Below are 142979 nucleotides of genomic sequence, written 5' to 3' on the forward strand. Positions count from 1 at the left end.
TTTGGTTATTTTTGCAAACCGCTTGGAGATTTGTTGTTGTTGTTGTTTGAAAAAAGGGGAATAGAAAGACATTTAAAAAAGTAAAGAAATATGTGCTGGTCTGGCTTCAAATTATTTGTTACCTGTTTTTCAACCCTGCTTTTCAGACAATTATTTCCCCCCAAGGTGGCTGACATAGGGGACCCATGCCATTCTGTTGCCTGAGCCAAAATGGGAAGGTGCCACCATGTAAATGTGCTACCCGCTATTCGCCACCCATTGCCATCCCCACCGAAGCCTCAGTAACCTGGGTTGTGCAGCTGGGCATCTGAGTGCCAGCAATATCTTGAAAGATCTGCTTTAGGCCTGGTCGATGTATCGATACATTCTCCAAGACTGGTTTGAGAGCCAGGTGAAGATGGCACTTGGACCTGGCGGTATATCGCAGGTGGGGCTTGCCTACTGGCCGGCGCCTTAACTTCCTTCTCCGACCAAGCAGGTGGGCTACTTCCTTCACCGCCGTGCCAGGCACTGGTGGCGGCGGGAGTGACGGCAGCATCACTCCAGATGATAGATGATTGATAGATGATAGATATAGATAGATAGATAGATAGATAGATAGATAGATAGATAGATAGATAGATAGATGATGATAGATAGATAGATGATAGATAGATAGATAGATAGATAGATAGATAGATAGATAGATAGATGATAGATAAACTTTATTCGCATTAGCCAACGACCATAGCAACATAAAACAAGCAATATATGCAATTAAAAAGACTTCACTCCAGAGCCTCAAGAGACTGGGGCCAATGCTCCTTCCTTTCCAACATCGTGATGTATCACTACATCGTGATGTTTCACTGACGATACATCACGATGTTGAAAACCTGATTATCGCCCAGCGCTAATCTGCTTCTCCTCTCTGGCAGCAGGGGGCGTGCTTGCAGAGGTGCACCTCGGATTCCGCGGCCTGTGGCAGCTGCCTCAGTCTGCTCCACAGATGGACCGGCCCTCATTTCCATAAAATAATGAAGGGAGGGGTGCCGCTACAAGGCTTACAAAGGTGAAATGTACAAGGGTAGGGGACTGGTGAAATATGACAGAAGGGAGGTCCCAGTTCAAGGCCAGAACACACTGGAGAAGTATACGGGCCATTTATATCCAGCTCAGAAACACCTGCTCGTTTAAAGCCATCTTATACTGCTTAAACAGCCATTGCTTCCCCTTCTCACACAAAGAATTCTGGGAACTGTAGTTTGTTAAGGATGTGGAGAGCTGTTAGGTAAAGGTAAAGGGACCCCTGACCATTAGATCCAGTCATGACCGACTCTGGGGTTGCGGCACTCGTCTCGCTTTATTGGCCAAGGGAGCCGGCATACAGGTTCCGGGTCATGTGGCCAGCATGACTAAGCCAGTGGCGTAGCATGGGTTGTCAGCACCCGGGGCAAGGCAAGTAATTTGCGCCCCTTAACCCGTGGATTTGCGCCCCCTAACCTGTGGATTTGCCCTAACCCCAGATGTTGCGCCCGGTGCGGCCGGCCCCCCCTGCACCCCCCATGCTACGCCACTGGACTAAGCCGCTTCTGGCGAACCAGAGCAGCGCATGGAAACGCTGTTTACCTTCCTGCCAGAGCGGTACCTATTTATCTATTTGCACTTTGACGTGCTTTTGAACTGCTAGGTTGGCAGGAGCTGGGACCAAGCAGCGGGAGCTCACCCCGTTGCGGGGATTCGAACCACCGACCTTCTGATCGGCAAGTCCTAGGCTCTGTGGTTTAACCCACAGCGCCACCCGCGTTAGAACACTGCAATTCCCAGCTATACAAAATAAGGCAGGCAGGCAGGTGGGCTTGTAGGAATCAATACTAAGGTTGGCATGACAGTGCTCTATTTCCCCTCACGGACCAGCCACCGGTGCCCTTCTGTTCTCATACCACAGGGCAGCTCCTGCCCCAGAGCAAAGCACTAAGGGGATTTGCCCCATGTCTTGTTCAGGAACTGTACACTTCCTTTCCCCGTCTCAGCAAGGCACACCCCGCCAGCCACAGAGGGTGGCATTCCAATATGTGACAAGTCCCTGGTGTGTGTGTGTCCTCTGTTTCATTTCAGCTGCTGAGGTTTTTTAACAAATTCCTGGTGGGCTTCTTGAACTGCCCCAGACCCTGCAATCGTCATCTGAGCATCCCCTCTGTGTGCCCCCTTCCTGGCAGGTCCGGAGGGTGGCAACATGAGAATGAGTCTTTTCAGTGGTGGCTCCCCACTTGCAAAATGCTCTCCCTTTGTTAACCATACAGTGGCACCTCAGGTTAAGCACTTAATTCGTTCCGGAGGTCCGTTCTTAACCTGAAACTGTTCTTAACCTGAAGCACCACTTTAGCTAATGGGGCCTTCTGCTGCTGCCGTGCTGCCGGAGCACGATTTCTGTTCTCATCCTGAAGCAGAGTTCTTAACCTGAAGCACTATTTCTGGGTTAGTGGAGTCTGTAACCTGAAGCATATGTAACCCGAGGTACCACTGTATTCCAGACAGGCATCTATGGGGAGGGGGGTGCGGCGGGTTAGGTCAACTATACAGTGGTACCTCGGGTTACAGACGCTTCAGGTTACAGACTCCGCTAACCTGGAAGTAGTACCTCAGGTTAAGAACTTTGCTTCAGGATGAGAACATAAATCGTGCAGCAGCGGCACGGCAGCAGCGGGAGGCCCCATTAGCTAAAGTGGTACCTCAGGTTAAGAACAGTTTCAGGTTAAGAACGGACCTCCAGAACGAATTAAGTTCTTAACCCAAGGTACCACTGTAGTTGTTCTCGTTCCTTCTTTGCCCTGACCTGCCCCTACGAAAGGAGGCCGAGATCACGAAACATCATGGAATCCCAGATGATCTTTTTAGACTCACGAGCACCCAGAAGTGGGGGAAATGACAAGTTTTACCAAACTGTGCTGCTGAGGTTTATGGTTGCGGGTCTCCACAACAGCACTGAAGAATGGAGAAGCAGGCCCGTCCTTCCTGCAGCCACACTCCCCCCCCCCCCGGCAGCTCCCAATATCTAGGAATTGTTATTTAAACCACTTTAAAAGCCAGGGAAGGGACCCAGCGCTGCTGTTTACTGGAAGCTTGCCATCTCATTATCAGGAGTGTCTATTTGAAGGCATTCCTCCAGGAAAAAAGCCTAAAGCATTAACTACACAACCATTACGGATGGTTATTGGAACATACGTTGGATCGTAACATCGTTATAAGCCAATAATGGCTCATAATAATATCTCACTTTTAACCCCACTTGTCACAGTCAGAGGCTGAAGCATAGGTAGGCAAACTAAGGCCCGGGGGCCGGATCCGGCCCAATTGCCTTCTAAATCCGGCCCACGGACGGTCCAGGAATCAGCATGTTTTTACATGAGTAGAATGTGTGCTTTTATTTAAAATGCATCTCTGGGTTATTTGTGGGGCATAGGAATTTTTTTTCTTTTTCAAAATATAGTCCGGCTCCCCGCAAGGTCTGAGGGACAGTGGACCACCCCCCTGCTGAAAAAGTTTGCTGACCCCTGGGCTAAAGGCTCGCTTCCAGCTTCTTTCTTGAACAGCCCGGTTAATCTAAACAGGACCAGAACCAGTTGGGCTTTGTCCTGAGCCTGAGGCTGAAAGTTGTTGTTGTTTTACAAATTTAAATAAATGTTAAGTATTTATGTGCATTGGGTGAAAAACGTGACACAGTCTTGAAGCAGTATATACATGGCATTAGCCACAATTCATCTGTAGCCAGTAGTTTCTTGAGAAATACTCCTCTTGGATGTGTTTTCCCTCAAACCAGCTCCTAGCCAATTAGAAAATGGAAGCCTCAGCAAAGCTGAGGTGTGTACATTGGAAAGAGCCATTGCACATGTGCAGAAGACAGCTTCAGTGAACTGGCGTTTGGAATGGGGAAGCCAATGAGGTGAGGTGCCTCGGGCGAAGACATTTTTTACCCCTCTCCAGTGTGTACAGCAATGTAAGAAAGTGGATTGACAGGGGGAAATGACCTCACTGCGTTTCAAGCCACTAATACGTACATGGCCTCAGTTTTAAGCAAATAAGAGCTGTGGCTTGGTAAAAGGCAACCGATATAGATTTTGTCATATTAGAGAGTTTAGAATGCTCATAAATATTAATAAATATGTATCAGATCTGAGGGCACAAGATTAGACTGTGATGAACATGTTCCCATCAGTCCCATCAGGACTGCAGAAACCACTCAATATTTTTTGGTGCCCTATTTTGTTTTGATGTGCCATCTCCCCCCCTCCCCCCAATGACAACTAGGGGTCTCAAAAGTTGGGCCTCTGCGAATGTCTGAGAAGGCCTGTTCTTTAGTGGTGGCTGTTGCCCATCGCAAGGGACAAAGTAACACTTTTAGAAGCCCTTAGCACTGAAAAGATCATGGTGCCCCCACATGTAATTCAAACAAACAAACATCTTACACAATATAGACTATTTTTATGTGTGCGCCCACGCGCATGTGTGCATGTGTATGAATGAATCAAATACAGTGGTACCTCGGGTTAAGTACTTAATTCGTTCTGGAGGTCTGTTCTTAACCTGAAACTGTTCTTAACCTGAAGCACCACTTTAGCTAATGGGGCCTCCTGCTGCCGCTGCGCCACCGGAGCACAATTTCTGTTCTCATCCTGAAGCAAAGTTCTTAACCTGAAGCACTATTTCTGGGTTAGCGGAGTCTGTAACCTGAAGCGTATGTAACCTGAAGCGTATGTAACCAGAGGTACCACTGTACATATAACTCAGAATAATATATCAATAATAAAAGCCTAGATTTATTGCAGCACAAGACAAGTTTGGATTTATTAGCAATACTTCAGTCTATGTTAGCAGGACACCTCCTGGTTTAGTTCAGGATCAGCAGCACTATATATTCCAGAAAGCAGTTTATCTGACTGTCCATTTGCTTGTTCTCTACATGTTCAGACACCTCCTGAGATCTCATCACCAAACTCAGCATGCTGCTTTCCCAGGTGGCAGTCTTCCTCAATGTTTAAGTGCCAGGTGCAATTTTGAATCAAGATGGCACACTGAAATGGAACTTTGGCTTGTCTTTGCCTATTTTTTGGCATAGGTTCGACCATCCCTTGATATATCAATATCGCCAAACTTTGCACAAAAGATTCCTAAGATGGGGGCAGAAGTTTTCATCGGCCCTTGGATCCCACACACCATTTTGAATCAAGAAGACAGACCAAAACACGACTTCCGGTTTACTCCACCCAGTTTTTGGCATGATGGGTCCAAATGTACAAACTGCACTACAGTGGTACCTCGGGTTACATACGCTTCAGGTTACAGACGCTTCAGGTTACAGACTCCGCTAACCCAGAAATATTACCTCGTGTTAAGAACTTTGCTTTAGGATGAGAACAGAAATCGTGCAGTGGCAGCAGGAGGCCCCATTATCTAAAGTGGTGCTTCAGGTTAAGAACAGTTTCAGGTTAAGAACAGGCCTCCGGAACGAATTAAGTTCTTAACCTGAGGTACCACTGTATTTATTTAAAAATTGCAATATTATTTGGTTTCTAAAAATACCTGGGCAGCACATGGCACTCCTCACTACTAAGTAATAAAAACAGAACAGAAAAATAGAGGAAGAGTGTGTAGAAAGTTCTGATTTTTCCTATGATTACTATTTCCATGCTTAAAAGCACAGAAATAGCACCTATTTAGCCTGCCTATTGGGTATTCTAGCACTGACCGGTAGGGCAAAGGTGAAGCCAGAGCCAACGAGAGGCAAGCCAATGGATTATATTTTTGTCCCCATCACCTACTGAGTTCTACTTGCTACTTGCTAGGAAGTAAAGCTTATTTCAGGTGATGGGGATAAGCTGGAAGTGCAACAGTTGGGATCATTCCTTTTGTAATTGAAGGGTTAATTAACCAAGGGGTTGGTGATGCCTGGAGCTGTTTGCAGAAAGCTTGAAGGACTCTCCAATAAGCAGGAGGGAACAATCGTGGTCATTCGTATGCCTTATTGGCACAAGCAGCAAACACACACCCTGGGGTCAGGTTCACTGCATGTACGGCGTTAAAGGAAAATATTATGAAAATGATGTATAGATGGTACTTAACTCCTGTAAAATTAGCAAAGATATATCATAATAGTGAAAATCTATGTTGGAAATGTAAAGGAAAAGAGGGTACCTTTTATCATATGTGGTGGACCTGCCCCAAGGTGAAAGACTTCTGGGAGAAGATTTATAATGAATTGAAAAAAATGTTGAAATATACAAGAAGAGGCCTTTCTTCTTGGAATAAAAGGTTTGGAATGGCCCAAAAAAGATGTTAGATTGTTTTTGTATGCCACAATTGCAGCTAGAATTTTGTTAGCTAAGAACTGGAAAACACAAGAAGTCCCAACAGTGGAGGAATGGCAGATGAAGATGATGGACTTTTCGGAGCTAGCCGACCTGACTGGAAGAGTCCGCGACCAGGAGGAGGAGGAGTACCAGGAGGAATGGATGAAATTCAAAGACTATTTCGTTAAATATGCTAAGATAACTTAATTGGAAAAACTTGCAAATATCAGATAGGCTTAGGATTTAATTATGTGATGTTAGAGAATAATATGTTTAAAGTCAAAATGAAAACAAAGATGTTAAGTGATTAAGTTATTTTTATGAGAAAATTGGTTTTGGAAAACTGTTACAATGATGATATACACTGAAATTCAGCCAGGGGGATTTGAGGAAGTCACTTAACGATGTTACTAAGATTGGATCAAGTACAGTTAAAATGTATGTATGTATGTATGTATGTTTAAAATTTTTGGAAAACCAATAAAAAAAATTGAAAAAAAGAAAAAGCAGCAAACATACACCCTAGAAAGAGAACACAGATAGACATAGAGAACCTCCTAATACCTCCACCAACTTCTCAGCTTAGATGAGAACACGCATGGGCAGTGGCTTCCAAACTTTCAGCATTTGGGGTAATGCTTTTCACATCAGCTTTGCAAAGGGTTCTGGGGCACATTTTCTGCAGGGAGCATTGGCCGGGCCAGCAGGGCAATGTTGCTGCCCAATTTGGAGAGCCTACCTTATAACAGACCCATCATCACGAACAGCACAAGCGACGGCAAATGCTTTCTTATAGAAGGATTCCTCGGGTTTCTGTAGCTTGAAAGTTAGCAAAGAGAGTTAAAATACCAACTTAGTGTTTTTATTATTAAGAAGCAGACAACACTGCCACCTGGTGTACAACAGGGGAAATACTTCCTGGTGGAACAAAACTTAAGCACCCCTTAATTTCAGACTAAGTGCAATTCAGACGACTACGCATCCTGATTTGCTTGCACAAAGCTTAGGCAGAGGTTAGGTTATATCCGGTCTTTATTGAGCATTTTTCCTGATTTTTTTGCAAGGAAGGTCAGTCGACACTGAGCGTTCATCCTGATTTGCTTGCAGGCTGTTTACACGCCTTCCCACACTTTCCCACGGTCACATGCAGAGGCGTAAACCGTTACGGAGTTGCGAGCTCTGTTGAGCGCACGAAGACTTCCTGCGCAATCGTGTCTGCTCAAAAATGACTGAGTCCAGCGGTGCTTATTGGGGCAACAGCGAAAATGCAAAGGTACCAAATGATAGCGGAGGAGAGCAAGGCGATTGCTTAATTACGGAAGCCAGTGATTGTTGCCAAGATGGTAAAAAATATATATCTGCACAGAAATCGCGACTGCATATAAAAGCAGCAAAAATACAATTATGCCACTAAACCAGTGGCAAACCTGCAAGCCCTCTCGACCGCGGCAGGACTCGAACCTGCAATCTTCTGATCCGAAGTCAGACGCCTTATCCATTAGGCCACGCGGCCGCGCTGAGTACACGATCTCCTCTAGACCTATAGGAACTTGAGAAGCCGGGAGCTGGTTCTGAACCATCCCGGGAGATACCATTTCCTAGTGAGTGTCAAGGGGGGAGAGGGAGGGAAGAAAGTGGGGTTGGGTGGGAAACAAAACCAGCACAGCCTCTGTCCGAGGCAAACTCATTGCTTTCATTTACTTCTGCTTGTCCTCTCAATATTTGGGCTGTGTTTAAGACGAGAAAAGGCACTTTGGTAGCTTCCATATAATAATTCCCCCCCCGTGTCGGGCGAGCTCACTCCAGTCGCGCGCCGGCGGAAGGTTCGCCTCGTGAGCTCTGGGGCGGGGCGGAGTTTGGGGTCGTGGGCAAAAATCACCTCATGGTGTTTTGGGTGCTTCGTGTACCCACGAAATGGGGCGGGCGGTGGGGGCTGCTGGTGGTGGTGGTGCTGTATAGCTTCTCCCCCCTACCACCACCCCATTTTTTGTGAGGAGGGGCAGCCTTTTGGGGGGGAGGGGGTAAAATAGTCCAATTTAGGGAAGGGGATAATTTGTGGGCGCCCCTTTTGGGTTGGGGTGCTGGTGAGGAGAATAAATATTAGCTCCTTTGGGTGGCATGGAATGGAAAAGAAGCTAAACTGAGGGGGGTAGGTAAATTTTGAGATAATCTGTAGATATATCTCTTTTTCCCTTTTTCTTTTTTGGAAGGGGGGGGGGGATTTGGGAATCAGAAATATTTTCTTATGCTCTCTGGACGTTTGGTGTCCAAAGTGTTGGTGGTGCTGTTTTTATTGTGTTTTTAATATTCAGTCAGGAGCCACCCAGAGTGGCTGGAGGGCCATCCAGTTAGATGGGTGGCATATAAATACTAAAATTATTGTTATCATCTCAAGAAGACAAGTATGATCATCATTGTTTTCATAGACTTGTAGGGTTGGAAGGGGCTGCTCTTAGCAGTCACAGATATTATGGACTGCTTTTCAATTTCACCCTCCAGAGGGCTTGGGACACCCATACAGTGGTGCCTTGCAAGACGAAATTAATCTGTTCCGTGAGTCTCTTCGTTTTGCAGTTTTTTCGTCTTGCGAAGCACGGCTATTAGCGGCTTAGCGGCTATTAGCGGCTTAGCGGCTTTAAGAAAAAGGAAACAAACTCGCAAGAACTCGCAAGACGTTTCGTCTTGCGAAGCAAGCCCATAGGGAAATTCGTCTTGCGGAACGACTCAAAAAACGGAAAACCCTTTCGTCTAGCGAGTTTTTCGTCTTGCGAGGCATTCGTCTTGCGGGGCACCACTGTATTTACGTGGCACATAGTTAAAACTAGGGAGCTCTCTCCCACAGAAGGTAGTGATAGCCACCAACTTGGTTGGCTTTACAACAGGATGAGACAAATTCATGGCGGCTCTCCAGGGCTAGTGGCCATGATGGCTATGCTCTGCCGCCACAGCTGGAGAAAACAATGCTTCTGAGCACCAGTCCCTGGGGGTGGGGGGGTGCTCTAGTGCTTGCTTCCAGCTTGTGGCCTTCCCAGAAACATCTGGCTGGCCATTTTGAGAACAGGATTCTGGGCTAGATTGGCAGTTGCCCTGATCCAGCAGGCTCATCTTCCATTCCTATACATATCTTCATTTACCCTCACAACAACCTTGGGAAGTCAGTCTGACTGAAAGATAGTGATTTGACCAAAGTCATTTTGCAAGCTTTGTGGATGAGCGAGGTTTTGAATCCTTTGTCTGAATCTGGAACACTTGTCTAGGCGCTTCACAACTTAAACACTATGTTCCCAGCATCTTGGGCAGGAAGAGGGAAAAAATTCCACACTAAACCTCAGTTTTGTTAATACTTTTTGTCTCCTGATAGATCTTCTGTATCCTCCATTCTGCTCATTTCTAGTGAAGATGAAGCGCTTGGTGTGGAATACAGGTCCATTCGGATTACGGGGAATACAGAGATGGTCCTCGGGTTCTTCTGCCAGCCGCCTGGTTCAGGAGGAGATGGCACAAGATTCTGGTTCTGTCCCCAAACAACAACGCATCAATCCACTTGGCATCCAGATGCTTTCGAAGCATCTTCATGAGCAGATTTTCCGGGGTGCCCAGATTGAATATTCAGAGGAAGACATCCAGAAGAGTGTGGCACACTTGCAGAAGCATGACTTGTGGGGCAAAGAGACAACTACTCTTCCTGATGTGGAATTGCAGCTGCCCCAGTTGTATGGGGCCAACATCGATGAGCACTTCCGTATCTTAGCACAGAAGCAGAGCCTCCCATATCTGGAGGCTGCTAAGGAACTTCTCCAATTTGGGATCCCACCAGTGCCCCTGGAGTGGGCTTGGAAATCTGGGTGGACACGATATGGACCCAGTGGGGAGAAGACAGCTGTTGATTTCCCTGATGAGCGGGCCTTGGTGTTTGATGTGGAAGTGTGCATGAATGCAGGCCAATGCCCTACGCTTGCAGTAGCCGTTTCCTCAAATGCCTGGTAAGATGCCGACAGCTCTGGTAAAAGGGTGAAAGTTTTTGTTCCTACAAACTTTGTGTAAAAATAGAACCTATCAGGCAACAACAACATGACCTAGTCAGTGTCCCACTACTTCTGTCCCCAGTGTCACAAAATACTTTTTTCATTGCTCATTGTTTTATTCCTATATACCACTTTTTGGCCAAAGGCCCCTGATCAATCAGCATCTCACATCTTTCTAACAGACTACTTCTTCCTGTTCGTATTCAGTACCATAGGACAAGGCTGGGGAGCGTCAGTTCCATGCAGCCCTCTAGGTCTCCCTGGCCCTGCTTCATATCCCCCCCCCCCTTTTTTTTTGAATGATTGAAATGTGTCCTTGCACTTTGATAATGTTTCTTGCTTTCCTGTAATTAGCTTATGGTACATAAGTACAATTTGTATTTGTTGCTCTGCCAGTGTTTGCCTTTGGTTCCACCCACCACTGGAATGTGGCCCTCAGAAGTTTGTCCAGAGAGAAATGTGGCCCTTGGGCTGAAACCCTCCTCCCGCTTATACATCATGCTGCTATCTTTTCTTCTGGGGTTCTGTTGTTGAAAGAGTGCCAGAAGAGAATAAATGTTCCCACCTAGAGTTTCCTGGGCTTCTGTAAAAGAGCAAGAACAAGAAACTGTGCTTATGAAGAGACAATTAATGTTGCTTTGGGGGAGGGGGTTGTGTAACCTTCCTTTATATATTTGGAGGAAGCCCTCTTTGTTGACTCACAAAATTCCTAACCAGATGTGTGGGTTGTGCACAGATGCTGTGGGATGGTCAGAGACGTGTTAAATTAGAACACTGGAACTCTCACCTCCTAAACTTCTTCAAAGCAAAGTGAGAATTGGAAAAGGGGCTGTATTTTCCTTGTTTTCTTGAACTTCATCTTATGAATCCTAGTTTAGCTATCCCTTCAGTACACGTATACAATATGTGACCCATGTTAAATTAAATTTTTAAAATTAAATAAATAAATGGTGGTGGTGATGATTCAAAATGTTTTCACCTTGCTCTTCAGTTGGAAAAGCCCACAAAGCAACTTAAAAATTAATAAAATAACACATTATTTGCCCCTATGCTTACAAAGACACGGCATGAAAGCAAAAAAGGGTTTTGGGAGGGAAGAGCCAAACAAGAGGCACCAAATTCTTGATGTTAGGTTCTTAATATGTCCATGTCCTTGTCTTCTCTGGCAGTGTGATAGCTGCTGGGAACCTGATCTATTTGGACACTGCATGGTTAGTCATCTGTGTGAATGTGCCCATTTGGTTTGGACAAGCTTTACACACAGCAGGGGAACCCTCCCCCAAAGCACAGGTGTTAAAATCAAAGTTGTTTTAAAAGGTGGGTGTTCCTGTAGTGTGATCTTAAGTGTGCTGGCTCCAGAGCATCTCCCACTAAGTTCAGCAAGATTCATTCTGTAGTAAATCTTCTTAGGATTGTAACTTTTTTTTTCTTCAAAAAATGAAATTGAGATGGGTGTTAAAATGAGTTCAATGCTGCACTGTTCTTTCTGAAATTACTAAATTTTCAGATCTAGAAAGAAATGAAGGTGGGTTCAGGTGTTCTATTGTGCCCTGGAAAGAGTGCTTTAGTTCACACAGCTGGGTGTGTTTGCTCCCCAGGTACTCATGGTGTAGCAAGCGACTGTTAGAGGAACGGTACACCTGGTCCAGCCAGTTGACTCTGTCAGATCTCATCCCTCTGGAAACGAGCAGCAGCCTTGCCAAGCAGGATTGGCAAGAGAGGCTGGTGGTGGGTCACAATGTCTCTTTCGACCGTGCTCACATCAAAGAGCAGTACCTGATTCAGGTAAGTCATCTTTGTCTTCCAATCTGTTCTGCTTACTTTCTTCTTGTATGCAAGCTGTTATTGGTAGCTGAAGGCTAGATGTTTGTGGTAACATGTGTCAATTCAGTTGTTATCATAGCCATGAGCCATAACTGTTAGGAAATTGCACAACAAACAAGATACAAATAAAGACTTGTAGAAATGAAGCTTAGCAGATCAAATATTAGATCTGTATTGAAGCAAAATTTTCCCCGCAGCGGTTAGCTAGGTTTTTTATTATTATTACAAAGTCCTTGTGAATCTTTGATGCTGCAGTTGCAAACAAAGCAGCTGTCCTTGTTGGTTGTTTGTCCAATGGTAGAGCTATGTGTTCTTCTATTTCCTTGTATCTTTAAAACCCAGCCATTGCTTCTCTGCAAACTGGTGTCAGGAGGGTACTATTTGCAAGGGAAAATCCATACATGAGGAGGAGGGGTGATTAATGCTTCATTCACCTGCCGCTTTTCTTTCCAGCAAGGTTTCAAGCTCCTCTTTGGATCAGATGTATGAGTCTGGAATCCTAGCTGGAGAAAAAGTAGTTATGGGAAGGAGCTGCAGGTGGAAAGAGGCAGAAGAGGGAAGGGTTAAGCACCACCCTTCCCTCCTGCTCCCCACTTTGATGCTGCTTTGCAGGGGAGAAGCTGCAGTCAGAATTTCAGATCCTCAGGGTGGAGATAGAATGTATAGTTTGGGTATGAGCCGTTTGGCTAGAATTTCACCTGATAGCAGAGTAGCTAAATTGTGAACTCTGAGTTTGAATCTTGGCATCACACCCTGCCTGTGATCCCTTCCTGAGGTATCTGTGTGGCTTCTGTTGGTAAGACATTAAGACATGATGCTGAACTTGACCCACAGTTGACCTGCTCCTGAACATACAGCATAGCAAGTTCTATGTAATACTCTTTTATCCTCCAGGCCAGGCTGCCTTGTTGTTGCTTACTGGATTTCCTACCTGCACTTCACCATGAGGTCCCAAGGCAGGCTATAACAATATAAAAATATAACTTTAAAACTAGTTAAAATAATTTACAATAGGAAAAAGAGGGTTGGCCACCCACGTCCCTGTAGATATCGTAGGTTAGGGTATAAAGAGGTGTCTTTAGCATGTAACAAGAGCTATAGCATGTTATTTTTTTGGTTTGCCATGTATGGCTCTTGCAGTGTTTGTGACATTAAAACAAATATTTCAGGGCTCCCAGATGCGTTTCCTGGACACCATGAGTATGCACATGGCCATCTCCGGGCTAACAGGATTCCAACGCAGCCTTTGGATGGCAGCAAAACATGGCAAGCGAAGAGGGCAGCAGCAGGTGCAGCAGCACATCAAGAAAACACGGAGTAAAACTGATGGCCCTGAGGTGAGTTGGAAAGGCACAGAGGAGTTGCATGCTAATCCCTCCTTTTCTTCACAAGGCCGCCCCAACGGCAGCACTAGATAAGATTGTAATGTACTCCACTGGAGATGTCCCTCCCCCCCCCCCCCAAAAAAAAAGAGCAGTAGGCAGTTTGGAAGAAGGACTACTGCTTGTGGTCTAGATGCTAGCTCCTCTTTGGTCCCCGATAAACAGATTTTAAGGATTTTATATTGTTTCACAAACTAACAAATCCCATTTGTCTGGAGGTGACAGTGAAACAAAGATAAATGTGTATGTACACATTGAGAAGTAAAACTCCTTTCAAACCCATTTTTAGTTTTTTTAAACTTTTTTGTTTTGTTTTGGGTGCCAGTCCTTTCTGGCTCTACATTCAGCAACCTTGATCAAGTCATACTTATATATAACATGGGATTGAGAATGTCTGGCCTTGTTGGATTGTTGTGAGAATGTAATGATGGTTGAAAAGCACTTTGCAGAACTAAAGTGCTATCTGTATTTCATACATACATCACACTTGAATAACTGGCTTTTAATACTCTGTCCTGTGAGAGGAGTGGAGAAAGAGGTAGGTAGAGATGTCATTTTTATACCTGAGGTTACATTAGCTGGGACTGAACACTTTATTTCTCTCTTCCAGAATAACTAATTGCCCTCCCTTCCTCATAATTGCATGTGTTAATGTATACAATTTTGTCTCTTACTAAAGTTGCAAAATGTAGTTCTACCACCATGGGGTTTTTAGTAGAAGACTGACCTCTGTCTTCTACTGTCACCATAGACAGTTGGGAGAGATTTTTTTTGGCAAAAGCATTCTGAATTGGTAGTACAGGGGAGAAGTGCAGACCCAGCATGGAGGAGATTGGCAACATCCTAGATGTGCGAAAAGTTTTGTTAAGTAATATGGACTTCTGTTACCTCTTGCATTGTCATTGTTTCATAGGCAATCCTCCAATAAAGGCCTGCCAAACTATAGCTATATTTCTGTATGGATGCCACAGTAAGTCTGATCTACAGATACACCAGAATGAGGTGGTGGAGGGCTGAGATGGTATAATAGATGGCTTTACTTTAGACAGAATGATCATATTTTTAAATAGTCACCTATATATTTTTTAAAAATACATACATAGAAAACAAACTTGGTTGACAAAGGACTAGGATAGAACCTTTCCCCCTACTGTGCTATTTTTCTCTTGGCAGGAAGGATTTTTTCTTATGTACAGTAGAGGAACATTCAAAACTGGAATTACTTGTCTGCAGTAATGCAGTTCAAGATTCCATCTCAACTTTCTGCCGCCTCATTCACATGTGTAGACAAGGTCTCCCAGGACTTGCCATTCTTGTAGAGATCCTGGACTGTTCTGTGTCATTCTGAGGGTTAGAACTTATCATAATGGAAGTCTTATTCCTATAGATTGAGGACTCAATCTGATGGTTTATTAAATGTTTTAAATGCTTTCCATCCAAAAGTGGGCATTTTGGGGTTTGTGGACTAGTTAGCCATTGCTCTGCTGCCTTACTACCTTGCAGATTGCATCCTGGGACTGGGTGAACATTAGTAGCATCAACAATCTAGTAGATGTGCATGCCTTATATGTTGGAGGCCAGCCACTGGAGAAAGAAGCCCGGGAGCTCTTTGTCAAAGGGAGCATGAATGACATCAGGAATAACTTCCAGGTAGGGAGATAATCTATAGGATGGTACTTTTTAAGGGGAGGGATCAAGGGACCACTGCTCAGTTGTAGAGCATATTCTTTGCACGTAGAATGCTCCATGTTTGAAGTCTGGCATCCCTAGTGTGAAGGAAAGGGTCTTGGTATACCTGGGAAAGATGTACGATTTCAATCTGGAGCACTTTTGCCAGTCAAAGGAGAATACTAGAATAGACTGACCGATGGTGTGACTTAGTAGAATGTGGCTTTTGATACAGGTGTACATAATTTATTCTCCCATTCCCTCTATTCTCTCTGTCTCCCTTCCAAGGACCTGATGAGATACTGTGCCCTTGATGTTCAGGCTACTTATGAAGTATTCCAGGAGCAGCTTCCTCTCTTCTTGGAAAGGTGAGTATTTGGGGGGGGGGGTTGAAATGTGGAATTCTTTATGATGGTGTGTCCATTTATGAGATAGCTTGTTCTGGGTTAGCCAATAGTGTTAGGTTGCCTGTGTGTGTCAGAAGCATCTTAGGGACAAGATGGTGTTAGATTATCAATACAATAAGAGATATCGCTCTTATGTGATTGTAATAGTGGGGCACCGGAATCGTTGCATCACATAATCTTTGACTGTGCTTTTCACTTACCGGCCAGGAGCAAGTTTCTTGCTCAATATCTTAAGGGAATTGCCGATGATACGATTGAAGCCAAACTGAGATATCTACTAATTGATGATGACCCCCTAAAATCACTCATGGTTGCCAGATTCCTGATTAGCGTCCTATCCCTAAAGAAGAGAAACGGTCTTCTGTGTGATTCGGATAACCCCTTTAAACCATTACCTATGTTTTAGGTGATATCACCATTGTTTTAAACCATGATCTATGTTTTAGGCGATATCACCATTGATATCCCTGATTAATTTATGAGCAGAGGGCGATGTATAGGTTACAAATTTATTGTAATGTATGATGGTGGTTTCTGTTTTTGTATGATGGTGGTTTTTGTTTTTGTTTTGCTTCGATTATTGTTTTTTCTTTTGTAAGTTTTGGCGATTTTAAATTTGGAGGTTTAAGTATAATATGTTGGTATGGGAAACTGTCGTGTAACGGGCCAATGGCCGTAATAAAGATCAATCCAATCCAATCAATAAACCCCTTTACACTTTATCTTGCTAGGGATTCTGGTCTCACCTTTCTTTAGATACAGATAAAACTTGCAAGGTTCAGCATGGTGGTAAAGTATCAGTACAAATCAACCAGTGTTACAATTTTGCAAGAAAGAAACAAGAAGCAGTATCTCCCCAAACATATTAATCCTTCAGAAGTGGTGCAAGTGCATATACAAAATTTTTCAGTGAAAGAAACAGATAATAGTTAACCAGAATTTACAATGCACATTGGAAAACTGAACCAAATAATTCTGGGAGTTACATCAAACAATGTACTAGATTATCATATTAAATAAAATGTCTGTTGTGACAGGCAGGGAGAATGTGAGGGGAAAGCTTGTACAATGCAAAAACCTGGGGGGTGGGAGTAGGCACAAAATGTCTTGTCTCTTGTGGAATCGCATTCCACCAGGTGGGAGGAATAGCCCTTGTGGGCAATCTGTCCTTGCGGACTGCCCAATGCAGGAGTAAAGAGTACATTTTTGACTTTGCTATAAAAAAAGAGTGCTCCAATTCCAGAACTTAATTTGCTTTTTTGGAATTAATGACATCTGTGCACATATGAGAGAGAGTGAAGGGGTCCATCTGTTACCCAGATCAGTGCTCTCAGCTATTGGGCCTTGTTCCTATCAATGTGGCCTCAGCCTTTCATCTACATGGATCCATCCTTGGTTCTGTCCGTTGGTCATGCATAGTGTGACAGGCTCTTAGGATCTGCTTCCATTGTGTTCTAAGGTCAACAAATGCCTAGTTTACATAGCTTAGTCCAGTTGCTTCCAACATTCTGGCTCCATTCTGTTATTACCCCCTTTTCTGTTTCTTGGTTAGGTGTCCCCATCCTGTCACGTTTGCAGGAATGCTGGAAATGGGAGTCTCCTACCTTCCTGTCAGTCAGAACTGGGAGAGGTACCTGGATGAAGCTCAGGTCACTTATGAGGAGCTGCAAAAGGAGATGAAGAAATCCTTGATGAACCTAGCTGACAATGCCTGCCAGCTGCTTCATGAGGAAAGGTGGGGGTATTATCATAATCACTGTTACAGTGCACTGCTGCTTAAGCCAGAGATTCATAATTGGTGAAGACCTGGCTCTCCATTAAGCAGTGGCAGGAGAGAACACTATGAAGCAGAAACGGAGCTGGAAGGAGGATGCAGCACTCAACCCTCCCTCTGGTTGGGGTCCCAATTGCATGCTTACTACATCTCAGGGAAACTCAGCTGAGGAGGTAGACCAGGACAGAAGGTGAAAAGGGGAAATATGGAAGAGTTAAGGATGCACGCACATCTGACACATCTCCCCCTCATATTTGCAGTTGGAGAACTGGGTTCTCAGACCACAGTTTCAGCTGACATTTAGTTCCGGCATTAAAATCTGTAGTATGCTTGGGGGATTCCCCCAAAAGGAAGACTGCAAGGTTGAGATAGAATTGAGACTGTGGGTTTTGTGAAATGCAATACTGTTTCATTAAGCAGACTACTACTTAGTAAAGGAATTTGTTTGGCACAGTTTCAGCAGTGGGTGCATCTAGATAAACTGAGAAGTTGTTGCTATGACATGGTGGAGAAAAGTACCCTTTCAGCTCCTCTCCCTTGCTGTAAATAAACAGGAGCTTGTAGACCAAGATGTCATTGATGGAAATTGAAAAAAGTATTCTTCAAATTAACCTGTGGTATTTGGTCTGATGTATCAAAACAGGTACAAATGTGATCCCTGGCTGTGGGATCTAGAGTGGGATCTCCAGGAATTTAAGCAAAAGAAGAAGAAAATTGGGAAGAAGAAGAATGAAGATGGTAATGATGAACTGCCCAGAGCCGTGGAAAAAGCCTCCGTGCTGGAGTGGCAGGAAGGTAAGAGCATCATCATAATTGACTACTAGCTTGCTAGCACACAGCAAATCACAGCTATCCCCACTGTCTACTGGCAGTTGTAATCTTTCTCTCCTAAATCTTAATCAGAAAGAGAGAGAAAGAATATACCTTAGATGGAATGAGATCTTTTGTCTGTCTGGTTTAGCATTGTCTGTACGGATTGGCAATAGCTCTCCTGGGTTCTTTCCAGCCGCACCTGGTGACGCCAGGGGTTGAACCTGTTACCTCTTGGATCCAAAGCATGTAATCTACCCTTGATCCAGATCCCTTCCGCTAAGCTGTCTTTGCAATTGGGTAGGAGCAAGCATCTTTTAAAATCTTATTTACGAGCCTGAAATACGTACCTCAGCATGTGTGTGTTGCAGGCAGAATGTTTTGCATCCAGCTCTCAAGTGATTTCAAAGTACGATAGTATTACCAGAGAATCTTAAAAAGTCCTGACATCCCAGAGGTGCTGTTTTAAAAAGGGTGTCTGTAATGTTGCATTTTTATTTATTTCTTAATTACAGTCTTGGAGGATAAATATGGAATACACAGGTGTTTGGAGTGCAATATAGAGGCAGTGGAGGAACATAAGAACTATGGAGTGTTACGGAGCTGACACATTTCAGCAAGAAAACATTTCTCTCCTGACCATTAAAGTTACATTTCTACTCTTCCCTAGGCTACTGTGCATTAAACACTCATGTATTTGAATTCCTCTTGGCCATTAAGAGTTTTAGAAATTTGCTAGCTGTCAAATTCTGCATTGGATTATAGGCTTTGCAGGCCACCAAATAACTGCGTCCACATAGATTCTTAAGCCCTTTGACGTAATATGTATGTAGTTAGAAAACAGCCTTGTCAACTACTGTACTCATTGAAAAATAATTCCTTTCTGATTTGTTGTATCATGGAAACAGATCCAGGACCCCCAACTGAAGAGGAAGAACAGCAGCTCCCTGAGAGCCGATTGTGCTTGGACCGTCTGAAGGAGACTGTAGCTTTGCAGCCAAAGAGAATTCAGCACCTGCCTGGCCATCCAGGGTGCGTTACTAAAGGGAAGTTGTAGACAGTGACCCTCCTAGGACCTTTTGTTCATCTCTTTGTCAGGAAGAAGGATTCCAGTTTAGTCTTCTAATATATTCATTTTCAATGTGCATGGATTTTTTTTATATAGAGCATTTGCCCACGAGATCCTCCACCTGTTATCAAAAGTGGGCAGCTTAGACATAGATTTACCCATGTTCCTGAGAAGTAGACCTACTTTACAGTTGGCATTTAAACAAGGGTAAAATAAATTGTTAACATTCCTGTCATGCTGAGTGGATGTTTTTTGCCTAAAAGTTCGAACCGTTTGATTTGCAAGATGATTGGTCAAACAACCACTTATTTGTCTAAATTATTCTGTTTGCTGTGAACATACAGAATTCCGTTGGCAAGGTCACAGGCCTATGTAGTATAGTGAAGATTACAGGTGGCTAACTTACAACCCATATCCAACCCTCACAAAAGTATTTTATGATCCCCAAGTCTCCCCAAATTCAGCCTCTTTTAAAAATGATTAAATTTAATAATGAATGATGAATAATTATTTTCAATAGTGTAGAATGGCTGGTGGGAAAGTCTCTCAGAAGGCAGCCCTTTGAATGGCAGCTCTGGCCACACCCACTTCTTACACTGGCCACACCCAGTTTCACACTTAACCCCTCCCCCCAAGGGTTGGCCATAAGCCAGTGCAGCCCTCAGCCTGAAATAGTTTACTACTACTGCTAACGAAGCATAGCATTGTAAAATGGAAGCCCCCCTATAAATAATTTCCTGCAATGAGGCGTGCTTCTTTGTATTCAAACTCCCCTAGTAGCTGAGTCAGTGCCATTCAGATTATAATGTATTGAAAAGGGAGTCAGCAACCAGAGTCTCCCATTAGCAGCTCGATTGGAAAAGTTCTCTACTTTAAAAAAGGAGCAGGCCAACTGGAAGCATCAGTGACAGAGGAGGTAGCTTTTGTTAAACTGTGTAAAATCAACTCTGACAGGAGATGTAATTATTATTTAATGGATTTCCATATAGCTCCTTGGTGAAGGCCTTTGAGCAATTTGGTATAAAATTTAATCTGAACAACCAATAAGAATTATCTGACATTATTGAGGAAAGCTTTTTGTTGACTTTGTGGTCTGCTCTCCCCTTGCATAGATGGTATCGTAAGCTGTGCCAGAGACTGGATGATCCCAGCTGGGTGCCTGGGCCCAGCCTTATCAGCCTTCAGATGAGAGTGACCCCAAAGCTCATGAGGCTCACCTGGGATGGCTTTCCATTGCACTACTCTGAGAAATACGGCTGGGGTTACCTGGTGCCAGGGAGGAGTGACAACCTGCCAGAGGGGACTCCAGATGCTGACTTGCCTACTTGCCCCTTCAGGTAAGAAATGCATTCTGGGGTGAAGAGAACAACAAAGCTGCCATGGTCTATAATTGTTGCTAGTCATCATATTATTTGATGGAGTGCAATCAGTGTATGCATTGCATCATACAGTCACACAAAAAAGATAGGTCCTTACCCTAAGGAGCTTATACAGTGGTACCTCAGGTTACATACGCTTCAGGTTACAGACTCTGCTAACCCAGAAATAGTGCTTCAGGTTAAGAACTTTGCTTCAGGATGAGAACAGAAATCGTGCTCTGGCAGCGCGGCGGCAGCAGGAGGCCTCATTAGCTAAAGTGGTGCTTCAGGTTAAGAACAGACCTCCGGAACGAATTAAGTACTTAACCTGAGGTACCAGTGTAGTTTAAAATTGCTGAGTTTGCAGTGGAAGGCATCAAAGGAAGAGGTAGGACACAAAGGTAACAAAAGAGGGGAGAATTGTTGAATATGCTTCATGAATAAAGCACTACTGGGTCTCTGCCACCAGAGCTATACTTGGAACCCAAAAGAGGGGAGAATTGTGAGAGGCAAGTTTTTAAAAAAGGATGAAGGTGAGCAAATGCAGTTGCATGCATGGTTCTCCAGGAGATTCACCTCCTTTCGTAGCCCATTTGTTGTACCCTGCAGGTGTGATGATTTTAATCTGCTTCCGACCCAAGCAGTTGCCTCCAAAGACAAGTAGAGAAAGTGCTCTCAGCAGGAGAGAGCATCATTTATTCACTTTGGTACCTTCAGGGACCGTCCAGGTGGATTTTTCAGGGTGTGTTCTGCAACGTATATTTACGCAGTAGTAGTGGATTTATAGGGGCGCGGGTGGCACTGTGGGTAAATCCTCAGCGCCTAGGGCTTGCCGATCGAAAGGTCGGCGGTTCGAATCCCCGTGGCGGGGTGCGCTCCCGTTGCTCGGTCCCAGCGCCTGCCAACCTAGCAGTTCGAAAGCACCCCCAGGTGCAAGTAGATAAATAGGGACCGCTTACTGGCGGGAAGGTAAACGGCGTTTCCGTGTGCTGCGCTGGCTCGCCAGATGCAGCTTTGTCACACTGGCCACGTGACCCGGAAGTGTCTCTGGACAGCGCTGGCCCCTGGCCTCTTAAGTGAGATGGGCGCACAACCCCAGAGTCTGTCAAGACTGGCCCGTACGGGCAGGGGTACCTTTACCTTTACCTTTAGTGGATTTATACTGGATTGTCCACACATCATTCCATTTCATTCATTGTTCTGTGATGCTTTCCGGTTCAAAGAAAGGGGGTGGGAAGAGTTCAGTTTAGAAATCTGTGGCTAAAATCAGTGCAAAAGGTTCAGTCTGCCATCTTGATTCAGAATGACGTCCAGTTGTCTCCCAAAATAGATGAAAACATGCTCTTTGATCTTAGGAGCTGTAATGCAAAATTTGTGGGGTTTTTTGAGCAGGCCCAAGGTAGATGGTACTTCCTCAGGCTGCCTACAGCTGTGTCCCATTCAGCTGCACTCTGCACACTCAGTTCCGGGTATAGCAGGTTTGTTGAGTTTCCCAGGGGGTCCAAAAGATGGGTATAGGGGCCCTCACCACTCACAGCTCTTTCTTCGTCCTCCTCTTCATCCTCCTTTTCTCCTTCTTTCAGCCCCACAGTGAATTGCAGTGAGACGTAAGAAATGTTCCCTAGAGAATGACATGTAAGAGCTAGGCTTTGTAAAGCAGGGGTGGGGAACTTCAGGCCTGGGGGACCAAACTCCAGGCCTCTGTCTGGCCCTCAGGACTCTCTCCAGGCCACTCCATCCTCCAGTTGTTTTGCCTGAGTGGAATTTGTTCATGAATGGCAATAGTGCCTCTTGCTTGTCTGGATGTAGAAATGTCGGCATAGGAACATCTCACTTCTGTATGGCTGAACTACAGCCAATTGCAAAAAGGAAAGCTATTTTTAGGTCTGATATTTGCAAATGAGTAAAGGTGTGAAATGCTCAACATCCTTCAATGAAAAACTACTTTCATTAAAGTGAGCAGGCCCAGTGCACCAATCTCCTTGTTACATAACATTCTTGTGGCAAAGTTTAGCATTGCTTTGCAAATGGGATCAAGAAACAGAATAATTTGCTGAATTCAGTGAAAGCAAAACTACTTTCCCCTTAACTGTAGGGTTATTGAGCATCTGTACCGGGAACACTGCAAGGAGAAAGGCAAAGAGCAACCTATCTCACTGGACACCACGCTGGAAGAAGAGCTCATGTTAACAGAAAATAGCACTTTCTGGCATAAGGTACAAATTGTGTGTCTCAGAGCTGTGATACATGATTATTAGAATTATGTGGCGCAGTTCTTGCTAAACTGTACAACTTCAGGTAACTGGTAAAGGCATTGCATAAGTGATTTCTCTCCGTATTAAAAAGAAAACTCACTGGATACAGAAACTAGCATGTCAAGGATGAAGCTAAGCTAGGTTTCTACACACAAAGAGTTTTTGTTTTCCTCACTTGGGAAAGACCTTCTTGGTCAGATGAGGATCAGGAAAATGAGTAGATGTGGGAGGGGAGAATGAGCTTAGCTGTTAAAGAGATCTTTTTCCCTCATGCCAGGTTGAAGAGCTCAGCCGTGCGGAGATGGAGATGGATTCAGATCCTGTAACCAAGCAATTTAGCGAGGTAATGGTATACCTCCTCAAGAGAAAAGCAGTAATTGAGGGGAAATCTGTACTCATGTATTGCCTAAACCTATGTGCTTTTAGTAGTAAATCTTGGGAGTGCTGGGCAAAAGCCTGAATGAGGGGCTCATCTGATTGGGGAGGTAGTAGGAAGAGCGTTCCCAAATGCCCCAAACCCTTTGTCTACTCCAGCAACCCTGATCTTAGGTATAATGGGAGGGGAGGAACCATAGTAAATCGGTGGCATCAAGCATTGCAGAATTTTGAGAGCAACATCAAGAGTTCCTAGAAAGATTGAGAGGGATCTATTTTCCCAACTTTTTGGTGACTGTTCCTCTTAAATATGACAGAGGTGGTTGAGGCCCTGCTGGCATGGATGGTAAAAACATCATTCAGATATCTAATCAAGAATGCTTCTCTAAAACTTTTTGCTTTGCCTCTATGAGGTGGGGCATTCCTACATCTTGAGTTGTCTATTTTGTTTTCATGTACATCCTTGTACATTCAGGTCCAACTAACCCTACATTGGTTTGCCAACAGGATGAGCTGGACCATTCAAAGAGTCATCCTGATTATCACCATGGCAATGGTCCTTACAATGAGGTCAATATCCCTGGGTGCTGGTTTTTCAGGCTACCTCACAAGGTGAGCAGGAATTTCTTGTATATAGAAATAAATTGATAATTTTCTCAAGTTCAGTTAATTGAACTTTAAAATCAGAAATGCATTAAAGTATACAGTGGTGCCTCGCAAGACGAAAAGAATCCGTTCCGCGATTCTCTTCGTCTAGCGGTTTTTTCGTCTTGCGAAGCAACCCTATTAGCAGTTTAGCGGATTAGCGCGTTTAGAGGCTTAGCGGCTATTAAAGGCTTAGCGGCTTAGCTGCTAAAAGGCTATTAGCGGCTTAGCAGCTTAGAAAAAGGGGGGGAAGCGGGGGGGGGATCGCAAGACTAGCAAGTCTTGCGAAGCAAGCCCATAGGGAAATTCGTCTTGCGAAGCAACTCAAAAACGGAAAACCCTTTCGTCTAGCGGGTTTTCCGTCTTGCGAGGCATTCGTCTTGCGGGGCACCACTGTATATGCAAGAAAGTGTCTGTGATATATGGAAGATGTTAAACACCACACAGGGAACATTCCCCCACCCCCTTGAGTATACACTAATTTTTTCCCACTTGATTATTTTTCTTTTTTCTAATATCCTTGTGGGGGGGGGGGAATAAGAGTGTAGTTATGGTTTTATAGACCTCTCAAGGCTATGCACCTTTACCACTGAAATGAAGCCTTTTATTAAATTCTGTTGGAAATGTAATATTTCTTTCCTGAATAGAACAAAGTATGTGCAAGAGGTGCCAAGTGTTCAAATCAGCCTGGAAAATGCAGTTTGTGACCTAGAAGTCTTTATCCCTATTGCCAGATGTTCTGAGTGGTGTTAAGGATTGTTCCTTGGGGAAGGAAATACATCCTACCCATGCTCCAAGGCATTGCTTCTTTAACATTTCACAAGTGTTAAGGAGGCCATAATCTAGTTGTCAGAGTCGCTGCTGGTCAGAATAGAAGCTGCTGGACTGGACCGTTAAGGGTTTCTGTAAGGCAACTTCATATGTAGTAGGGAGGAGGGTTTTATGTTGGCTAATACCATTTTATAACCAATACCTTGAGCTAAAGCAAATTTCCATCTCCTCCTGTTAAAGGATGGGAATGACAACAACGTTGGAAGCCCATTTGCTAAGGATTTCTTGCCCAAAATGGAGGATGGCTCCCTGAAAGCTGGCATAGGGGCCACAGAAGGGACACAAGCTCTTGAAATCAACAAGAAGATCTCCTTTTGGAGAAATGCTCACAAAAGAATCAGGTGAGGGGTGACTTCCTTTGAATTAAATTACCAGTCTGCAGAACCACATGACACTTTACTCCCCGCTCCCATGCTGTATGGTGGTAATTCAAGTTCTGTTTTCAGTACCAAGGTAAATGTGCTTCTTGTGCCATGAAGCATTCAGTTTGTATACTTTACTCCAACCTTTAATCTTTGCAACATGAGAGGAGCCCCTCCCCTGAGTCATCTTCAATTTGCTAAGAGCTCAGCGAAGGTAGTTTTTTTTTGGGGGGGGGGGCTGCTTGGTATAGTTCAGTCTTATTACTGGGCTTGTTGAGCCCTGGATAAAATGCTAGCTCAGCTCAATTCTTCCTTTCATGGCCTGCTAAGGGCTTGAGACTTGGTGTGCTCAGGCAAGAAGACAAGGACCAATGCAAGACATTACTTCTTTAGCTTCTGCTGTTTGCTTTCTGAAGTTTGTTTCCCTTTTGTTTTGTCAGTTCCCAGATGGTGGTGTGGTTGAAGAAAGGGGAGCTGCCTCGATCTGTGACCAGGTACACATACAGAGATGTTCTCAAGGTCATTTGTTTCCTTTTATTTCTTCTCCACTTTTCAGCCAAATTTAGTTACCAAAGTGACTTACAACTAAAATAATGATGTTGATAATAATAATACAATATAATTAGGGATGCATTCACAAGTCTCTTCTGATCTCTGGGAGGAGGTGGTGTGTCTAGGTTCCAAAATTTTCTGTTTTTCTGCTCTTTCTTCAAAGATCTTCAGTCTTACAAATCAGACTAGCAAGTTGCAAAGCTGGCTGCTCTCAGAAGCAGTGTTTTTGTTGATTTCTGTTGTACTACCTCTCGGTTTTCCCTGTTCCTCCCTTTTCCAGCTCCTTCGGAAAAATAGCAGCCCTGTTTTGCTATCTGATTTGTATCGCCTCCAGCTTTTGCTGCCTGTTGCTGGAGAATCTTTTGAGCTCTCAGCTGACAGAGTTTCTGCATGTTCAGGCTGCTCTCCCCTGGCAAGTGTAATGTGTAGCCAAGCTGTAAATTATCCGGGCTGTGAAAGTAAAAGGATTCTGTTTTGGGAGAGCAGCTGATATTCAAAGAATCATAGAATGGTAGGGTTGGAAGGGACCACAAGGGCAATCTAGTCCAGCCCCCTGCAATGCAGGAACCACAGTTAAAGAATCCCTGACAGATGGCCATCCATGTCTTTGCTATTGGGGGGGGGGGCTTTATCCCAGATACTGGAGTAATTGCAGGATACATTTCTGCTTCTGGCTCACAAAGGACTTGCCTGCTGAGTCTGGTTTATTTAACCAGATTTGCATGCCACTTATTCCATAAGTCTAGACGGGCTAGTAGTATGACTTGGAATAAGTTCTGCCTTCTCTCAAGAATCTCCACCAGGTTATTGGGTTTCAAGCAAATGTCAGAGATGTATATTACCTGAGGAGTAACAGCCAGTTAAGAGTGATGAATGTTCACGAACAGTTGCTGAGCAGCTACTCCAGCAAAATCTTTTAAAACCCTTCGCCTCTGTAGGATGTGTCGGTTTACCTGCAGTCTTAGCTGTTCCTGTCAAGTAGCTACTTGATCACTAGCAAGGCTGGCTTCCTCATGTTATATGAAATGGGCTCACCTTGATGTTTCTGTAGGCACCCAGACTATGACGAGGAGAATAGCTATGGAGCCATCCTGCCACAGGTGGTAACTGCTGGGACAATAACTCGTCGAGCTGTGGAGCCCACCTGGTTGACAGCCAGTAATGCTAGAGTATGTATGGATTTTCTAATGCTTTTTATGCTTACTGAGAGAGAAAAACTGAAATACAGTGGTGCCTCGCAAGACGAAAAGAATCCGTTCCGCGATTCTCTTTGTCTAGCGGTTTTTTCGTCTTGCGAAGCAACCCCATTAGCAGCTAAGCGGATTAGCGCTATTAGCGGCTTAGCAGCTATTAAAGGCTTAGCGGCTGAGCTGCTAAAAGGCTATTAGCGGCTTAGCGGCTTAGAAAAAGGGGGGGAGCGGGGAAAAAATGGCAAGACTCGCAATACATTTTCGTCTTGCGAAGCAAGCCCATAGGGAAATTCGTCTTGCGAAGCACCTCCAAAACGGAAAACCCTTTCGTCTAGCGGGTTTTCCGTCTTGTGAGGCATTCGTCTTGCGGGGCACCACTGTACAGTTACCCAAAGATATGTCCATCCTGCTTTTCTTATCCATAATGAGAATTCTAGTCTATAAGAAATAGACACCTTTGACTAATTTACAGGAATAGAGAAGCCATTCTGGCAAACATAATTTATCGGTTCGTTTATTCATTACTACAAAGTCCAATTAGTTCATTAGCTATTTCGATTTTTGGAGCATTGATTTCCAATTACGAGCTCAGGCTATCACTGCTGCAAGTAGAAGATTCTGTAATAATATATCCATGAGCAGGAGAGTGCTATTGCTGTGAACACAGTGATGGACTAGGGTCTTTGGTTTGATCTAGCAGGAATCTTCTTATGTTCTCTGTGTCTTGCAGACTGACCGGGTGGGCAGTGAGTTGAAAGCTATGGTCCAGGCCCCTTCTGGCTACCATCTGGTTGGAGCTGATGTGGATTCCCAGGAACTTTGGATAGCAGCTGTCTTGGGAGAAGCTCATTTTGCTGGCATGCATGGTGAGCATTTCCACTCACAACGGCCCTTCCCTGTCTGTTCTTTCAGCAGCTGATAGTCAGGGGTATACTTACTGCCTGGGAATGTGAAAGCTCTGTTCAGCTATCATAGCTAATGCTGTTTTTGAAATACAGTTTTTTATTGTAATTTTTTACAGTACAGTGAGTACGGAAACTGCATATTAGAAATTCCACTTTTCGCCTTCTTCAGACCAACATATCTCTTTAAAATAATTTATAGGGGTCTAGAGACTTCCATATATTTGTGTCCTGAGCTCACTCAGCCAAGGAGGAGAAATGGCTGGCAGTTTAATTCTTTATTGACAAAAGCAGACACTTACAGGAGCTCCTAAGGTGCATAGAATACACATGCACACACACTTCTGGCAGCTACGTAGCTGGCATTTTTTCCAAGCTTGTGCCCTGGCTGAACAGTTGGAGCAACAGTGGGGCATCCCCCAGGGCTTAAGTACCCTTGTCCTACAGTGTGCATTAAGGTATCTAGGCAACCATAAGGACTGCAAACTTGTTTTTAATTGACGTCTGAGGTTCTGAGCTCCATTTTGTATCCACTGCCATATTTTGTTCCTGTACAGAATTACGGAGATACACCTGGCCCCGTTTCACTCCAGGGTCTCTTTTGTCACACCCTCTTCAAGACCACGCTAACCCCTTCTTTCCCCACCAAAGGCAGCACAGCTTTTGGCTGGATGACCCTTCAGGGGAAGAAGAGCAATGCCACAGACTTGCACAGCAAGACGGCCTCCACAGTGGGGATCAGCCGAGAACATGCCAAAGTGTTCAACTATGGGCGCATCTATGGGGCAGGGCAGCCCTTTGCAGAGCGCCTCCTCATGCAGTTCAACCATCGCCTGACACAGCAACAGGCCAGTGAAAAGGCTCGCCAGTTGTATGTTGCTACGAAAGGAATTCGGCGGTAAGGCACGCTTGGGGAAGAGCCCACCTCTGATTAATCAGTTAGATAGTATCATGTTCGTGCTCTGTAGTAATTGCTGCAACCTTGATTTTAAAAAACCTTTGATTAATTAAAACAACTCCTTTTAATTGGGCAGTGTATTTTTTAAACAACAAAAAAATGATTAAAAATACTACTGCCTGCAGTTTTTATATCTGGAAAGAACCATTCCATCTCCCTGGGGGAAATGGCTCTTCTCTGGTGGTGCCTTAGGGTCAGTCCAGTCTCATTAGTATTTCCCTTGTCTTTGAGAATGTCAGTGAACATAGAGATGGTCAATTAGACAATGGATACTTGGACTTTCAAACAGCTTTTGGTGCAGTACCACACCAAACTTCTGAGTAAGCGTAGCAGTCATGGGATAAGAGGACAGGTCCTCTTATGGATCAGTCACTGGTTAAAGAATAAGAAGCAGAGCTTGGGAATAAATAGACAGTTCTCAGAATGGAGAGATGTAGAAAGTGGAGTCCCCCCAAGAATTGGTACTGGGACCTGTGCTTTTGTTCATAAATGATCTGGAATTAGAAGTAAGCAGTGGGGAGGCCAAGTTTGCTAATGACACCACCTTTTTCAGGACGATAAAGAGGATATTGTGTGAGGAGAGTGGGGATGTTTCTTTCCCAGATCATGTGACTTAGCTCTAAACAGTTTACCCCCAAGGCTATCACTCTCAGTTCCTGTTTGGCTCCAACTTGGAACTATTGCCTGAACTGCCATGCTGAAGGTCCTACTTAATTTGGACTTTGAGGGGGGTTTTGTGTTGGCAGTTTTGGGTCCCTCCCAACTCCTGTGGTTTCTTATTCCATTCTCCTCTTACAGCTGCTATCTGTCCGAGGAAGGGGAATGGCTGGTGAAGGAGCTTGGCATCCCTGTAGAAAGGGAAGAGGATGGTTCTGTGTCCCTGGAAGATGTACGGAAGATAAAGAGAGAAGCAGGAAAATGGTAAGGTGTCTTCTACTGGATGGTTATGCTTGAGCTAAAGCCAGGGCTGTTGGCACTAAAGTAAAATAAAACTTTTTTAAAAATCAAAATTCTGTGCCATGGTCATCTAAACTCCATACCACAAAAATCTACATGCATGCATCTGCTCCATTTTACTCAGTTCCTTCTCCTGCTGGTCACAGACAAAGGCAAAAGGTTATGTAGGCCACTGAAGCCTGGCCACTGGAAAAATTATTTAGCCTTCCTTGTGGCTTCCGAGTATCACCAAGCACTCTTAGCCAAAGGGTCACAAATGTGTTTTGGAAAATGGAAATCCTTGAGAAGCTGAAGCCAATCCCTCCTATCACCACATAATGTCCTCCCCGCCTGCCCCCCCCCCCGCCTGCCCCCGTGGCGGGGTGGCATATGTGCTGTAGCTATTCAGTCCACCTTTGGATTTCAGAAAAGTCTCTGGTGCTTTGCAGGTTTATGAGATACCAGAACATAAGTGGGTTGTGAACAGCCATGGGCTTTTCTCCAGAAGATGGTGAACTTTTAGAGATAACTTTTGACATTCTCTCTTTCTAAAGGAGAGTAGCCCAAAACAGATTATCTGTTCACATTCATGGTCAAGGCATAATTTGTGCAAATTAGGCAAGCTTGAAGCATCCATAGGGAGGAGTCCTTCCCCCGCCCCACCCCTTGCCTGCTCGAGACAAGGCATTTATCTGAGCAACTCTATCACTGGGCTTTAATGCCTTGCTTTTGATTAACTTGAATTTTTCTTTCTCCACTCTAAGCACTTAGTGGTACGGGACCCAGGGTTTATATTTTGGGTGGTGGCTTTAATTTGTGAGGCCTACAAGTAGAGGCTTCTACAAAACTTCTGCAATGTGGGTGGGAGAAAGAGATGTCTAATGGAGAAGAAATAGGTGGGCTGGAGTTCCAGCTGCATTTTCCATGCTGCAGAGAAAAATGTCAGGAGGCGGGTAGCTGGTGACGGAGTAAGCACAATCCATGCACCCTGCTACCTGCACCTTGACAGATCCCTAAACAGAAGTCTGTTGCTGAATGGCTTGTTCAGCTCTTAACGTTCTTCTTATTGCAGGTCTCGAAGGAAAAAGTGGGATGTGGTGAACCGACGAGTGTGGGCTAGTGGGACAGAATCTGAAATGTTCAATAAACTGGAAAGCATTGCCATGTCAGAATCTCCTCGCACCCCTGTGCTGGGCTGCCACATCAGCAGAGCATTGGAGCCAGCTGCTGTCAAGGGCGAGGTGAGAGGGAACCCTCTTGACTCTGACCTCTTGACTCTGAATTCCAGCCCTTGCTTCATTACAGTGTGTTTTGGTGGCAGCAGTAATTTGCCCAGCTTGCATTGCAAGGGTTTTCACTGGAAAGGTGGTATTAGGAGAATGGGAAAGGGAAGATGGAAGTATCTAGCCAATGACCAGCAACATGTAGCAACAGTATTTCATTTAAATTCTCCAGCTGCCTGTATGAAGCAGAGCATGCAGCTAAAACTCTTGCTGTTGGGCATTTTTCCATGGTGTGCTTCATGCCACACAGAGCACGCCAATATTCATGTACATGTGATTGTGCATGCTGAAGGCGGGGGGTGGGGTGCATTCCTTTCCAGGTCTATGATTGTGGAGAAAGGCTGAGAATGATTCTGGCAGCCTTCCCAAGAAGTGCAAGAGCTGTAATGCGGGATTTCACTGCCTGCAGTGAGTAAAAATCACCACTAGACAACCAGGCAGGGGAGATCTAGAAGGGTTAGTAATTTATTACATAACAACAAAAAAGCAACACGTATTTGCAGGAGGTTGGATAGTAGAAATTGTACACCTAGTACTGTAAGTCTTAAAGTTACAGTGGTACCTCTAGTTACAAACTTTATTCATTCCAGAGGTCCGTTCTTACCTGAAACTGTTTTTAACTAGAGGTGTGCTTTTGCTAACGGGGCCTCTTGCTGCCGCTGCGCTGGTGGCACACGATTTCCGTTCTCATCCTGGGGCAAAGTTCTCAACTCGAGGTAACTCTTCCAGATTAGTGGAGTTTGTAACCTGAAGCGCTTATAACCTGAGGCGTTTGTAACTTGAGGTACCACTGTATTTGCAAGGTGGTTGTGCTTTTTGGTTAACTGTGGATAGTATAGCAAGTTATGTTGTGGCTCAAGTGTTTGCAACAAGTTGTCTTTTCCATGCCAAGTGCTTTCATAGTATCTCTATGAGCAGTGTAAGCTCCAAGCCACCTTAAAAATGTGTTTGGCAAATTCATATATTGTGCAGTAAAGGTCAGGGCTCAATAGTTTTCAGTGGTTGTGTACATTGATATGCTGGTCATGCTTTTCAAGATGCAGGCAGCCAACAAGAAAAGCAAGAGGTTTACAATAGAAAACAGTATCTCTCTCTTCCAGTTTATAACCAGCAGAATAAACTGGGTGGTCCAGAGCTCGGCTGTAGATTACCTGCACCTGATGCTTGTGTCAATGAGATGGCTCCTTGAGGAGTTCAACATTGATGGGCGGTTCTGTATCAGCATCCATGACGAAGTGCGATACCTGGTGCAAAGTGAGGATCGCTACCGGGCAGCTCTCGCCCTGCAGATCACGAACCTCCTTACACGGTAAGCACCATTTTTGTCATGGCATTCCACAGGCCAATGTTCAGGATATCTGTTCAGCTGGAAAATAAGGGATTGCCTGACAGATTTCTTAAAATACTAGCCTACCTTCCATGGCTGAGAGCAAATGTATGAAGCACTTGGGAAAGCAACTACATAAAGAATACATAGTATCAAATTTGGGGTTGTGGGACTCTCCAAATCCTTGCAATAAATACTTTTTCTGGGTTGAGTGAACGAGGTGTCCATCCCATTATGTATTAAGCCCTGTTTCCACCTGGGAGATGTGAGGAACCACATGACCAGCTTTTATAGACTATCCTCCACTGGTGTGTCATTGCTCTCCTTGCCACATGTCCCTGTGAGTTCTGGCTGGGGGAAAAGCCCTGACTGTCGCTGGCATTATGCCTCTGAATATCAGCTGCTGGCAATCACAAGTAGAGAGAGCACTACTGCACTCAGATGAGTTTGGGTTTGTTTGTCTTTAAAAAAGAAAAAGAATTGTAAAAGCATGTGAGGATTTGGGCCTGTAGTTGATGTGTTAACTGAAAGCTGACACCTTTCAGAAGAATTTCCTAAATCTGTACTACTTGCATTGCTTGTATTTTCAGGTGCATGTTTTCCTATAAACTGGGTATTCAAGATCTGCCTCAGTCAGTGGCCTTCTTCAGTGCTGTGGACATTGATCGGTGCTTAAGGAAAGAGGTGACGATGGATTGTGTCACTCCATCTAACCCAACAGGGATGGAAAGAAGATACAATATTCCCCAGGGTGAGTATTGTGCCACTTTCTTAATTCTAGAGAAGCTACCACCTCCTTTTCTCAGAGAAATATTACCTGAATCCTGTTGTGCTACTACTGAATAATTATAATTTATGTCTACTCATTGGAATAGCCATATAAACCAGGAGCGCCATATATATTGATCCACTTTGCATATAACACTAAGCCAAACCATGGGTCAGCACCAATGAGTGAGTTCCTGGAATGAAGATCATAGTTGCTGTCCTACTTCCCAGCAAAGGGTAGCTTGTCTCATTATGGATGAATCAGTTTGTCTAGAGTGAGGCAAACCACAAGACTGGCTTCAGATGCAATACAGGAAGCACAGCAGCAAGACTGGCATGAGCACAACAGCCATGATCTGCACTTTGGGAACCCATGACTGTTCATTTGCACTAAGCCATGGTTTTATGTGCTAACTAGACCATCCCCAGTGTATGGTTTCGGCCAAGAACTTGTAAATATGTCCTTTTAAAGCCTTCCAGTTCAACAAGGCGCTGCTTGGATCTCCTTTCTCCAGAATTTGTCCTCGGAGTGAGTCCAGGAGCCAGGCTTGCACTTGCATGCTCCCTTCACTATGGGATGAAAAGAGTGACCAAATAGATCCCTATCTGCTTCTGTAGCACTGGGGCTGCCACTCCTGCTTGTGTTGCTCTGCTACCCCTCTTGTTTACACAAGCACCATCACTGTTGCAAGGCTCATTCCCTTAACGACAAGCAGCCTTCCTTCAGCCAAGCCACTCACTCATTTGGATCTCGGGCTTCTTTGTTGTGTGTGTGTGTGTGTGTGTGTGTGTGTGTGTGTCCACATGCAAGTAGGCAGCGGTGACACAGGGAACATGGGAAGGCCTTCCTGGGCCACCTGCCTGTTGTCATGTTGTTTGTGTTGCTGCTACAAGAACTGAGTATGATAATACCTTACATTGTTGTGCATGTAAGCAGCCCTATTACCCAGCAGAAAACCTCACTCAATTCACTGACACTTATACTTAGGTAAGTATGCACAGCAGCCTTAGTTTCCCACAGAAAGGAGAGAGTCCATCTTCACAATAACTGTGGGATGTCCCAGTTAGTCTTTGTTTCTTTGCCCAATGTAACATTTTATTATGCTTTGATACATTTGCATAGGGAAGCCGTTCTGCAACATCTGGCTTTCCCATATTGCTTGTTCTCACTCCATCAGCTCTAGGCTTGTTATCCAGCCACTGACTGGAAATAGTGCAAAGGTACAGTGTAAATAACAGAGTGCTTACAAACACTTCAAGATGAAATCTTGTCTCACAAGTAGTAATTATGCTCAGCACTTGACATAATCACTTTTTAATTGGCGTGAATTAATGAGTGTTTAAACAACTTATAACTAAAGCTTGTTAATTATTGAGCTGCAATGGCAATTTTGTTCCAACTATGACAGCTTGAGAAGACACCACTGCAGGAGAAGGGCTCATGTATTTTATTAAATTAAGCTCTGGCAGGAATGCTTTGAAGCAAATTCTTTTAGGGAAAATGCATTTTAGAAAAATGGCAGTCAGTCCTAGATTTGGGAATATTCTCCACCATTCTCTTGTAATAAACAGTGGTGTTGATTACTTGTTCTATTCCCTTCCCAGCTTGCTAGCTTTTTGAAGATCAACAAGTAGATCTCAAAGTGGTTTTCAGTATCTGTTGTGTGGCTGGGGGGTGTAAACATGACTTATTTAATTTCTTTCAGGTGATGCTCTTGATATATATCAACTTCTCAAAATAACCAAAGGGTCATTGCAGAAACAAAAATAGGGTGCAAGACTTCAACTGATGGGAAACCTACCAGCTCAGTGGATCCTCCCAGAAGCAGCTTAAGCAAGGAGACCTGCCCACTCCCTGTGATTTGCGCTTTTTTCACTGAGAAGAGGGAGAAGACTTCGGGGCTATCATTAAAACAGGCTACAGCTGCAAAGGTGAATCACTGACAGAACATCCAGAAGGACAGATTGCACTTTAACTGGGCTGTGCCAGGATGGTTATTCAGTAGCCTGTTGTGGTACAAGCATTCAGAGAATTGCATGTCATTTGTATGGCAAGCAGAAACCCAATTAAAGCCCATCTTAAAAATGAGACATTCATCTTTCTCCATCAATGCTTCGCAGGGCAAGCAGAACCAAGCTACAGTAGTCACTTGGGAACGACCAAGGCAGCTCTTATTTTTTACGTCGCCTCTTAGTTTTGGGTTCCTGGCTGGTGTTGGATTGGGTAGGTGCAGTGCTCTAAAAGAGATGAAAACAAGCTATTAGTAAATGCGCCAGAGGAGTCCTGAGTTACTGAAACACAATTTTAAAACCTGATGTTTAAATCAATTTTTACTCTGAAAAACACCTCTGAAAATTAACTTCTGCTAGAAAAGTGTCATGTTCTTCATTTTTGTCATCTCATTAGCATTCATGTATCTTCCTCACCCCCACAGAGGCTGCTGAGACTCAGTGGTGAAATTGAGTAGTCAGGATGATGCAGAGGAGTATTCCCCACACTTCAAAACAAGTTGCCATTGTACAGAAATGGGTATTTACCATTAGCATACAACTGACTAAGCTTCATATGAATTTCATAGAAGGCACTTTGGAAGTACAGATTTACATTTATATTGGCAGAAAACAGATTGCATCTTTTTAGAATGTCTACTACTGACCTGGTCGTTGGCTGGCTCGTTCTCCCTATCTTCAGCATTTTGTTCCTGTAGAGCGTTCTCCAAAGTAGACACATTGATACGGAAGTCCCGGGAGGTGCTCAGTTTCATATATTGCATCAGGTTGACCTGCAGCAAGCAGCCCAAGGGGTAGTCAGAGTGAAAGCTTGCACCACCTATAGGCATAGCTTATGAAAACTTAAATGTAGAAGCAAAAAAGTTTATCCACAACTTTTCATCACAAGTTACCTCAAAGCCATTTACATACTGAAAATTACAGAACACAAATAGTAAGATATCAGTAGTAAAACCACAGTTGTCAAGGCTCAAAAAGCTAGTGAAAACATGTACTTTTTTGTGCCAAAAGTGACTCAGACCATACCGAATCAATATAATAAATATTGGATACATAAAGGAGCAGGTGTCCCTTATTCTAAGATCTATATCCCTGATGAACAGCACTTTGAAGCACAGAAGGAATTTAATTATTTACAGAAAAGATTACTAATTATTACAAACATTACTGTAATGTAATAATAATCTTTTTGTCTATATTCCTTGCAAACTGTAGACACAGGCTTTTCTGGGTTTCATCTTGGGTTCTAACAAACATGACTCATTACACCAAAGTATTTGATAAAGATTACCAATTACATATACAAAATGTATCTGATAAATGAGTAATCTATTCAGCAGGGACAGTCCTTCATTTGAATTTCTTAGCTTTTAAAGTGTCAATATAAATAATTCAATTTCCTGTTAATTTTCATGGAATCAGAGTTGGACGGGACCACGGGGGGGGGGGCATCTAGTCCAACCACCTGCAATTCAGGAATCTTTTGGCCCAGTGTGGCCCCATGACCTTAAGATTAAGAGTCTAATGCTCTACCACCTGAGCTATCCTAAGAAGTTGCCAAGGTGTGTCCAAAAGTTGCAGCTACATTCTTAGACTAGAATGTTACCTTTGACTTTTTTGAGAGATGGATCAGAAAATTCTCATATTGTTCTATGGCAAAAATCAAGTTAGGAATTGGCTTGGATTCCCGCAACACTTTGGCCTACAGATGGAAGGAAAACATTGAAGTGTATTAAATACAGTGGCAGCACAGTTACAGGATCTCACAGTAAATAGCTATAATTGAAATATTTTTAATATCATTTCAGGGTGAGTATTATCCACATGATTAGGTAACCAAATCCTAGGGAGATATAGATGCTCTGAATTTGATTAGACCTCTGAGCGACAAAACTTACTTGAAAAACATAGCTATTCAAGGCTTTGTGCAAGTTTATCTGTCTTCCACAATTCAAATTGCACCTGTGAGTATTCAGTGGTAGTTTATGCTGCCATCCTCTGCTACTGAAGGAGCAGAGACTTACGGCTTTAAGTACATCCCATTGAAATTCAATTAAATAACTAAGGGTCCAGTGTATTTCCGGGCAGAAATAACCATCCTCACCATGACGGTGGACACCTCAGCTGTTGTCTTGTCCTTTTTCTTCTTTTTCTTTTCTCCTGCCATGCTCAAGGTTTCACTCTGGATATTCTGAAAGGAGAAGTTGCTTGACATGTAAAGATAGGGGATTGAGTCTCTGTATTATAGGGTTAACAAGGTGGTATAAAATGTTGGAACAATCCATCAAAAGAGAAAGTCCCTTTTACAGGGAATGTTCATTGCTGAATTTATATTTGGGTTTAATCCAGACCTATCCCCCTCTCCCTTCTTGCTACTCCAGTTCTGATCTTCCCATTGACCTTTCCATAGTCCTCACTCTGAAGACGTCATTCATAATCAATCTTTGCGGGAAATACTGAGCTCCTCATCCATACCACACCTTTGTTAAATAAGGGCAGGACAGTTCTGTAGTCTGCAGCTTTTTGCTGCACAGAACACAGAGTAAGAGTAGGATAGTGCCAAAATTCACCATATCAGTACCTCCCAGATTTAAAACACGGCTTGGTCTAGTCAGAAGAATACGTTCCATTCTTTTCTATTATTGTTAGGATTCTCATTTTCCTGTCTTGTCACTGATAACAACATTCTCTGCATTTATGAGCAGGGCTATTTATGCTGAGAGCATAGGAAATTGTGCCGGGTACAGAATTTAGCTTCCTCAGCATCACAGCTTTCACTAAAACTCAAAACAGAGCAGTCTCTTTAAATGAACCTCAAGGCAGCAAGCACAGGTATCGTCCCATCTAGGCACTGACCAGACCCAAACCCACTTGGCTTCAGCAAGGTTGATGCCTCCTGTGCCATCAGCATATGTAAATGCTGTTTTCCCCTAGGTTAATAGATGCACTGTTTGGGATTGGGAGTGTGAAATGGGAAATTCAACTTTTTGGCTTACCTGCACATATGTGATGAAGGCATAACACTGGGGGGTCAAGTGGGAGCCAGAGAGTCTAACCTAGAGAAGATAATGCCACTTATTCCAATAATTTTCTTCCAGAATTAAAGCAGAAAACAATTATTCAGCACCTACTAACAGGCATTGTACAGGATCACGTAACACCCACCAGCTTTTCTAGCCGTCCTGGAATCGCCCATGTTGTGGTTCGGCACACTTGGAGATACTAAAAAAAAAAAAAGCAATGCAAGAGGACATGGTATATGAGCCACAGGAACTCCCTGCTACAGAATGCAAATGGTCTGGGCATCCTTGCCTGTTAGCATTTGTGTTTTGTAATATCAGCAGCAGAGATCCTACAGAAATAATACTTTCAGTGCCCCCCTCAACTGAAATTTGGCAGGTAGCAATTTATTAAGAGTCAGGATGTTCTTAGTAGTGGTGCCCTTCCACAGGCATTTTCTGCCCAAGTAGGCTAACGTAAAGCACCATAAGAATTAGTCAGGCTAGATAGCAGGTTATACATTTTAGAAACAAACTTGCATGATCTATACACTACTGGCTACCTGAGAGTAGCCCATCATCAGTTTTTAGGCATCCAGGCTAAGTTGGGCTTAGGGAAAGATGATGATCAGGCCCTCAAACCCAAACCTCATGCTTCGGGTCAAGAGCACTCACATATTTTACAAGGCTTGTAAGAGTGGTGTACATCTTGCTGACACTCCTGAGCAGTGTGTCCACACAGCTTCCCGGAGGCAAGGCTGTTTGTACCAGCTCATGGTATGCAGTCAACAAAGTCCCAAGCTGAAGAATGATTGCCTTTTCCAGAGGCTGGGTTGGGTTTGCTGCTTGAGAGGCATCTTCTACAAAAGGAAGGGAAAAGCTTCGTAAAAACCACAAAGACAAAGGTCCTTGAGATCTAGAAATAGTCACATAGCCTGTTTGAATGGGTGTGCACTCCCCTTTAAAAATCAGGTATACAGTTTAAACATGTTCCAAGTTCAAGCCCAGTTCCTGGTTGGTCAAATAGCAGCAGCATCAATTAAGTTCACTTCTTACAGCTTTGATTTATGTGTCTTTTCCTTGAGATGCTGGCCTTGGTCATCATATCCTAGTCACTACTGGAACAAGTTCTACTTGGTGTTGTCCTTGAATTCAGTTTGGAAATTTCAGTTGGTCTAGAATGTGGCTGTCATCTGTATTGATTAACAAATTTGTTCCTGAGCTTAATTCAAACCATTTCACAGAGTTGACCATGTTTGGGGCAGATGGACTGCTTTTTGTCCTATGAAAACTTGTTTCTCTGGGGTCTTTTCCTAAAAACTGTGCCAAAGGGCATTTTGTCCATGATCCTGTGTTGTTTTTTCTTGACTTGACAATAAGGATGAGAGTGGGAATCGTCAGCTGAGCTGTTCATACTTCTTAACAAGAGACAACCCAATAGGACACCATTTGAGAACTACTGTTCTTTTTCTTACCTGCTGCCTCCAGTCCCAAATGACTCTTCATCTTATTAATCAGCCAGTCCACCTCTTCGAGGACCTTCTCTGCTCGACTCAAAATCAGTAACTAAGAAGAGAAGAAGAGTTTGGATTTGATATCCCGCTTTATCACTACCCGAAGGAGTCTCAAAGCGGCTAACATTCTCCTTTCCCTTCCTCCCCCACAACAAACACTCTGTGAGGTGAGTGGGGCTGAGAGACTTCAGAGAGGTGTGACTGGCCCAAGGTCACCCAGCAGCTGCATGTGGAGGAGCGGAGATGCGAACCCGGTTCCCCAGATTACGAGTCTATCTCTCTTAACCATTACACCACACTGGCTCTGAGAGAGAAAGAAGTTGCTTTGAATAGTACATTGTGCCTTGCAGCCACAGGAAATTGCCAAGTAGAATTTACTTGTCACATTTATGTATCACTTTTCATTAAATTTGAACCTAGGGGTTTTTGGGTTGTTTTTTTACATCAACTCACACAAGCTGTAGGAGCTGCTGTCTTGGCGTTCACAATAGCAAAGTGGGACTGGTGCTCCATTTCAATATCCTAGGTAGAGAGTGGGGGATTAAAAAGATGAAACAAGCAGTAATTTAGATACCCATCATTTTATTATTATTATTCCACCATTCCTTTTTATCTTCACAACAACCCCACGAGGTAGGATAGGATAATAGTCACTGGTTCAGTGTTACTCAAGTGAGCTTGGTCTCTAAACGGGGATTTGAACCCAAATTTATCTGGTCCAACACTCTTAACCACTACACCAGCATAATTCTACGTTCTTTCAACAGCTATATCCAGGAAGGGGATTTGGGGATACAGAACAAGAACACGAGCTCTGCATTGGCAAATGCATGCAGACTGATCAGCTCAGTCTAAAAGGCCCAACTGAACTCTTACCTGGTCTATGTCCCCAAGCTGAGCATGGATATCCTGGGCAAGCTCACGCAATACACTGCCTGGGCTCTTGATGAGAACATGCAGACTGAAGAGCAGGGCTAGCAAGCCCTTGCAGCAAGGGGCGTCATCTGCGGAGAGCAAAAACACAAGTCAGCTTTGGAGACACCATGGCTGGTCTACTGGGAGAGGCCGACAACCAACCCAGGCCAGGATTCCATCTCTTAACAGGCCTTCTGCAAATGTAACACTGCTTAATCTCCTTTTCTCATGTTCACAGCAAATTAAAGTTAGCATGACACACGCACTCTATCATAATTTTCACTAACCAGGGCTAAAAAGTGCTATTAGTGCTGCTTTTGTCAAAAACACCGAAACAGGCATAATGCTGACCACAGTTCCAAAAATGGTAAGTAAAGAAGGGAGAGAGAAAGGAGAATGTGAGCCCACAGGATGCAACCTAATCATGGCAAGGAAATCAAGCAGTGCTGCACTTGCATTGGGTCGCTTGAAGATGTTTAGTGGCCTGAACTTCTGTCAAACAACTTTGGGTACCCTTATCTCCCATTAATTTATTTAACCCTTTCTTTAAACCTGGATGCTACATTTCATTTGATGAAGTCTTAACCTGGTCAGAAATCTTACCTAGGCTAGTTTCCTTGCAAATCTTGACTGTCCAGGATAACAGCTGCATGAACTGCACAAGAAGAGAGAGGGTGACATTTCTCATTACAGAATTATTAGTGTTTATGTTGTTGTAAAGCCACCATGAGAGCTGTTTTCAATATGGGTTGAAAGGCAGATCAGAAGAGTTAAGACAGAATAAATAAATGATACGCATTAAAAGCAAGAGTTTAATCAGCTAGATTGGACTGAGGGCTGGTCCACATGTAACATAAAGGTAAAGGGACCCCTGACCATTAGGTCCAGTCGTGGCTGACTCTGGGGTTGCGGTGCTCATCTCGCTTTATTGGCCGAGGGAGCCGGCGTACAGCTTCCGGGTCATGTGGCCAGCATGACTAAGCCGCTTCTGGCAAACCAGAGCGCACGAAAACGCCGTTTACCTTCCCGCCGGAGCAGTACCTATTTATCTACTTGGACTTTGACATGCTTTCGAACTGCTAGGTTGGCAGGAGCAGGGACCGAGCAATGGGAGCTCACCCCATTGCGGGGATTCGAACCGCCGACCTTCTGATCGGCAAGTCCTAGGCTCTGTGGTTTAACCCACAGCGCCACCCACATCCCTACATGTAACATAGAGACCAGCTTAAACATGAGGAACGGCTGGTGGATCAGGACAGTGGCATCACTCTGCAGTATATACCTGGAGGGAGGAGGGCTCCAACAGTTTGGAAAGAGTTGCAAGGATGTTGATTAACAGAAGTGCTTCCTTGCTGCTGAAGTCATCGTCAGCGTTGCTGAGCTGGTTCACTAATGACCTCTGAGAAGGAGGGGGAAAGGAAAATAGATTTCGTGAGCAAACAACAAATGTAGGAAAGCAATGAAAGGAGGGGAGGAAGGTGGGGTGAACACTTTTTGAGACTCAAACTTTCTGTTCCTGTCCAAGTATTCTTAGGCAGTTCCCTAAGTAGGAGATGCTCCTTTCTCAGATCTGCTCCAATGGCTTTGCAATTGTAAGCAGCAAACTGAGAGCACAGGCCCAGTACCTCTGCCTGCATCCTCCTGAACAAGAATAAATCCATCCCTTCAAGCAGTTCAGCCCCAATATCACCTTTCTGCAGTTCACCTGAAACTGTCGAATCTGAAAGGCCGCTTTCTCAGTGACATTTATGTTCCCATCTTCTTCCGCATCTTCGTTTGCAATATCTGGCAAAAAGGAGGAGGGAGAATGGCAACAAGGTAGAAGTTGAGGTCAGGAGAGAGAATTCATCACAGCTATACACATGGAGATTATCATTACTTTGAAAAGCAGTGGCCGGCAGTATATTTCTTTATATTTATAAAAATACTTGTATGCTGCAGTTTCTTAAAAAAAATATCAGTAGTCTACAACCATTTTATATGCATATACAATAATAAACCATGCAAAAACTTAAATTCACAGATCAGCTGCTACCTACGACGGAAGATAGCTTTCTTAATTGTCTGCGTAAGCTTGGCAGCATAGAAAAGTGTTTAGTAGACACCCAGAGGTTAACAAAGAAGGGGCCTGCAGAATCTTTACAGAAAGAGCATTCCGCAGGAGTGTTCCAATGACACTTCCAGCCCCTTCACTGACAATTCAGCAGAAAATGAGCCTTGATGCTTACCCAGTGCCTGCAGAAACTGTGGGATCTTTGCTGGATACAGCTGTTGCACGGTGTTAAAGATCCGCAGCAAACCCTCCAAGCACAACAGGGAGATGCTCTTGCCCTTCTCCTTCTTGCCCGATTCTTCAGCTGCGGTTGGGATTGAGGTGTATCTCCACAGCAGGACTCTTTGGGGGAAGGGGTAAAGTAGGGGGTGATTTAAGGCAGGCTTAATGGCCAGGTGTGATGTCTAGGAACAGCCAACCCTTGTACACAAACTACTCATCTGCTATTACTGTGCTAACTCCCTATTCATGCATGCAGAGGAGGGTGGGGGCAGAAGTTCACGTCGGGTCATCTCTTACATGCACCTCTTGCTCAGTACTGTCAAAGTTAGTACAGTCGAAGTCAGGCCTGCACAGTTTGCGGCCAACAAAACCAAGCACAGGCAGCAAGACACACACACTGGGCATGCCACCCGCTTGAGAATTTCTCAGGTTCCTGCCGTCTCAGGCAGGCAGCAAAAACAGAATGAAAATCAAATCCCTGGTCGGCCACTATATATAGCTGACAAGATGCACCCTGCTGAGTGGGTGCATCTTATGACATCTTAAGACAAGTCCTTCATTATGGCTAGGACTTCCCCAGTCTTCAGTGGCACAATGTGATCCTAATAAGAACTGGCCAGGAGTCCACCTAGTCCAGCATCCCATTCTCACAGCGGCCAGCCTGTGGGAAGCCTGCAAGCAAGAGTTGAGTGCAAAAGCATTCTCCCCTCGTGTGGTTTCCAGCAACTGATATTCAGAAGCATCACTGCCTCCGACGGTGGAGACAGAACATAGCCATCGGGGTTGGCAGTTGTGTACTTAACATGCTGCAGCCTGTGCAGGGAACCTGGCATCCCTCCACTAGTGTATCTCATTTGCCATTGCAGCTGGTGAATTTGGGTAGAGGACCCAGAAAAATGTATGTCCTCCCCTGGACTTCATTCCGCCCCTACTGCCGTAGAGAAAGAGCAGAGCGGCGTGGGGGGACACAACATAGGCAAAGAATTCCTGCCCCAGAGAGATGGAAAACATCTAGGTAAAGGTAAAGGTACCCCTGCCCGTACGGGCCAGTCTTGCCAGACTCTAGGGTTGTGCGCCCATCTCACTCTATAGGCCGGGGGCCAGCGCTGTCCGCAGACACTTCCGGGTCACGTGGCCAGCGTGACATCGCTGCTCTGGCGAGCCAGAGCCGCACACGGAAACGCCGTTTACCTTCCCGCTAGTAAGCGGTCCCTATTTATCTACTTGCACCCGGGGGTGCTTTCGAACTGCTAGGTTGGCAGGCGCTGGGACCGAGCAACGGGAGCGCACCCCGCTGCGGGGATTCGAACCGCCGACCTTTCGATCGGCAAGCCCTAGGCGCTGAGGCTTTTACCCACAGCGCCACCCGCGTCCCCTGGAAAACATCTGGTTGCTATTAAACCTAGAGGCCTACCTCCCCACCCCCCGGGCTTCTGTGGGAGTTAGCAACATCAGCAAGAGGGTAGGGGAGAGGATTTTAAGAATCACTGTCTCTACATTGCCTCCAACAGTCAAGAGTGCAGAGGGCTGGGACTTATGGATACCAGTAACAGCAGAAATGCCTGATGGACTCTTAACTTCCCTTTGCCCCCACTGTCCCTGAGGAAGAGCAGAGTTAGGGGAGGCATGGCAGATGAACATCTGCTCAGGTTTGCTTGCTATCATTGGGAACCACCGACACACCTAAGACAGGCAGCTTCAAGGAACAGCTCATTTCTCTTGCCTCGGGGATTCTCTCAAGCCAGAAGGATAAAAAATATTCAGGATGCATATTCTTCTTGTCTAGATACACTTTATGATGGCAGTATCTTCTGCCTTTATTACAGAGCTGAATTTATTATTGGAAACCTCTATACGATAACTTTGTTTACAATATTGCAAAAACCGTACAAAACAGTTTGACTTAACTAACTACTGCAGAAGTCTGCTGCTCAATGGCCTCAAAGACCAAGAGGCTACTGGGGTGGAGGAAAAAACTCTTTTTTTCTTTGCATGATGTGATATTAATAACCCTTCACCCCAGATAGAAACAAGATCGTCGCATTTTTATTAATCATAAGCAGGATTTTAAGAACTGTGTGGGATGGATTACAACAGGAGAGAAAACTGGTGAACGGTAAGAAAGAGAAAAAATTTTATGACGCAGTTAAAAAATGGCGTCTCGCCAAGACAGGCTTGCCGGAGAAAGAAGGACAGGGGGAGGAGAAGCAGGATCGTTCGAATGAGAAGGAATGTTGGAACGCAAGTTTGACCTGACAGAGCCCCCTGATTCATTTGATTTATTTGGTAAGCCTGAGAAAAATAAAGGACAGACCGAAGATTAATTTTGTTTATGGAAGTGTTGAACAGAGGCTGTCCCTGAGCGATATGATTTTCGAAGAGTATAAAACCCACACAGAGACGCCAGTTTTCAATCTGCTTGTGAAAATCATCAGAGATTGCAAAGAAAGGAATATACGATAACATCAAGAAGAGAAAGAAAGTAACAAAGGACTATCCGGATCGAACTGGATAGAACTGTCTAATTAAAGCAGTAATATAAGTGATGCCTGGACTTTTCCAGAGTTTTGGACTCGTGCGGAGCTTGATGTATGGGTACCCTCAACAAAATTTAAAAATTGGCTGTATAATTTGGAACTAATGTGATTTGGATAATGTGATGTGATTGGCCTGTTAATAAAAATTATTTTTTTAAAAAAAAAAGACCAAGAGGCTACTTGCTCAGAATCCCAACACTGGCTTAGTTTCAAACTCCTCTTTGTTTTCTTTCTCCACTTTTTAATACGTAAAAGCTTGAGATATTTAAAAGGTACCCTTTACTAATACCACACCAAAGTCTTCAGGCCATGTGACTCACCGAGTGATTCTACAGAGGTTCTGGAACATCTTATCTCTGTTCTGCCCATCAGGCCCATCTGTTTGTCCCGTCTCCTCCAACTGCTGTACTTTCTGCAAGGCCACACTGACAGCATAGCGCATGAACTCACTGCTGGAGCGCAAAACGGCCAAGCTCTCCTCGTGGTTCTGGGAACAGTCCCTGGGGCATCAGAAGAAAGCAAATTCTCAATGGTTGTCAAGATGGCAAAAAGGAATCAGGGATGGAGCCAGAGGAGAAAGTGGTGTAATCTCAGGTGACTTAAGCTACCACTAAGATTGGGTAAAAGCACAATCAGGTATCAAAGAGATACAAAATTTCTAGATACCCTAGATGAATGTGCCTTGAAACACAGGTCCTTACCTGAAGAGACTTGTAAGTAATGTGCACACAAAGCCCATGGAAAGGAAGCTTCGGGCAATTTTATTTGCCGAAGTGGGTTTGTTCTTCCCAGCTTTCTCTTTCAGGATTTCGCAAAGTTTGGTATAGCACTTGAACAGGCCCAGAACATCTTCAAACTTGTTCTTGCTGCGACACACATTGCAGAAATAAAAATGCAAAAAACCATGAGACAAACGATTTCAAAACAGAACCTAGGTATTTTTATTTCATGTTTCACTCATGAAACCCACAGATATTAGTCATTCACTAGAATGGACAGGTAACTTAGTTGGACCCGTTTGCAAAGCTGTTTTAAAAGAAATTGAGGGAGGGTAGGACAAAGTAATGTCTGAACTAATTTCCATCCTACTAGGATTAAAGGACCACTACTACATGAGGAGAGCTGGGATTAACACCACTGGTAGTCACTTGAACCCAGAACCTTCAGAGACTTAGTCAAGGGCCCAAGTGTTAAGCTCAACAAGACCATCTAGGCTTTCTCACTATTTCTGCTATCAGGAATTGTGCTGAACTTGCAAGCTCTATCCCATGCAGTTTGCAGCTGGGAAGTCCTACAGGCTGTATGCGTAGACGCTGGTGGAGGGCAGAGGGAGGGAGGATAATTTCATTCCTTACCTGAAATTCCCTATGCTAAAGTTGTACTCAATCAGGACCTCACAGACGCCCATCACTAAAATAGCGTAGATATTGTTCTTCAAGCCCACTCCTGTAGACTGAGAGAAGTCTGCTGACTTATCCTGAGCATAAAAAGCAAAGAAATTAAAATCTCATCTCCAGGGCTTTGCAGAAAGAAAGAAAGAAAGAAAGAAAGAAAGAAAGAAAGAAAGAAAGAAAGAAAGAAAGAAGCAGTCTTCTCCCTTCCTGTTCCTAACTTACCAGTTCAAAATCTTCTAATTCACTCTTGATCATTCGCCGTGTGATCGACTCCAGCATCTCCTCCAAGTCTTGCTGGAGACCCTTATCATCATCATCATCTTCTTCTTGTTCTTCTTCTTCCTCCTCCTCAGCCTGTCGGCGCAGGCTTAAGGTGCTCTTATACCAGGTCAGACAATGCTGAATACAGCAGAGTAAGTGAGCCTGAAGGAAATTGCAGCATCAGTCATTAATGGTCATGCAGGTTGCTCAGATGCCTCCTCCCTCCTCAGGAAAATGTTCTTGCCACAGATACCCGCCTCATATAACCACCATGCTTAAGTCAAATTAATGCACAAAGGGGTTAATACTATAGAGCAGTGGTTTTCAACTAGTGTGATGTGGCACCCTGGGGTGCCTTGAATGATGGTCAGGGGTGCTGCGGGCAACACTGGCCTCTGTCCCTCTTTCTTTCCCTCCCTACTCTGATGTCCTCTTGCTTCTCTGCATCCCAAAGGCTTGTGCAGCTGTTTATTGCAGCAGTCCTGGCTATAAGCTCCACAGGCGAATGGTGCCTCTGGGAGGCATCCCTCTTTGGGGCGGGGGGGGGGGGGTGGCAGCTCAGAGACTGAGGGGGCAGCAGCAGCTGCCTGGAGGACTCGCAAGGAGAGGAGAGAGGAGGCTGAGGGAACACTCCACAAGGGAGGGTGTTCGAAAAAGGGTGAGCGGCTGCTAGCTCTGCAGTCAAGGGGTGACATAACTGGACTTCTGAGCCCCACAGGGGTGCTGCAGGAAGAATGTAGTTGGTCAAGGAAGCCGTGGGCCCAAAAAAGGTTGAAAACTTCTGCTATACCTTTAACCCTTCCCCAGCCTTGTGCTTCTGATTCAGGCCCAGCAGCTGCTAACCACTCTGGAAGCTTTTCTTCCAAAGCAGTGCAGAGTAATGCATTGTTTGAGACAAAAGGACCTGCAGTTTATTTATTTTATTTAATAAATGTATATATTGCTTTAAAAAACAAACAAACCTCAAAGTGGTTTACAAAAAAGATAAAACAATAAAATGGAGGGAAAATTCACAACCGTACTTTAAAAACATACAAAAGTAAAAATACTGAAACGGATTAAAATTACCCCAACTTTCTAAGCATCTGGGTAGGCTTGTCTAAAGGTAAAGGGACCCCTGACCATTAGGTCCAGTCACGGACGACTCTGGGGTTGCGGCGCTCATCTCGCTTTATTGGCTGAGGGAACCGATGTACAGCTTCCGGGTCATGTGGCCAGCATGACAAAGCCGTTCTGGTGAACCAGAGCAGCGCACGGAAACGCCGTTTACCTTCCCGCCGGAGCAGTACCTATTTATCTACTTGCACTCTGACGTGCTTTCAAACTGCTAGGTTGGCAGGAGCAGGGACAAAGCAACGGGAGCTCACCCCGTTGTGGGGATTCGAACCGCCGACCTTCTGATCGGCAAGTCCTAGGCTCTGTGGTTTAACCCACAGCGCCACCCGCGTCCCTTGTCTAGTAAGTGTCAAAGAGAGTACAGTGATGGCACCTGCTTGATCTCAATAGGCAGGGAGTTCCAAAGTTCAGGTGCTGCCACACTAAGTGTTCAAGTTCCTACAAATATGGAATGGGTAATATGTGGCGTCTGTAGTGGTGCCAGTTCTGAATTTATTCGAAATATGCTGGCAGTTTCCTTTGAAAGATGCTAGTTACAAGCTCCAGATATCAGTGGAACTGAAAACAAACTTTTAAGAGCCATTATCCAAGTGACTCAATCCCTCAACGCTCTCACCAAAGGTTCTTGCAGAAAGATTTGGTCTCTCTGAGCCAGGATGCATCCCTCTAGTTTTAACGGGGGCAGCAGGTCAGGTTCTGGCTCATAATGCCGCTTTATCTGCCACAATAAATAAGCAACAACATTTTACAAGTGAGAATCATCCCACTTTACTGCTAGGCAGGAGAGGGAACAGGGGAGAAAGGCTAAGCATCTGAATTAAACTTAGAAAGAAGAAATAAAACTTCCCTAGCTTACAATTGCTGAGCTAGGGTGAAAACAGATACATACTTCCTACCCACACTTCTCTGCCCAGGAACAGGAATAATTTTTTTCCACCACCATGTGTGAAATCCCTGACATACATACCTGGCTCAAATATACATCAGCACAATTTTCAACTTTCTCTTCCCACCTCCCCCTGCTCCCATTTAGACCAGATTTCCCCACCCCTCCTAGATGCCTGACATGTTTTTCTATTTAAAGAGTTTAAAAAATCAACCAATCACCAACTCTACGCTCCTTTGTTTTTAAACTCAAAGCAATGCTCTGGGCAGCGAGAGAGGAAGGTGGAAAGGAAGTGTCTTTATGACTGACACAAGGGGAAGCCAATTAACCTTCTGCACAGACAGCTTCACCTGGAAACAGGAAAGACAGCTTACTCCCAAGTTTGGGAGTTTGTACATCTGTCCAAAAAGGGGGTGGGGAGGAGCATAAATCCACATCTCAAGTGCATTGCTCAAGATATGTGCATTTGCCTTCTCTCTTATGAAACTGATGCACGGCTCACTGTCCTTCCATCTGTCTTATTTCCCCCTCCACCACGCAGCTTCTAATACTTATTTTGAGTTTCAGGAGCTTTGAAGCAGAGTTGGAGAACCCCAGACCCAGGGGCCAAGTGTAGCTCTCTGGCCACTTCTCTACCCGAGACTCAGGACTCTCCCCAGGCCACAACCTCCACTGACAATGCTATGCACCCACTTTGAATGATTTTGCCTAGCTGGAACGAGTCCCTGATCTGTGATAATACCTCTTGCTTGCATGGCTGAAGGATGGAGAGCAAACACACACAGTGTCCACCGTAAGAGTCACTTCAGTCGCTCTGCCCACTTCTGCCCCTGGTCCCACCCACTTTTTACTTCATATTCTGCCCGCCACAAGCTTGCAGCCCTGAGAAGGTTGCCAATGAGGGAATGAGGTCCATGGAAAGGTTCTCCATCCCTGGTTAAACCATCAATGACTGTACATTTCCCAACGGTGGCAGCCAGAAACGCAGGTATAAGCAGCAGTTTTAAAAAAATAAGAGAGAGAAGGATAAGATTCTAAGTTGATGCACGTCCTCACTTGTCATCTTATGAGTTACCTCTTGCTGTGTAAACTCTGCTACCCCACCAGATAGCAAAAGCAATGAAGTGTCCTATGGCATCTTAAAAATTAACAAAAAAATGGTAACAGAAAAACCTTCTGGGTCTAAGGCTGCCATTTTGTCCGAACCAGGATGCTCTGGTTTGTGCTTTCCCTATAAACCTGAATTTGAAACCAGAATCAGAAACTAAGATTGGTAATGGCCCTTGGCTATGCACAATAAAGGCCTGACCTGACCGAGAAGCCAAGATCACACAGAGAGGGGAAGACTGGGGAGAAGAAAGCATGTGAGCCTGGGGCTGGGACATGCAATACCAAACTACGGTTTGTCATACTGTCTGAACCGAGCCTGCAATGTTTTGATCTTGCCATATACCTGAGAGAGCAGCATCTCCAGAATGGAATTACTCAGTTGGGAGTTTCTCCGCAGGACATCATAAAAACCCTGAGAGGAGGGAAGAAAGGTTAAAAAAAAAAATAGAGCCTTAAAAAACCCTCACAGGCAATTTCCATCACTGTAGGCAATGGAAGACAACCATGCTGCCTCTGCTTCCTGCCACTATGCTCAGAAGCAAAAACTGATCCTCACAATATAACACACAAAACCAAATCAGGTCCCATCGCACTGCCATGAAGCACAGAAGGGTATTATACAACTAGAGCGCTACAACACACCAGCACACAAACACTTACCAGAAGACCAGGAACCAGCTTCCCAAAGGCCTGCAGGTGCTGACATTAATCCACAACCTTGACACTGCTTGAACCAAAGAAATTATGTGGAACCACGGCCAAAAGGATCCTCCTTACCTCATAGAGCATGAATCTGACATCAGCCTGCTGACTTAAGCATCGCCTCAAGCTGCCCAGGATTTCTAGGCAGAAGGCCTCATTGGCTGCTGCGTTATAGCGGGTATGAACATCCACCTGGACCTAGAAGGCAGTAACAGAGTCATGAGAAATCATCTCCGGTTTATTATGACTGAAGCCGCAATCCTATGCACCTGGGGCTGCACAGGATCTTTGGGAAGCTGCTGGCTGCTTACCTGACTCGCACCAATTGCCTGGCTGCACTGGGAGGAGGTCAAGCTACCCAGAACCTTAAAATTCTTTAAAAGGAGCAGAAACCCAGCAACTGCTGACTTACGGGCCTCCAGCTGCCTGTGATGGAAACAGAGGCAAGGGAGAACAATTAAGGACACCCATGGATGCTTCTGCTGAGGATTCTGGGGCACCCTGTCCTCCCTACTTTGTTAATGCTGGACAAAGCTTTATGAGCTGAATTCCCTTAAATGTTGGAGTAAAGAGATAAAACGACAAACAAACAAACCTAGAGTGGAAAACCACAAAGGTGTGCAGGGTTGCTTGTTTAGGGTATGATCAAGTGGATAAAATGTGCTGTGTGTTTTTTTAAAAAAGATAGCAACCCTGTTTTTTAAAGACAGCTATTTATTTTTACAAATATAAAAAAGACAGCTACTTATTTTTACAAGGGACGCGGGTGGCGCTGTGGGTTAAACCACAGAGCCTAGGACTTGCTGATCAGAAGGTCGGCGGTTCGAATCCCCGCAACGGGGTGAGCTCCCGTTGCTCGGTCCCTGCTCCTGCCAACCTAGCAGTTCAAAAGCACATCAAAGTGCAAGTAGATAAATACGTACCGCTCCAGCGGGAAGGTAAACGGGGTTTCCGTGCACTGCTCTGGTTTGCCAGAAGCGGCTTAGTCATGCTGGCCACATGACCCGGAAGCTGTACGCCGGTTCTCTCAGCCAATAAAGCGAGATGAGCACCGCAACCCCAGAGTCGTCCGTGACTGGACCTAATGGTCAGGGGTCCATTTACCTTTACTTATTTTTACATTTTATTATTGGGACCCATTATAAATAATTATATCTATCAACCAAGCATGATGAACTTTGGTTCATTTTTCATGTCGTGGAGAAACTCTAATTCCTCCGAGTCTTCAGGAAAGGGCTTGCCCACACTTGTCCTGTGCCTAGAAAGTCATGGGTCCAAGCAGTTTTGCATTTGCCTGCCATTTTCCACCCGGTAAACCTACTCTTTTGTGCTAAATCAGAACAACAGCAATCTGCAGAAAACCCAGTTGCTGTTTGCTCTGATTCAGCGCTAAAGACTGGGTTTTTCCAGCCGGGGGGTGGGGAGCGGCAGGGCAAATGGAATTGTGGGTAAGCCCTTGCGTAAAAAAACTAACGCATGCAGAATTTGGAGCGTATGGCACTCCAGGCGACCCCATCTGGCTCTTGGGACTCTCCTCAGGTTACATCCTCCTTTCCACCTGTGTTGTTTATGTGATAAAAGCAGTGAGGGGTGGGGGTAGGGAAACCAAGGAACTCCATAGATGTCTATTTATTTTGAAAGCATAAAAAATGGCAGCTTACCCAGAAAACATTGATTTGCGAAGAACAAGGATTAGAGAGTCCCTCATAGACATGCTAATTTTCAGCAGGGGCTGGGAGAAAAAAAGAACGCATTAGACCAAGTGCTCTGCAGTTTTGCTAAAGGAGCAGCAGCAGCAAGGCCAAGAAAAGAGGGATGGGGAGGACATTATATCAGCATAATCAATGAGCCACATCAATCATTCCCAATCTATGAGTCACAAGAGAACTGCAAGAAATAATTGGGAAGCCCACAAGCAAGACCTGAGTGTAACGTTTGGTTGACACACAGGCGAAAGAATCACCTAGACTTTAGAAGGGGAACCTGTCCCACGTTCTCCACAACAACTTTATGCCACTATGCAGAAACATCCCTTTTCCAGCAATCGTCTGAGCTGCTGAGTTCTATGATCTCCGAACCTTTAACTGAAGTGCTTTATATCCCATGCCCTTTCCATCTTTTATCGATTTTTAAATATACGGATGAGATTGCAAGGTGCCTCAAACATTTATTTTAAATGGAGAGAAGGGATAAAAAGATATTTTAATGAATGAATTTAAGAGTTGTAACATATTTCAAAGTATTTTTTTAATATGCTGCACTCTTTCGTAAGACATTTTGAGGACTTTTTGAGCTGAAAACTGACTAGTATAAAAGAACTTTACCTGCACAGCCTTAAGCAACCCTTGTACTGTGTCAAGAGGCAGGAATGACAAATGATCAAAGGCCTCTGCAACTTTTGAAGAAGACTGCTGAAGGATGAGCGGGGCAGACAGGATAATACCGGACAACAGATCTGAAAGAGAAAACGGTAACAAGGAGAGCTGCAGCCTTCAATAAGAGAAAGAGAAGGCCAAGATGTCAGGAGCCAGGGACAGAAAAAGAAGTGCATTTGATTCGTAGGTTCACAGATCAAGAAAAGACAACTGCACAAATTATGAAGTCGCCTTCCAAAAAAAGTAGTGAAAGATAAGAGGTCACACAACTGACTTCTTCAAATATGTACTCACTAAGGATTGAGGGCCAGACACTAAGTATTTCACACAAAGACCAAAAAGACTCATGTTCAAAGCCCTAATCAGCCAGGAAGCTCAGTTAGCAAACTAGAGTCAGTCTCCATCTCTCAACCTAACCTACATCGCAGGGTTGTTATGAGGATAAAATGAGTGTGGGAAAATAACTTGGTATGCAACTGGGGCTCAAATTGGAAATAAACAACATTTTGACTACAGCTGCTACAAACCACTGGTGTTTACGTTTGGCAGCAATCTGGTGTGATTTCCTTTGCATGAACTCCCTTTCTGTAAATGGAAAGACTGGTATAGTTTTTCAAAAACAACAAAACATATAATAACAATAAGGTACACGAGAGAGTGTCTAAACCACTGAGCCTCCTGGGCTTGCCGATCGGAAGGTCGGCGGTTCGAATCCCTGTGACTAGGTGAGCTCCCGTTGCTCTGACACAGCTCCTGCCAACCTAGCAGTTTGAAAGCATGCCAGTGTAAGTAGATAAATAGGTACTGCTGCAGCGGGAAGCTAAACGGCATTTCCGTGTGCTCTGGTTTCCATCATGGTGTTCTGTTGTGCCAGAAGCAGTTTAGTCATGCTGGCCACAGGACCCGGAAAGCTGTCTGGGGACAAACATCGGCTCCCTCAGCCTGAAAGCGAGATGAGCCCCACAACCCCATAGTCGCCTTTGACTGGACTTAATTGTCCAGAGGTCCTTTACCTTTACATTTTTACACAAAAGAGTATGACTGCTATGTGAGACTTCTACTTCTTAAAGACAGACAATTATGACACTGGAAAACAGATGGAACACCACTCCCTTGAGGGAGGGAGGAAACCAAGAAGCTGTTTTATCGAACTGTGCAGACATGAGATTTCCCTTGCAATAATGTGCCCCCTTTGCTCATTTCACAGTTACCTAAGAAGTGGCTGATAGGGGAGCCTGCATTTGTGATGACTCTGTTCAAGACCTGCTCCAGTATTTCACTTCTGATTGGTTCATGGACCTGAAAGCAGACAGGACACTAAAATTCAGTCATAGGTCAACTTTTGAGGCTGTAGCCAGACTTGCAGATTTATCACACCATAAAAAAAAGTTTACTCCAATATTGCTGCTATGAATAACATAGCCCTAACTATGGAGCAAGTGGAAGGAAAGACCCTCACCCAAATTAATGTCCCTCCAGCAAAGGATGATGGATCAGTCATTTTTGGTGCAGACAAAGGCAGCTAGCCAACCTCAAAATGTGTGCATGTCACTACTGTGTGCTTAGCTTAGCCTAATCATAAGTTGTGCTCAGAACTGTGACTCATGCAGAAACATACAAGGGGTGTGCAATTCCTTCTTTTATATGGTGTAAAAGTAAACATTTTTGGATTTAAGGAAGAAAAGTGTGGCTCCAATTTTAACCGAAAGAAACAATGCTTGAAATGTTATCAAAGAACTGGAGAAGATAATATAAATCACAGCTGTTTCCCTATAAGGGCATCTCCTTACCTTGAAGGCTTCCAATAGGAGGTCAGTTCCCAACTTACAAGCTTGCTGGGCTGGAGTTTTAGAAAGGCCGTGGTTCGCTTCCACGACTTTGCCTCCCAAAGTTCTTTTTGGCCCATAGGAGTCCATCAGGATGAATCCAAGATCCACCAGGCCCCGAGTCACATGATCCCAACCAAACACACTGGATGGAGTCATTAAAAGAAGGGAGGGGGAGACAGAAGCTTTAAAAGAACATTTACTTTTTATTCATTTGCTTACGGGCTTTGCATATGCATATGGTTCACCACTGTAAGAATAGGTTGCTGAACCAGATGGGCACAAGCAGATTCTTTTTATGTACAATTTTGGGCATGGGCAGAACCGGGCATTTTTGCAAAGGCAACAATACTCTACAGCATCCTTATCTCCCCACTTACTAAATGTGTGCATTACTATCAAAGAATAATGCCAGGGGTTGAGGAGAGAGAAGGGAAATGGTGAGAACTTTGTCCACCAAGTTCTCCATTGGTGGACTACAGAAACTCACCTGTTTGCCACAACTTCCAAAACCACGGCAGATATGTCATAGTTTTGAGGAGACAATTCCTGCAGGAACTTGGAGCCCTGAAGAAACTGCTTGTCCTTGAAGCTCCTCATAACTGAAGATTTCAAAAAGTCAAAGACCTAAAGCACAAAAGTTGAGTGGGCATGAGAGATTACGCTTGTCCAATTTCCACCACTGAGAGTCCCAGCCAGAACCAAACATTGCATGAACAAACCTGCCAACTAAAAGCTCCATCAGCCCACCTAAATATTCTTTATCAGGCTCGCTGATGTAGTCAAGTGCTAGCAGGGAAAGACGTACCTGGTCTTCAAATCGGTGTATTCTGGTCACTGAGAGCAGAATGGTTATGCTGAAGGGACACAAGACCTTGCTAAGATCCCCTTGTTGCTCAGTCTACAAAGCATCAAGCAAATGGAGCAAGTTAGAGGGCTTCATATTTATAATGAGATAATATATACATATATTTATAAGTGAGATGTATAAAAATGTTTCATTTTTCATTTAAAACTATAGTTAGAATGGAAGTTAGACCAGTAATGGACATGAGTGTTCCTCTTGTCTCAGCGGACTAAGCTTGGCAGCTATGTCACTGAATCTGTTTCATCATGTAATTTATTCCACATCAAGCTGTCTTATAGTGACTCAGACCATTGATTCATGTAGCTCAGTGTTTTCTGCAACAGCTAGCATTGGCTTAGTTATCTGGACACATAGTTCTCAGCTTTGGTTGAATGTTCAGCTCTTCTAAACAAAAGTCAAAAGCCAAGTTTGCACTTGGATGGCAGGAGCCATCCTCAAAGCATTCTCAAAGCCCCTCTGGATCCTTGTGCCCCAAATACTTTTCTCTCCAAAACTTCAACAAAAGATGGGGATGGTTAGGCAGCAGAGTTGGTTCAAGCCTGTGTAAAGCCTTTCGCTCTCCTTTTTACAGGATAAGAGACCATCTTGCAGATAGCCTCCCTAACACAGTCCTCTTTGAGAAACTGCTCTGCTATAAATGCAGTGCTTGCGACTGTTTTGCTCCCACAGCTGTGTAAATGCTGCAGAGCTGAATTCTGAATCTCCCTTCTACCCCTTTCTCTTTGTCTTGCAGGGAGAAAGAGCCAAAAAGAGGACACATGTCCAGCCACTAGGTCCATGTGGTTGGGTTAACATGAGCAGGGCTGCCAGATTATGTTGATTTTTGTGTCTCTCTTTCTGCAAAAGAGGGGCTCCATTTGGATGTAACATTCCTGATTTAATAAGTCATAATTTATTAACCTGGGAACAAGCATCAGACCCACAGAGCCACACACCCCATTTCAACTGCCAGTTTCAGCAATGCAATTGTTTAATGTGGTAAGATGACATTACACCACAGCTCCCTATAAATCAGACATAAAGAAGTTTGGCTTAAAACAACCAGGAACACAGTGCCAAAGCCAGCAAGCATTTCACCCAGCTGAAAAAAATGAAAGCAGGTAAGACATCACTGAATTCTAGGAGTGACTGGCATTCCAAGCCACAATTAGCTTAGGTCAGAACAATGTCCCATGGGGTGAGTTCAGTCCTAGAAGACTGCTATCAACACAGACCAAACTATATCTAACATTGGCATAAACAGATTAATGCTACCAATATCTGGCATATCAGTGACATCCTTAGCATCAACATTATGCATTTGATATACCTTTAAGTATTTTATTAGCTCTTTCCCCAAATCCTGGTCCAGAGTAATAGCCAGCACGATATGCAGAATGACAGTGCCTTCCACATGGCGAAGTTGGTCCAGGGGCACTGTGGCTTCTTCAAGGTCCATTGATCTGAAAAGAATCAGTCACAGAGAGGCCAAAAATAGAAAGACAGTTGTGGCAGGGATGGAATAAGGACAACCACAGAGAAACTAAGACAACACATTTGCCCCAGAATCGAAGGTGTCCTTACAGGGAAAAGAGAGTAACAAATATCAGGGCAGAAAAATGAGAATATAAGAGGGGACTCACTCTGAATTTCCCTGCTCTTCTTTTTGCTTTTTATCCATCTGATTGAAAAAGCTGATTATCCCTTCCAAAATGTTTTTCTTGCTGCCCTGAAAGATCACGAGACAAAGTAAACAGAAAGTGCACCACAGTATTACAGTAATAAAGCACAGTAACAATAAACATTCATACAAACATTTGGAGCGAGATTATGTCTCAGCAGTGCAGTGCATGTTTGGATGCAGAAGGTATCAGATTAAAACTTTCTGGCATCTCCAGTTAAAAGGACCAGGTACCAGGAAAGATCTCTCCCCAAGACCCTGAAAAACTTCTAACAATCAGACTAGGCAATGCTGGGCTGAATTGGAAGTTGTTAATGTTTAATGTTAGATAATGTTTTTATATATATTGGAAATCGCCTAGCCAGATGAGTAGGGTATAAATAATAATTATTAGTATTATTACTTATTGCTGTTGTTATCATCATCATCATTATCTGATCTGAGTCATCCACAGAACCTACTGCATGTCAGCTGCAGGGTCCAGGTTTTGAGATTTGCGGAGCCTGGTCAAATTTTCCAAAAAGCTTACCTTTGCAGAAAGCAACAGAAGCTGATAAACTAAAGGGGGGATTTCTTGGAGGTCCAACTGAGAGAACATCCTTAAGACCTTTTCCACCACGAACTGCAGCTCTTCTGCACTCAGTGGGATGTCCCTGCAGAGTAAAGATGAAAGCCAGTCCAGATCATCTACCCAAACATCAGCCCAAAACATCAGCAGAGAAGCCTCTGGGTCCACAAACACCACGGTACAAATACCAGCAAGTATTATTTATGATTTACATTCATAGCCCGACTTTCCTCCAAGGGGCTCAAGGCAGCCCCACCCCTCAAGTTATCTTCACAACAATCCTGTGAGGCAGGTTAGGTTGAGACTGGCCCACAATCATTCATGGTTAAGTGGGGATTTTAATCCAAGTCTCCATGCTCCATGTCTGATACTGTCTCCACTACACTGGCCTCCAAATGGTATATCCCAGAAATCAGCCTTGGATCAAGAACCTTTCCCACTTAGGAAACACTTGGCCAACTAGAACTTCTTCCAAAGTGCAAGCATGGATTATGACTTGCATGCCTAGTGACACTGCTCCCCCCTCACCTCTGAAAGTGCTCCCCAAGTCATAAATGAAAAAAGAAAATAAAAAAGTGTAGAGAGGCTACCTGAACATGGAGGAAAGATGTATCACATGTTGAGGACTCCACCTGCCCATATAAAAATCAATCAGAAGGTTTGAAAACAGAAAATAAAGCACTAACAAAAAATACTTCCAGCAGGGATAGTTGTGTTACACATGACAGTTTGTGAAATAAAGGGGTGGTGAGAGAGATGTCTCTGCCCCAGTGCACCTACAGTTGGACTAATTGCAATAGCTGGCCTTGAAGATGACTCAGAAACTTCAATAGCCAGATTACTGGCTGGGGTCCTAGTTAGAACACATATAATTTCCCCCCCTTTTTCTGAAAAAGAAAGCAACAACCCTGTACAGGTTGCCAGTTCATTTCCAGATGTGATTCACAGTCCTCATGTCGGTGTACAAAGCCCTAAAAACTTAGGCCCCAAATATCTGAAAAGACTATCTCCTTCTTTACAGACCCCTTTGGGTGTTAAGACCGGCAGAAGGAGCCTCAGAAGTTCAGTGGTGGCAGCCTAGTAGAGGCAATTATCTGTGGCAACCCCTAAGCTGTGGAATTCCCCTCCCCCCTCCAAAGAGGTGTGCCTTGCACCTTTATTGTATAGTTTTTCTAAAATGATGCAGGCACACTTCTTTACCCTGATCTTTGACACCTAAAAATATATATTTAGGACCCACCCTGTTCTTCTGATTGTAAAATGTTTTAACTGGTTTTGCTATTGCATTTTTATGTTGTTGCAACTCACCATTTTGGTGGAAAGTCAAGTAAGAACACCAATAAAAATCAGCACCAGAGTTTAACATTTGACTGGGTAAAACATAGCAAAGAGTTGCTTACATAAAACTGGTGCATTCTGAACAATTCTAAAGGCAAGCACAGAACTGTACATGACCTGCTGAAGACATGCCTACCTGCTGGAACAAAGTGTATTGATCAGCTGTTTCTTAAACTCTTCCCCACTCAGCTCACCTGGAAAGGGGTGGGAAAGCACACAGTACAAGGGCACTTAGGACAAGTTGCTAGTCAAATGAAAATAAGGAAGAAAGAAGGGATAGGGCTTACCTGCCCCATAAACCAGAGTCTCTTTAGCTGTCGCTAGTGCAGTCAGAACTGTAGGGAATAGCTCCAAAGACCTGCCACTGAGCAAGATGCCACCTTTGATAGCTTCAACAAACGAAGTTGCCAGGTCAGCCAATGCAGAACCTGGCAGCTCATGAGCCTGAAAAATGAGGGACAAGATGTGGGAAGATGCATATGAAAATATGCACCAAGGGGGGGAGGTTCTAGACTAAAATAACAAAAGTATTTTAAAAATGCAATCTCAAGTTGCCAGTGAAAGCGGCATTAGAAATAGTTGTTGCATGAACACATTGGGATGTCTTTCCTCGGGTGAAAGGAAGTTAACGGTATCACTTATTTATTACATGACACATTAGCCAAAAACAACCTGTTCTAACTATGTTCTAACTATACAAACCACCTTTGATCATAGATTCAAGTAGGTAGCCGTGTTGGTCTGCCATAGTCAAAATAAATTACAACAATTCTTTAAACAGATAGTTAAAGACTCTTCTTAAAAACCTAAAAACTCCCTTAAAAGAATCAAGTCTTCAAAAAAAAGTTATATGATCTAAGAAAGTCTTTAAAAGAATCCTTCCAAAAGAATTTAAAAATTATAATGTAGCACCTTACAGACCAACTGAGTAGTTTTAGGTGTAAGCTCTCCTGTGCATGCACACTTCTTCAGATACACTGAAACAGAAGTTATCAGGCCATTATATATAATGAGAGGGAGGGGAGAGGGAATGGGTGATTGGATACCTTTGATCATGTTAAATATGCACACGTGCAGTGGGGTCCCGATCCTGTACTTCAAGCACAGAAACTGAGCAGATGAAAAGTTTCCTGCCATAGACCTACGTGGTAGGAGAAGCCTCACTTACAAAATTACACTGTGCTGAACTGTTGTCAAAGCCACAGGTGTAACACCAGGAGGAAACCTATGACCTGGAAATTATTTCATCACCAAAGAGATGAACAGAGTAATGGCGTGTGCGTATGTGTGTAGAATCCGTGTCTGGGGAACAAGGAAGCTTTGGATCTGGAAAAATCACAGCCTCCCACAATGTGTCCCCATTCGTGGCTCCACCACACACATAGCATTGGTGGCAAGTCAGTGACCACAGCACCGCTTTCTTCCACCACACTGGGGACTCCTCCATCTGCAGAGAAGGAGGCCCACAGTATCAAATAGCCCCTTCCTTACCTGCCCTTCTTAATAATTAAGGATTGCTCTCTAAAGCTGCAATCGCACATAGTGTCTTGAAAATCAGCCCCACTAGATAACATGCATGTTCCGCAACATGCATAGGGTCAGGATTTGCAGAAGATGACCACAATGTAATTTAAGTGCGGAATCTAGAAGTGGAAGGGAACCATCATCTCCATTACACTTTGCAGAGCTGGAGAAACCAGTCTTGATAACTCCATTCCTACCTCTAACATAAGCAGCCGTATAATTTCAGATGCAACTTCCACATGCAGGTCCCCCGACTCCACCAACTGGACACAATGCTTATAAACGCTGAGCCTCCTAACAACACCCGTCTGTTGGAAGCAAGGAGAACCTGGAGTGGAATTCCCAATAAACAATAAAGAAGTTACTTGAGCAAACATTTTAAGACAGCTCTTACAAGAGACAAAAGAGCATCTGGTGGCCTAGACTTCACCAACACTCTCAATAATTTCTCTGACCATTTACTCACTTTCTTCTGTGCAATTTAAACAGCTAAAGGGTTCTGCATGACTCCCAAATTCCTTTATTAACAGAAGCTCCAAATTAAAATATCCCCTTTTGTAGTCTATATTTTTGTATCTCGTTCACAAATAAACATCAGTTGTGTCCACATGGAATTACTTAACACTGGCACATTTAAGTGATCAGGAAACCCAACTCCTGGGACCAGTTCAAAAGAACTCTCACTCTCCCCACCTGCAAGCAATACTGTCCAGAACAAGGGTTCCCAAACTGTGGTCTGGGGACCACTTCATTCAGTTGGTCCACAGCATGTCTCTTAAAAAAAAAAATCTAGAAGATTCTTTACAGCAAAGTCCCATATTTCTCTGTTCAGTAGCAAGTCCCACTGACATCAGCTGAGTTTACTTCCAAGTAAATGAACATAGGATTGCAGCCACACTCAAGTACTTGCTTAAGGCTGCAATCCTAACCCAGTTCAACAGGACTTGCTTCTGAGTAGATATGATTAGGATTGCACTGCAAGATATCAATGTCAAACATGGAACAGTTGGGTAAAAAAACGGATTCATAGATCAGTCTATCACAATTGATTGTGTGGTACCTTTGAAGATTCCTCTCAGGAGGGCACCAATCTCCTTTCCCTTCAAAGCCTGCTTTGTGATTAAGCCTTTCAACTGCAGCAAGAAGGAGGGAGGAAGCACAAGATTCATTTATCATCACTTTAAGCTTCTACATCCAAGGATAATAGATACACTGTGTGTAACCAGGTACTAATTTCCATACAATCATCACTAAGGCACATAAATTTACCGTCCTCTTAATACGGCCTTGCAGATACATCCAAAATATTTACTAGCAGACACATACTTACATTAATCATTTGTGGCTGCCTAACCCTAAACTTTTTTCAGTTCTCCATGCCTGGTCACCTGGAAGCAACCTCCACTCATCATAGATGACTAGATGAACGGCCTGTTACTAGATAGCCTGACATGCAGTTAAAATACACCATGTTCATGAAAAGGGAGAACCACAGAGGAATGAATGCACCCAAAAATATTTTTGTGAATTATATACAGTACTACAGTAACACTTGAAGGCCATGAAAAACTGGAAGTGGCAATCCACTTGCCTATGATTTCTAAGAGGAGCAAAAGTCTGGTAGGGGGAAAAAAAGAAAGGCATTGGATATACTTGTCATTAGCAGTTAGTAAAAGGCAGGAGACTTGGCAACCTTAACTTGGCAATGATAAAAAATGTAAGCAAAACAACATTATCTAGCTGTCATAAAACTGTACAGGAGGTAACATTACAGGAGGAGGGAGACGTATAAAAACATACAAATTGCATGAGATTCTGTTTTGGTTCCAGATACTGTATAGTGCAAAATGCAAAAGTTGCAGACCCTTGGCATACGGCAGATGCATAGCTGCCCACTGACAGAGTCACCACAATTTTTACCATTTTCCCGAATGCACGGGACTTCCCACAGCTATGAGTTAATAGAAGGAAACGGAAATACAACAGAAATAAATACAAATATCTAGCGACTTGCAACTCGTGCAATTAGCAAACTATGAATAAAGGTCCATTAATGTACTATATATGGATGCCTCACAATTTGGACACAAAAATACTGATCATGGAAGCCATGATGGTGAAACAAATACACTGAAGAGAATGAGCAATATCCAAATGAAGGGATAGGAGTGGTTCTCCATGTGTTTTGGGTTGATGGGAGTTGCGAATTCAGCTACATACACAGGACCACAGGTTCTCTTTACCTCTTTACAATCAGTCCCAAACAAGGGCCCTATCAGTGGATTCCCCCCCCCCCAACTGAAATACTGTGGGAATCACAACAGCTCACCTCATTTTCTTTCAGGCTTTGCAGGCATGCCTGAAGTTGCTCAGCTTTTTCATCTGCCGCTAAGGTCAGGATTTTCTGGTCCATTGTTAATAGAGCTGGCGAAACAAAAACAAAAAAAACTTGTGATCTGTAAAATTAGCAAAAAGAGCTTTAACCTACAGAAACAAACAGAGGAAACTCAGATTGTATCTAAGGCCTTGAAAGATAAATTGATGCAAACAGCAGCCTCAAACTGTAAAGCTTTTTGTGGACTGCACCACAAGCGGGGATGTGTTTGAATCCAATTAAGAAAAACGCATTATATATGTTGGGATGGGGTGGAACTTAAGTTTGGATGATTCCTTAATGACACGCTGGGGTTGACTTTGTATTTTTGTACGACTGCAGCGAGTGGGAAAGTATTCAAACGTACAGCCACTTGCCACAACTTTGCTGCAGCCGCTGGGTTTCTTTTCACATCTTCTACCAAGCTTCCCTATCTGGGGTGACACAGGTGTATCCATGATGGTGCAGCCAACTAGGAAGACTCTGGTTTCAACACACACACACACACACACACACACACCACATTCATAAAGCTCAATAGGCCAATCTCAACCCTCAGCCAAACCTACCTCACAGGCTTGTTACGCTGACAAAACTGGAAATACAGGGAGTGGGAATCATTTATGCCACTTTGAGCTCCCTGTAGGGGGAAAAAATTGGTACAGAAATCGTTATAAACAAAAGAGGCACTCTCCACATGCTCAGAGACACCGTTTCACCTTCCCCTTTTTTTTCTAACCTGGCTCAAAGGAAGCCCCCCGCCCCAAATACTTGTCATTTTTTTAATTTTATTTTTTTATTTTTATTTTTTGGCTAATGACCAACAATCACCGCTCAGCCTCGTGACCCACCTTCGGCCACGACCCCGGCCACGTGACCCTCTCACGTCCGCGCCCCCTCCCGCTGCCGACCCCCTTCCCCTGTTTTGCCTCAGGCGCGGCTTCCCGGCCTCACCTTCCTTCAAAACTTCCCCGAGCGCCGAATTTCCCGCCTGGAACTTCGTCGGCGTTGCCACGGCAACGGAGTCCCGCCCCTCTCCGAACAGCTTCCGTTTCCCTAGGCAACCCATGCGCCGCCTCCGCTTCGCCGTTGTCCCCCCCCCCCCCCCGCGCGCGCTGCAAGCTAAGTCCCCGGATGGTGCTGTGGCGCAGCGCGTAAGGTGGCCGGCGCGGTAATCGGAAGGTCGCCCGTTCGAGGCTTACCGCCTGCCGATTTAGGAAAAAGGCGGGGACAGGGACAGAAACCAGATAAAAAGGACGCTCACTAAATAGACTCTCCGATGAAGAACGGTTGCAGTGCTTGGGGCTTCTTGCTTTTAGCAAGTTCTTGGTACTTTTTATACAATTATGCATGGATAGAGAAGAGTGTTTCTCCCTCTGAACACAAGAAATCATCCCGTGAAGCTGAATGCTGGAAGAAACAGGACAGATAAAAGAAATTACAATGGTACCTTGGTTCTCAAACTTAATACGTTCTGGAAGTCTGTTCCAAAACCAAAGTGTTCCAAAACCAAGGTGTGTTTTCCCATGGAAAGTAATGCAAAATAAATTAATCCATTCCAGACTTTTAAAAATAACCCCTCAAACAGCAATATAACATGAATTTTACTATCTAATGAGACCATTGATCCATAAAATGAAAGCAATAAACAATCTACTGCAGTCACACAATCAATCAATCAATCAGTAGCTGAACTGGGTTCCACACAGTCACAAAAACAAAAAAGCCGCAAAAACAGAAACGCAAAATAAATAGCAAAAACAGACAGACCTCAGCGTAACACTCAAAACAGAAGTGTGGCACTCAAAATGTAAGTGTGGCATTCAAAACCGAGTACGTTCAGCTTATGAAAAACGTTCGCAAACCGGAATACTTGCTTCCGGGTTTGCAGTGTTTGGGTTCCAACTTGTTTGAATACCAAGGCGTTTGAGAACCAAGGTACCACTATCCTTCTTAGCACTGCACATAATTAAATTATGGAACTCACTCCCACTGGATACAGGCAGGGATGGTCACTGACGTGGATGGCTTTATAAGGGGACTGGACTAGACTGGGCTATGGGTGTCATCCAGTAGGTTCTGCTGATGGCAGTGAAGGATACAGTGTTGTATTCAGCCGCACAGAATAGGCCCACTTAAATGAATGGACCCAATGCCTGTTTATCTTAGTGGATCTGCTTTGAGTATTGTTGTTGTTTAGTCGTTTAGTCGTGTCCGACTCTTCGTGACCCCATGGACCAGAGCATGCCAGGCACTCCTGTCTTTCACTGCCTCCCGCAGTTTGGACAGACTCATGTTTGTAGCTTCGAGAACACTGTCCAACCATCTCGTCCTCTGTCGTCCCTTCTCCTTGTGCCCTCCATCTTTCCCAACATCAGGGTCTTTTCCAGGGAATCTTCTCTTCTCATGAGGTGGCCAAAGTATTGGAGCCTCAGCTTCAGGATCTGTCCTTCCAGTGAGCACTCAGGGCTGATTTCCTTAAGAATGGACAGGTTTGACCTTCTTGCAGTCCATAGGACTCTCAAGAGTCTCCTCCAGCACCATAATTCAAAAGCATCCATTCTTCGGCGATCAGCCTTCTTTATGGTCCAGCTCTCACTTCCATACATCAATACAGGGAAAACCATGGCTTTAACTATACGGACCTTTGTTGGCAAGGTGATATCTCTGCTTTTTAAGATGCTGTCTAGGTTTGCCATCGCCTTTCTCCCAAGGAGCAGGCGTCTTTTAATTTCGTGACTGCTGTCACCATCTGCTGTGATCATGGAGCCCAAGAAAGTAAAATCTCTCACTGCCTCCATTTCCCCCCCTTCTATTTGCCAGGAGGTGATGGGCCCAGTGGCCATGATCTTCGTTTTTTTGATGTTGAGCTTCAGACCATATTTTGCGCTCTCCTCTTTCACCCTCATACCCTTTGAGTATACATTAGTTGAAAGCAACCCATAGTCCTTCTGTCATATTCTCTCTTCCACCATCCCAAATGAGGGTCACATCAGCAAGACCTGGGAATCTGCTTCTGCCCTGACCTCATCCAACCTCTCTCTGCAAAACAATCTGATTTATTTTTTTTAACATTTCATTTACATAACATTTGTTCCAATTGCTGTTGTCCCGTGCAGCCTTAACCCTTGAGTGACTTTTCTTCGCTGCCAAGAGCTCGGACAGAAAGCCCATTCACGACCTGCCAGGAAGGATGATAATAATAATAATATCACCATCGTGAAACCAAATCAGAGTGAGGGTAACACTTCTTGCAGGTTGGCCTTTTCCTGGATTTCTTTCTTGCCTCACGCGTGGCTTGGATCATTTTGTACAAAACCCCTAAGTACCCAGCAACAAGGGGAAGCCTTTGTTCCATGAGGCGATTTCAACCTATGTTTAAAAGGAAGCAGAGATTAACCTAAGTGGCCTTTCTTGTTGCAAACACACCGGCTTATTTCTGAAGCTTTCCACAAAAGCCTGAACTGTTCAGAGATGGGAGCTAACACAAGAGAACAGAAGCCATCAGTGGCACAATTAGGTAATTTTAGACTAAGGGGCAATGTTTCACTTTTTGCTACTGTACCCATCTGGGTTATATTAGGGGGGTGGGTGCCCAAATGTGGATTATATACTGTACTTGCAACAGCACTGGAAGCCAGTAACCAGTTTGCTTCATTCTCCTATATCCAATCCATCGTATCTTCACGTGCTAAAAGAGTTTGCACCAATTTATTTTAGAAAAAACAAAACAAAGTACCATTCCAAGTTGGTTGCGTGAAGACTGGTTCAAACATGCAGTTGCTTAACAGTTGCTTTGCGAGCACTGTGTGCTAATATAATTCATACAAGTTTCAAATCTCTAGATGCTAAATCATGATGATTGGGGGGGGGGGCGGGATCTGAGTTGCTTTTGGCTGAACCCCATCCATGCCTTGTTCACACAGCTCCACCAATAAATAGTCCTGTACCTCTTCTCTCCCCCTTTATCCCTGCCTCACAATGGAAACTCATTTTCAGCCACAGTTCTGGCGATAATGGAATTCAAATCCTTAAATCTCAACACATGGGGGGGGGGGGGTGGAAGGTTCGCAGGCTACGAAGGACTTTCTCACAAATTTATTGACAGCGGCGCGAATATTTACAGCTAGGAAGTGGAAGGGGCAAGGTGAATATAAAATGGAAGGATGGTATAAAGAGGTGCGAGATATAGCTGTTAATGATAAATTAACATGTGCTATTAAGGTAAGACGGGACGTGGGTGGTGCTGTGGGTTAAACCACAGAGCCTAGGACTTGCCATTCAGAAGGTCGCTGGTTCGAATCCCCGCGACGGGGTGAGCTCCCGTTGCGTGGTCCCTGCTCCTGCCAACCTAGCAGTTCAAAAGCACTCAAAGTGCAAGTAGATAAATAGGTACCGCTCCGGCGGGAAGGTAAACGGCATTTCAGTGCGCTGCTCTGGTTCGCCAGAAGCGGCTTAGTCCTGCTGGCCACATGACTCAGCCAATAAAGCGAGATGAGCGCTGCAACCCCAGAGTCGTCCGCGACTGGACCTAATAGTCAGGGGTCCCTTTACCTTTACTATTAAGGTAAGACGGGGAATATGCAGGAGAAATGGTTTTGAGGAAATATGGGAGGCATTTGTAGAATTTGTACTGTTAAAACAGAAAGGGGTTAAAGCATCACAAGAGGTGTTGAAATTTTGGGAGGTTGGATAGTTACAATGGAATGGTCTCAGGGGTGGGGTGTTCATATTTATTTTTCTTTATTTATTATTATTACTTCGTTCAAATATGTAACTATATATAAAAATAAAAATAAAAACCTCAACACAGTTACAAAACATGCCCTGCATAAGCTCCCCATAGCGTTGCACCATCCGTTTTGCCACTGTGCCCCCCGGGAAGCCCCCTTTGGTGTGAAGCTCTCTGGACTGAAAGAGGAAGGCAAAAGTGACTGTTGATAATCACTGCTGTCTTTACTGCCAGTGAAGATAATACACTTTGTCCTATTCTCTTCGGTCAGAATTCAGCAGAGTCTTCCGTTCTGGTTACATAGAAAGAGACTGTGTACCAGCGGTGTTGTCAGAATAGGGCAGAAGTCCAGGGATCCATTCAACAAAATAAGCAGGAGCCCCCCACCCAAACATAGCAGAGCTGGCTTACCACATTTTGAAGAAATCGTGCACAGTACCATTTATTTATAATATTTCTGTTTATTGTGCACCCTTCTCCTTGAGTTCCCACAGCAATCTAAAATTGCAACATGAAATGCACTTTAAAACAAATGACAATCCAAAGAATAACAACAGCAAAGGGCACACAGAAAGGAAACACAGAATCAAGTTATATTTGCATTTTTTTGCGGCTGTTGTTGTTAAACTATTTTTTTTTAAAGCAAATAAAAAAATAACATCAAGCCAGGCTGCAGCCTATAGTACAACCACACAAGACCCTGTATGAGTAGGCTTGCCATATGTTAGGAAAATTCCTGACATGTCCTGGTTTTCGGATGTAAAAATGGCGTCGGGGAGGAATTTTGCAGAATCGGCAAAATGTAAGGGGAAAGCCGGACGTATGCAATGGAAAAAGCATGAGAAACAGCTCAAAAAGCTTAAAAATCACTATTTCTGGGGTTGTCAGGGATTCTGCTTTTTGGAATATGGCAACCCTGCATATGAGGGTTCGTCTTAAGCAGTTACTGCCTGCCTGCACTGGAGGAGGAAGGGGGTGCGGTGGGTGTGGTCTGCCCCGGGTGTCATCCCTGGGGGGGGTGACATCACCGCCCCCCTGGGACGCTCACCCCGCCCCCGCGGGTGGCTAGCCTCGACCCTGGGTGCAGCTAGCTCCGCCTCTGCCTGCCTGATGCCATTTTCCACCAGTTTTGACAAGAATATGTAAATATTTAATTTAATATCTTTATTGTCAATGTACAACCTGTGTACAATGAAATTAACTGAGCCTCCCCCCCGCCAAACACTCAATCTCATTGCACTCTGTGTGCTTGTCGTACAAAACCCCAACCCCGAAAGTCAGTTGCACTATATTATTTTCCGTTCAGCAGCCTAACAGCCCACGGATAGAAACTGTTTTTTAACCTGTTGTATACTTCTATATCTACTGTCCAAGAGTAGAAGATTAAATAGGTGCTGGCCGAGGTGTGAATCGTCCCTGAGAATTTTTCTCACTCTGCTAAGGCAACGATCCCTTGCAATGTCATTTAGCAGGCTCAGGGGACAGCCCATGATATCATGTGCTGTGTTCATCACCCTCTGTAAAGACTTTCTGTCTGTGGCTGTCAAGCCAACGTACCACACTATGATACAATATGAGAGGACACTTTCTATTGTGGACCGGTAGAAGGAGGTCATCAATGGTTGTTTAACATTGTTCTTTCGCAAGACCCTGAGGAAATGGAGTCTCTGTTGAGCCTTCCTAACCACCTGAGTTATATTGTTTTTCCAAGTGAGGTCTTCACTAAGGTAAACTCCCAGGAATTTCAAGGAAGAGACTAACACCTAACCAGAAACATTTTGTCCTTGACTAAGGGAAAAGCGAAAACCTCCCAACTAAGAGACAAATTGCGGTTGGGATCAAAATTCCTTTCTGGACCAGAAACCAACCAAGTCCACAGTAACGGGCAAACAAGAAGGGAGGGTGGCTGGGATGAACCTGCGGTGAAAAGGTGTATATTCCGGGCGGCCAGCCATGTCCCATCTTGCAACAACTCAGGAGCTCCTATAGGGTTTCACAAGAACTAGGGGTGAGCCAAGGCCGCCTCCACCATTGGGGTTCATCGCACAAGGTGGTGAAGAACCTGATTTGCACAACCTGAATTTGTCAGTGTGTGACTGAATCCCACCCCAAAATAGCAGCAGCCTGGAAGCACCCTTGAAAGTGAACCTAGGGGCCAAAGTATGGTGACATTAAACGCCTGGTTTGGCATTGACCCATAGAAGAGGGAATTTCAGCATGGTCTGCTGCTACACTAGGGATGAATGAATCCATCAGTTCTGGTTCCTCACAGTAGGGCTGGCACTGGATGCAACCTATTGTTTAAATGTACATCAGAGAACGGCTTTTTAACTTGCCCTAAATAAGACCGTGGCACTGTGGGTTAAACCACAGAGCCTAGGACTTGCCAATCAGAAGGTCGGCAGTTTGAATCCCCACGATGGGGTGAGCTCCTGTTGCTTGGTCCCTGCTCCTGCCAACCTAGCAGTTAGAAAGCACGTCAAAGTGCAAGTAGATAAATAGGTACCGCTCCGGCGGGAAGGTAAACGGCGTTTCCATGCACTGCTCTGGTTCGCCAGAAGTGGCTTAGTCAAGCTGGCCACATGACCCGGAAGTTGTACGCCGGCTCCCTCAGCCAATAAAGCGAGATGAGCGCCGCAACCCCAGAGTCGGCCATGACTGGACCTAATGGTCAGGGGTCCCTTTACCTTAAATAAGACCTCATCTGCACTGTACACTTAAAGCAGCGTCATACCAATTTAAAAAGGCTCGTCTACCCATGTACTATCTGAAACCAAAGGGGCACATTGGTTGCCAGATGTGATCCCCCGCCAGCTGTCCTACTCCACTATACAGCTCCCAGGCTGCTCTGGGGGAAGCCATGACTTTTTTAAGTGGCATGATGCTACTTTAAACATATTGTGTAGATGGGGCCTATATTTGTCCATCTAGACTGGTGGACATCCTGGCGGACATTGGCTCTCCAAAGCAGAAGCCTTTCCCACTTTTGCTTAACTAGCGATGCCAGGGATTGAACCTGCGACCTTCTGCATGCAAAACATGTGCTCTGCTCCTGAGCTACAGCCCCTCCCTGCTGAAGTTATGGACCCTCTTCCCTCCTTCCCTCCTTCCCTCCCTCCCTCTGCAATGTCCCCCAAAGCCCTTCCTTCCACCCTGCATGTTACACTAATGAGTGTGGCCCAGTTATACAATAAGAAGCTTTTATACTTGGCTAATCGGCCCCAGAATGCTGCCAGCCTCCCCGCCATGAACTTCTGTGAGCCAAGACCACTTGCTCTCTCTCTCTCCCCCGCCCCCTCCTCGCCGGCCTTTTGTAATTTTTTAATGGGGTCCCTCGCCTGGTTTGTGCTGACCTAATTAGAGAGCTCTTGCGAGCGATGCCTTGTGATGGTCTAATCCCAGCCCGGTGACTCTACAAAGCTTTTGCCTGGGTTTCCTCTTGTTGCACTTCAGCCTTTTCTCGATTCTTTGCTGCCTGTTGCATGTTCAATTTATTCACTACGGTGATTCTGCCTGGATTGCACACTGACCTTCTTGGAAGTGTTTCACCTCCCTGGTGAGTATTTCGAGATTCTTTTTTTTCAGCTTAGATTCTGCCGCTGCAACCCTTCTTGTTACTGTTGGTTGGGAGAGTATAGGTGCTGCAGGTTTAATACTGCTTCAAATCACAGCAAACGCAGCCCAGTCGTTAAAAACAACTGGATGTGTTTCAGCAAGGACTAGATGTCTACATGTCAGGGATGCTCTGCTTGGAACCCTATATTGCAGATTCGGCATTGCATGGGGTTGGACTAGACAACCGCTATGTACCCGTTCGAACTCTGTGAGCTGTGTCCAGGCCTGCTGAGCTAGCAGATGGACGAGTTTCAGTGTTGCACAACGGAGGAATCAATACGATACGATATCTTTATTGTCATTGTCCCATACAGAACAATGAAACTGAAAAACTACATAAAACATTCAAAACCCCCTAAAAACTCTGAAACCCCATTTTAAAATACAATATACTATAGAGATTCCTTATGCTGTGTTTAGAACCAGAATTGCATTTGTGTAGAAACTGTTTCTCAGGCGGCTAGTCCTGACCTTTATAACCCTATACCTTCTTCCAGAAGGCAGAAGCTGAAAGAGATCATTTCCGGGGTGTGTACTATCCTGTCCTGTGCTATCTCTCCAGTGCAACAGTTGCACTAGCAGAAACTCGTGGTGCAAGAGATTGCACAATCTTGTGTAACAAGTTACCGGCAGCCTGTTCATGTAGTCTCATATGTAGCAAACCTATCTATGAACACAGGAACTTAAAAGCTGCATTATGCCAGGGCATATCCTTTGTTCATCTGGCCCTTCACTGCCAAGTCTGACAGGCAGCTGCTCTCCAGGGCAGAAATTGATCTCTCCCATCCCTTGCTAACTGGAGATGTCAGGGAGTGGACCCAAGACCTTCTGCATATTGCGCTGGCACTGAAATAAGGCAAAAAAAGCCAGTTCCAATGCATGTTTACTGCCACCAAGTTTAATAGGACTTCCTGTATGTCCCATCATCCCTGACTACTGGTCCTGCTAGCTAGTCTTCAGCTGTCTCTGTACCCATCATGGCCAAGGATAAACAAAGGCAATCAGGACATTAGCTGACGTGTGCACAGGACAGGGATGTTGGCCCCACCCTTATCAGTAGATAAAGACTCAAACAAACAGGAGGAGTGGTAAAAGCCATATAACTGGGATGTTCCACAATCAACAAAGGCTAGCAGCTGGAAGCCTTTAGCAACCTAAGAGAGAAAGTAAACTTTGGGGACTGTATAAGTATAAGACATAATTAAAGGAGGCGGCCCAGCAATGTTATCTGAAAATTAAGTTCCTGGTAATGAGAAGAGGCTGGGACTTCCTGCGGGGGTGACAGTCTCACTAGGTCTCCTCTAGAACCTTCAAGGAGGACTTGGGATTCTGAAGGCTCCTCAGCTGCGGAAAGTTGTCAGATCTCTCTGAACCAGAGAGTGAACTACAACAGGTGTCAGTGTGTTGCCTCCTGGTGATGTTAGCCTGACCATCCTCATTCTCTCTTTTCAGTGGTTGCGTGGATTAGGAAAACGGCAACATGACTTCAGTGGTGAGTACAGATCCTGCTTGTTCCATTCCATTTGTTCCCTTTTCCTGATTCTCAGCAGGGCTAGCATCAGTCTTCTACACCCTCAGGCCGCTACCAATGCTGAGACCAGCGCTGATGACAATGTCACTTTGGCTTTGCCACAGGGGACAAATAGTGGCTGCATCCAGGAAGCTACCTACCATGAGAAAATGTTGTTGAATATTTATATGCTGCAGTTTTGGGGGAAAGCCCTTCCAAAGCATCTTAGCCCATCCAAAGCAATGGAAAGATATTCCATGGATAGGGCAAATCTGGACTGGCCTTTTTATGCCGATGCCATTGCGTGGGCACACTGCAAAAACCTTACATTTGTGAGCAGCGTTGAGCCCACAATAAACACCTGCTTCTGTCTTGCTTCAGCCCAGATGAAATGAAAAGGTAGATGAACAGTAACAGGCAATTGGGGAGCTCTGCCTCTAAGATGCATAATGTCAGGAGCAGGTATCAGGAATAAATCACACGGAGTAAGTGATTCAGAAGAAATAAGACCTGCCCAGGAATGCCAGGCCTAATGAGGACAGCGACTCTTCTCAGTGGGTTTTGCCCCTATGAGGCAGTTACCTAAATCTCTACCTTCCTCAGGTCTTTCCCAAGCAATCTGAGACTCCACCGATGTGCCTGTCTCTGCTCCTCCCTCTTCACACCTCTTCTAATCCTGGAAGACAAGGGGGCAGGGGAGCTTGTCACAGCAGGAGGAGAAGACACCCAGCCTGACTCATCTCTGCCTCTTGGCCTCCCTCCTCTCTGCATCCACCCCTGCTTCCAATTCTGTACTTCTATCTGCCACAGATTTCCCCTGCTCACTAAACCCTGTTACCTCTTCTACTTCTGACACCTCCTCCTCCCAGTCTGCTCCCTCTTCTTCCTCTGACCACTCATTGTCACCCTGCCACCAGTCCCCGGATTGAGCCCGAAACCTTCTAGATGCAAAGTACGCACTTTGCCACTGATCTACAGCCAGTAGTGTAGTGGCAAATTCAGTCACGCAGGGTCATGATAGTTAAAGCCATCTCCCTGACAGTCACACCCCTTCAAACATTATGCAACCTTCTAAGTTTATATAGTAATATTGTACAATAATAGTAATTAAGGATGCCTTGCAACGATCATTGCAAATCTCCACGAGTTGCCTTTCAGATAAAGTGATAATTTTCTGTGTGTGTACATGGACAAAAAAGATTTGGACTGCTCCACTATCTTCTTTCTGAGTGTCTTACGCTGTGTTTTCCATGAAGTTCGATTGTACGTAACAGAACTTGGGCACCAAACTCTGGAAAGAGAAAACACTATGTTTTCAGTTCCTAAATGCTCTGCTTTAGGTGTACAGTGGTGAAAAAAATCCCTTCATGCTGATTGGGTCCACCTTTAGAAGACATCTGAAGGCAGCCCTGTATAGGGAAGTTTTTAATGTTAAATGTTTTGATAGTTTTTGTATATGCTGGAAGCTGCCCAGAATGGCTGGGGAAACCCAATCAGATGGGCAGGGTACAAATATTTATTTATTTATTATTATTATTATTATTATTATTATTATTATTATTATTATTATTATTGAGATACCTGTAAGGACCCTGCTGCAAAAATATTCACAGTTCTTCTCCTTTTAGAGTCAATATTTTTTACATAGGGTGCCAAGTATTATGCAAGTTTTGTCAGTTCTTGCATGAGCAGTTGACATGATGGGGATGTTTTAAGTCAGGAGTTCATTTCCCCCTTGTGCTTTCACCCCTAGACTGGCACATTCAGGATCGTTTCTGAGGAGGAGCAAGCCTTGCGTTCCAAACTCGAGAGGCTGACCACCAAGGACCATGGCCGCGTCTTTGGGAAGTGTGAGAAAATCCCTGACTATACCTTGCAAAAGGTGAGCATCGCTGGGTGGGGTGGAGAGGGAAGGCCAAAGACCAGGGACTGAGAGCTGTTGATGATTCCAGAGGGTGGCCTGTTCATGGAGCTCAACGTGGCTAATTAACCTTTCAAAAACTAACTACTCACGTAGCTCTGTGTGTGAGAGAGAACAAGAGGTTTTAGTGATGTCAAGATGAGCTGTGGTCCATCGTGAGACTGTTGCCTTACCTTCCTGAGAAAACAGAAACTGAATTTTTATGCCTCGTCTCCCTGCCAACAGGGTTTGCTAAGAATCCTTCAAGGCCTGTATCAGGGACCCTTCTTTGAAGTTTGCCCTTGTTTTGCATGGCTGTTCCACTGCAATTTAACCAGTACGCCTCTGTTCATGTCATGTAACATTCAGTGGAGACCAGAGGGTCATAGCAGGGGGGAAGACAAAGGGGAACACACACAGACACACATGCGTCCTGGGTCCTGGGTCCACCAGGGCTTCTGCTAGGCTCTGAGCCACAGAGATGAACCACAGCCCAGGTCCATCACTGGCAGTCCTAACAGTTGTTACGGCGGTTACCTTGTTCTCCCTTGAAAAGCACAAAGAGCTAAAGGAGAAGGTTGGAAAAATGGCGCTCCAGGTTTGATGCTGACATTGATGTAGAGGCAGAGACAACCCTACAGGGAGGCCCAGTGTGGTGGCTGCTTTATGCAAGAATCATCAAAGGGCTGCAATGTGCCCATTGTTTAATTTCCTACATACAATTGTATCAAAGGCAGAAGTCGCTAATTAAGAGCATAAGTCCTGTTAGGTCAGACCAAAGCCATGTCTTTCTCAGGGTTTCCTACTGCTGTGCTGAAAATCCCACTCTTGCATTTTTACCATTCTCCATCAATTAATGAGAAAATAAATTGCGTTATGAAAATGATCAAATGGAGAGGAAGCGTTCAGGGCGCTCAGTGCATGGTTTTTTTGGTCACACTCACCTTACTTTTGAGGTTGCCAAGGGATTATTTGTGAATGCCAGGGACGTGGGTGGCGCTGTGGTCTAAACAACTGAACCTCTTGGGCTTGCTGATCAGAAAGTATTTTTGGAAGATATTTTTCCAAGCTCATATTGCTGATTGGAAGGTATTTTTGGAAGATATTTTTCTAAGCTCACATTGATCGTTTGACAATAAATATAATGCACAGGGCCTGAAATGATTTGAATCTGTATACCAACATAATTTATATAGCCTTCACGGGAGTCCTGTAGGCATATGTAAGGGTCAATATACTTATTTGGTGGAAGTGCTATCAATCACATTATAGTCTCCTTCATTGGGGACGCGGGTGGCACTGTGTTCTAAACCACTGAGCCTCTTGGGCTTGCCGATCGGAAGTTCAAATCCCCGTGAAGGAGTGAGCTCCCATTGCTCTGTCCCAGCTTCTGCCATCCTAGCAGTTCGAAAGCACACCAGTGCAATTAGATAAATGGGTACCACTGCGGCGGGAAGGTAAACGGCGTTTCCATGCACTCTGGCACTCGTCACAGTGTTCCATGTGCCAGAAGTGGTTTAGTCATGCTGTCCACATGCTCCAGAAAAGCTGTCTGCGGACAAATGGCGGCTCCCTCAACCTGAAAGCAGAGATGAGCACCTCACTCCATAGTTGCCTTTGACTGGACTTAACCATCCAGGGGTCTTTACCTTTACCTTGTGAATGCCCTTTCTTCCATACCAGTGGCAACTGTGGGTATATATAATGGGTCATTTTTAATTAATGGAATTTTTTGGAATGCCCATAGAAGTTTTGAGATATGTGGTATCTTGGAGGCCTTTTAGTTTAACCTGCTGCTCAATATAGGATCTGTGAACCAGCCCACTTAATATCCAGAAAATGATATGATTTTGTTCATACTAGCTATGTGAAATGACAGCACTTGGATTCTACAGTGAAAACTAATTAAAGTGAGCTGGGCTGGACATTCCTTGCTATTTTACTGCTTGGTATGCCAAAATACATTGGGACAGTTGTCTGCAAAAGTATTTCCTTTGGTGGCTCCTCAGTGAGTTGCCTAGCAATAGCAGACAAAAGCCATTTTAGTTCACTGCCACCAATTTTCTTCCTGAATAGTACAACCACAAGTGGAATGCTAGGTGTGTTGTTCTATATATACTCTAGTTTTAGGGGGCAATGGTGATAGTCAACAGACCTGGCCGACACTCCACAGAAATATTAACAACATAGGCCAGAATCCTTTGCTGTGTTCTAGGCTTGTATGGCAGATGTTCTGGTGTTGCTTAGAAGACAAGTTGATATAGAATAGGGCTCAGCGATGGAAGGAAGTTTGACGTTCCCAGCATTAGGGCAAGAAAAATTACTGGCTGAGCACTGAGGGCCATGCCAGATACAGTATCATGAGACCAATAGTCACAGCTAGCAAACATGTTTCTGTTTAGGAGAACATTTCCTTGAATATGAGCACACAAGTGCTATTTTGCCTGGGAGAGAAGGGAAAGCAGGTATTGTCCCATTCCAGTGACATCATCTACCTTTGAGACACTGTCCAGATTCTCTTCTCCTCCACAGGCCAAGGACGAACTGAACGAGACCCTGGAGAAGCGTGAGCTGGCTGTGAAAGAGCTGCGGGAACTGGTGCAGGAGAAAGCCAAAGGAGGAGAGGACATCTGCAAGGTGGTGGCTGAGAAAGTGAAAGGAAAGGATGATGCTTTCTTCCTGCGTTTCATCCGAGCCCGTAAATTTGACATCAGCAGGGCTTATGATCTGATTAAAGGTGGGGATTCTGGGCACGCAAACAGAACCAGTCAAATTTTGTTGGTATGCTGTAGTCACCCTTCCTTAGGGTAGCATAGGGAGTGGGCGGGTGATATTGGCTTACAGTGGTACCTCAGGTTACGTACACTTCAGGTTACATACGCTTCAGGTTACAGACTCCTCTAACCCAGAAATAGTGCTTCAGGTTAAGAACTTTGCTTCAGGATGAGAACAGAAATCGGGCTCCGGCGGCGCAGCAGCAGCAGCGGGAGGCCCCATTAGCTAAAGTGGTGCTTCAGGTTAAGAACAGTTTCAGGTTAAGTACGGACCTCCGGAACGAATTAAGTACTTAACCTGAGGTACCACTGTATTTATCTAGCCTATTAAAAAGAAAAGAGGAGGAGTGAGAGGGCAACACGTTTAATTGCCAGCAAAACCCAAAGTTAGGTTGTAGGAAGAGGTTTTTCTCCATTTGGGTGCTTCCACTGTGTATTGTTACCTTATATTGTGTCCCCCCCCCCCCTTCTCTCTCTGAGAGGGATTTTACTGGCATTGTCCTGGACTCTGGTAAACTGGAGAGATTATGCTGCAGAAGAAGAAAAATATTTGCTTGGCTCTATTTCAGAGCTCCCTTTGTTTATGCAACAGGGCAGTAATTAACAAAACTAGCGACGGAGATGAAGAACAAGAGAAGGATTTTTGCCCGTTTTTATTTAACCACCCCAAGCTACGCTTCCTCATTTCACGCCTGATGGCTCTTAACAGGAAACAAGCGAAACAAGTTACTACCCCTGCTATTCCTGCCCCCTGCAGAATGGAAATCTGGGTTGATGTTAGTAAACAGGCATGAGAAAAATAAGGAGGCAGAATGATTTAGTTTTTACTGAGAAGGAAAGTAGATGGGCAGGTGGGGAATGAAAAAATAAATAAACCCAGTTAGGTTCCTGAGTCCTGAAGCAACAGGTTTTAAGTACTGTGGTAAAAGGTAAAGGTAAAGGGACCCCTGACCATTAGGTCCAGTCATGGCCGACTCTGGGGTTGCGGCGCTCATCTCACTTTATTGGCCGAGAGAGCCAGCGTACAGCTTCCAGGTCATGTGGCCAGCATGACTAAGCCGCTTCTGGCGAACCAGAGCAGTGCACGGAAACGCTGTTTACCTTCCCGCCGGAGCGGTACCTATTTATCTACTTGCACTTTGACGTGCTTTCGAACTGCTAGGTTGGCAGGAGCTGGGACTGAGCAACGGGTGCTCACCCCATTGCGGGGATTTGAACATCCAACTTTCTGATCGGCAAGTCCTAGGCTCTGTGGTTTAACCCACAGCACCACCCGCGTCCCAAGTACTGTGGAAGACTTAGGCAATTCCAGAGTTTGCACTTCATGATATTATGGGGGGGGGGGCAGTGGGAGTGGGCTTATCAGAAGCTGCCTTGTACTGAGTGATATGTTTGGCCCATCTAGCTCAGTACTGTCTGCACCAGGAATGGGGAACCTGTCCTCCCCATCCCTCAATGTTGGATTACAGATCCCTTCATCACTGATCATGGGCCATGTTGGGCTGATGGGAGATGGAGTCCAACAATATCAGGAACGCAGTGGTTACTGATGGGTTTTATTAGGTAGGTGAGGGGATGCATTAACTATCTTTTATCCCTCTGCAGGCCCCGTGTGTGTGGGTTGAGACAAAGAGAAAATGGGACTGCAAACCTTTTTTCAAAATACAGGGCTTTTGCAGATACTCCCACGAGAGAAAGCCCTCTCAGCAGAGTTTATAACTCCCATCTGAGCAAGTTTAATTGGAAGCACAGGAATTAGTCGTTAGGCTGATGTCCCCCTTTTGTTTCCCTGTTTATCAAAGAAATAGGCTCCAGACTGAAAAGCAATTTTAAAATGTATAGTTTACTCACAGTCAATCAGCAACAGCAGTAAAAACTAATGCAAGTAAAATACTTGTATTTACAGCCAAAACCACTTCAGGCATGTGCCTGATACAAGAACATGTGGAGAGACGGTTGCTCCCATGGCTGGTTGAAGAGAGAGGGGGAGGGGAAAGGATCAGGAAATACTTATTTGCTCCTTCCCTCCCAGGAGAGGAGTGTTAATGACATCACACAGAGCATTCTCTACCAATTACGTTTCTATGGTCTGAGTCTGCCTATCAGCAACACAGCTCTATGGTCTTAACCCCTTCATGTGCTAACTAGCAAAAATATGCATTGTTAGTTTTGACTGCAAAACTTCCAGTTTCCCTCACCCTAGTCTACCCTGACTGGCAGCAGCTCTCCAGGGTTCTTTCTCAGACCTACCAGGAGATGTCGAGCATTGAACCTGTAACCTTCTGCAGGCAAAGCAGACACATTCCCACCAAGCGACTGACCTTCCTCTGAGATCTTTGCCTGGTTTCATTACTTACCTCAATATGTGACGAGACATCACTGCTATGTTAGCTGACCCTCCTCCTTCTGCCGAGTGGGGTCCTGAGCTTCTGCCCTGAAGTTCTGCCCTGATAGCCCCACCATTTAAGCACATAGCCTCCTTGCAAGGGTGGGGCACATGTGCAAGGACGGCGAACCAGTGGGCCTCCAGATGTTGCTAGACTGCCACTTCCATCATCCCTGACAATGCTAGCTGCGGATGATTTTTTAATTATGTTTTATTATGTTTTAATACAAGCTGGAAACCACTCAGAGTGCCTGGCGAAACCCAGCCAGATAATAAAACCTCAGGAGCTTCACCCATTCCTAATCTAGCTCCATGCTTCAGTCTCTCCTCCCATGCTCAGCATTTCCATCTTTCTTCCCCCTCACACCAGGTTATGTCAACTTCCGCCAGCAGTATCCAGAGCTCTTCGAAAACCTGACTCCCGAGGCTGTGCGCAGCACCATTGAGGCTGGCTACCCAGGCATCTTGGCCAACAGGGACAAGTATGGACGGGTGGTGCTGCTGTTCAACATTGAGAACTGGGATTACGAAGAGATCACCTTTGATGAGGTGAGCATCTCTGAGCAGAGGTCCTACACTGCAAGCACTTGTGCTCCCCCCACTATTAAACTACCAACGCTTACCACTGGGATGGGTAACTGAGAGCCAGTGTGGTGTAGTGGTTAAGAGCGGTAGTCTCGTAATCTGGGGAACCGGGTTCGCGTCTCCGCTCCTCCACATGCAGCTGCTGGGTGACCTTGGGCCAGTCACACTTCTCTGAAGTCTCTCAGCCCCAATCACCTCACAGAGTGTTTGTTGTGGGGGAGGAAGGGAAAGGAGAATGTTAGCTGCTTTGAGACTCCTTAAAGGGAGTGAAAGGCAGGATATCAAATCCAAACTTCTTCTTCTTCTAACTTGTGGCCTCCGTATGTTACTGAGCTACAATAGCGAGTGGGGGACCTTTTCCACCGCGAGGGGCACATTCCCTTCTAGCCAACCTTCCAAGGGCCAGTGGTGGGGTGGAAGTGGGGCCAGTGGTGGGTTAGTGATGGGTGTGGCCTTTGCAGAGTTCCATGGGCCAGAAAGAGAAATCCAGAGGGCCACAACTGGCCCCAGGTCTGAGGTTCTCCACCCCTGGACTGCATCTCCCACCATCCCTGACCACTAGCCATGCTCGTTGGAGCTGATGTGAGTTGGGAGTTCAATGGCACCTGGAGAGTCAAGTGTGGAAGTTTGTACAAGCATACACAGCAACTAAATAAGACACCAGAATGTCTCATTCTTTTCTTGTATATTTGACCCACCTCCTGGTATGGGATGCTTGGTAGTGAACAATGGCCTGATGTGATAGGTGCTTCATATCTGTGCAGGACTATTTTCTTTTTGTGTTAGAATCTGACTCTTGGAGCAATGGAAGGTGGTGGTGGTGGAAGCCCTCCTGCAACTATTTCAGCCCTCTAGCAAGGGCAGTCTGCCTTGCCTCTGGTGACTGACTAGACAAGGAGGGAGCACCTCTCGCTAGTGCAAGGATGCTCCTGAAAGATTATCCCCAAGGGAAAACAACCGTCGATACAAGAACATTCCCCATTCCTGCTGCAAGCTACTGCTTCTCATCAAGGTGCTTCAGGTGCTTCTTCAGGGACAGGCATGGGGAACCTTTGGTCCTCTAGATGTTGCTGAATTCTCAACAGCACCACCAAGCATGGCCAATGGCTGGGACGATGCAAGTGCTAAATTCAGCAACATCTGGAGGGCTAAAGGTTTCTCACACCTGGCTGCTGCTTGCAGGGGTTGCAAACTCCTAGTGTGATGCTTTTGCATCAGTTGTTGACTGTTTTTAAGGTTAGATATCCCAACCACTCAGTCATATGGGCTAGAAACATACTTAGCTTTTTAAATGAAAGCTGAGAATCTCAGATAGCTGAACTCTGCCCCCAACTGGAGGGTCAAAGTTTCTCCACATTGGCTCTGCATTCTGCAAGGTGGAACACCATTTTGGGCTTGGGGGGGGTATTGTTTTTGTTTGTTACTATGTTGTTGTTGGTTTTTTTGTGTGTGTTTTTCTATTGTAAACTGCCCTGTGATCCTCGGAGGCATAGAAATTTAATTAACAAAATAAATACTGACTTCAGCAGCATTGTACAGAAAGGTTGCCTGTTTCCCAAGGCATGGGAGAAAGGAAATCCATCAACTTGGCCAGAGTTCTAGACATAAGCTCCTGTCCCCATGTGTTTTGATCCAGATTCTTCGCGCCTACTGTGTGATCCTAGAGAAGCTGCTAGAGAACGAGGAGACGCAAATCAATGGCTTCTGCATCATTGAGAACTTTAATGGGTTCACCATGCAGCAGGCCTCTGGCATTAAACCATCTGAACTGAAGAAAATGGTGGACATGCTGCAGGTGAGTCTGCCTTATTGCCCTCCCTAGAAAGCAGTGAAGACAACCTGGATCCCATAGATTACCGGTTATGCAAGAGGCATTCCTAGAAACAGGGGGCAAGCAGCATATCACATGACCATTGTGTGTCATCAATGATGTCAACCAACCCTGGACAGTTCCTTTGTAGAAACATAGGAAGCTGCCTTCTACTGATTTGGACTCTTGTCCAATCTACAGCCTTGCCCCTGTACAGTATATTCCCCCATGCAAAACACATTCAGGTGGCAGCAATTTTCTTCTCGCCAGCTTGCCACTGCAGCCAAAGTCCTTTCGCCTACGAATTACCGTATTTTTCGCTCTATAGGACACACCCAACCATAGGACGCTCCTAGTTCTAGAGGGGGAGAACAAGGGGAAAAAATTCTCTCCCTCTCTGCACAGTGCCCCTTCAGCGAAGCGGCAGGAGAAACGGAGCCCCTTCCATTTCTCCTCCCGCTTCTCTGAAGGGGCGCTGTGCAGAGAGGGAAAGCTGCGCAGTGCCTCTCCAGCAAAGCAAAGCCAGGAGAGCAAGAGGGATCAGTGCGCACCGACCCCTCTCGCTCTCCAGGCTTCAGCGAAAGCAACGCGAAGACTCTGGAGCACGGCGGGAGCATTCCTCCTGTGCTTCAGAGGCTTCGCGTTGCTTTTGCTGAAGCCATGGAGCCCGCATTCGCTCCATAAGACGCACACACATTTCCCCTTAATTTTTGGAGGGGGAAAAGTGTGACTTATAGAACGAAAAATACGGTGCTTCCTCTATCTAGGCATGTAGGCACCTGAGTGATGAAAGTCTGCTGCTTATTGGTGCTCGGAACGGGAACAAAAAGATGATGTAGCCACAACCAGAAACATTCACAGGAACAGTTGAGGTGCTGGAGAGAAAGGGTTATGGTCCTTCACGGCCCCATGCAAGTCATCACTTATCAATCTGATGAGCGTGATGGTGCGATTTGGCCCTTTGGCTAAATTTCAGGTGGGAGAAGAGATCTGTAACAGGAAAGCATCCAGATCTGGCTAAAAGAATGAACTAAAAAGCCAGGAACGCGATAGTGAACAGTTCCTGTTAAGGAGAAGGTAGAGGCATCTAGAGCACGGTCAAAGGAACATATCTTCCTATGTCCTATACTGGTGGTGGTGCTTTTTGAACCCATGTGCTGCATCCTATTATGGGAAACCTCCCAGGGACTCCATGCCAGTGGTAAACAAGGCCAGAGGCACGAGAGCACTAGATGCTCAGTGCTCCCCAGGTATACCTGGTTGGAGCCTCACCTGGCCAGTGTCTCTCTGAGCGGCCTGGGGAAGGGCACGATCCTGTGGATGGGCGCCAAGCGGGGAGTTGCAGCTGTGCCGCGTGACTTGGCGTGGCTGCTTCTTGAGCAAAGGAGGGTCAGATAAGGCGAGGAAAATCATTGCGGAAAGAAGTGAACGATCATCCCAGCCCCCCAACAGTTGACACCCTTCCCGTTTCCACCCTATATCCCATCAAGCAAGAGATGTTGCCTGTGTACAGACCAGAGATTAGAAGTACACCTTCCACCAAGAATCCTGGGACTGTAGTTTTACCCCTCACAGAGCTACAGTTGCCAGCACCCATAGTAAAACTTGTCCCCAGGATTCCTTGGTGGGAAAATGTGCTTTAAATTCGTGGTGTCTACACAGCCATTATCACAGTTCAGAGACAAATTCAAGCCAGGGGGGAAAGTGCTCGAGTGAGGGGGTTGACTGTCCAAAGAGTCCAAAACGCTGGATGGAGTACAGTGGTACTTCGGGTTAAGTACTTAATTCGTTCTGGAGGTCTGTTCTTAACCTGAAACTGTTCTTAACCTGAAGCACCACTTTAGCTAATGGGGCTTCCTGCTGCCGCCGCGCCGCCGGAGCACGATTTCTGTTCTTATCCTGAAGCACTACTTCGGGGATAATGGAGTGTGTAACCTGAAGCGTATGTAACCCGAGGTACCACTGTATTTGGCCCCTGGACACAAAGTGCCCTTTATATCCATACAAGGAGCACAACCCTCAAGTGGTGGATTAGGGGAACTGCTTCTCTTCCTCCACCCATCCAAAAAGCAGAAATCAGGCTTTTGAAGCAATAAAAGTCCCCTCTGCCTAGCTGCTGTGTCTCACCTTTGCACTACAGTCATACCTCATGTTATGTTTGCTTCAGGTTGCGTGTTTTCAGGTTGCGTCCTGCGGCGACCCGGAAGTACCGGAAAGGGTTACTTCCAGGTTTCGCTGCTCGCGCATGCGCAGACGCTCAAAATGACGTCACGCGCATGCGCAGAAGCGGCAAATCGCTGCACGGGCAGACGCAGGTTGTGTTCTGCCCATGTTGCGAGCGGGCCTTCGGAATGGATCCCGTTTGCAACCAGAGGTACCACTGTATTATTCTTTTTTTGCGGCTGGCTGCCTTAACCATGTGCTCTTTTTGGAAATCCCTAGGATTCTTTCCCAGCTCGTTTCAAGGCCGTCCACTTCATCCACCAGCCGTGGTACTTCACCACAACCTACAACGTGGTGAAACCGTTCCTGAAAAACAAACTGCTGGAAAGGGTGAGTGATGCCGCAGAAGGGTAAGGAGCAATGAGAAGACGAATACAGCATTGTCAGTCAAGGAATGCAAGCATGCCAGGGCAGAAATGAGATGTTACTGGGATTGGGCATCTTCTGCCAGGAATTGCAGGCGTGGAGACCTTTTGGCCCTGCAGATGCTGCTGATCTATTATTGATTAAACAACAACTTTCGTATCTCACATGTTTCTCCACGAGTAAAAGGTGGTGTACATGGTTCTTCCCCTCATTTAATCCCCACAACCACCTTGTTATCTAAGTTAGGCCCAGGGAGCATCATGGCCCAGTGGGGATTTGAACCCTGGTCTCCCACATTCTAGCCTGATACGCTAACTGCTACGCCACACTGCCTGCAACTCCTATCAGCCCCAGCTAGCACGGTCAATGGTCAGGGATGATGGGAGCTGTAGTACAGCAACATCTGGAGGGCCAAAGGTTTCCCCACACGTAGCTGCTGCTTGCAAGGGTAGCAAACGCCTGGTGTTACGATTTTGCATCACTTGTTGATATTATATCCAGCCACTCAGTCATATGGGCTAGAAACATGTTTCACTTTTGAAATGATAGCTGAGAATCTATTTTTTACATATACATACATACATACATACATACATACATACATACATACTTCATTTGGTTTTTCAGATTAAAATTTTAGTCATATATTGAACATGGAACATAAAAACAAGATTCCAATGAATCTCTTGGACTTCCCTCCTCCCCTTTGTGGGTCCTATTATTAATCATTTCCTCCTGCATCTTTTATGATGATCCAAATCTTTTACCTCTCCATTGTGTCCAAAATTCACCATTAAGCTACAAGTGGTATTCCAATCCTGCTAACGATTTTAGCTGTTTACAATGGTCCTTAAGATAAGTTATGAATTTCCCCCATTCCTTATTAAAATTTTGGTCTTCCTGATTTTTCCGATCATTTTAGCCATTTTGGCATAGTCCATCAACTTCATCTGCCATTCTTCTCTGGTAGAAGACTTTATCTTCTTTCCATCTCTGGGCCAATAACACCTGCGCAGCTGTGGTCGCTTACATAGTCTTTTCTGCTCCCTTGGGATTTCGGCACCTATAATTCCTAAAAGGAAAGCTTCAGGTTGTTGTTTTTTTAGCCAAGGTTATTTGAAACATATATTTCAAGTCATTATATATCATAAGTAAAGTAAAGGGACCCCTGACCATTAGGTCCAATCGTGGCTCATCTCGCTTTATTGGCTGAGGGAGCCGGCATACAGCTTCCGGGTCATATGGCCAGCAGGACTAAGCCGCTTCTGGCAAACCAGAGCAGCGCACGGAAACGCCATTTACTTTCCTGCTGGAGCAGTACCTATTTATCTACTTGCACTTTGACGTGCTTTTGAACTGCTAGGTTGGCAGGAGCAGGAACCGAGCAACGGGAGCTCACCCCGTTGCGGGGATTCGAACCGCCGACCTTCTGATCAGCAAGTCCTAGGCTCTGTGGTTTAACCCACAGCGCCACCCGTGTCCCGTTATATATGATATAATAGCTCAAATAGCTGAACTCTGGCCCCAGTTACACAGCATCTCTCAGCTCAACCTTTCTGCCTTCCTTTTTGCACTCAGGTGTTTGTGCATGGCGATGAACTCGACACCTTCTACCGAGAGATCGATGCCGATATCCTGCCAGCAGATTTTGGGGGTAATCTGCCCAAATACGACGGCAAAGTCACCGCGGAGCTGCTTTTTGGGACCCGACCTGATGCTGAAGACACAGCTCTTTAAATAGCAGCATCTTGGCATAGAAGATAGGGCGCAGAGTTGTCCCCCAGCCATCCTGTTAAACGTAGCATTGGTTGAAAGATCTGTCGTGGCCATAAAATCTGGGTGTACATTGCTTTGCCACTCTCTCTCATTCTTTGTCACCAGATGGCAGTAGAGCAATGAAAAGTCCCCTGCCATTTCTCTCAAGAATAATCCTTTTTCCTTTTATTACCTCACCCCACCCAGGAAAAACAAGCAAGCGGAATGAAAGAGAGGGGGAAGGAAGGAGAAAGAGAGATGGTCTGTGGTGGGGACATTCTAGATGAGGCAGTACAAGCTTTGTTGACCAAGCACTCAGGTAGTCAAGTAGTTGAAATGTGCCTTCATAGATTTACTGGCTTGCCCTATAATGGTGGGGAGAAAGTGGGCACCCACATATAGCTATGTATTTTAGAGCCCAGGTGTCGCTGGATTTGGGGGGCAAGTGGCTAAGGAAAGAGGAAACAGACAAAGCTGTTACAAAGGCAGTGCAAATGGCACAGCCACAGTCCATTACTGCAGCAGCACACAAGCCAAGGACTGTTTTCAATACTGAATAAAAAAAACAAAAACAGCAGCAGCAAGGGTGTTTTTCTTCATTTGTGAGTCACAAAAAGCAACATTTGTTGAGTTTCTCTGTGCTTTGGAGAAACCAAAATTCTCTGAGAAACCCGGTTGTGTGGCCTGTGAGAATTACTTACGGCAGAATTTTTTGCAGAATTTTTTCAGTAAATTTGTGTTAGTTTACATGCTTTGTGTTCCTAACAACCATGCCATGACCTATACATGGCATTAAGGCCCCATACTCCAACCACTAGAAATCCTAATGTGCAATTCCTCCGGCTTCAAAGATTTCAGAAGGCACTGATCAAAATGTTCAAGTGTATGCTCCTAAAAAAGCTGTTGTTTTAAGGAATTAAAAGCTTAAATTCTTAGGAAGCTGGATTCTGTGGGTGATCCCACATTCCGACAGTTTTCTGCACTTCCTCGAATCACAGCACGCACACACACACACACACACACACACACACACACACACACAGAGATCCCTCTCTATCACTCCTGGGCAAAAGGTGAAAGAGGGGAAATGGCAGCCACTGGGAGAGGAGACATGCCTTCAACATATGTCTTCAACATTTTGAAAGCAACTTTAGCAAAAGACCCAGAAATAGCTCATTGGAAATTGTATCAATGAATGTGCTTTGAGGTTTGTGGAGACAATGAAGTGGCTTCACCATCAGAAAACGCTCCAGGCCAGTGTGGTGTAGTGGTTAAGAGCGATAGACTCGTAATCTGGTGAACTGGGTTCGCGTCTCCGCTCCTCCACATGCAGCTGCTGGGTGACCTTGGGCTAGTCACACTTCTTTGACGTCTCTCAGCCCCACTCACCTCACAGAGTGTTTGTTGTGGGGGAGGAAGGGAAAGGAGATTGTTAGCTGCTTTGAGACTCCTTAGGGTAGTGATAAAGCGGGATATCAAATCCAAACTCTTCTTCTTCCTAGAAAAGACATCCACAAAGTTATCCCCCCCCCCCCGCAATCACGAGTTTGATTTACTTTAGATATGGAGGTCCAGAGGCTTGAGGGCCAAAATACAACCTTTCAGGCCTCTGTATCTGGCTCTTAAGACTCTCACCAGCCACAGCCCTCAACAGCCCTGCTTTGCATCTTCCCTGAGGGTTTTTGCCTGGCTGGAACATATCCTTGAACTCTGAAAATGCTTCTTGCTTGCCTGGATGAGGCCAAAGGGGAATGTGTTTAGAAACTAGTCTATGGTATAAAGGAAATTCATTCATTGCTTTGCCCATTTTTACCTCTGGCCCTGACCACCAATGGCATGTGGGCCCCAGAAGGTTGCCCAGAAGAAAATGTAATCCTCAGGTTGGAAAAAAGTTTCCCCATCTTGTTTTACTTCTTCATTTCCATAGTCTTTGTTGGTCCTCCATGCTGGTTTCCAAGGCCCCAGAGGCGCTGTCTTGCACCCAAGTCGGGGTGGGTTGGTGCACATCGTACGCATGTCACAGGCGCCCAGCAACAAATCTGTGGCAAGGTTTACTGTTGCCTCAGCCAGATTTTTCATTTTTACTGCACACTGACCCGCTGTATTCTCTGAATACTAAATTTCAGATGAGGGTATGTAGTGATATGATCAGTTGACCAATTTCATTCATTCTTGCTTCATACATACTCCCCTTTTTGCTCATTAAGGCAAGAGGCACCAGCAGTGCTGGAAAGCAGACATGCTTACCCAAAGAGAAGTAGGTTCTCTTCCTTGTTCTATGAAATTAGATCTACAGCATTCCCCACCTCTCTCGTCTTCCTCTTCCTAGAGATAAATACCAGGACTGTTTGATTTGTAAAGCAAACCAGCAAGGGTCCCTCTGAAACAGAAAAAGCTCCGAAGAAGCCTACAAGAGGTGCATTCATTAGACCACTGGCTCCCACTCAAGCCAAACAGGATATCTACTCTGATGCTGCAGAGAAGACAGGGGTCTTTCAGAGTGGAGTGGAAGCTGGTTGAGCTGCCGACTTCAGCATCACAATCTCACCCTACCCAGAGGCATTAATATGACTTAGGTGGAGCAAGGGATGTGGATGGAATCAAGTGTCCCTCTGCCACTCTTCCTGATGAATTCACCCATGTTAAGTCAGGTTAAGGTTTCCCAAAGAAATAAGAGAAGCATCCATCACTCCACCACCCTTAAAACTAGTATACGGAATAAGCATCTCACCCTGGATCATAAAAATCAGCAAGTTATAGAAAGGAGTTCCAGCTGCACCACTACCTTTGACTTGATGTTTTCCCAAATGCGGGGAATTTAGAGTAAGCAATGCAGACCTGCAGTCTGCTGTGACAGAGCCCACCAAGAGCAGCACATGATTTTGTGGGTCATATACAGCTTGGTTCCTAGAATTTCTGGGGGCTTAAGTAGGTTGCAGTACAAAAAGCCAGTTTGTTGTGTGTTGTTGACTAGAAGCTATCAGCTCCAAATCTGGATGGTTATTTCAGATCAATTTGTGAACTGCATCATTGTCCATCTCTGCAATGCTGCTACTTCCTCCCCCCAGGTCTCTTTCTCTTAAATAACTAGGTTAATATTAAATCTGGATATAAGCATGTTAGCAGTACAGTTGACTCAGTTCAAAGATTAACTGTAGGGGTAGCAATGCTTCCACTAGATACATTGCGAGTTAAGAGGCTTTTCCATGTAAATGAAGAATCAATGTGATTATTTCTCAAAATATGTATACTTACCTTATCTGCTGTGCCGTGCACAGACATTTTCATTTTTGTTAGATGGAAACAAACCGTTCTAGTCTGCCCAGTGACTCCCAGATTTTTCTCTTTTGCTGTGCTTTGGCCAGTTCAATCCTCACAAAAACCAAGTGGCAAATAAAAGGAAAATGCTAATCACTGACACATAGCAGTCATTTTTTTTTGCTGCTGGTTCTGCAAGGGTTGGGGCTAGCCAAGGCACAGAAAAGCAGAAATGAGCAACTGTGGAAAGAAGACTTGTCCAGTGCACAGGTTCCTAAATTCTCACACCCAACCTCACAAATATTATGGAAGCTGCTTGTAGAAAGAGCATGTATGGGATTTTCATTGCTATCTATCTATTTAAGGAAAGCATGCCCGATGTACAGTGGTACCTTGGTTTACGAACTTAATCCGTTCTGCAAGTTCGTTCTTAAACCAAAGCGTTCTTAAACCAAGGTGATCTTTCCCATAGCAGCGGGGGACTCATTTTACAAATGGAGCACACTCAACAGGAAGTGAAACATGTTCTTACTCCAAGGCAAAGTTCACAAACCAAAACACCAACTTCCTGGTTTGCAGCGTTCTTAATCCAAGTTGTTCATAAACTAAGCTGTTCTTAAACCAAGGTACCACTGTATACTGTGTGACAAAGAGCTTCAAGGCCTGGTTATAGGAATGAAACTGTAACTAATACTCTACTTTGCTGTAAACTAAACTTGGTTTAGTAGTCAGATTTCCTTGCAGATCAGTTTCCCCGCCCCCTTGCTGGTTTAAAATTATGATTTAAAATCAATCCACCCTGAATAGATGTCATAATATCACTTCCATTTTGTACCTCCTATGCTAGTTGAAGGAGGCAGGCGTGCTTTGGTCCATGGGGTCACGAAGAGTCGGACACGACTAAACGACTAAACAACAATGCTAGTTGAAATCAATGACAGACAAAACAACGTGTTCCGAACTCAAATAAGTTCTTTATTTTTTTAAGTAAAGAAATTCCATTGAATCAAATGTAACAAAATTACTCTGTTCCGCATGACTCTGTTTATCACACACAGAACAAAAAAAAATTAAGAAAAAAAGATCAAGGACACACTTTTAATAACTTGAAACGTTAGCAGATTTAGAAAAATTGCATTGCTAGTTGCAAATTTTCATCTCAGCAGCAACTGGTTCCTAAGAGACAAGAAAGGAACCAGCAACCATGAGAGTCACTTACACACATGAAACCTGTTCAGGGCAGCATTTTTGTTTCCAAAGGAATTAGGAATGTGAAAGTGATGTTTTCCAAAATGTCTGTCTGGAAGCAAAAATTACCAAAAAAGAAAAAAAGAAAAAACTGAGGTTCAAGAGACATTTTCTTTAAAAAAAAACAAAACCCTAAAAAAAACAACACTCAACTCACTCCGATAAGGCAGCTGCAGTGACAGAAATCAAAGAGCGCACAGGTACAGGTCTAGCTTCCTGAGGTGTTCGGATATTCCTCTGTGTGTTCAGGAGAAAAATGGGGTGTTTATCTTTTAAAGTTGTGCTTTCTTAAATAAGGTGAAAGGCTGTCAGAACGAATCAAATGCAAAATCAAATTTACTTTCAAATGCAGTTGAAATAGCTGTGATGAAATAACTTGAATGGACAGACTCACAGATTCTAACACACTACACTGATGAATCTCAATGGCAGATTAAGTTCTTGAGGTTCCCAGTACAAAACAGCCACACAAATTAAGCCATGATGTCTGCATAGGCTTTTTACCAGCCATTGATCTGGAACTGAACCTACTTCAATTCTGGAAAAGGCTGCTTGGTACAAGCAGAGATTCTGCTGCATATAGCAAAATAATAACTCCTGCGAGTTGCAAAAAAAAAAAAAAAAAAAGCTGAAAAACAGTGAATCCCCATCTCAGGAATTTTGAAACAATGGCTTACTCTACAAGGATTTGAACCAGCAAAAGTGCTGGAAGGTTGGTGGTCCCAGAAACCGAGGAAATGTCTTGCACGGAGGAAATAGGGATGGTTGCTCTGGTTGCAAAATGGAAAAAAGCGGGGGGGGGGGGAATACCAATTCTCAGTTCCAGCTTTATAAATGCTGCCCTTTCATGGTTGTGCCCTTTAATGTAACCAGCAAAAAGAACAGAACACCAGATGCTTCAATGAGATACAGTACAGTTTTTGATTAAAAAAGGGGGGGAAAGATCCCACTGCCCCCGCATTCCACCCGGCTGATTTCATCTCATTTTGTCAAGCAACCAAACCAGAGGCGCTTCAAGGCAAAGGAGATTTTAAAAAGAAAACAATTCCAGATAAGGAACATGTGGAGACAGCGAAACAAGATGTTAGAATAGTACGAAGGCCACAAAACTCCAGCAGCGTTGCATGGCACCCACCACCCCTTTTCAATGGAGACCTTGCTCAGTACACTACCAGCAGGCTACTTTTCGCCCTCACTGGCAATAAGTGTGCCTGGTGTGCGACTAAGAGGTCCGCATAACATGTAGCTAAGGAGGATTGCTTAGGCAACTGATATATGGGAGGGGGCCGGTGGTGTGTTTCAGATACTTTACAACCATCTTGTTGGCTATTATTACTCTTGTCAAGACTACTCAGTGATACACACCTGGACCTCTCCTTGTAGAGATGCTTTCCTATGATAAGAGTCCCCAGACAGGGAGTTGGAAGTTTCTATTCTGGCAGAAAACTCAAAGGCCAATGACAATACAATTGGAAGAAAACTGCTAACCTCTGTATAACTGAATGTAGGGCATGCCCTTTTAGAAAAGAATAGACCAAACACTTTCAGCATGAGTCTGGGACAAAAAAAGAGAGAGTTGTAAACATGGCCTGCTACCTAGTAATGTAAGCCTTCACAAAAAGACCGGAGCCAATCTTAAAAAGGTGCCCAACCTTAAGAGTCCATGAATATCCGGAATACAAACATTTCAGCCACAACCAGGCCACTTTAGTGCAGGCATCAACAAAACAGTGAAGATATGAATGTTGAAATAGATGCACAGCTTACAGAAAGCTGCAGATGTTATCAGTGAAGAGCTGCTTTATGCTTTCATCTGATGAAATCTGATTTGAAAATAATTGAACATGGCAGCTCTTACCACGTGGCAAACCAATTGAATGCAACAGATCACCTCAAACAGAAAGGTCTGAAGTGGTGTGCTGTTTTTTTTTTTTGTTTTTTTTTAAGTAACAAGATCTGGTGAGCTCCTGTGCACAGTTACAAACAGCAAATCGTAACACAGAAAGCATCACCAAGATCAAATTTACTGGCAAAAATAATGGGATGGAAGAAATGTTAGTGTACTGGATGCTTCCTTATTTTTGTTTGTTTGTAATATCTTTCGGGGGGGGGGCTGAAGTCTAGCCTACTGACAAGCAGGGAGATGCATTTGCATTACAGCAGAATCACAGATTTACTGGAAAATACTAACTGAAAGTCAGAATCACATATATTTTTAAAATGGAATTTGTAAAGCCACTTCCTCCTGTTGGATCAAGTTAACTCGTTCTTTCCCCTACTGGGGTTTTTTTTTCTGGGGGGTGGGGAGCATTAAGTGTATCCCCAAGTGTGTCTATCAAGCAGACTGAGAACCTAAATTTTATGGTCTCACTGGCAGTGTTCTGGGGCAAAATAGGTTTCCAAATTTCTATATGGCCATGTTAGTGAGAACTAAAGACTCTAACAGCTCCACATTTTGGTGTGTGTGTGGGGGGGGGGGGAAGGGATCCCTTCTAACATTTCACAAGAGCGCTAATGATTTTCAAGGGTTTGATGGTTTTAGACAAGAGTGGTTCATGCTCTCCTCCATTTAAAAGAATTTTAACCACTGAAGTGATCTTCTTTGAAAAGGCTGTATTACATAGGTGCATTGCCATGTGATCCCTGAGTACTGAAGCTTAAGAATGCCTAAATATGAACACTGGAGTGCCATCAAAAGCAGGCATCAACTCATCTTCCTGTTCAGGTGCAAAACTAGTTCCATAGCTGAAGGGCCCTTTACAAATAATTGCATCCTCACATCCACCTTCAAGCAGGAGAAGGTAATAAAAGCCTTTCCTTTGTGAAAAATGCAGTTTCCCTTTTAAATGCATCAAAAATGTCTTACTTGGGTAGAAGTCAATGGTAGTGTTAAATTCCGCTATTTAGTACCTATTTGTTAAGAAGTGGGGCAGATGAGATTTATATGATCAAAAGAGAAACCAGAAGTGGGGCAGATGAGAAAGATGGCTCTCAGTGGCAGGTCTAGAGGAGCTTCTATGCTTATGTGCTGCTAGGCAAACTCTTTTTGGCAAAACAGCTGCACACTAAAGAGGAAAAAACTAATATTGTGGAGACTGATGTGAAACAGACACTCTCATAGCTAACTTTCTAAATTTTAAGTGGGGGTAAAGAAGCTACATTCACTTCCAATATATATTTGCAGTAACTAAAAATGATTTCAACATCTACTTCCACTCAAACAGAAAGGAGACTCTAGATAGTGACCTGCACTGCTTATGCACCTATAATTTCATCCGCACACTAGGGTTTACGTAGGATTTTGGCAGTTTATGGATACAGAAGAAAATTCCAAAGAATAACATACAAATAGGCTGAAAAAGAATGGAGAGCCAACTCTTTGAGGAAAAGGAAAGAGCCATAAGCACTGGCCAAATCATGTCTTGCTAGGCTTGGTCACTCCCTCAGATTTGAGGGGGTAGAACTTGAGTTCTACACAGCTTGCCAGACATGTCAAGGTTGCTGAACTAAGGCTGAAGGAGTTTTCATTCCTGATGTGAGAAATGCACCTCTGCTACAGTAGCTAATTATTGCTCAATAAATAAAACCAGAAGAGATAGAATAACCCCCGAAAACTCAACCTTTCTGAATTTCAAAGCTGCTCCAGGATATGTTCTATGAAGCATCCAAGTTCAGAAAGGATTCCTATCCATGTTAAAAAAAAAAATCACACTATAATTAAAGTGCCTTGAGAAACAAAATCAAAAAGGTTTAAACAATAAAGTGCAAACTGTTATGGAAAATGGGGTGCATGAGAACTCCTGCAAAAAGAGGTGAAAGGGACCACAAGGAGGCAACAGTGAGCTGACAATTCTGAAGGGAAGCAGTGTCTTACTACAATGTTCCACTGTCTTAATAGAAAAGTAATCTAAATATCAGATTTTAAAAAAATCTTATTAATACATATATGGCTGAATATTTTTCTTCCAGGGTGGAAACTCTGTAGCTCAGTGAAGAAATATGTCTCTTTATTATATGGCAGTAAAAAAAAAACATTTTTACTGTAACTCAGCCTAATGCATCATTCACCAATTTTCTGTTGATGTCTTTGCTCTGAAAGACAAGTCAGAACACTGGACTCCTCAGATTGTCCTATATAACCTAGTAACTGTAGATGCATTAGATACAGAACTTTTTTTTTCCTTTTAAGCATTTCAATATTGTAGACACCAAATCTCCATCTCCTCTAAGGCAAGGCATACTGACTGAAAATAGCCAGTTCAACGCTTTAGAAGTCTGGGGATTTAATTGATTTATCTATTATGTTCTTCCCTAGCAGACATGAAATGTGGGCAAGACAAAAAAAAAAAAAAAAAGACAAAAAAAAGCATAGATGGATATTATATTCTCTCTTTCACACACACAAAAAGTTCCTAAGAGTATACATATAGATTTGCTAAGAAGTACTCTAGAAAACAAAACACAAAAAAAGGGCCACCTACAAACTGATAGCAAGTGGCTTCCATTCGGAGACCGTATTAAAAGGCCTGGGTTAAGAGCACACAAATGTCTTGTGTCAAAATAAAAATTCCTTATACTAGAAAAGGCAAGTATCACAAGGCTACTTGTTTAGTCTCGAGTAGTAACACAACAGGGAATCCACTGGACTGATCAACCCAGAAGCCATCTTTGAGCCAAGTCTCAACAAAAAGCAAAATGTGACTGTACACACCCAGCCATCACTCCAGAATTCTGGAGCAACTGTAGTGCTGATTACACATCAAACACTTTCAAAGCAATCTAAACCCTCGAAGTGCATTAATCAGAAAGGGCAAGCCCCCTCCCACCCCCTTCTCAAAGGGATGCAATTCCGGAAACTCAAAATTCTTTCAGCTTTCCCCTTGTTTTATGGACAGCCTTTCCGATGACTTGCAGAGCGAACTACGACTGATTTCCTCTACAGATAGATATAGATGTCTCCCCCCAGGTGGGGAGGGAAAAAATGCAACCACAAACAGACTGTAACTCCTAACGCACATCACTGACTGCTAGACAAGTTTTGCAAAAACCAGAAGTGGGTTTTTTTGTTTCAGTTTCTATCAGTGAAAGTGTGGACAGATGGTCAAGAGCATCAAAACTTCTTGCTAATTTCAAAAATGTTCTTTCGTTGCACTTGTTTCAGAACCTTGAAGCAAGCTATAGATGGCAACCCACCAATACAGTGCATCAGTTCTTCCAATACACAACTGTACTGCAAATGATCAAATATACTCCAAACTTGCTCAGTGCCAGTCATTAGCCTCTCCGGCCGTAGCTCTACTTTGGCATGAAACACTATGGTCAATGCCCAAGTTCAACGTGTTCAGAAGTTAGGTCTGGAAAAGCAGAAGAGATTAAGAGTTCCAGAAGATGGGGATTAAAGGTGAAACAACCTGAAGTCTTTGGAACTGTTTATTCTTGGCCAGATGATTGTTCCGTATCGGAGCATTGTGATTTATTCTTCTCCCACTGACAGATGGCATTGGCATATTGGACCACAAGCTTATCCATCCAGGTGAGGGGTTCAGGAAAGAGTACTGCACCCTCAAAAAAACCCAGGTGACCTCCATGCAATGGCAAAACAAACATGACATTCTCCCGCTTTTCTGCAAGAGTGAAAAAACACAAGTTTAGAACTCAACAGGATCTGCATCTTACCAAAATACAGTACTTTGTCCAGTAAAACCTCAGGTTTAAGGTATAAAAGGTAAAGGGACCCCTGACCGTTAGGTCCAGTCACAGACGACTCTGGGGTTGCGGCGTTCATCTCGCTTTACTGGCCGAGGAAGCCAGCGTACAGCTTCCGGGTCATGTGGCCAGCATGACCAAACCGCTTCTGGCGAACCAGAGCAGCGCACGGAAATGCCGTTTACCTTTCTGCCGGAGCGGTACTTATTTATCTACTTCCACTTTGACGTGCTTTCGAACTGCTAGGTTGGCAGGAGCAGGGACTGAGCAATGGGAGCTCACCCCGTTGCGGGGATTCGAACCACCGACCTTCTGATTGGCAAGCCCCAGGCTCTGTGGTTTAGGCCACAGTGCCACCTGCGTCCCTTATACTCTACTGTATTATTTTGGCTAGAAAATGTATATACAGCCACCTGTGTTCCAGGTAGGCATGATACTCCAGTTATAAGGCAGTTGCATTAGTCAAGATGCAAGCTACATGAAATCAAGTCTGTGCTGGATATTTCCCACTGATCCTTCTAGAAAGGAAGATACCCCAATACCCTCTTCTGCTGCTCCTTTAGTGTCAAATTTTAGGTTGCAAACTCCTTGCGGAAGGGGCCTATCTTTTTGGACTCTGTAAAGAATATGCACATTATGGTTCTATATGAGACACATGCATAGGTTACAAGTTTGTCTGGAAAAACAAACATGCCCTCTGCCCTCCAAGGCTATCTTTAGGTTATCACAACACTACACTGCCTTGCAGAAATCTATTTACTGAAGCTTTCAGCTCACCTGAGAGGGCTTTTGGTATTGATAAGAGACTATCGTGCACCAGAGGGTCATCAGCAGCATTAACCAGCAAGAGGGGAACAAAGATCTGCAGATTAAAACAAAAGAATTCTGTGTTGGAACACAATCTTGTTTGTAGTCTAGTTATGAAGTCACAATTGAGTACATCAAGTGCTGTAGGTGCCCTGAACCTGCAGAAACACCACTGTTCAGATAATGCACATTTAAAATTGATGGAGGGGCTCCTTAGCACCAGTGTAAGTGATTTCTGTCACAGAAAGCTTTTATTACTACAAGCAGCAGTCAATAGCATATCTTCTGCAGTGCTGGGTTTGAGGCAAAACAAATTCACTGTTTTGCTATAGGTGGAAAAGATTTTGAACTAGTATAAAACTCAAGAGTGTAGAATTGGCTACGGTGACTTAAACTTAACATTTCCAGTGACAGACATCTGCTGCTTTCTAAATTTAGGGAAAACGGAAACAGAATTGGGGGGAGCACTAATGACAGCATATGTAGCCTATTCCATAGAAGTTAATCAGAAATTGCCTTACAGAAAAACAATAGATAAATAGATTCTATAAAAAATGTTGGTCTCCAAGTACCTGACCATAAGATAAGATAATAAACTGGTTGTAAAAATTTCACAGAGATGCATATTTCCATTTGCTGACCATACCACAAATAAGCATACTTTCCAAGGCAAGGAAAATTATTGCTAATTTATGATGACCCCACATAAAGCCTTTTGATTAGTACTACTATTCAGCAACATGTGCTATAAGCTGGGCTAGAAGCACATGAGGACCTTCTCCATCTCACCACAAATCTCACATACTAACATATGTGACATATGTGGTACATGTCAAAAACTAGAGTAACAATATCATATCAACTTACTTTCTGCAAGTAATGCAGGCAACTCTCCTGTTCATAGTATTCCTTTAAGGTGCTGTAGCCATGGAACTTCCTGAGACACAGTAAAAAAGAAGCTTAAGCATTTAGAGATTTTCTTGTTATTGAATCACATATATTTTCTTCTAATTCTTATACGATATACGATACAATATCTTTATTGTCATTGTCCCTTGCGGAACAATGAAATTGAAAACTACATAAAACTACATAAAGGATAACAATAGTTCTCCAAATAAGACACTTGAAATAATTACTTCTATACAAGTTAAAGCCAACATTCTGCTTCAGCTTTCAAAAGAACTATCTAGTGCCACATCCAGAGAATATGGAACTATTTATATGTTCCTCTTGTTCTTAGCTTTAATATCTAAATTCCATTCCCCAAGACTGTCTGTCCTGCAGAAAAAAAGCATCAAAAGAAGAATGTGGCTACTTAGGAAACAATTAGCTAGGGAACAAAATACCAAGCAAGGAAGCAGTAAGACAAATATGTGGAAAGGAATGTACACACACGTAGCCATATCAAATACACTGGAAACATCCTTTCCGATTTAACTGCAGAACCCATAAGTTAAGGAAGTTAAAACTAATTATATTACTAGCCCCTCTTTAGATGCAACATCAGGCTCCCACAGAAGTCAATCCCCTACTCAACTAGTAGAACGTAATGCTGATGTTCATATTACTCCCAGCCATCCTAAATATTATTTGTACTGGTCATGAGCCATAAACAGGCCATCCTATTATTTGTGTACAATACATTCCAGGACTCCTTGGATGAAGTAACAGAAGCAAGCAAAAACAAGCAAGGAAACACAAATAGGAGGTATAGCAACTCCTAGTCTGCCTATTTGGGAATGCAAGTTTTACTGAGGAACAAGTGTGCAGCCAAAAAAAGGAGGGTGTCCTCTGAGGACAGGGTTGATTTCTTGCCATATCACTATAGGGTGTAGGGGAAACTAAGGCTAACCAACGAAGGCTTTATCTAGTTTCTACGGGAAAACCTACCCTTGAAACTCCATGACAGAAGTTCAGCTATGTAACACAATTATGTAGAAAGTGGTAAGCACTGATCATAAGGAATCACAACTTTTTGCTTATGCCAATGGCTACTGGCAAATCAGTATATGAAGAATTTGATGCAACTACAAATCTAAAATAAACATTTCATGCAGACCGGCTTCATTTTCCATCTATACCAGAACTGAAAGTGATTCAACACTGGTGCTAGCTTTTGGGGGCATTGGTGCTGCTAACAAAATGACACTCCTGGCTCTATTCTGATGAACTTTTACCTGCACCCCTCAGGTGTTTCTGTAGCACCACCAAGTAACTCAAATTATTGGAATTTGCCAAAGGAATTAGATGACAAGGATCACTGTTTTCTAACCATTCAGAAAAGATTTCTAGCACTGGCTTAAGATATGTTTCACAAAAACACTGTAGAATCTCAACTGCATAGTCTGATTAGTCAACCCTGCACCCTAATTTTACTCACTCAACAGTGTTGCTATTTACAGCATGGTAAATCATTTTTTAAAGTGTAACGAACAAGAGGCAAGACAAACCTGTAAACAATAAGATCTAGAAAGAATTGGGAGTTATATGCACAATGATGATAACAGCAGCCTCCATTTCAGGAAGGTCTAAATGACAGGGGAGAGTTACCAAATGTGCTTCTTGATGTGCATACCTCATGATACTGTCATCAATCTGCATAAGGGATGTTGCTGTGTGAAGTCTGCTCAAGTCTGACTCTAATAAACTCTGAGGCTTTTTAGGGCTCTCAGCAAACAAGGTGTGTCTGAAACATAGAGAATGAAGTCAGTGACTATGAAACATAGACATACTCTAACTATTAGATAACGTACTCTATTGGGTTTACTGCTGATCTGAAAGTCACTTCATAAATTGCTTTATGTTGACACAGATCTTAAGATCCATGTTACTGTCATCTCCAATACAATTCTGAATCTGTCCCGTGTGAAAAAAATACAAAAGGCAGTTTTGTTCAGCCCTGAAGACTTGATACTGGCTCAGATTTTGACATTGGTGCAGAAACTGGTGCAGATACAAACAGTATACCTGAAGGAGCATCCCCCATCGTTCAGCCCAGACACTGAGGTCCAGCTCTGAGGGCCTTCTGGCGGTTCCTTCACTGTGAGAAGTGAGGTTACAGGGAACCAGGCAGAGGGCCTTCTCGGTAGTGGCACCTGCCTGTGGAACACTCTCCCATCAGATGTCAAGAAAATAAACAACTATCTGGCTTTTAGAAGACATCTGAAGGCAGCCCTGTTTAGGGAAGTTTTTAATGTTTGAGGTTTTATCGTGTTTTTAATACTGTTGGGAGCTGCCCAGAGTGGCTGGGGAAACCCAGCCAGATGGGCGGGGTATAAATTATTATTATTATTATTATTATTGGAGTAAAATTGAGCCAAAGTCAGAAGTGCTTAAGAATCAGTGTACTGCAGTAGTCAGGAAGTTGGCCTTAGAGCAGTAGATCCCAGTTCAAAGCCCTGCTCAGCCATGAAGTTTGCTGGTGTTGACTTAACTTGGGCCAGACATCTCAGTCTCATTTTTCTCACAGTGTTGCTGAAAAATAAAATGGCAGTGTGTGTGTGTGTGTGCGTGCGCAACCACATATGCCACCTTGGTCTCCTTGAAAGAAGGAATCTCTCTGCCCATCCCAGTGCTGGAATTTATTTCCACCTTTGTGATGCTGCAAAAACCAGTGGGGTCTTCAGGGGCTGAAAAATCTGTTTGGGGGACTGAATGAGGCCCCTGGGCCAGAGGTTAGCACTCCCTGCACTAGGCCCTGTGGGCAATTACATTACTTAGCAATAGCCCTGTCAGCGGAGGTGAGAACAATGCAAGAGGGTGTGTGCTGTAGACTATGGATCAGATGCATGATCATGTTCTCCAAAAAGCAGAGGTGGAGCAGAAAATGTGCAAAAGGAAGTTTGGTTTGAGGGTTGGCCTTGGAGCACAAAAGATCCATTATGGAGACAAAAGTGTTTTTGTAGATTAACAAGCCGTCCTTCAAACCTGCCAAAGGTTGCTCATGCTTACAACTAAGAGCTCTTTTAACAGGGAGATTAATATATTTAGTTAAGTTGTCATAATATTTAGTTATCTGGGATGAATTAAGGGGGTTCTATATCCTATACATAATTAGAGTCTCTTAAAGCTGTTTTTCCATACTGGCTTAAACAGGAAGCAATACAGCAACTACAGTTGCAAGCTTTGACTCCTGCTAACCTGGAACTGTTCAAACAACCAGTTATTGTAGTTTCACACCCTTTCCCCAAGCACAGCCAAAGTGTCACAGACTTTCTTAAGTAAGATGTTTCTGAAAGTAAGGTTACTAACGCACATGGTTCTTCAGTAGCTACTGATCCAGAGGAGAATTAATTTTGTTGGTACCCTGCTCAACTTGGCGACACATAAGAACAATTTATGGTACTGCACATTATCAGCTGACACAGAGGCCCATTTAGAATATAAAGAGCATCATTTTGTACCTGTGAGACAATATGATTTTCTTCAAATTGTCTGCCATGAGGAAGTTGTAAAATCTCCGACACTGATCCCATTGCATGAAGGTTTCCTGTGCCCTAAAGATATGACATGGGGGAAATCAATTGAAAGCTGGAAAAGCAAGCTTCCAGGGTCATAGCAACAAAAAGTACTCTGCAAATAGATGGCAGCATTTCCACATAACTAATTTGATTCACTTCAAGGGGCCACCTATATGTTATCACAGCTTAAAAAGGAATCAGCTTTCTTTTTTTTCAAACACACAGTAATGCATAAGAGAAATGTGTCATTAAAGGATTCAGCCAGCAGGGGGAACAAAAGCATTAGAAACTGGAGCACAAAACAGCCAACAGCTTGCAAAACAGAACTTTCTAGGAAGAGATGGGTTCAGTTCTATGTTGTCTCAACAGGTAATTTCAAACATGCGTTACAAAAATTGACAGAGCATGGACAGATGAACTCAAAACTGTATTTGAAACTGCTATTTTTTAAAAAACAAGGTTAACTAGGTAAGGAAAACACAGAGCAACTAGTACTTATAAAGAATGAGAGGTTTTTGCACAATACCCACCTCCCTTTTAATACTGCAGTCTCTGAATGTGTACACATGCCAAAGGTGGCACAGTCTTGTGAAGCAATTTGTAAAAGTCTAAAATCTATCTTGCAGTTACATGCAGTATCCTCACATTTTTCTCAGGTTCAAACAAAGTTTGACAAATATTTTAGAGATGGGGAGGAGAGAAGACACGGTGTATTAAGCTTATGTTGTTCCAATTTCTAATCCTCTTGCTTAAAAAAATTAATCCTGCCACACGATTTCTGCAGCTGCACAGTCGTAAATATAAAGGGAGCCTTTGTTGTCCAGTTTGGAACCAGAGCTGAATTGCTAAGTGTTCTATTAATATGGAGGTTGCCATTTCCTTAGCCTGCTTGACACTTTCTCCAACCAGAAGGGCCTCCTGTGTAGTATTTACATTCAGATACAACATTCTTTAGTTAAAGTGCAGTTACAGCTACAGTACTGCAACTAATGGATTTCAATTGCATTTATTTCCTAATAAGCAGAACTTTGCATACTAAATGTCATTCTAGGGAAGGCTTCCAACTCTATATCCATTTGTGCAAGTGGGTGATGAAATCAATTATTGGTTGTTGTTTTTTAGAACAGTACCCTCCCTTGGGTTTTGACCTTAAAATACACCAGAGCTCATCGAGGTTAGGTTAAACGATTTTTAACCTTTCTTTCAGAGCACACTGCCCTCAGCGCACAGGACTATAAAAAGCATGGCTGCTACATACTCTGCCTGAATTAACATTACTGTAAATGTACAAATATCTAACCAGATCTGAAAGAACACCAAGAAATTCCCTTCCTAAACCTCTACTCATCATTTGGAGACTGGCAAGAATATAAGACTCTATCTTTCAATATTCCAGTGTAATCTGGCTTTATAATACTTTCGATACCATTGACCATGGTGTCCTTCTGAAGCAACTGTCCAAACTAGGGGTTGGGTGGCACCACTTTGCGGTGGTTCCAGTCCTACTTGGATGGCCATTCCCAGAGGGTGTTGCTTGAGGAATGCTTTTCAGCCCTGTGGAACCTTCACATCTACATAAAACCGCTGGGTGGGGTTATCCAGAGGTTTGGAGTACATTGTCAGCAGTATGCCGATGACACTCTGCTTTATTTCTGCTTTACATCTGCAGGTGAGGCAGTGGAAGTGCTGGACCAGTGTCTTGCCTTGGTAATGGACTGGATGAGAGCCAAAAAACTGAAACCCAATCCAGATAAGACTGAGGCACTGTTAGTGGGTGGTTCCCTAGACCAGATGGGTGGAGATTGCCTGTTCTTGATGGGGTTACACTTCCTCTGAAGGAGCAGGTTCATTGCTTGGGGGTACTCCTGGATCCTTTGCTGTTGCTCAAGGTGGCCTCAGTGGCCCAGAGTGCCGTCCATCAGCTTCAGCTGGTGGCCCAGCTACACTCCTATCTGGACAGGGATAGCCTAACTACTGTTGTCTATGCTGTGGTAGCCTCAAGGTTGAATTACTGCAATGCGTTATACGTAGGGCTGCTTCTGAAGACGGTTCAGAAACTTCAGCTAGTGCAGAATTCAGCTGCCAGGTTGCTCACCGGAGCAAGATGGCTTGAGCATACTACACCAATCCTGGTCTGACTGCACTTCCTACCAATTCTTTCCGGGCCCAATTCAAAGTACTGGTTTTGACCTATAAAGCCTTGAACAGCTCAGGACCACAATACCTCAAGGACTACCTCTTCCCGTATGAACCTACCCAGACCTTGAGATCATCTCCTGAGGCCCTTCTTTCTGTGCCTCCTCCTTGAGAGGTCCAGAGGGTGGCATTTGAGAACGGGCCTTCTCTGCAGTGGCTCCCCATCTGTGGAATGCTCTCCCCAGAGAAGTTCACCTGGTGCCTTCATTATATAACTTTAGGTGACAGGCAAAAACCTTACTTTTTAACCAGGCCTTTGGTTGATTTGACTGACATCCTATGCCCTTTTAAAATGTGGGGGTTTGGGGGGGAGGGGGTTATTGGGTTGCTGTTTTTATTTTGAGGTTTTATATTTTGATTTTGTTCTGTGAACTGCCCTGAGACCTCCGGGTATAGGGCTGAATTATATTATAATATAATATAATATAATATAATATAATATAATATAATATAATATAGGTGTCGTGCTTCTAAGTAGCACAGACAAAGCAAGCATCTTTAAGGTCCTTTTTTAAATGTCACTTTTGATCTCTTGGGATATATGTAGCTCCTGTGTGCACACATGGACACTACTATACATCCTGTTTGGAGCCTCAGTTCAACACTGGAAATACACAGAGCCAAAGTAGTTTTGGGAGACTGTGACTCTGAACAAAAGAACAGCAGGAGGGAAGGGTGTGTCTAATATTCTTCCCACTGGCACTTTTCCTAATTATAATCACCTCTGCCCAGCTAATGCATCCCCATTTTACAGCAGAGTTCTAGATTTGTGTTTATGCAAAGGGAGGTGGCAGCTGGAAAAGGTCTGGATTTTTGCAGAAAAAATGCTAGCAAGGTTAAGAACACTCTAGTCTCCCCCTATTCCTCTGCTAAAAATGGCAGCCTCCCAACGCTACTTTTCACTTATACATACCGCCTCTCCGCTCCCCCAGAATCTGTTATAGTAGTTTGCACGGAGAATTAGTTTGACCCAGCTCTCAACCCAAAATACACAGCACAACTGTAGGCAGAAATGATACTAGCAGCAATGACACGGCATAACTAGATATCAAAAAAACTGGCCATGACAAAGCTTCCAAAGAGACTGCTAATATTGAATAAAAGAGTACAGATCAATAGGTTGGGTATATGTGGAAATGGTTTGAACCCTTTGCTCTCAACTAAACGCCTACAGCAACTGAATATGCCAACAGCAATTTTAATGATGAAATCTGCTGTAAGTTTCCAGTTCCCTTTTTTGTGCAAAAAGTTCAAAACAGAGTTTAGTCACAAAACTTCACACAACTAAAGTTTTTATGCTCCTAAACCCCAAAGAAAGCTTTCGGTATCTGTATCATATCTCCATGACCAGCAGACTGTTTCCTTAGACATGTACCATAAGTTTCTCTTGCTCTACAAGACCAAGCTTACCTCAGTGCACTGTACCCTTGACATACGCTGACACAGCACAATACACCCTCTTGGTTAGTCTGGTTCTCCCCCAGATATTTGCACACTATGTTTCCACCGAGGCTGAAGCCCACAACAACCAGCTTGGATTGAGGATAAGTTTTCCTGATGTAGTTCACCATGGCTCCAAATTCCCATGTGCAACCTGTAGAACAGCAAAAAAAATTAAACATCACATATCACAGATGCATTTAAAGTCCCAATCTTCCCCCAGAGCTCACATATGCACTTCAAGAGACAACATTTCTGACAACATTGTTCATTATTGAAGCACAATGGGCATTTTTGCACATATACAGTGATATTCCAGAAGATCATACAGAGGGAGAATACACCCACATTAATAGTGAAACCCACACCTGCTCTTCTAAAGAACCTTTTTCTTCCCTTTTTTACTGCCATATGAACAGAGCCTCTAACTGCCGGCTACAGCAGCAAACTCCCCCCCCTTTTTTTTTTTTAAATGATCAAAGCAAGTTTTTCAAAATATTTCATTCTCTGTTCAGCAGTCATCAGGTCCCAGCCAAAAGCTGTAACTAAAAATACTACACACACTTTCATTTCTTCCAACTGTGAACTGGGAGAGAAATCTATAAAGTATCCCCCTCCCTGCAAAAAAAAACCCCAAATTGCTGCACACAGTCCAGATTTCCAGCAGCTATTCAGCGATCAAGTCTAATTTGTGCATTTGACTGTAATCCTTCATGTGCAGGGATTTGTACAAACCTTTGGGAACTGAAGACTGTATTCATACACATAGCACTCCTGTGCCAACATGGCCTGACTATTATTTTCTACTGTCAATGGCCACTCCTTCAAAAACATTTACAGGAACCTAGGAAGCTGCCTTATATCGATCAATGGGGTCCATCTAGCTCTGTATGGTCTACAGTGACTTACAGTGGCTCTCCATGGTTTAAGATGGAGTCTCTCCTAACCATTCTTGGAGATTATAAGGACTGAATCCCAGACATTCTGCATGCAAAGTAGATGCTCTACCTCTGAGCTACAGGCCTAAGAGGCATTATAACCCTTCAGGAATTTTTAGAGTTAGGGACAGCACCAAGAAGCCTTAATACCAATACCACGCTGATCCCCAGGGCTTGCTTGCAGTGACTGAAACAGGACTATGTTGTGTTCCAGCTAAGCAACATAACATGGGTTTCTGAGACACTCTGGCAGCCCTTAGGTGGGCACAAAAAGCTACTGGCATGCTTCTCACCTCCATATTCTGGAGGGTCACAGAATATGGGGAGATGGGGATCTTGGCAGTCAGCTTCATATTGGACCCTTGGCTACAGATACAGTTTCTCTTCGGCTCTCACCCCCTTCTCCCATTAGCTCTCTTGGGGCTGCAGCAGCTCTATCACCATCTTACTTTCTTTTACCTTCCCACGACTATGAAGCAGCATGCTTCCCAAACTTAGAATATAGCAGCCTCATTTGTGTTTTCCCTGCATGCCTTCTTTTCTGGGAGAGGAAAGGGTGCTTAGCTTTGCACTAAAGTAGGGGTGCCACATGTCCGGGAATCAGATTGCAATTTTTTAAAATCGGACTGTAATTTGGGAATATGGCAACCCTATACTAAGGTTTTGGATGCACTTCATCTCTTTCCTTTCAGAGGATGTCTTCCCAAAAAGAACAAGAGGATAGGGTGACTAGGGTTGGACCAGATGCAGCTCCGTGGCTGGGCATGCTCAGCCTGGAATATGCTCAGCAGGTACTGAGTTGATTTCCCAGCCCCTGAGAGGATACATGTGTCACAGCTTGATATTTAATACTTTGGGGAGGAGAGACATTGCACAGCACTTTTTTGGTAGGGAGGATGCATCTTCATTCTTGAAAATGTTTTTCAAGCCTTGTTTATGAACACCATACCTAAGCCTCAAAGAACATAACTCCCATAGGAAGGAGGGGCGGTGCAGAGCTTTACAACAACATTTTGGGTTGCTCAACAACACTCCAGAATTATCTCCTGAGGGCGGAATAGACTATGGTTATTAAAGAGCAGCCATGCAGTAGACCGCACCCTGGAGGCTTGAAATTCTAATCACAAGCACTGAGATACAAGATGTGACAAGAGCCAACAGGCCTACATCAGCTAAAGAGATCCCCACTCTCCTTTAATAGATATCAGCTTTATGCTCACCTGCTCTCTAAAGCTATCTTGAAAAGTTACACATCAATTACTTTTCTGGCAAAGAGAATCTGAGTAAATAGATTCTAGGTGGATGAATGTACTGGACATCCTAGGTGGATGAATGTACTGGACACACAGACGCTGGGAAGCTGGTAATGCTATAGTGGTTGCATCTTCAATTGCTATCTCATAGTCATCCCATTGTGAAGCATTATATATGGCAAAACATTGGCAAGGTGATCATGGTATTATCTCACCAAGTCATCTTGTCCCTACTACTTTCCCTTCCCAATGTTTCCCAATATAGTGTACTGTAAAGAGAGGGGTTTTAGGAATCAACCTTTGGAAACAAAATTAATGCAGACTTAGCACAAGTAATAGCTGCTACTTTGAATACTGTTTTTGTTTTTTTAATTGAGCAAGTAAGTCATCCTGCTTGGGAATTAGCAAAAAAGAGGAGGTTTTATCACAGACAACACTTTCAAGCTTCAGAAGGCACCATCTAGTGTGCTTTGACATTAGAGGACTTTGTCCAGTTGCAAAGTAACTCTGAAAGGTTAAGATGAAAGAGCCAATATTTACCATAAGTGAACATACGTGGTGAAGTCAACTCAATAGTTGGCAGAGCTCCAAGGTGGTTTAGCACAGCACATCGATAGCCATTCTTCTGGGAATAGTCAACAAAGGTGCGGATGTACTGCTTTTCACTGTGATTGGCTATTCCTGGGCAAATTACCATTGTGATATCTTCTGCACAATGAAAAAGGTCGGGAGAGGCAAGTTTTAAAGCAAAAGCAAGAGAATACATGCTAGTTATACCAGTTTCATATTCCACAAAGACAAAACACATTTATTTCACAACAAAGCTATTTTTGCTCCTGATGCATACAGTTTGTTCAATCTGTAGTGATGTTTTATATGCTATGTTTATATCATCAAGGGAAATACACAATATGCCCTGCACAATTTCAGAGTTTGTTCATCTAAGTTCTTTCATCTGACTGAGAGGAGTTTATTTTAACACTTTACTACAGATGTCACTCCAAACGATGTCACTGAGAGAGAGGATTTCTATCAGTTTCCGTACATTACAGTATTTTGAAACTCTTCATGAAGAACCTTGAGGTAATGTATCTGATTAAAACTGAAGGTCTTTGAGGCTAACTAGAAATAACTTTATAAGAGAAGGAATTGTTTGTTTTGGCACGTCTGTTGACTAAATAAAGGGTCCAGATTTATACACTGAAAAATATCCATTTGGTCAGCAATGCTTCCTTCTTTTAATGATCAAATCAAAGTTGCCGAGAAAGCAACTGCTGAGAACAGTTCTACAGCTCATCGCATTGCTATCTACATTGGGAAACAATGCTTGGTAGTAAGAATCAACCCTCCAGCATCTGGTACAATTCCACATTTGAGAGTGAAATTCTTAGAATATTTAGCAGCAGCTTCCTATGCACTAGAGCAACATTTCAAAACAAGCAGAATCAACGGCCCCTTATACCTCACCTTCAGAAAGACATGTCATTACTCACTAAATTTTGATATATTGTTTTTAAACACACACACACGTTCCAGATGTGATTAAGCCCATATACACAAGAGAAAAGTCCTACAGGCAAAACAGCCTGTTTAGAGACCTTAATCCTAAGCATTATGTTATTTATGGGTCAGAGGAATAGCATTTCATGCCCATTAACTAGGCCATAAACCTTGTATCTTATCACTTGGTTGTAAAAACTGATTTTTTGGTACATGATTCATAACAGCACTAGCTGCAGAAGCTTACAACCACCTAAACATGTCCCGGAGTTGTGAAAGCAGTGGCTCCCTAGCCTGCCAACGGTAGCCAAAAATAGTAGTGTATTTTCCCCACATTTACTCAAACTTCTAATAAAAAACCCACAACAGCTGGTTACCTCACCTCTAATGCAGTTTTCAGCCAGTGGTTCAAAGAGGTCAAAAGTTGCTGTTGCACCATCTGACATTGTGAGGTACTTGCGAAGTCCATAAGGATGCGGTGATCTTACTCTCCCCATCTTTCCATAAAGGGCAGTCTGTATGTGCCCACTCTTTCCCCAGATCAGAGGTGGAATGTACCTAAAAAGAAAACAAATGCATTTATTTGCTTTAGGACAGCAGATCTGCTATTGAAACAAGGGCACTTCCTTCCTAGAGTAGTATTTTGTGATGTGCAGGGGTAAAAATAAGGAGCAGCTGCTTGGTAAGTGCATTGGCCAACAGATATAGAACTGGAGCCCCCAACCTATTGATCTGGTATCAGGTATAATTTAGTGACTTCTGATAAACACTAGCTACAGAATGCTTACAAAAGCATTTCCTTTCAAAGAAGAGAACATCTGTACTATGCTTATCAGGAAGGTGGTACGGCCTGGTGCCAAAGCAGATGGCCTTTTATCTCGGATTTATGCTTGCTGGTGTACTGAAGAAGAAACTTGGTGGGGGTGGGGAGATAAAGATATAAAGATGATAACTTTAACTGCTTTAGGAACACCAATCTAAATGGGAAGGAATCAGTAGGTGAGCAATACAAAGCTGCCAGACAGGAGGGACCTTTTCAGTGCATATCAGGAAACCTAGTTCATTACTCAAAAGAAGTATGTCCCTGGTACCAATACAGAGGTCATGAGCATATCAAAATGGTGGAAAGCAAGCTTTCTACTGTACACAGAACAATCATGCCTGACACTGGTGAGCTCATCAGAACCTGACTCCCAACATAAAAGTATAATGAATGTCTAAATTATGTGCTTATACTTATTATGTGCTTATACATTGGATTTTACCTGCCACCTGTCAGAGTCTCTAGGTGACTCACAACAGAATAAAACTCAATAAAATTTAAAACGGAGCAGCTATCACTAATTTGGAGCAAAAATACAAAACCCAGAAAAGCAACAGCATTAGAATGTCACTACACATTGTTCTACAGCAACTGACTGACTGTCAGCAACTGATTCTCAGTAATTCCCAGTAATACACAAGCAATGGACCAAAACAGCACATTCTATCAAATGCCTGGCGAAAACATGAACTTGGTGCTGAAAAGTTGCTAACATAAGCACCAGACAGTCATCGTAGGGGACAACATTCCTTAACCTGGCGCTCATAAGAGAAACAGCCCTTTTCCCTTCTTATGTGGAAAGGTGCTCCAATACTTATTGTGTCCTAAGCCCTACAAGGCCTGGGAACCCATTATGAAGAGAGATCAGGTCAACATTTGACCAGTAAAACACATGTGCATGCACCTGCTCCAATAAATAAATAAATCAGTAACCTGACCAGTCAAACAATAGCCAAATATTGAAGCACAGATTTATTAGAAGAGAGAGGAATATGAAAACTACAAGAGATACTATGGCTCTAGAAAACATCAGAGCCCAATCCCTTCTACATGACCCCAGGGCAAATGAAATGGTTTCAGTGATAGCCCCAAGTCTGGGTCATTTGCAACATGTACACACTTGATTTATGCTTTCTCTTGAATCTTACTTCTGATTAGACATAGCTGTACTTATAACACATGGCCAGTGGGAAAAGTTGGCCACATGGCTTAATTTGGAAGAGGGCAGGTAGGCATATTGAAATTATTGCAGAGCTGCAGCTAGGTCACACTGTACCACATACACACGCTAGTATTGTTGCAAATGCAGGAGCATTAATCAACAACTGATTCCCAATAATGTAAACATTCTTAAGAGGACAACCAGTCAGTATTGCTTAGGAACATAGAAAAAGTTTGTAAATCAATAAAGGAAAGCATGTTGTCAACCGCTCTGAGATCTACTGATGAAGGGGGGGAATACAAATTTAATAAATAAATAAAGGAAACGCAGAGTTGCAGTGCAGAGGTGCCTGTCCCCTTTTAAAATTATACAAACGGCTTAGTGAGTCTTGTAGGTAAAGCAAAAGGCCCCTCAATGTATTGCCATCAGAGGACAGCATGATACAACGAAAAAAGGGGCTATCAGTCACACAGACTTTGTGATTTTTTGGAATCTTTGACAGTATCAAATAACAGATAGTCAATTGACTAGCACTGCAATCCTATCCAATTTGTTCAAACACATTCATACATCTTTCATATCCTGTGCAATGTTTGGTGTTGCTAATAGAATTATTCATGAAAGGTCATCAGCATGATCTAATTAAACATTAAACACCAGCAGTGGAAATACAGATAGTTGGTGGCTTTTTAGCAGACTGGAAAAAAGAAATTTCCATTATGCAGTTAGCTGTCCTAAACTGGTGTTCTAAATGCTCTTAACAGCCTTGTGGTTAATAATTCCAAAATATATAGACCAGTATCGTGGCAGCTCCTACAACAGTAGTGCAAATGATACATAAGTCATGTTGATTATATGCAAGTAGAACATATGTACACAGACATTTAGCTTCAGTTTCTACACAAAGCTCCTCTTCTTGCTCTAGTAAACAGCACTGCATTCATGCAATTGTGATGCTTATAGTCATGCTACTCTCAAAAGAATGCCAGAGATGCTCCTAGTTTCCTGTGGACAACAGTAAGAGCATTTCACAAGATCTTCAGATTAATGAGCTGCACTAGCATTTAAATTACTTGTTCCCATTATAGGCATATGACAAGACTTCGAAGTTTGGAGACTTTACTAAGAGAGTGGTGTTAAGATGCTGCTTAAGAATATGCCTGAATCTTAAAAAAAAATATGTTAAGGTAGAATTATCATTAGCCAAATTTGAGCAACCCAAAGTTTTATCCAAATTTAGTCGTAATCAAAGTTGACCCAATGACACTAATGGACACGACTGAATTAAAAGATCTGCTATGAGCAAACTTTAGTTGGGGCACAGCGCTCATTTCCCAAATTAAGAAGACCGCCATCAGCTACAAGATCTTGTTGATACTGTGCTACTTATACTCTACCTTGCTGAAGCTAATTAGGTCTGGGTCAGGTCAGTTATCGCCTTGGAACCATTTAGATGCTGCCTTGGGTTCCGCAATGGAAGAAAGGCAGGATTCAGAATAAAAAATAAATAAATAAGCAAACAAATGATGGCGTCTAGAATTGTGCTTTTGTCCTGGGCTTCTAGTGCTACAGGCTCTCACATTAAAGTTATTACTGATCCAGAATTATTGCCAAGCTGAAACAGTTTAAGAGGGGGGAAACATATAAATAAATATTAACTATGCTGCACACTGTAGAAACATAGGTTACAGAAGGACACCCTAGGCTGATGGCAAAAATCTTAACTTTAATTGTCACTGGTTCTAAGTGTTTTGATTAAATCACTGATATCAGTGGGACCACTCTGAAAATGACTTAGTTGTCTTACCACCACTGACTTCCTCCATAGCACTGTTCTTCTCACAAAGTAGTTCTTGCAAAAATTTCACAGCGGGAACTACCTTTTCCTGTTTTTCTCACCAACCACAAACAATACATTTATATGGCTCAAGAGTTTCACCAAACTCTACACTTCCTTTATGAAGCAAAGCATTTAGCAGCCTAATATACAGCTTCTTCTCCTTCATGACTGTTCTCCTAATAAAGGTGTATTTGCAGTGCAGTTACTCACAGTTCAAACATGCATTATGCTGGTGAGAAACACAGAAACGGTGCATAGCTGCACACAATTACATTTGATAACAGATAACACTGTCACTGGGGAGTGGTTTATCAGTGAGCAGTTTCTATTGTACTGCTGACAGACTTTGGATCAATCCTCTTTTGCCACCATTCCATGGTATTAATATCTAAGGGCCTTTCAAGAGGCCCCCAACGTGCAATTTACAGTGGTACCTCAGGTTAAGTACTTAATTCGTTCCGGAGCTCCGTTCTTAACCTGAAACTGTTCTTAACCTGAAGCACCACTTTAGCTAATGGGGCCTCCTGCTGCTGCCGCACCGCCGGAGCACGATTTCTGTTCTCATCCTGAAGCAAAGTTCTTAACCCGAGGTACTATTTCTGGGCTAGCGGAGTCTGTAACCTGAAGCATATGTAACCCGAAGTACCACTGTAATTCACATCCAACTACAAGGAGTCTCATAGGAGCGTTGGGAATAATGATGAGTCTGTGCAATGTTTCCCAAGGCCAAAGCAGAGTGCCCATAACCAAAGCACTAGTGATGCAAACGTATGGAATATTCTTTTTGCTTGAGTGTTAGTATTTTGCTTTCCAAATCACATTCCTCTAGCAGTCAACTAGCCTCTCAAGCCTCTCCAGATCATGTACATGGAAATATTACAAGTTTAATAAAATCTTGCTTTTCAGTATTGCACCATCTCAGCACAGGAAACCAACTGTCTAGCCTGCACCATGTATTCCATATCACCCTGAGAGCTGATCCAAAAGCAAGCAAGCAAAAGCCATTTTTACTTGCTTGTTAAAATTGTGCTTTGCCTTTCCACCCAATTGCACACTTTACCTTAATATAGAATGTAAAAAGCTCAGCTTGGCCCATTATCCATTAAAATATTTTATGCAGGTTGAACACAGAAGTATTGTGCTATGTACTATGGCAAGAGGATTAAAACACTTTATCATGTGCTGCTTGCAGTCCTGCTGACCTTGCCACCCCATGACAAGTGTTCACTACTGCTGAATGATTTTGGGGAAAAGAGAACAAAAACTCAAAAATTACTACAAATGCTGGTCAGGTGGAAAGTGAAGTTAAACCTCATCAACTGTGCTGTGTTGTCATTATTTTACGCTCCTTTCAGGAGTCCAGTTCCAACACAAGCTAACTTGATTAAAACAGAAATTACAGTTTGACCTGTGTGTGCTTTTACTCACTTGTTCCAGCAGTCCTTTAAAATCAGGAGATCAAGCTAGAAGAGGCATGCAAAATCCCTTAAGCCTCAGTAAGGTCCTTGGAATATCCCAAGGAACACAGTAATTAAGATTCCATGCATCTTAATTAGGGTTTAACAGCAGTTTTTTACTTGGTTAACAGGAACCCAATCCTGCACATGTTTCATGAGAAGAAAGTTCCTCTGTGTTCAATGCTTACTCCCAAGTAGATTTAAAAAACAACAACCCAAAAACTAACATGCTCACTAAACTATTGAAGAGCCTTCAAATGCAGACATTATCAAGTCTCAGTGATAAAAATAATTGTTTAAATTAAAAAATTAAGATTTTAAAATTTTGAATAGGATTTTTAAAATTCAAATCAGAATAAGTGTATGACAAGTATTTGGCTATACAGTACAGCAAATTCAGATGGTTGAAGGTCGTTTTCCTTCAACCCACTCAGATTATAATGGCAAAAAAACAAAAAACAAAAAAAAAACAAAACAGGTTAGGTCAGGTAGCAATGTGATATGCAGTATTTGAAAAGGCCTCATTTCTGGAAAGCTCTCTTCCCTATGGAGAGGCACCTGACACTTTTTTCCCTGAAATCTTTTTTTTTTCTGAATTTTTTTTTACTGCTCTCCTGTTTTAATACATATTCATTTTCCAATCCAACATTTAGTTTATATTCACATTTAAACAAGACAGACTTGCAATAGTTCACCTGTATAAAAATCTTTCAGATTTTTGTATCGTAAAGGTAGGAAACTTTCCATAAAGCTATTGCTTCCCACACATATCAAACATAATTTTACATTAATGATTTAACCAACACTTTATTTAGCTACATAATTATCTATGTATAATTATATTCAGCTCTGATAATCCACGGGAAGCCATGAAGTATGAAATTCTATACTACTGGATTCAATAATAAGTTTCTCTGAGAGGTTCTTCCTTTGTATTTGCTGCCTTCTTTCAATGAAACTCAACCAGTCAGGAGATGTAACAGTGGACATATCTCCATAATGGAAAAGGGGGTTGCTGTACATTTGCATCAAAGCAGAGTTGTGGCAGATACAGATGCAGAAATTGCTGCTATTACAGTGGTACCTCTGGTTACGAACTTCATTCGTTCCAGAGGTCTGTTCTTAAGCTGAAACCATTCTTATCCTGAGGTGCACTTTCACTAATGGGGCCTCCCGCTACGCACAATTTCATTTAAAAATAATATATATTCACTTTAACACACCAAAAATAAAAGACAAATATCCATCAACACAAAGCAAAAAGAAAATTAATACATTGAATAGTGATCTCAAAACCTTAAAATAAAAATGGTCTTTTCCTATAGACCAGACTTTCCATCTACTCCTCAAAGATTCTTTGCCTATCATGGAGGAGTCACAGTAGATTAAAATGTGGATTGTTCATTCACCTTTGTGCAGTATCTGCAGGTACAGTGGTGCCCCGCAAGACGAACGCCTCGCAAGACGGAAAACCCGCTAGATGAAAGGGTTTTCCGTTTTGGAGGCGCTTCGCAAAACGAATTTCCCTATGGGCTTCCTTCGCAAGACGAAAGCCCATAGGGAAATCTCCAGGACAGCGGGGAAGCGCGTCTTCCCCACTGTCCTCGGACCTCCTCCGAAGCCGGGCGGCGGGGCGGGAACACCTCCCGCCGCCGCCCGGCTTCGGAAGGCTCCTCCGAAGCCAGGCGGCGGGGCGGGAACACCTCCTGCCGCTGCCTGGCTTCGGAAGGCTCCTCCGAAGCCGGGCGGCGGGGCAGGAACACCTCCCACCGCCGCCCGGCTTCGGAAGGATGCTCCGAAGCCGGGCGGCGGGGCAGGAACACCTCCCGCCGCCGCCCGGCTTCGGAAGGCTCCTCCGAAGCCGGGCGGCGGGGCAGGAACACCTTCTGAAGGCCGGCGGGGGGCAAAAGTCTTTGTTCCCCCCTGCCTGCCTTCCCGGGAGAGCGGAGAAACGCAGCGCGTTTCTCCGCTGTCCCGGAAGGCTTTTGAAGGCAGGCGGGGGGGAGCAAAGACTTTCGCCCCCCGCCCGCCTTCAGAAGAGGTCCTGGACCTCTCCTGAAGGCTGGCGGGGGGCAAAAGTCTTTGTCCCCCCCTGCCTGCCTTCCCAGGGGCTTTTAAATCGCCCCGGACAGCGGAGAAGTCCTCCGCTGTCCCGGGGTTTTTTAAAATGCTGGGGGTGGGAAGAAAAGCCCTTGTCCCCCCCCCCCCCAGCCTTCAGAAGAGGTCGGGGGACAGACTGTCCCCGGACCTGATCTGAAGGCGGTTTCCATAGGAACGCATTAATTGATTTTCAATGCATTCCTATGGGAAACCGTGCATCGCAAGACGAAAAACTCGCAAGACGAAGAGACTTGCGGAACGAATTAATTTCGTCTTGCGAGGCACCACTGTACAGATAGGTGGCTTAATGCATTACTGCCATGAAATCTCCTGCCTCCCCCAACGAAAGTAGATTTGACTAATTATTTTGGTAGTTTTTGAGGTTTGACAGTAAGTAATATTGTTTTAATACTATTTCTCCAAACCAAAGATCTCACTGCAAATGGGTATTAGTCCAACTCAACAAAATTGCTACAAAACAACTTCAACTAAGGACATAGCAATGACCTGGTCATTTCAGCAAATAACACTTCCTGATGCTAGACTGATAGCTCCAGAAAGTACAGGAGCACTATCATTCACCATACTAGATCTGAAGACTGAATAGGGGGAAGTCATTACCTTAATTGCCCTGCTTATGATCACCAGAGACATGTGGTTGTCCGTAAAAAATGGAAAACTGGACTAGATGGGCCTTGGAGTTTGATCAAGCAAAATAGGTTCTTTCCACATGTTATATGGCAACAGACCCAGGCTTGTTACCAAGTGTGAACTCAACAACAGGATGCAGACAGCCACGCTCTCTTAAATCCAACACCTCTATACGATACACAAGTTTCCAAAGATAGAAATGTTTCATTCACATAATAAGCCTTTACGTTCTTAATATTTGCACAAAAATGTTCCAATTTATTCCCAATAAAAGATCTCTTCCCATTTGTAAATAATTCCCTTCTTATGTATGAATTTTTGCATTTGGACATCTAAACATTCATATATTCATTGGATACTCACTCTTTGGTTAGAAGAGAGCATGACTTGAGTAGAAAGCGGGACAAAGGAGTGTCTTGGTATATGAGATCTGGAGGGGCAGTTGGGCTCTTCAGATTCAAGCAGCGGACAATAATGTAAAGAACAGCAGCAACAGCAGCCAACTTCACCCCATCGAATACTGCCGGCAGCTCAGGGGTTTCCATTAAGGAATTCATCTTGAAATCTATGAAAGAAAAATAAAGCTCAGAAATCTATTTTCAGCAACTGAGACATGCTTACAAAGCGGTGCCATGGAACAGTGTTGTTAGAAATGTTTTCATGTATAAAAAACATTCATAAAAAGCCCAGATCAGGGCAGGCTCACACAGAACAGATTATCCAGTTTAGCTTAAGAGCTATGTGTACATACACAATAAATCTCTAGACTCTACACCAGAACATTTTGACAAAGCAGAGACTTCTGTTCTTGGTTGACAATCCTTATCTTTTTATCTCTATATTACCAATTAAAGATTAGACACTCCAAAGAACAACTGCATGACAGAACTATCAGTCAGCTGCTTTGACAGTGTCTAGAATTCTGTAGACAGTGTCTAGAATTAGGATATTTATTCCAAACCCCCCACCATGCTGTCTAAATGTTGTTTGATGACTCTACCAGTATTGATAAAGCTCCTATCCAAGCAAAGGATAAAAACAAAATCAGCTAACTGAAACAAGATACAAGAATTGCAAGAGAAGTTACACAAAGATGCTGAATCATGGAGGAGTAGAAGCAAATGCATCCATGCAGGAGATGACTTGTGCAACTGTCAATGGCAAGGAGTGTCTATTGTCAGCACCAGCTGGCTTGCCAGCTACAGCCATTCCTTGACAAACTTGCCACATAAACATGGTTGGATAACCTTGAATTTCTATCCCATTCTACCTACCTTAAGAGCCCAAGGAAGAGTACAGATAAGCAAAGAATACAAACAAATTGCAACCTTAAAAACGCAATACAGAATATCCATAAAGCAATTTAAAAAACACAACACAAAATAATATCGGTAATACAATTTAAGACACAGAACTCACAAGTACAACAGAAAAGGTATTCATTGGCCCCATTCTTTCCTGGATAAACAAGTGGGGTCCTTAGGAACAGTGTAATAATTATGATCTAAGGGACAATCACAACCCTACCACGAAGGAGTTCTGCTATGAGGCTGCAGCCACAGAGATGTACCTATCCTATATCACCAGCAAAAAGGCCATGTCCACTGATGGGACCACAAGTGGGGGCTACCCTCTAGATCTAAGGCTTATGTAAGTGCTGAGGTTATGTGGCCAATTACACGGCTTGCTGGACTAGTAAAAATTGCATTGTAATTTTTATCCAACAATCTGATGACATGTTATGGTAATGGTTAACGTCACTGCAATAGCCCACTCTGTTTTATGTTGCTTTTTATGTTGTATCCCACCCTGGGATCATTATGATGAATGGTGGGCTTGTAAAATGAATATAATATTAGTGAAAAACGCAACCATCTGTTATTACTAAGCTCAATTTGTTACTGCAGTTTCTCTCGTTGAAGCTTTTCAGAGTTTCCCCAGAACTAACAAGCTACAAAAGTCCACATGAACATGGCAATGAGTAAGGCTGCTTGTCCTTGAGCTCTGTGGGCTGTTTTAATTTGTTATTTTGAATAGTTTTAAAGTCAGCTGGCTCAGCCACTAATGTTAATTGCAATATACAGGCAAGGAGCATATCTGTTTTTACTTTTACGTGGGCTTAAAAGCAATATATTTTAATTGGAGGACAGGCACTGGGAGAGTAGCATTTAGCATTCAACTGATAAGGAATGCTTTTTAAAAGCTCACTGTGATGAAGGAGACTCTGCAGTTTTAACACAGTTACCACAAATACACAGACCCGTAGTGCTTTAGATAAATTGTCTGGAACTCCTTTGTCAGGTTTAGTCCACAAATCCATGCTTGACTATTGTGAATCAAGAGAGGCAGAAGTAATTACAAAGCAAGATGAAATTAATTGGTCTTATATGGACTACCTGGTTCTTCATATGGCAAGAGTACAAGAAATGGGGCTGAAGATGCCTTATCTCAAGTAAGAGTTTTTGCTACACCTCTATTGAAAGCTTAACTAACTGGTCAGCTGATCTGGACATGTTAGGAGCCGATACATATGCTCCCGGGCAACCTAAGCTTCCTCCATATAATAAAACCTCAACAACAATTTTGGCACGATAGACTCGGCCACAACTGAGACTAGCAGAAAAAGCATTGCTAGATTACATACCAAAATAGCAGCACTCTGTTTAGCAATAATTTGCAGGATGTTGAGAGTAGTCCTTGACAACTCTCAAATAATGCATTCAAGCACATAAAACCCACCTTGTGCTGTGTGCCACTTATTCTTCAATGCAGGAAACTCGGGAATCATCTAAGCAAATATGTTGTTCAAATCAAGGTTAACCTGTAAAATAAGAGACATACTGAATGTTATTTTACTGGCAATAACAACACAGCAAAAGTCACAACAGGCTCAGAGCACAACCCATCTAGAACACAAGAGGATAGCTGTCATAGGTCCACTTCATGCAAGCCAGCTACCCAGGGGCCACCTGAAGTTGAAGAGAGCTAATCATGTGCAGTAGCTCACCATATGAATCTGTGAATATGATTTGCCTCCATGTTTTGGCAAAACCATATTGCAAAGACAACAGCATGGCAACAGATATAATCTATACATAGATTTATATATACATATAATCTATGTAACAATATGTTACATCTATGTAACAGATTTATATATACATATAATCTATGTAACAGTAGTAGATTCCCATTTTATACAACAAAAAGCCAATAAAAGCTGGCATAATCAGCAATGCTGGTGCCACGAGATATAGTCCTGTATAATATTTATGCTACTTAGGAGAACAAGGTTGTACATCTGCCTGAGTCAAAATTAAGCTGACAATAAAAACTTTTGTACCTATAAACTATAAAAAGTTGTTCAACCTGAATTCCTCTAACATTAGCAAAACTTGTATTGTTCAATATCAGCTGCCCCAACACATATCTGGCAGCAGCAATGTTTTACCTGAAGAAAACTCAAAAAAAGTCTACATTGAAGTTAAGTCAACGCTAATGCAAAACTGTGCAAAATATGCGCTGGATGAAAGATGGTTGAAGTGATGGCTGTTACGATGGATAAAACCTTTGGTGTGCGTAATCACAGGAACTGAGGCAATACTATAGAACAGGCTTCCTTAAACTCGGCCCTCCAGATGTTTTTGGCCTACAACTCCCATGATCCCTAGCTAGCAGGATCAGGGGTAATGGGAATTGTAGTCTCAAAACATCTGGAGGGCCGAGTTTGAAGAAGCCTGCCGTAGAAGAGTATAAAAGCAGAAACAGATAGATAATATAATGCTTTGTAGAATATCCCTATGAAGGAAAGATTGGAGGGTGGGACTGATAAGAGATAAGTTCAAATGCAACACCCTGTGCTAGCAATTAAATACTCTAGAAGAAACTAAGCCAGCCTAAAGCAAAGGAAGTTAGTAATAACTCAAACTCCAATCAAGCTCTTGACATTAAAGGGAATGTTTGCAGAAGTAGAGCATACACCCTTGCCGCACCCAGGGAACAGAGAGGAAGGAATATGGCTGTAGTGTCATTCACCTCTTTAATAAGCTAAATAATTCAAAATTCAAAACTGGAATATGTTCTATATCCTTCAAAGGTATAAATGGCAGAGCCTATTATCAAATGTACTGAGAGTACTTCCAATGGGCACTGATACAGTACTAAAAATAAATTGGAGTCTACTTACCTGACAAAGCAGAGAAGTCCACAAGTATCAAATGCATGCCTTTCATTCCCTATGTTTACTGCCCAAACAACTAAACTGGCAAAGAAGGCCAAGTGCTAATAAGGACATTAAGTTCAGAATGGGTGCTGCCCCTCCAAGACGAGCTAACAGTGGTGAATTCACAAGTGTGCATTATTTAGGACTGGGAAGGACAAGCTATCAACAGCCACTAGCCATGATGGCTATGTGCTACCTTCAATATTAGAGGTTGCTGGTGAGCACAAGTAGGGAGAGTGCTAATTGTGGGTTTTCCATAGCCATCTGGTTGGCCACTATGGGAACAGAATGCTGAACCAGATGAGCTTTTGGGCTGCTCCACCAAGGCTTTTATGCTCTTAGGAGAGCAGACTCCAAGACACGAGAGCTGGGTGAACATTGAGTCTTTAACAAGGAAGCATTCTAGTAATTAGACAGCAGGAATCCAGGAGCTGTAGCTTCAAGTCCGACTGCTCGGTAGAAATTGGGAAGCAAAAGGAAGTGTGTGTTAAACCAGCCCTCCCCAACCTGGTGCCCTCTAACTTGAAACTGATGTGAGCTGTTCTAAACATCAGGAGGGCACCAATTTGGAATAGGCTAATGTCCATGAGGGGACGCAGGTGGCGCTGTGGGTAAAAGCCTCAGCGCCTAGGGCTTGCCGATCGAAAGGTCGGCGGTTCGAATCCCCGCGGCGGGGTGCGCTCCCGCTGCTCGGTCCCAGCGCCTGCCAACCTAGCAGTTCGAAAGCACCCTCAGGTGCAAGTAGATAAATAGGGACCGCTTACCAGCGGGAAGGTAAACGGCGTTCCGTGTGCTGCGCTGGCTCGCCAGATGCAGCTTTGTCACGCTGGCCACGTGACCCGGAAGTGTCTGCGGACAGCGCTGGCCCCTGGCCTCTTGAGTGAGATGGGCGCACAACCCCAGAGTCTGTCAAGACTGGTCCGTACGGGCAGGGGTACCTTTACCTTTAATGTCCATGAGCATTAATTATCACCAGTTTGGTTGTCTGTAATGTAGCTTAAGTTACCTTTGACAGATTCCTCTTTAGTCTGCTCCTAGGATGTTTAAAAGGAGAGGTGGCTGGGCATAGTGACATCTCATTCACTCTGGGGGTTTCTGTATTCCCCCATTGTGATGCTTTCCAATAGCAATGCATTTTACATTGAGGAGGGTAAGTGAGAAAGGGCTCTTGTGAGTCCTCAAAGGGGAGAACCTTTGTGAAAGGTTTCAGGTGCCAAAGCACCCAAGATCTTTGAAAAAGATTAGTGCCTTTGAGGCTTCACAAGAGCTCTTTCTCTATTATTCTCCTTAGGACCAATTCACTACCTAATGCCATAGCCAACGCTACTAGGAAGCACCACAATGGGAAAGTCAGAATCCCCCAGTGAGCTGTTGCTACATCCAGACTCTTCTTTAAACATTCTAAGAACAGACAAAGAGAGGAAGCAGTTACCAGTAACAAAGCTGTGTCAGAAGCATGGGAGGGGGAATTTTAGGGCCAGTCTATAATACAGTATACCCAAATCACAACTGTGCTCATTTAGAGAAAAGGTGGAAGGGGACAGGAGAAAGGAAGGAAGAGGAGTGGAAATCAAATAATCTAAAAAAGACCTTTAGCACTCTCTTCTATTTGTTAATCTAGTTCCTCCAAGAAGACAGCAGTACTTACAACCAGCTCAACATTTTCTCCTTACCCAATGCCCTTTTTAAAAGCTAACAAAAGGAAGGGAAAGACTGTTCCAAGAATCGGAATTTGAGCTCACAGCTGTTCTTTCAACATTTATAAGAGCTACTTCTTACAATTCAGGGTGGAACACTCTTAGCTCATATGCCATCCCCACTCGTCTCCGCCAAAGGTACCAGGGTTCAGAAACGCAGTTGCTCGGGGCATAGTCCATGTGTGTTTGCGTAAACTGTCAGGTATCAGAAAAGTAAATAATTTTCTCCATCAGGAAAATAGGATATGAAGGGGATTTTATTCAACATTTTTTCATTATCAAGAGGAAAAAGATTATTAACATATGGACTTTGTATTTTCAAGGTGTGCAAGTGACCCAGTATGAGGGACAGAGTTTCAGATTTGAAACATCTGAGGTCACTGCTCACTAATATTGCACAAGATCACTATCTAAGTTCAGATCTCCATCTGTATAAATTGGAATTAGCATAGTCTCTAGCTGGGTTTTTGATAAAGAAGCAATGTGCAAAGTATTTTATTCTCAAGGTGCTATAAAGGTAAAACAAAGGTATGATAAAGGTCTACTATTTTGGACTGGATGGATGAAGCATTTAATGTACAGTCAAAAGCAAAAATAGAGATCACCAGTTACTGATGTTAATGAAAGCGTTTATATGCCAAAGCACTACAGAAATTCTACAGCCTAATATCCAAGGTTTGGAAATCTGCAACCTATTTCAAAAAGATGTACATTTCACTTTGAAAGTTACTGAAGACATGCAAAGACTAATCCACTACAAGTTTGAATTCCACATACATTTCTATCTTTAACTAGTGCTTACATTATTCAGTTCATGATTCTACACCTCAGAGAAAACAATGAGGGTCAAATTAAATGCAGTTTGTGGAAGATCTGTTATTAAGATCTCTCACTTCTCATTCTTTTAAACTCCATATAAGCAATCAGCAGCTTCATAGTCAGCATTTTGGGAGACTCTTAGGTAGTATGTCCTCAGGAAGCCCATCTGCTTGCAGCGTTCACCACTGCCTATTTGCTTGTGCTATGAATGACCCTATCTAGTAAGTAAAGCATCCTGTTTTTTCTGCATGGCCAAGCAGCTGCATTTGAGACACCCACAAAGCAGAACACGATGGCAATAGCATTATATTCCCCAGCAACTAGGGACATGCTATCTCTAATCCTGGATGTGTGCCATAATCACTGATAGCCTTATCCTCCATAAATTTGTCTAATACCCTTTTAAAGCCATCTAAGTTGATGGCCATCACCACATCTTGCAAAAGCCAACTCCATAGTTTAATTATGCGCAAGGATGAAGCGGGTGGCACTGTGCTCTAAACCACAGAGCCTAGGGCTTGCCAATCAGAAGGTTGGCAGTTCGAATCCCCACAACATAAATAGGTACTGCTCCAGCGGGAAACTAAACGGCGTTTCCGTGCGCTGCTCTGGTTCGCCAGAAGCGGCTTAGTCATGCTGGCCACATGACCTTGAAGCTGTCTGTGGACAAATGCCGGCTCCTTCGGCCTATAGAGCGAGATGAGCGGGCAACCCCCGAGTCATCCGTGACTGGACCTAATGGTCAGGGGTACCTTTACCGATGAAGTACTTCCTATTGACTGTTCTGAATCTCAAATCTTTCAACTTTATTAAAATAATCTCTATCCACTGTCTTCACAAATTTTATAAACCATTATCATGTGCTTCTCACCTGCCTTCCCTCTCCAACTAAAAACCCCAAACACTATGACCTACACATTTTTCCAATGCTGCACATGAAACTAGTATTAGAAGAGATCTTCTGCTTGCCAGAAGATGGACTTCTCTACTTCAGCCCCTTCTTCGTTTTCAATTGCAGTCGCTGGCAACTTTTGCTGAGCTAAACAAGCTGCTATACAATTTAACTTCCCCATTGCAGTTCTGAATACTGGTTTGATGATGAGTAATATTTCATTCTATATACATTTTCAGGCCTACAGAATGTTCTCAAAAGAAAGTGAACTTTGGAATATAATCATTCATTGCTGAACTCTTACATAATTCTGACAAGTACGTGATCTGCATTTTTTTAGTGCTAAATGACAGGAAGTTCCAAATGTCCTACTGTATAATTAAACTGTAAATATTATTAGTCACAAGGCCAAACAGGTCACCAACAGTGATGCTAAATAGTTCTCATTTATTTTTTACATGCCAGTTATCAGCATGAGTTTATTTGCAACTAATTTTAAGCCACACAAATATTTTTTTAAAAAAGACAAAAATACCCTGCTTCTCCTATGTAAGAGCTCTGGTAATCTCTACTGCACAACCCAAAGTTTCCACTCCAAGATCTTCAAAATTATTTCTTCTATGAAATGTCATAGTAATTTAAGATTACACAGTATTCAGGATGAGAAGAAAACTTTGAAAGAATGCTATAAACCAAGCTGAAAAATAAACATTAATTCATAGCCAGCCAGCACCTTCAAAGTATAATAATAAGCAATTTCACATTTAGCGCCTTTCCCAACAAAGGGAAAGCCCTCTCTATTTCAATAATGGAATCTAACTACCAAACAAAGCCTTCATGAATCTATAATTCCACAATAAAAACTTATCTTCCAAAATAGCTCAAAACTTCCTACACAATTACTAGAATGCTTAGATGATTATTTGATTGTTTGTCTCAGCTGCCTTAAGACATGAAAGTATCTGCCCAGGAGAGTGAAGGACTTTATAAAAGCAGACTGATCCAAACTCTGTTATAATGATAATGTTATAATGGCATGACATGACACAGTTTAGAAAGAAAAGAGTACAGTAGAACATGAATTTTAAAACAAATGGAGTACTGTAATAGTATAAAATATTAAAATCAGTTAAAGCAATTTGCAATCAGAAGAATTGGGTGGGTCCCTATAAGGGAGGGACAAAGTGATATTGCGGGCAAAATATTCTCTGTGAAGAAGACATGGATCCAGTAATATGTCAGATATGCTTTTTATTATATGAGCAGTTTTGAGTGTCAGAACTCTAAGAGGAAGAGATAAACACCCATGCTGTTTGCTTAAAAAGAAGCAACACTGTTGGACTCTGTGCAAGATAACTCTCAGAAGAGGGTTTCTTTTAAGTCCAAGAAAGGTTGACTGCTTGCAGTTGCTGTCTGTAACTTGAATAATGAAAAAGCAGGAATTGTCTAAACATAACTTCTGATTTATGGAGTATGATCCTTTGACAATGTTATGGGTATTGAATGATATACTAATACTAAGAGACCAATTAAAAGGCGAGGAGAATCAATAGGCCTACTCTGAGTAAATCTTAGTTGGACCATCACCTAAATCTTTTTAGGTGATGATCCACCTAGTAGTACATTTATCAAAGTAGTAGTACATTTATCAAAGTACTACTACAGATACACAGAACATATTTCAGAACTCATACAAAACATTATAGATCTTTCTTGACAGTTTTAAATTGACTCAGATACGCAGAAAAAAATATGCAAGTACATATTTAGGTATTTAGCAGATTTATATCCCATTTTTCAACCAAAGTCCCAAAACAGCTAACATCATTTATAAAATGTAACAGATAAATGAAGCAAATAGCAAGATGGCAAGGCCCAGAGTGAATATAAGCACAATAAAGCATTATCAAGAATCACAAGACACATATTCAGCAGGAGACATTTGGTCTTTATGGCTGAAGAAGTCTCAGAAGGATCAGAGAAACCAAATTTGTTGCCACTCAAAGCCAACACCCGCTCTGGCCTTTGTCACTGCATCTCTGCATCTCACTTTTCTGTATGAGACAACTTATGAATGCCTATACAGAACATGTATATACCACGGGGTGACAAGCCCTGCCAGCTATTTGTTTTAACTGCTACATATTACAGAATACGTACAGTTGTATTTAATACCCTTAAGGGGCACAATACAAGATTTACAGTACTTTTCATTTCTTCATGCAAAGCTGACAAGATTGTCATTGACAAAACAGCAATTGGGTGAAATCTAAAGCGGGATACAGAAACAGTCTATACAGTAATTCCACCACTCACTACAAACAGAAATAATGGATCTAGAGCATGGTAAATTGCTGAAAGGCTTCAGTATAATTATCAGTTATAATCTGTATAAGTGTATAACACAAAAGAGCAAAAGCAAAAGGGAGAGGGAAATGCCCCCTTTTAGTCTTCTTGTGCATGGATTATTTTAGAATAAGTCTTATTCTATCAGTGTAATCTCATCTATTCTATGGCTTATAACAACTTCAATTAATCAAAATAATAAAAACTCCCAGGTGACTGGAGCAACTAACTTTATAAACTTTCTTTAAATTAAGTAACCAACCTATAAAGCCTAGCTATAAGACAAGTGTGGAATAGATAAGATTCAGGAATAGGAAGACAAATGGCTATACATTACCTCACATTCCACCTGCAAAACAGTGCCCTTCCCGGCTTCTTGCTTCAGAATTTCATTGACATTTGTCATTATTCCCTCCGGCAACATATACTTGTAGAGAGGGGATAACAACTAATGTCAATGAAATTCTGAAGCATGCCTGGTGGGGCACCATTTTGCTGGCTGGATACGGGCAAACATGTATGCATTGCACAGAAGATCATAATCGCCAGTCAATATATAATAGGAAGTCTGTCTTGGGTACAATTCAGAAACAGCAGGAAGTAGAGAAACACCCTAGGAGGAACAGCGGGCTAGTTCAGTGAAATCTCCCAAAGCAGAAGCAACACATGGCTCAAAGGATAGAGGTGACTAGCACTTGGATAACCATAGTTTGGACCAGAAAGTAATAAACAAGACGACAGGAAGGGAAGCATATTTGAAAGAAAAATTAGGGAGACTAATTTTTACTCTGTGGGGAAAAGATGCTGAACCTAGGCAGTAAATGTTGCTGCCCTTGCACACACAAAAATATTGGGGAATAGGAGAAAAGGAGAGAGATGTGAAAACTCACCTCAACCCCCTACCCAGTCCATAATGTAAGAAGAGGATAAACCGAGTCTAGTAATACTTCATGTTATGTTAAACCCATGCAGTAACGTGAAACAACAATGGGTATGATAGGTGGGGCGTAGCCCATGAAACCAAACCATAAAACAGACAAGAGTCTTTGTAAGAGGTGAAAGAGGAAACAGTTGGTAAAGGACAGAACCTCAGCCATCACTATTACAGACCATTTAGGAAGAAAAAAGCAGACTCGGTTACGATTCTTGAGTTGTAGACCCTATCATTTCTCAAGAGCATTTCCATTGTGACAAAGAATAACCCCATAAAATGCTGTTAAGATGAAACCACCTTCTTTTACAACTTAACCTTGGAGTAATCGTTGTACCTCTTCACTACATTTGCTGGGGCACAGGCAACCCCTGTTATTCAACAGGGGAGGGCCCTTGCCTCCAGGCTTTGCTTACTAAATAGACCTTTATTCTGATGGAGGGGGGGGGGCTGTTTTTAAAACACACAGCCCCGATACTAAAAACTCTCCCTCTTTCCCCAGTTTTGAAGTGACGGACCTGCTGATTTTAACGTGCAGAGAGAGGAAAGCTATAGGGACGCCACTGGAGCCAGTATTTTTTTGTTTAGGCTACTTTCTACACCCCATTATTAAAGTAATACTCAAAGAGATGGAAGAGTAACAAAATAATTGTGTGTGGCCGGGGGGGGGGGGGTGGAGAGGAGAGAACCTAAAAACCACCCTGCTGGATCAGGCTTGTGGCCCATCTAGCCTAGCATCCTATCCTCATAGCAACCAACCAAATGCTTGTGGAAAACCTATGAGAGAAAGAGAGCGATTGAGAGGCAGAAGCCCACATAAGATGCTACGGCTCTCTCTCTCTCTGTGTGTGTGTGTGTATGAAACATCTAGTTACAAATGTCTTTAAAATTAAATTAAACGAACAGTTTGAGGAGGGAGGTGGTGGAGGAGAAGAAAAAACAGAAGCTGGAAAGGAGAATAGGAGAAATCAACAGCAGGAATTTAGATGGTTGTTATGGGGGGGGGGGGAGAGAAGGGGCCTGCCTTTCCCTGCAGAGGGTGGTGATGATGATGGATGGGCACCCCGGGCATGGCTGGGAAAGGAGGGAGGCCTCTGGGCCAAGGTCACAAAGCCAACCCCGCCCCCCCCCACGTTGTCGCCGCTTTGGGTGGCAAAATGGGGGGGTGCGAGGGGGGGGAATCGATAGAAGCCCACCAGCCGCGCTCCACCCCACCCATCACCTGCTCCTTTCCGCCACATTAGGCAGGTGCGAAGGTGCCTCGGCCTCCCGCATCTCTCCCCCCCCCCCGGTCCAAGTGGAAGAAGGGCGAGGGGACTAGTAGTGCCATCACCTCTCCTTTTTGGGGGGGGAGGGGGTTGTCTCTTGGTCACCGCCCAATTTGGGAGATTTCTTCAGGCTCCCCCCCCCCCCGCACATAACAGACATCCCTTCCCCCTTCTTCGTGCCCGCCGCCCCTCCCCCAGCGCACCTCACGCCGCAGCCTCACCTGCGTAGGCCCGGTCTGGGCTCTCCCGTTCTCTCCTGCCTTGACTGCGATTCCCATCGAGATACGCCGCCACACACCCGCGCCTGGTTCGGGCTCCCAGCTTACCCCTCCCCGCTCCCTCTCCTCAGCCGCCGCCTTTGTCACTCCATTGGCGCCCGCGCCTGCCACTCTCCACCTTCAGCCGGCGCCGGATTGGCTGTTGGAAGCCGGCCTTTCGTCCGAGTGGAAACTGGAAAAGAGAAGGGGGTGGGAAGAGGAGGGCCTGGAGGTTGTCAGGGCGGCGGCGCCGGCGATAGCAGCAACGACGCCGACGCCGCCCTGCCCTCCCCGCAGCAGTCCGGCGAAGAAGAGGAAGAGGAGGAGGATGCCCATTGGTTCCTTATGACGCAGTTGGGCGGAGACACGAGGCGCCATTGGGCCAGGAGGGGTGTCAGTCAGGGCTGGGTGGAGAAGTGACGCGTGCCTGAGCGTTGCGTCGCGCTGAGGGGAAAGAGGGAATGAGCGGGAAAGGGGCGGGATGGGTGTTGGGTTTTTTGTTTTTTGTTTTTAATTTTTACCTCAGGTGGAAGATGCTGCCTCAGTTCTTTTGCCTCAGGCTGTCTCATTCATTCATGATATTTCTTCATTGCCCTCCCTTTCCAAGAGAGTAACATACATACAAAAAATAAAAAAGAGCCAAAAACTTCAAAAGCTCAAAATATTGTATAGAACAGAAAGGAGCCATAGCTCAACTATGAGAGCAGGTGCTTTGCATGTGAAAGGATGCCAAGTTCAGTTTTCAGGTGGGGCTGATGCCGATCTGTGTGTAGACAATACTGAGCAACATGGGCCAAGGCAGCTTTCTGTGTGATGTTGAAAACAACGGGGAAATCTGAAGAATGGGCCAATAGGAAGGCCTTCGCCTGGCTTGGAAAAGCTTGTAATGTTAGGCAAGCCATGTTTCCCCCTCAGAATGTATATCGGCCTGTGCACAACTTGTTTCCTCCCCACAGGGAAAGTGCCAGCTTTCCCCAGGATAAATGGATTGGGGCAGCTTTACAGTAAAATCAAACAAAATTCAAAAATGTTCCGTTAGTGAAAATAACATAGAAAATGCATAATATCAGCCATGTTGCTTTGCAAAGTTTGGTATATTATGCAAAATTGCATACAAAAACGTGCATACTGTATTAAGATGAATTTGCACTAAAATGCTGATGAATTTTTTTATGATTGCTTTTTAAAGAATCACAAACTGATGCGGAAATGCGTGGAACTAATTCAAGATTGGGGAAAAATGGCAAACTGAGAGGAGCTGAACGTGGCATATTTGCTTATCCCTAAATAGCACTCTGCAAAACTCTAGCCATTTATTGACCTTTTCTACACTGTCTGGAGAGAGGGTGGAGTTCCACAGATCCTTTTGTGATGCCCTATGATTCATCCTGCGGGTCTCTTTAAGTGCAGTCTTAGCCTCTGCACGTGGCAGCTCATGTGTTTATGAACAGGTCCCTTGTCCAATGCCATTCATTCTCCTCCTCTGTGTGCAAAGCCAGCCTGTAGGCTGCGCAGAGAGGCTGGTCCAAACAGAGTGAGCAACAGCCCCTTTCATTATTCATCCAAGTGTGCAGGCCCGTGCTGTATGCAGAAGATATGAAAGGAGGAAGGCAGCTGCTGTGCACAGACTGCCAATGAGATCGGAAAGCTGCCTTTGCAGTTCCTGTTTCAGTACAAACATTTGGCTGCGGGCTACCACAAAGAGCTGGCCCTGCCTATCTCTCCCTCCCCCCCCCCCCCCGTGTGTCCCAAGTGAAATACTCCATGTGACAAGCCATGTCAAAAAATACAAGTGGGCATTAAAACGAAAAGTATTTTGAGAGAGACAAGGGCATGCCATGATTGTGTCATTGTCCATGTCCTGTGATTGCCTTGTCGTGTTATACATCTGCACTTACAATTCACTCACTAGGCATAACTTATTCTCATTGCAGCCATAGTGAACATAGTTAAAAAGGATGACCAGGGATGATTTCTTTTCTTTTCTTTTACAAATCTCTCCAAGGAGAGAAAGAAAGGCAGGCATGCAGCTGGTGAGAGATATATTGGTCTGACTCATGCTTCTACGCTTTAACCTCTAGATCTTCCTTTACATCAGCTATTCTTGGATGAAGAAAGAGCTGGTGCCTTTTAAAGAATGCTACAGTCGCATGCATTAGGAATTTCTATCCTAAATATTTGGGCAGCGACTGAAAATTCTTCATACTCAGCTTACCAGAAATTAGTAGTCTTGTCTTCTTTGCAATTACACACATGCAATCCTTTTTGAGCGCTAAAGAAAAGTCATGAATAACAACATTGGGGGGGGGGGGTGTTCTCCACCACAAACAGGAATTAGCTACAGATCTGAGTGTTTCCTATTATTGCTATCATTAATAAAGAAGGAAAGAACTGGGGGAAGAGGAGAGAAAAAGACAGCAAATACTTTTATAAAAATCCCAACTGCAGCCATTGAGGCTTTATTTATTCCCCACTAAAATGAGGTCTCTTAGATGCTTTAAAGCTGGTTGATGGTGAGCTTGCACTAATAAAATAATTGTTCATCACATTTGCATCCAGACTTCATTCCAGTGAGCTCTGTGCTAAGCATACTGTGTTCTTTTATTTGATCCTCACAGCAACCCTGCGAGGTACGGGCAGCTGAGAAACTATGATTAGCCAAAGGTCGACGAGCTTCCTCCTAAAGGGCAAAGTACACATTGTGCGCAAATTTTATTTTTAGAAAAGGGGGCAATTTAAAGTGGAAAGGTGGCGAAAGAGAAGGCACTATTTTCAAGTGTTTAAAGCATAACTCAGTTTCAGTGATCCACATATTTTCCTTATAAAAATAACAAATATTACGTCTTTTAAAAATGTATTATTATAAGTGATACCTTCAATGGAACATTGCATGCTGGAGCGCTCCTGCCGGCTAGTCAATGGCTACTGCATTGCATTTCCCCTTCTAGTTAGACTGTTTCACTCCAACAGTCAGTCAGCATTGTATGGACACTTAGCAAACCTAGTCCTCTGAGCTATTTTGGGGTTTCCCTCCCCATTAGGTGTTCTCTGGTTTTTTGGGGGGGGGGGTTGTATGTGCACATCTGCAAACTTGGGCTTTCCATGAGCCTGCTAATATTTCCCTCTTGTGTGTGGATGGTGACATTTTGGCACAAAAGCACTGACACTCACATTTGGACCCTGAATATAGAAAGAATGGTTTGCTTAACATTTGCCTGGCCTTCAAATTATCATGTGCATGCGATTGCTATACTAGACCTTCATAGCGACTGCCAAAGGTGGCACTTGCTGATTCAACGTGACAGCTCCTTTGTGTGTCTTGGATTCTCATGTGCTTACAGAATAATTGAGTCATATGTTCTCATCGCTGCCTCTTGATAGCAGCGGCTGCAGTCCTCCCACTTATTTCAGAATGGTCCTACTGAATTTAGTGGAAGTGCTCCAAAATGGCTTGAGGACCAAGTGTAAACATTTATTCAGTTTGGTAGATTAGTCCAAACTGCAGCTGGTAGCTGTAATAACAGCCACCGGCAAAAGCAAAAATAGACCAAAAATAATACTTATTCTAGCCTGCATATTGCATGGCTGGGGTAGAAGATATGGGGACCCTGTGCCAAACCAGACAAAGGAGTTCCCAACTCTCTTCTATAAATGACTCTCTTTTCTATTAGAATTCATACCCAGAGACAGCCCCTGCAGAGGATCCATGTGACTATTAAGTACATTATTTGGGTATACAAACTATTGTGGAAGCAACATCTTTGGACCTGAGCTCAGGAAATCCTCTTCTGTCAGTTTGCAGCAGAAAATGACTATAGGTGGCACTGATTGACTGGCACCTGTGCTGTAATGCACTGTCACAGAAGGTGTAAAAGGAGACAGCAATTGTTGCTTTATATGTGGGGCTGCTGTCGAAGATGACTTGGAAACTTCAACAGGTCCAAAATGTGGCAGTCAGATTACTGGCTGGGGTTAGGGCTGCCATACGTCCAGACATTACCGGGATTTCAAAAGGTGGAATTGACGTCCGGGGGTAATTTCTGAAAGGCAGCACTTTGTCCTGAATCTTAGACAAGTCAACTGAAAATATGGCAACCCTAGCTAGGGTTCCATTTAGAACAGTGTTTCCCAACCTTTTTTGGGCAAAGGCACACTTGTTTCATGAAAAAAATCTCGAGGCACACCACCATTAGAAAATGTTAAAAAATTTAACTCTGTGCCTATATTGACTATATAAAAAGTACAGTGGTGCCTCGCAAGACGAAATTAATTCGTTCCGCAAGTCTCTTCGTCTTGCGAGTTTTTCGTCTTGCGATGCACGGTTTCCCATAGGAATGCATTGAAAATCAATTAATGCGTTCCTAGGGAAACCGCCTTCAGACCAGGTCCGGGGACAGTCTGTCCCCTGACCTCTTCTGAAGGCTGGCGGTGGGAAGAAAAGCCCTTCTTCCCACCTCCCGCCCCGCAAGCTCCGGGGACAGGAGGGCTTTGCTGCCGACCGCCAGCATTTTAAAAGCCCCTGCTGTCCCGGGGCGATTTTAAAATGCTGGCTGGCGGGAGCGAAGTCTCCGCTGCCCCGAGGAGATTTTAAAATGCTGGGGGTCGGCAGCGAACGCTTCGCTCCTGCCCGCCAGCATTTTAAGATTGCCCGGGGCAGCGGAGAAGTCTCCGCTGTCCCGGGAAGGCAGGCGGGGGGGAGCAAAGACTTTTGCCCCCGCCTGCCTTCAGAAGAGGTCCAGGACCTCGTTCCGATGCCTGGCGGCGGGGTGCGAGGTTCCCGCCCCACCGCCCGGCATCGGGGCATCGTTCCGATGCCCGGTGGCGGGGGGAGAGGTTCCCGCCCCACCGCCCGGCATCGGGGCATCGTTCCGATGCCCGGCGGCGGGGTGCGAGGTTCCCGCCCCCCCGCCCCGCTTCGGAGCAGCGTTCCGAAGCGGGGCGGCTGGGGCAGGTGTTCCCGCCCCCCCCGCCCCGCTTCGGAGCACCGGGAGAAGCGATCTCCCTGCAGCCCCTTGCTTCAAAAGAGGTCCGGGGGCAGCGGGGAAGAAGCGCTTCCCGCTGTCCCCGGACCTCTTTTGAAGCAAGGGGCGGTGGGGAGAAGCGATCTCGGGCGCCGCGGCGCGCAGGCGCACTGCTCACTCCTCTTTCCGCGCAGGCGCCTTCTCTCGCTCTTTCGCCTCCTTTTCTTTCTCTCTCGATGGTCCGCCTACAAAGGAGCGAGGGAGGCGCCCGCCATGTTTGGATTTGCATCCAGCAGGAGATGCCGCCGCCGCCCCGCCTCTCCCGCCTCCCTCCCACGGCACACCAGGCAAGGTCTCACGGCACAGTAGTGTGCCGCGGAACACCGGTTGGGAAACACTGATTTAGAACTCATAAGTTTTAATTGCATTGGTTGCCAGTTTGTTCCTGAGCCCAATTCTGAGTGCTGACATTAGTGTATAAAGCTCTAATCAACTCATGCTCCAAATGTCTTAAAACCTGCCTTCTTCCCTACAGACTCTCTTGGGTGTTAAGATCAGTAGAGGGGGCCCTCTTGGTAGTTGTACCATCCTCAGGGGAGAGCAGTCTGTGTTGCAGCCCTTAAGTTGTATAATTCCTTCCCCACAGAGGCGTGTCTGGCACCACTTTGTGCAGAGAATCCTCACAACTTTCAGCACCCTTAACCCTGATACTTTAAACTAGAAATGCCAAGGATTGAATCTAAACCATGTGTTCTATCACCCTGAGCTACAATCTTTTCCCATAGTCAATGTCTGAGGAAGCCCTGTTGTCCAAGTTTAAAATGGTGACTTGGTCCTAAATTATGTAAGTCTCAACAGTACTATTCTACATTAATTCTGACTATATTAGTATCTTGGGTGCTTGACATAGTTCTGTAAAAATATCCTTCCTTCACTACTGTGTTGGGTTTTTTGTGTGTGCATTTGCTGAAAGCGTAATTTATAAAAAACAAGTTTGTAAGAATGTAGTCACATTTTCCAAAGGCTAGTATGTCTATCAAGGTGACTAAGTCTGAGTCACCATGGAGGAATGGAACAAAGCCATGAGGAAGAAATGGCTAAATTTAAAACATGTAGCCTGATCCCATGGTAATTTGGAACATGTAAGCCTGCTTAATGAAGTAATTGAGCATAGATATGCCTGACTCTGCCTAGAGTACTGTCATGGACTGGTTGGACACAAAGGAATGGTGGGAGGAACCAGCTGGGGAACCATCAAGGAAAGAAGGCTCAGAGCCCAGGGAGTGGTGGTGGGACAATGATGAGTGGTCCAAGGGAGAACACTGAGAAGATGAGGTGTTGAAAGCTGAAGAGGTAACAGGCTTTATTGAGCTGGGAAAGCCTGTGACAGAGAGAAGTCCAGAATCAAAAGCAGAATCTGAAGTAGGCGAGTGGGAGGAGGGACGTCAAGAGGCAGAGATGAGTTAGCCTGGTGAAGAGTCATGGGTGTATTCCACTCCTGCTGCAATAAGCTCTCTTCCCCACTGGCCTCCCAGAACAAAGAGAGGCATGAAAAGAGTGAGGGAGAGGTTGGTTTCACGCAGGCGCAGTCTCTGATTGGGGAAAACCCTGGAGAGGAGAGGACTTAGATGGCTGTGGGGAGGCAGGGCCTTTTAGTCTCAGCAACTGATCCATGGGGCAAGAACTATCAGGGGGCAAGACCAACCAGGGAAGAGCTGCTGTGTTCAGTTGGCCCGACACTCCTCCAAGTCTGTGCAGGTCATGTTCATGCTAGTAAAGAGTTAACTCCAAATTGCACAGTGTGATTTACTGTCGGCTCACTCCTGACACAGGTACCTTTGCCAACCTAGTGCCCTCATGATGTTTTGGACTATACCTCCCATCCGCCCCAGCAAGCATAGAGGGAGTTATAGTCCAAAACCTCTGGAGACGGGTATCAGCTTGGCAAACATAAGAAGAGCATGCTGGATCTGGTCCATAGCTGTCAACTTACAGATTTGAAAATAAGGGACCAGCAGCCTCAAAAATAAGGGATCAGCAGCTAAAATAAGGGATTTTAGTCAACCAGCAGCCAAACGAAGCCTCAAGTGGCGGTTCCCATAGCACAGCAACCCGGCAAAGGGGATGCAGCAAGGAAAACCACTGTCACCTCTCCGCCAGGAAGCGCTGAGCAAAGGCGAGTCCCCAGGCAACATGGCCGATTTGATCGACACAAGGCATGCAGGCTCCACCCCCCAGGCGTTCTTAGACTCCTTATTGGGTGAGCAAGACAGCCAAGTAACACAATTGGAGCCTCCCTCCTCCCTGGCCGGCAGGGAGGGAGGGAGGGAGAGGAGCTGCTTCCTTTGAAACCCGGGAAATTTAAGGGACATCATCAATAAGGGACAGCAGCGGGACACAGCGCTGGGAAAAGGGACTGTCCCGCCAAATAAGGGACGCTTGACAGTTATGATCTGGTCCATGGCCCATCTAGTCCAGCATCCTGTTCTCATAGTGGCTAATCAGATGCCTGTGGGAAAACCAGCAAGCAGGACCCAAGCACAAGAGCCCTCTCTCCTCCAGCAACTGGTATTCAGAAGCATTGCCTCCAACTGTGGAGGCAGAGCGTTACCATCATGGGCAGTAATCATCAATAGCCCTTTCCTCCATACATTTCTCTAATCTCCTTTTACAGCCATCCAAGGTGGCACTCCCTGTTCTACGTACACAAGGTAACAGAACTCGTGGCTGAATCTTACTTCAACAGTGGTGACTAGACTAAGGTTACCAGACGTCCCCGTTTCCCGGGGACAGTCCCCGGATTTGCAAATCAGTCCCCTGACAAAATTCATCTATTTAGTAGGAAGTTGAAAAGTGTCCCCGGATTCATTGAAAAAAATATCTGGTAACCTTAGACTAGACAGCATACCCTCCAACACTCCTCAGATGAAAATACTGTAGGGACATTCTAGTCTACATCCATATCACTGCCAGGGCAGCATGAGGGGTTCCCCCCCCCATCCAGTGAGCAAGCTCCTGTTTCATTTAAAAAGAAAACCCCTCAATTTGTGTTTGCTTTACAGTTTTAATTCGGTGCTTAATTAAACCCAACAGAGAGTGAGGAAATAGAACAACAACCTTTACATTTTGCTCCGGGCATTCTTTCACTTTTCTCGAAAGAAAATAGGCCCCTTTCCTAAATATATATTTAGATTATGATGACTGTACTGCATGCTCCTTTTCCTCAGGCAAAGCTTTTTCTCTCTCTACCATGTTCATGCCCTTTACAAACTCAATTCTCCACTGGTGCCACAAGTCGTACAGTGGAGACACGGCCAGCCCCTTTATTTGTTCAGCTACAGGGACTGGACAGACAACCTCCAAACTAAAACACCAACCACTGCAGTGGTGCTACAGAAGCTTGAATGATACAGGGGGTTCTGTAAAAGGGGGGAGGGACATTTTCAGGTTCTTAATACGAGAAAACGGAAATGCCTTGCTGTGTTATGCTGAACCACAGCTCAGGTCCAAACCACGCATGACAGCAACAAATTCCTGGGTGGGATTCAACTAATGGGTCCCATCAGCAGGTGGGCTTCCACTCGGGCAAAGGAGCTTTTCCTTCTATCCTTTCTCAGCACCCCAGAAAACTGCATCTGCTGAGCCAGGAGGAACCCCAGATCAGTGCACGGGGCAGACGGGGATGTGGTCATTCCATGTAGCAAGCTGAAATGCTTGGAACAATGTTGAATTCCTCCCCCTATCTTTGGGTGCGCTTTGGCACCATCATTCAGCCCAGACACTGAGGTCCAGCTCCGAGGGCCTTCTGGCGGTTCCCTCACTGCGAGAAGTGAAGTCACAAGGAACCAGGCAGAGGGCCTTATCGGTAGTGGCACCCACCCTGTAAAACGCCCTCTCATCAGATGTCAAGGAAATAAAGAACTACCGGACTTTTAGAAAACATCTGAAGGCAGCCCTGTTTAGGGAAGCTTTTAATGTTTGATTTACTTATCGTGTTTTTAATATTCTGTTGTGAGCCGCCCAGAGTGGCTGGGGACATCCAGCCAGATGGGCGGGGTATGTATACATACATACATGCATACAGTGGACACTCGGGTTGCGAACGTGATCTGTGCAGGATGCACGTTTGCAACCCGCAGCGGCACGGGTTGCGATTCGGCGCTTCTGCGCATGCGCAACTGCCGAAACCCGGAAGTAACCCGTTCCTGTACTTCTGGGTTTCGGCGGTCCATAACCTGAAACAACGCAACCTGAAGCATCTGTAACCTGAGGTATGACTGTAAATAATATATTATTACTACAGTGGTACCTCGGGTTAAGAACTTAATTCGTCCTGGAGGTCTGTTCTTAACCTGAAACTGTTCTTAACCTGAAGCACCACTTTAGCTAATGGGGCTTCCTGCTGCTGCTGCGCTGCCAAAGCACGATTTCTGTTCTCATCCTGAAGCAAAGTTCTTAACCCGAGGTACTATTTCTGGGTTAGCGGAGTCTGTAACCTGAAGCGTATGTAACCTGAAGCGTATGTAACCCAAGGTACCACTGTATTATTATTACAAAGTGGTGGTGGAAGTGGGTTAAAATTTAAAGTGCCACAGGGAGTAAGAACAAATGGAGTCATGAACCGCTCCCCTACCTCAACACACCCACAAAGGCACCCACCTCACCCACACAGATCCCCCCATGACACCCAGGTTTGTTTTTTTTAAAAAGGGCTGCTGTGTGGCGAAGGCGAAAGAGGAGCCACATGGGGAGGAGGACCTGACTGCTGCCACCAGACCCACTGCTCCCTCTCTCCCTCCCTCACCCACCTACCTGCTGCCTCGGCCCCTCTCAGGGCAGCGGAGGCAGCAGGTGCTCTGTTCAGGTGTGGCTGCTCCCTCACCCGCTATCAGGAGCAGCTGCCAGGAGTGGGCCAGCGATAAATCACACAGCATCAGTGAAGTTAACTCTTTATTCAACGGAACAAGGTCAACTCCTGATGCTAGGCCTAGTGGGTACAGCAACACATCCCGGCAGTTGTGAGGACTGACGGTTCCCACCTTCCCACAGTTGTCTCCTCCTGGTTACCATTGTTTGCTTGCTTTGCAGCCGTATTTGCAATACAAAGAAATATTGTTTGCTTACAGCCCAACCCTGAGAGGAACACCCAGAACCACTGTTAATTTAACATGTGTTCTGCAAACATGCATTCACAAAGAGCTCAGCCACTGAGAAATGAGGGGTGTGGGGAAAAAATCCATGGAAATCAAGATAAATTTTAAAACCCTCTTTATGTACGCAACCATAGCGGCTAGGATTTTAATAGCAAAGAATTGGAAAGGCGACAGTATCCCCACCAAAATGGACTGGCAAGCGAAAATGATAGAGTATTTACAACTCACAAAAATGACTGGGAGAATGACAGGAAATTCAAATCAAAAAGTTAGAAGAGACTGGATAATATTTGAAGAATACAGTGGTACCTCGGGTTACATACGCTTCAGGTTACAGACTCCTCTAACCCAGAAATAGTACCTCGGGTTAAGAACTTTGCTTCAGGATGAGAACAGAAATCGTGCTCCGGTGGCGCAGCGGCAGCAGCAGAGGCCCCATTAGCTAAAGTGGTGCTTCAGATTAAGAACAGTTTCAGGTTAAGAACGGACCTCCAGAATGAATTAAGTACTTAACCCAAGGTACCAGTGTACCTTTAAAATTATTGTGATAATGCAAATCTCCTGACAGACCTAGATTGAATTTTGAAAGATAGAGAAAGCATATAACAAAATTTTCTTGACAAATAATGGGAAAGCTAAATAATAACGAAATGCATATAGATTAACAAAATGTAAAAAGTACAATGAGGTGAATCGGAAGTTAAAAAGGGTGTTTTGTTTGATGAGAAATTGTACGTTAGTGTCTATGGTGTGTCTATGTTGTTGTATGTATTGTATGTACTGTCTAAGTTATATGTAAATTGTTGTATAATAAAGGTTATTTTAAAATTAAGAAGAGAGAGAGAGAGAAATGAGGGCTGTGATTGACTTGATATCCACAAATCAAATAAACAAAGCCACCTTCTTTAGAGCTGTTGTGTGGCCTAATCAATAAGGCAGCTTTGAAGCAGAAGGCTGAGGGTAGGATGGATTTGAAAGAGGATTAGACAAATTCGTGGTGGATAAGACTTTCAGGGGCTACGAACTCTGACAGGCGTGTTCTTTCCCTGCTGTCAGGTGCAGTATGCATCTGGATACCGGGTTCTTTTTATGCTTTAATTTTAATTCAGAAGCAAACTTCTTCCAGCTCTCAGGAAACAGCAACATAAATTTACTATAAGTTCCTCAAGCTCTATGATCATGTTTTTAATGTACATAGCCTTGAGATGATTGTGTAGATAGAAGGTGATTAGATTAATAATAGTAATAATAATAATAATAATAATAATAATAATAATAATAATAATAATAATAACGCTGCAAAACCAACCACATCCTGTATTCCTTTAAGTATCGATTCCATGCAAGCTAAGTGTGTGGTTTCTGCATGCATTTGTGGGTGTAACACATAATGACACACTGCGAGTTCTATTAAAAAAATGCAGAGGCTTGCTTTTAAAGATGGGCAATGTTCGTGAGCATGATTAATGGTTTGGGTAGTAGGCATGCATGGAGGAGGTGGTGTAAATGCTTCAAAGTAAGGAAAAATAGATTTAGCAAACAGGAGCTGGCTCTGGAGTCTGAATGCTCTGTGGATATCTCCTAGTCTTAAGCATTGTGCCAAATAAGAAGGTGTCTATAGCAATACGGGGCTAACATAGCAGTTTCGTTCTGCCCTTTCCTGGAACTAAACTGTGCGCAGATCCCAAATTAATTCTCTTCCGCCTCCTCAATTTGTGTGTGCCATTTTTTTCCTCTTAACACGAAGAATATTGGGCAAAGGAGTGTCAGTGTCTGGCAGGGGTTAGGCTCTATATACCGTATTTTTTGCTCCATAAGATGCATCTGACCATAAAATGCACCTAGTTTTTAGAGGGGGGATGCAAGAAAAAAAATATTCTTTAAAGGGAGCGCTGATCAAAGCCTGTATGCATCCCAGGCTCTGCTCAGTGCTTCCTTTCACGAGCCCTGTGGACTGTGTGTGCGGCGCTTGCAGACTTTTCCTCAAGGAGGGAGAAGGGTAGCCCATCACTGACGGGTTGCCTTTCTCCCTCCTCAGGGAAAAGCCCCCAAGTGCCGCACACACGCTCCGCGTGGCTCTTTAAAGGGAGTGCGGCTCTTGGGGGCTTTTCCAGGAGGTAGGGGAAGGGACAGAGCACGGCTAAGCCAGAAGCTAGAACAGCAAGAGGGAGCGCAGCGATCCCTCTTGCTGTTCTGGCTTCTGGGATAGCTGTGCAGCCTGCATTTGCTCCATAAGACGCACACACATTTCCCCTTACATTTAGGAGGGAAAAAGTGCGTCTTATAGAGCGAAAAATGCGGTATTTAAGGACCCTGCGAAGACAGCTGCAGCACTGGCTCCAGACGACACCCACAACATTCATTTCCTTAAAAAAAGTAAAATCAAATTCTTTTGTCTGATCCAGCAGGGCTCTTAAATTCTAAAGAGCCCCTGTTCAACCTGTTACCGGGGTGGCAGGTAGGTGGGTATTCCCAGATCACAGTGAAAGTATGATGTTGAAGGGAGGGGAAATTAAGATTCTCAGGAGCTCAAATGAAATCAGTGATGAATTGTAATTCTTGCTTACTTGAGTACGTGCACAAAAACTTATGCTTTATAAATGAGGCTGTACGTCATTTTCTTTTCTAGCTCAGGCCACGGCTTACAGTGTGTTTG

At 44.0% G+C, this 142979-nt stretch overlaps 4 protein-coding genes and 1 non-coding gene across 9 annotated transcripts; 2 read left to right on the top strand and 3 right to left on the bottom strand.

Moving 5' to 3' along the window:
- Positions 1–7766: 7766 nt before the first annotated feature.
- Positions 7767–7839, bottom strand: TRNAR-UCG (transfer RNA arginine (anticodon UCG)). Its single transcript has one exon. It is a non-coding gene; the product is annotated as a tRNA-Arg (tRNA).
- Positions 7840–8242: 403 nt separating this feature from the next.
- POLG (DNA polymerase gamma, catalytic subunit) lies at positions 8243–35116 on the top strand. Of its 2 annotated transcripts, XM_077918899.1 has the most exons (23): positions 8245–8475; positions 9688–10309; positions 11950–12136; positions 13345–13512; positions 15061–15207; positions 15514–15593; positions 17185–17367; positions 18050–18201; positions 19125–19248; positions 20398–20622; positions 22739–22859; positions 23176–23241; positions 23781–23885; positions 24930–25090; positions 25552–25605; positions 26715–26832; positions 27584–27719; positions 28407–28653; positions 29512–29634; positions 30722–30890; positions 32033–32241; positions 32850–33010; positions 34734–35116. In XM_077918899.1, exons 2-23 carry the CDS (start codon positions 9726–9728, stop codon positions 34796–34798), a joined length of 3585 nt encoding a protein of 1194 aa, XP_077775025.1. In that variant the 5' UTR covers positions 8245–8475; positions 9688–9725; the 3' UTR covers positions 34799–35116. The 2 variants fall into 2 exon arrangements, with proteins under 2 accessions (XP_077775026.1, XP_077775025.1); XM_077918900.1 differs by lacking the exon at positions 15061–15207 and having other exon boundaries at positions 8243–8475.
- Positions 34098–64358, bottom strand: FANCI (FA complementation group I). Of its 4 annotated transcripts, XM_028707232.2 has the most exons (39): positions 64234–64358; positions 63849–63919; positions 63235–63329; positions 61966–62038; positions 61103–61233; positions 59669–59825; positions 59518–59575; positions 58634–58675; positions 58005–58128; positions 57438–57523; positions 57125–57257; positions 55756–55848; positions 55438–55574; positions 54912–55092; positions 54333–54420; positions 53071–53201; positions 52408–52478; positions 51058–51172; positions 50822–50944; positions 50388–50456; positions 48665–48766; positions 46894–47094; positions 46633–46754; positions 45979–46143; positions 45598–45777; positions 42694–42860; positions 42171–42250; positions 41748–41864; positions 41069–41120; positions 40427–40554; positions 40004–40072; positions 39512–39602; positions 38712–38896; positions 38203–38259; positions 38034–38093; positions 37142–37228; positions 36644–36739; positions 35685–35810; positions 34098–35265 (listed from the first exon to the last, which is right to left on the bottom strand). In XM_028707232.2, exons 3-39 carry the CDS (start codon positions 63316–63318, stop codon positions 35200–35202), a joined length of 4047 nt encoding a protein of 1348 aa, XP_028563065.2. In that variant the 5' UTR covers positions 63319–63329; positions 63849–63919; positions 64234–64358; the 3' UTR covers positions 34098–35199. The 4 variants fall into 4 exon arrangements, with proteins under 4 accessions (XP_028563065.2, XP_028563063.2, XP_028563064.2 ...); XM_028707230.2 differs by having other exon boundaries at positions 34098–35810; XM_028707231.2 differs by lacking the exon at positions 64234–64358 and adding an exon at positions 64131–64220 and having other exon boundaries at positions 34098–35810.
- Positions 64359–71261: 6903 nt separating this feature from the next.
- Positions 71262–87507, top strand: RLBP1 (retinaldehyde binding protein 1). The gene is made up of 8 exons (XM_028706848.2): positions 71262–71567; positions 73079–73118; positions 74890–75018; positions 77569–77773; positions 80567–80745; positions 82418–82576; positions 85034–85144; positions 86759–87507. The coding sequence occupies exons 2-8, from the start codon at positions 73107–73109 to the stop codon at positions 86915–86917; spliced, it is 954 nt and encodes a 317-aa protein (XP_028562681.1). The 5' UTR covers positions 71262–71567; positions 73079–73106; the 3' UTR covers positions 86918–87507.
- A 3640-nt stretch (positions 87508–91147) lies between these two features.
- Positions 91148–130490, bottom strand: ABHD2 (abhydrolase domain containing 2, acylglycerol lipase). Its single transcript, XM_028705577.2, has 11 exons — positions 130174–130490; positions 120517–120598; positions 118141–118342; positions 110127–110302; positions 108785–108952; positions 106024–106207; positions 102361–102453; positions 100533–100643; positions 98822–98891; positions 97925–98009; positions 91148–97065 (listed from the first exon to the last, which is right to left on the bottom strand). Exons 2-11 carry the CDS (start codon positions 120563–120565, stop codon positions 96872–96874), a joined length of 1332 nt encoding a protein of 443 aa, XP_028561410.1. The 5' UTR covers positions 120566–120598; positions 130174–130490; the 3' UTR covers positions 91148–96871.
- Between the last annotated feature and the right edge of the window lie 12489 nt (positions 130491–142979).

The sequence above is a fragment of the Podarcis muralis genome, chromosome 14 (genome assembly GCF_964188315.1).
Source record: "Podarcis muralis chromosome 14, rPodMur119.hap1.1, whole genome shotgun sequence".
Taxonomy (NCBI): Eukaryota; Metazoa; Chordata; class Lepidosauria; order Squamata; family Lacertidae; genus Podarcis; species Podarcis muralis.

What these genes read in the sequence shown, in the direction of transcription:
- POLG (XM_077918899.1), top strand. Translation starts at nt 9,726, where the DNA reads ATGAAGCGCTTGGTGTGGAATACAGGTCCATTCGGATTACGGGGAATA. An exon ending in CTTCCTCTCTTCTTGGAAAG is followed by an intron (nt 15,594 to 17,184) that starts GTGAGTATTTGG and finishes TTTCTTGGTTAG; the next exon opens with GTGTCCCCATCCTGTCACGT. An exon ending in TTTTCAGGCTACCTCACAAG is followed by an intron (nt 23,886 to 24,929) that starts GTGAGCAGGAAT and finishes CTCCTGTTAAAG; the next exon opens with GATGGGAATGACAACAACGT.
- FANCI (XM_028707230.2), bottom strand. Translation starts at nt 63,318, where the DNA reads ATGGACCAGAAAATCCTGACCTTAGCGGCAGATGAAAAAGCTGAGCAA. An exon ending in TACGGCTGCTTATGTTAGAG is followed by an intron (nt 59,826 to 61,102) that starts GTAGGAATGGAG and finishes CTCATTTTTCAG; the next exon opens with GCTCATGAGCTGCCAGGTTC. An exon ending in GACTCTGGTTTATGGGGCAG is followed by an intron (nt 59,576 to 59,668) that starts GTAAGCCCTATC and finishes ACCCCTTTCCAG; the next exon opens with GTGAGCTGAGTGGGGAAGAG.
- RLBP1 (XM_028706848.2), top strand. An exon ending in CTGACTATACCTTGCAAAAG is followed by an intron (nt 75,019 to 77,568) that starts GTGAGCATCGCT and finishes TCTCCTCCACAG; the next exon opens with GCCAAGGACGAACTGAACGA. An exon ending in GGCTTATGATCTGATTAAAG is followed by an intron (nt 77,774 to 80,566) that starts GTGGGGATTCTG and finishes CCCTCACACCAG; the next exon opens with GTTATGTCAACTTCCGCCAG.
- ABHD2 (XM_028705577.2), bottom strand. Translation starts at nt 120,565, where the DNA reads ATGATTCCCGAGTTTCCTGCATTGAAGAATAAGTGGCACACAGCACAA. An exon ending in GCCTGCATTACTTGCAGAAA is followed by an intron (nt 98,010 to 98,821) that starts GTAAGTTGATAT and finishes TTTAATCTGCAG; the next exon opens with ATCTTTGTTCCCCTCTTGCT. An exon ending in AATACCAAAAGCCCTCTCAG is followed by an intron (nt 97,066 to 97,924) that starts GTGAGCTGAAAG and finishes TCACTCTTGCAG; the next exon opens with AAAAGCGGGAGAATGTCATG.